At 41.1% G+C, this 144,179-nt stretch overlaps 2 protein-coding genes and 1 pseudogene across 4 annotated transcripts; all 3 read right to left on the reverse strand.

Annotated features, from left to right (window-relative positions):
• Positions 1 to 5,820: 5,820 nt before the first annotated feature.
• On the reverse strand, positions 5,821 to 8,835 carry LOC141771426 (uncharacterized; annotated as a pseudogene).
• A 1,085-nt stretch (positions 8,836 to 9,920) lies between these two features.
• si (sucrase-isomaltase) lies at positions 9,921 to 90,505 on the reverse strand. Its single transcript, XM_074641696.1, has 48 exons — positions 90,371 to 90,505; positions 88,882 to 89,005; positions 87,753 to 87,838; positions 87,335 to 87,455; positions 85,070 to 85,179; positions 84,614 to 84,765; positions 80,467 to 80,638; positions 79,927 to 80,026; positions 79,196 to 79,308; positions 78,910 to 79,035; positions 75,814 to 75,945; positions 75,241 to 75,360; positions 71,251 to 71,364; positions 70,642 to 70,726; positions 68,867 to 68,984; positions 65,580 to 65,751; positions 63,947 to 64,063; positions 61,763 to 61,917; positions 58,652 to 58,736; positions 54,187 to 54,243; positions 50,417 to 50,541; positions 50,147 to 50,235; positions 49,804 to 49,853; positions 49,114 to 49,299; positions 44,706 to 44,855; positions 44,361 to 44,567; positions 44,073 to 44,227; positions 42,657 to 42,825; positions 39,607 to 39,703; positions 38,070 to 38,182; positions 37,660 to 37,785; positions 33,770 to 33,898; positions 33,151 to 33,264; positions 32,979 to 33,041; positions 32,712 to 32,825; positions 32,529 to 32,619; positions 32,264 to 32,402; positions 30,889 to 31,022; positions 30,678 to 30,712; positions 29,959 to 30,075; positions 22,644 to 22,792; positions 21,231 to 21,315; positions 21,006 to 21,062; positions 20,020 to 20,144; positions 19,528 to 19,616; positions 17,996 to 18,045; positions 14,339 to 14,509; positions 9,921 to 10,245 (listed from the first exon to the last, which is right to left on the reverse strand). Exons 2-48 carry the CDS (start codon positions 89,003 to 89,005, stop codon positions 10,165 to 10,167), a joined length of 5,469 nt encoding a protein of 1,822 aa, XP_074497797.1. The 5' UTR covers positions 90,371 to 90,505; the 3' UTR covers positions 9,921 to 10,164.
• A 23,009-nt stretch (positions 90,506 to 113,514) lies between these two features.
• Positions 113,515 to 122,974, reverse strand: slitrk3a (SLIT and NTRK-like family, member 3a). 3 transcript variants are annotated; one of them, XM_074641698.1, is made up of 3 exons: positions 122,066 to 122,974; positions 121,281 to 121,372; positions 113,515 to 119,531 (listed from the first exon to the last, which is right to left on the reverse strand). In XM_074641698.1, exon 3 carries the CDS (start codon positions 119,471 to 119,473, stop codon positions 116,759 to 116,761), a length of 2,715 nt encoding a protein of 904 aa, XP_074497799.1. In that variant the 5' UTR covers positions 119,474 to 119,531; positions 121,281 to 121,372; positions 122,066 to 122,974; the 3' UTR covers positions 113,515 to 116,758. The 3 variants fall into 3 exon arrangements, with proteins under 3 accessions (XP_074497799.1, XP_074497798.1, XP_074497800.1); XM_074641697.1 differs by having other exon boundaries at positions 121,281 to 121,375; XM_074641699.1 differs by lacking the exon at positions 122,066 to 122,974 and adding an exon at positions 121,553 to 121,913.
• Between the last annotated feature and the right edge of the window lie 21,205 nt (positions 122,975 to 144,179).

The following is a 144,179-nucleotide window of genomic DNA, read 5'->3' on the forward strand; positions in this document are numbered from 1 at the left end:
CATCCGTGAGGGACTCGGAGTAGAGTCCTTGCTCCTTTGCGTCGAAAGGAGCCAGTTGAGGTGGTTCGGGCATCTAGCACGGATGCCTCCTGGGCGCCTCCCTTGGGAGGTGTTCCAGGCACGACCAGCTGGGAGGAGACCACGGGGAAGACCCAGGACTAGATGGAGAGATTATATCTCTACTCTGGCCTGGGAACGCCTCGGGATCCCCCAGTCAGAGCTGGTTAATGTGGCCCGGGAAAGGGAAGTTTGGGGTCCCCTGCTGGAGCTGTTGCCCCCGCGACCCGATCCCGGATAAGCGGTTGAAGATGGATGGATGGATGGATTAGGGCTTTCAATTGATTAAAATATTTAATCACGATTAATCCTATGATTGTCCGTAGTTAATCCAGATTAATCACACATTTTTTATCTGTTGAAAATGTACCGTCAAGAGAGATTTGTCAAGTATTTAATACTCATATCAACATGGGGTTGGGCAAATATGCTTGCTTTATGTAAATGTATGTATATATTTATTATTGGAAATCAACACAAAACAATGACAAATATTTTCCAGAAACCCTCACAGGTACTGCATTTAGCGTACAAAATATGCTGAAATCATAACATGGCAAACTGCAGCCCAACAGGCAACAGCAGCTGTCAGTGTGTCAGTGTGCTGACTTGACTATGACTTGTCCCAAACTGCATTTGGTTGTCATAAAATCTCTGTAAAGGGGAGATTCGTGGGTAGCTATAGAACCCATTTTCATTCACATATCTTGAGGTCAGAGGTCAAGGAACCCCTTTGAAAATGGCCATGCCAGTTTTTCCTCGCCAAAGTTTTCCGTAAGTTCAAGTCCATATTTAGCCTCCTCCGACAAGCTAGTATGACATGGTTGGTACCAATGGATTCCTTAGGTTTTTAGGTTAATGCATTAAAGAAATTAGTGGCATTAAAACAAATTTGCATTATGGCGTTATTATTGCATTTACATTGACAGCCCTAATATATATATATGAAAAGACACAACAAATATGATGCACCTAACTCCAGTGCTAATCAAAACTTTGTACAGCTTTATGAAAGACATGTTCTTTTTTCCTTTGCTTATTTCTTGTGAGGGAAGTTCTGTTTCTGTTCTTGACTGAGGTTTTTAAGAGTGATAACAGTGATGATCATGATGATGATGATGATTGCTGCAATTATGATTGCCATGCCACCTGAAGGGGTAGCGTGAGTGTCGACAGATGTGTTTTAATGGCATTTATTAATTACAGTCATTCACTGTAAAATAAAATGGCTGTCTAGGGCTTTCTGCAGACTCATGTGTGTTCTTTTTGCCCCTTTGGATGCTGACCTGAATGAAAACGGTCAAACCTTTTTATCTGCCTATTCAACGTTCCCCACAGATGGTTAACTGTCATGTTTTTAATTAACTATGTCTGATGCATACTTTCCTCTGCTTTGCTGCTCTCAGTTTATAAAGTCAATCATATTGTCAATGTTGTGTTGGCTTGTTAATGTCAATAATTTATGTCTAATACTATCAAAACCCGCTAGCAGCGTGCCCATGTGAACTATCATTAATCTCAATGTGCTCTAACTAGCCTCAAATCAAGCAGTGGAGCGGAAAGAGTGCAAACAAAAAACAGATGCAGGTGTTGTAATTCTGTCATCAACTTTACATTTTTGTACTAGATATTTATCTACAACCTTTATTTTTTTTTAACAAAAGAGAAAAGTGGCATTTCAGACAGATATTTATATATAATAGATGCAAAAAACATTCTGTTTACTTCAAGGGCACGCTGACAAATAAGGATGAAATAAAAGAATGGGATGACAATGCCAAGAAATGGCAGACGTAAATCAGCCAAAGGGGGTGCAAAATAGAAAATAAGTTAACAATTTTAGAGAAGATTTTTTTTTTTTCTCTTTTCGCCTATGGCTCCTTTTGTACCCCAAGCTGTCGGGGGAGGGAGAATTTCTCTTTGAATTGCCTCTCCTGAGGTTTCCTCTTCTTTCTGTTTTATTTATCATCTAAGGATTTGGGGAGGATTTTCATTTTATTCTTGGTCTCGGTCAGGAACCACCTTTAATGCAGTGCAGCGTAATTAGCATAGCGGGCTCCCAGTGGGCAGATATGTTTGACTTGCCGGTGTGCATGACTGCCCTAAATGAGCGGCAGATTAGTGAAGGTGAAGCTGAAGCATGGTGTCGACACACATGAAATGGCTCATGACTAACAGGTGAGATTTTTACACTGTGTGTCTGCGTGCATGGGTTAGCGAGAGTGTGGGTGTGTGTCAAATGGTGAAAATGGCGAAATGTGAGGATCTGGTCAGGTTGGGTGCTACTGGGCTGCCGAGACAGTTGCTGTGCTCACAAAATGACAGGATGACAGGAAACGGTGTGTGTGTGTGTGTGTGTGCGCGTGTGTGTGCGAGTGCGAAGGAGTATGTAAGAAAAGCTAGACAACGGGGCCTTATATAATTGTGTGATTTATTTCTTGCCTGTATATACAGCACGTCAAGGAAAGGGAGCTCCTAGGAATACATAAAGAAGAAACTTTTTCATGCTCTAATGACTCATACTTTCAAGATGCAACCTGTCTGTTCAAAATAACAATATTGAAATGTAGAATTTATGCAGGTGGCAGCTTATGCACATAGATGTTTTTAATGTATGACTGTTACATAAGCCTGTAGACAGATGCACAGAACCAACGCTTAATCATCTCAGTTAATATTTGGTAAAAGTGACTTTAATTTTTTGCAATTTTGCAAGGCCCCTCACAGTTCTTATTAAGGGCGCATGCACAAAGACCAAAAAATAACTCATAAACACTAATGCACATGCATACAAAAGTATATCAACACATTAACACAATATTCACGCATACACACACACACATCACATCACATCTGACAGTCTTTGAAGTTGTCAAAGTGTTTTCCCTCTTTCTCTCATGTTGTTTTATCTTTTTGTTTCCCCCTTCATCTGTGACACACTTGTATCTGTCAGTCACCCCGGTAACAAAGACACATTGTTACTGCAGCTCATTTAAAAGCATGTCGTCTGGTAAGATGGGTTCTCTTTCAGAAAGTCAGTGAAAAACACATTGATCTATGGACAATGAGATATGAGACTCTGTGAAATGTGGTGGGCCACATTATTTCATTGTGTGGAAAGAAGGAAACATGTTTTAATGTATTACTTAGAAGAAGAACTCTGAAGATCATGCCGTAGATCTAGATTTAATGTCATCCATATGCTTACTGTTTCATAATTTTCTGCATATGTAAACATTGCATATGCGGCATAAGTATATATAAGTCCTGTATTTTCTAGATATATCAATTTTCCCCTCCCCTAATTTTCATCCCGTTCTCATTCCCAGGCGTCAAATACTGACGCTTTGTCACGGTCATCAGGTGTTCGATACCGCCGCACAAGGCATCCTTTCGCAGCGGTAAGAGACGCATCAAGCTTTTAATTAACTATAATGTAAACCCATCCACGGCAACAGAAAACCCTCAGAGAAAGTACGCCTGGAGTGTGGTGACGTAATTTAGTGAAAAAGTCATATTTCACTGTACAAACGTAGTCATTTTAAACCCAACCATGTTGTTGTTTTCTAAACCTAACTGTGGTTTTGTTGCCTAAAGTGTTTTTGTAAGCTACAAACTACACGTTTGAGCTGAAACACATCCAAGCAAAAATAGATATGAGAACTTCTTTATGTCTAAGAAGAAAGCCACATTTGACTGCCCCATGGTTTAGTCTGTCGAGGTAGTTCATACACATTTTTAGCAGAAAAAAAAGAGAACAAGAACAACTTCTGATGTTTGTATTGTCGGGGGGCATTCATTATCAAAGTTCTTTCTCCAGCAAGATTAGAAATGTAATACTGTTTTGTTTTCTAACAATTGATAAAACCAGAAACCACTAGTGTAGGAATGTGGAAGAACAGATAAAAGATTGTTTCAGGGTTTTCTCTTCTCTTCGATTTCCACCAACGGCAGTGTTATGACTTCGGTATGAATCCAGGAAGAACGTCTAGACAGATCACCTGCTCAATTAGTCCTCCTGGCACTCGTGGGTGGCTGGCTTTGCTTTCGAAAGTCAAAACAGAGAACTTGTTCTCTTCAAAATCACATTTAACCTGAAGACGGGCTGGAATGAATCACCACAAAGCTACACTTTTTGGACAATAATCACACACACATCCACCTTTTGGCAGTAAACCCCCTGTACATTCTTGTCCATGCAGTGGCGATTAGAGTGGAAATCAATTTGAGGTGCCCATGGCTAAATTGATATCATTACGTTTACTGCAGGCTGAATAATGGATGACTGTATCATTATATGGGGAAGTAATGGGACGAAACAAAGCACAGGTAGACAGCTCGCCGCAGGTGAGAGCTATAATTAATTCCTGGCACACCCATACATGTACTGATGCATGCATATGGGCAGCTCTGGGATCACGCAGCTGCTCGTGCATACTAAAACATGGCAATGTCACTAAAAATGTGCTTAAAAGTTGAAGCTGCGCATAATAATTCCACTTGAGTCATTGTTATTCTGTTGGTGGTGGGTGTGCTGCAGGGAATTAATCACAGCATCATGCATCCCCTGAATCGAAGCATTTCCAATCGGGCCTAACAAAAGCAGACTTCTTGAGATGTCGCATGTGTTTCCTTCCGCTGGTCATTAACTCTGGCTGTCTGTCATTTTATCATAAACACCTGTTCGCTCATTTTGCACAGCAGTTGGCTGCCTACTGATGTTTCTGTGTGGTGAAATAAGGCCCAAAACAATTTCATGAAATTACTCACTCTGCATGTGTTAAGGAACCAAATCAGGTTAACATGTCTCTCCTCCACTAATAAATGGGTAATGTGACAATATCTGAAATTGGATAATATTTCCCCCTGTCCATCATAAATAAAAGACTATGAATAACTGAATTTAGTCATAGAATAAGCACTAAAAAATAAAGTGCAACATGCAGGTTAGAATTTAAAGGAAAGGAAAAGTAAAAAGGGAGGAATGAAGGTAAAAACAGTATATATGGCATAGAAAATATAACATTTACACGTTTTACAAGCCACAAAGACTGAAATACATGGATGTCTTTTTGTACCGGTAGCCCAATTGTTACTAGCATGTGTGCACCATTAGTATTGGTGCTATTTTCAATGTCATCATTTGAAAGTGGATTTAAAGGGCCTCGGGGATTTTTTTTTAAACAAACAAAATGTTATTATGTTTACCTTCACTGTTACTCGCCAAAATACCTCTTATATGTCTTTGAGGTCAAACACACATGTTGAATATACTCACTTACTCATAAAACATTTGCAAATCCGAACATGTATTGTTTACGCGCATGGTTTCTAGCTGTCAGTCTTCTTCTTTCCTGCCTTTATTGGACAAAGTCCTACTTTTCCTGGCACATTACCACCACCTGTAGATCACTGGAATGATGTGATAAGATACGCAGTCTTGCTAGTGGTTTTCATGTGCGCATCCTCATTCAGAGCTCCATAGACTAGAGGTCAAAGAATCCAACAGGGAATCTTTAATGTAAAGTAATTACAATTTAAAAATGTATAAATGTAAAAAAAAAAAAAAAAATCAAGATTTTTGTTTGACATAGTGCTTGCACTTTAATAATTTGTAGTTTTGTATTGAAACACAAAATAGTTATTTATTTCTGCTTGTACACAATTTGATGTAATGTTACTTAGAGTTTAATGGTACAGCAATGTAAAACAAATGGCTCATCAATGAGGGTAGGAGTTACATGATCATTTATGGCAATGGATTATCATTATGTTCATTCATTCAAAGCCTTTCGCTCCTTTGTGGAGCATAGGCCGTTGACCACAGTCCGCCAGAGTCTTTTGTCCTGGGCTTTCCTCTCCAGTTGTTTCCATGTCAGCCCGCTCTGTGTGATGTCCGTGTCAAGGTCCCTGCGCCAGGTGTTCTTGGGCCGGCCTCTCCTTCTTTTGCCTTGTGGGTTCCATCTAAGTGCCTGCCTGGTGATGCTGGTACCGGGTTTCCGGAGTGTATGGCCAATCCATCCCCATCTCCTTCTCCTGATCTCTTCTTCAACAGGTTTTTGACCTGTTCTTTGCCAAAGATCATTGTTACTGATGGTATCCGGCCAGTGGATGTTTAAGATGCGCCTCAGGCAGTTGTTTATGAATGTTTGTATTTTGTTGTTGTGGTCTTTGTTGTCCTCCACGTCTCTGAACCATAGAGGAGTATTGGTTTAATGTTGGAGTTGAAGAGTCTGAGCTTTGTCCGCCGGCTGATTTCTTTGGAGCTCCAGATGTTCTTTAGTTGTATGAATGAAGCCCTTGCCTTGCCGATTCTGGCTCTGACATCTGCATCCGTTCCGCCCTGTTTATTGATGACACTACCGAGGTATGTAAAGGCTTCTACTTCTTCCAGTGCTGTTCCCTCCAAGGTCACTGAGTCTTCACTGGTTGTGTTGACCTTGAGGACTTTACTTTTTCCTTTATGGATGTTGAGGCCTATTTGTGATGATGTGTCTGCCAGTATTGTTGTCTTTTCTTGCATCTGTTGTCGGCTGTGAGACAGCAAAGCCAGGTCATCAGCAAAGTCTAAGTCGTCTAGCTGTGTTGTGAGTGTCCACTGGATCCCGTTTCTCCTCTGTGCTGTTGTGGTCTTCATTATCCAATCGATAACCGTGAGGAAGAGGAAAGGGGACAGTAGACAGCCTTGCCTGACGCCGGTCTTCACTTGGAAGCTTCTGGTGAGCTGTCCTCCATGGATAACTCTGCAGGTCATCCCTGCGTAAGAGTTCCTGATTATGTTGACCATTTTTTCTGGAATGCCATGGTATCGAAGTAGTTTCCAGAGGATGCTTCTGTCAATGCTGTCAAATGCCTTCTCATAGTCTATGAAGTTGATGTATAGCGGAGAATTCCATTCCAATGACTGTTCAACTATGATGCGGAGAGTTGCGATCTGGTCCACGCATGATCTATTCTGCCGAAAGCCTGCTTGCTGGTCTCTTAGCAGTGGGTCCACAGCTTTCTTTATTCGTTCCAGGAGAATTCTGTTGAATATCTTTCCTGGCACTGAGAGAAGCATGATTCCTCTGTAGTTAGAGCATTTGCTCAGGTCTCCTTTCTTGAGGAGCTTGACCAGATAGCCCTCTTGCCAGTCTGTTGGTACTTCCTCCTTCTCCCAGATCTTCTGAAACAGTGGGTGCAGCATCTCTACGGAGGTGTCCATGTCTGCCTTCAGCGCCTCTGCCGGAATGTTGTCTGGTCCTGCTGCCTTGTTGTTCCTCAATTGTGTGATGGCCTTTTTAATTTCCAGCTTGGTGGGTTTTCCGCAGTTGATGGGCAAATCCGTCTCCGCAGGTTGAATGTCTGGAGGGTTAGGTGGTGTAGGTCTGTTCAGAAGTTCTTCAAAGTGTTCTGCCCATCTCTCCTGTTGTTGCTCTAGTTCTGTGATCGTCTTCCCTTCCTTGTCTTTCACTGGTCGATCTGTCTGTCTGGTCTTGCTGGACAGCTTCTTGGTGGTGTCGTACAGCTCTTTCATGTTTCCCTTTGCTGCCGCCTCTTCTGCTTCTTTAGCCAGGCTGTCGATGTAATTTCTCTTGTCCTTTTTCGCACTTTTCTTTACCTTTCTGTTGACCTCTGTGTATTCTTGTTGGGCTTTTGCCTTGGTTGTTCTTGTACGACAGTTGTTAATCTCTGCCTTCTTCTGTCTTCTCTCTTCTATCTTGTGTAGAGTTTCTGCTGATATCCACTCTTTCTGCTGGCACTTCTTTAGTCCGATTACTTCCTGACATGTTGTTGTGACGGCCTCTCTTATCTTTTCCCATTGGTCTTGCATGTCTTCTTCCATGCCCAGATCTTGCAATACCTGGAATCTGTTCTTCAGAGTCAGCGTGTACTCCTCCCTTTTCTGTGTCTCTTCCAAAAGGCGGACGTTGAACTTCTGTCTCTTTGTTGTTGTTTCCATCCAGTGCTTCTTCAGTTTCAGCTTCAGAGTGGCAACTAGCAGGTGGTGATCTGATGCTATGTCTGCTCCTCTCCTCACCCGTAGGTCCTGAAGTGATCTCCTGAACTTCCTGGTTATACAGAAGTGGTCGATCTGGTTCTCTGTCACGCCATCCGGTGATATCCAGGTCGCTTTATGAATCCTCTTGTGTTGAAAGACGCTTCCACCTATGACTAGGTTGTTCAGGGCACAGGTGTCTGCAAATCTCTCTCCATTCTTACTCATCTCTCCCAAACCCTGCTTGCCCATTACTTCTTCGTAGCCTGTGTTGTCTCTTCCGATCTTTGCATTGAAGTCCCCCATGAGAATACTGATGTCTTTTCCCTTTATCTGTTCCAGGATGCTCTGCAGTCTGTTATAAAAGTCATCCTTATTTTCATCGTTGCTGTCGTTTGTTGGTGCGTAACACTGTATCACATTCATCTTGATCTTCTGCTTCTTAGTTCTAAAAGAAGCTGTTATGATTCTTGGACCATGTGCTTCCCATCCAATCAGGGCTCTCTGTGCTGTTCTTGATAGAAGAAGACCGACTCCCTCTGTGTGCGGGGCTTTGTCTTCTTCATGGCCCGAGTAGAGTAGCAGCTCTCCTGTCATCAGTCTTTGTTGTCCCGATTGAATCCATCTTGTCTCACTGATTCCCAACAGGTCTAGGTTGTATCTGCTGCTGCTTGCATGGTCTTTCCGGTCTCATACATGGTCCTAACGTTCCACGTTCCAATCCGGATGTCTCTGGTTGACAGAAGGGGTTTCGGCTCTGTGACTTCCTTGACTTTGTGGCTTTCATCACACAGTGTCATATTTCCTCTTGATGAGGAACCCTTCTCTACCAGGTTTTGATTCTGTCTTTCTGTTGTCAACGTTTCTGTAGCGTATAGGTTTTTTACAAGTTGGGGTTGCTAACCCCAAGCCTAACCTTCCACCATTTCTGGCTTCTGGTAAGTTTTGGAGTTGGTTTGTTAGTCCTCTCCCCTAACTTATTGTCTTCCAGGTAGTGGATTACAGTCTCATACCACGTGAGGCCAGACAGGCTTTGGGTCGTGTACAAGCTGTCTCGGCACGTCAAGCCCAACCAACTCCTGCTACTGTGTAGTGAAAGCTGCAACTAAGGCGAGCATTCCATACCAGCAGCACGAGACATGTGACAATATCTGAAATTGGATAATATTTCCCCCTGTCCATCATAAATAAAAGACTATGAATAACTGAATTTAGTCATAGAATAAGCACTAAAAAATAAAGTGCAACATGCAGGTTAGAATTTAAAGGAAAGGAAAAGTAAAAAGGGAGGAATGAAGGTAAAAACGGTATATATGGCATAGAAAATATAACATTTACACGTTTTACAAGCCACAAAGACTGAAATACATGGATGTCTTTTTGTACCGGTAGCCCAATTGTTACTAGCATGTGTGCACCATTAGTATTGGTGCTATTTTCAATGTCATCATTTGAAAGTGGATTTAAAGGGCCTCGGGGATTTTTTTTTAAACAAACAAAATGTTATTATGTTTACCTTCACTGTTACTCGCCAAAATACCTCTTATATGTCTTTGAGGTCAAACACTAATGTTGAATATACTCACTTACTCATAAAACATTTGCAAATCCGAACATGTATTGTTTACGCGCATGGTTTCTAGCTGTCAGTCTTCTTCTTTCCTGCCTTTATTGGACAAAGTCCTACTTTTCCTGGCACATTACCGCCACCTGTAGATCACTGGAATGATGTGATAAGATACGCAGTCTTGCTAGTGGTTTTCATGTGCGCATCCTCATTCAGAGCTCCATAGACTAGAGGTCAAAGAATCCAACAGGGAATCTTTAATGTAAAGTAATTACAATTTAAAAATGTATAAATGTAAAAAAAAAAAAAAAATCAAGATTTTTGTTTGACATAGTGCTTGCACTTTAATAATTTGTAGTTTTGTATTGAAACACAAAATAGTTATTTATTTCTGCTTGTACACAATTTGATGTAATGTTACTTAGAGTTTAATGGTACAGCAATGTAAAACAAATGGCTCATCAATGAGGGTAGGAGTTACATGATCATTTATGGCAATGGATTATCATTATGTACAGGTGTATTAATTATTAAGTAAAACACACAAAATGTACTCTGTTGATTAGATGCTGCTGGTCTTCCATGTGATGGAAAAGTTCTGATCCACACGAGCAAACTTTGAAGTAGCATCAATAATCAGCTCCTAGACATAAGAAGAAAGATAGATGTAGTGTATTTAAGTATGCATGTTGTTGTAAAACCAGACATGACCAATATTTCCTCAAATATTGTATTTTATTGACACAGAAGTCCAACTTTAACATCATGAAGAGCGTTCATTACGTTTTTACACATTTAAAAAGAAATTGTCATCACGAATAATTAATCTTAATTAATTCTTACTTTAATTTCTTCCCTCTTTTCTTTAACATATTTGTTGTCCCTTTTATCATCATGATTATTGTGAGCTGATTGATTGCTGGAATCTTATGTTCATTTTATATGTCTCTAATTGTCTTTTATTACCAGCAGCGACAGCGACGCTGGTATTGTTTTCACATTGTGTGTCTGTGGACATATTTTGTTTAGTTGAGATCAAAAATAAGAAATTCTTTAAGTTCACTGTATATACCTCTGGCTTCTTGACCTCCCCTGTCACATCTGTTTTACTTCTGGTGGGTGTTATGCTGTTGTAAAGGCTATGTATAAGTAATGTATATAAAAAATGTATGTGCGAGAGACGGATAAACTGTACGTAGAAATGTATAAACTGGCCCCATATCCCAAGACATGCAAGCTGGGTGAAATGGTGACTCTAAATTGCCCATACAGTAGGTGTGAATGTGAGTGTGACTAATTGCCTGTATACACTTCACATGTTAGCCGGTAATAGACTTGTGGCTTCTACAGGTTGTACTCTGCCTCTCGCCCCTATGCATTCTGCACAGCATAAGCAAGTATAGATAATGGATAAATAAATGGAACATGCTCCTTGTTTCTAAACTCCCTTCAGAAGTTAAGTCTACTAAATGTGACAGATGTGCGAAAATGTACAGTACATTCCTCCTGCTCTGTACCTTATATCCGATTGAAAGGAAAATCATCCCATTTCATTTATGTCATATAAACAGCATGGGTCCCCAGTGAATTCAAACGAGCCTGGGCTTGTACATGATGATATATTTTAAATGTCAGTTTGAATAGGCCTATATAGATTCAGAATAAAACGTCCTGTACCAGACAGAAATAGCTTTCCCACCTCACTGTATTTAAATGACACAGTGCCAGCTGCTTACCGCTTCTTTCAAGTTGTTACCCTATCAGACAATACTTAAGGAGATGAATGGATTGTCTCGCACTGAAAAACAACTTATTACCATGCGCATACTGTGTCATCCTCATCCCCTCTCTCTCTCTCCTCTCTGCCCTTCCTCCTTCCCTCCGCCCATCTCTCATCCTTCCTGTTTATCTATTTCACCTCTCTATTCCTCTCTCCATCTGTTTCCTATGATGCATTCTCTCTCTTTCTCTCTCTTTCTCTCTCTCTCTCTCTCCACCACTGTCTGTCCTTCCTTCACTCCTTTCCAAAGATGGACTGTCTTTTCATTATTCTCTGCCCATCCTTGCATCCCCAACACACATAAACGCAGAGTCCCAAAATCCCTCAGTCATTCTGACTTTCTTCATCTGCAATTCTTGCCATCTCGTCCTGCTTCTCGCTGTCTGTCTTCTCCAAGAACAGTATAAATCAAAGGCTTCCGGGCATTTTCACCTACGATTATTTATGGAGCTGCTGTAGCTATCATTTTCATGCTCCCGATAAGTGCACTGAGTACAGTACACAACCTCGACAGGAATATTTCATCACAGGCCAAATGAGGAGAGGGAACACATGCTATCTTCTTAAACTTCAGAATCAAAATCAGATTTATTTGCAAAGTACGTGTGCAGGGACACAAGGAATTTGACTCCGTTGTTTTGCATCTCAAAACATATGGACGTTTTTATTGGACTTTAACAGTGTAATCCACAGATGACTATCCACAAATGTGTACCATGATCCACAAATATTAATAATATAATATAAATATTTTCCACTTACATGTATTTTTGTCTTTGTAAATACGCCTAACTTACTCTGTAAACACATATTTTGATTCCACATAACAATGTTATAGGTTTACATGTAAAGTGATATATACACATTTGTACACGTGGAATGATATTTGCAAATTTGTGGATCACTTCCTGTGGGTTTGTGGGGTTTGTGTGGACTGATGTGGTGACTTTACACATCACAAATACAAAAATACATGTTTATGGATAGTGAAATATTTGTAGATTCGGGTACATATTTGTGGATTGTCTTCTGTGGATTACAACTAATATCTACAGATCTGCTGCGGTACGAATTGGACAAAAATCTCCAAACAAACAGGAGGGAAGTTACAAATGTCTAGTGGCCCTCAAACCCACAAATATCCCTGCAAATATCATTCCACGTGTACAAATGGATGCACAAATGCGTATATATCACTTTACATGTAAACCTATTAAATTTTTTTTTAATGTTTACAGAGTAAGTTATGCATATTTGCAAATCACCCTGTGTTTTTGTTGAGGTGACATTACTCGACACAAATACAAAAATACATGTTTGTGGATTGTGAAATATTTGTGGATCATGGTACAGATTGTCTTCTATGGATTACGACTGTTAAAGTCCAATAAAAACTTCCATAAATACACTGGACTTGGCAAGACAGGAATAAACTTCACTTTTTCTACGGCTTCACACTCTTGTAGTGGTAAACGTCCATATTACCCATGCTCCATCTCAAACATATATAAGTTGCACTGTAATATAGCCCTATACCCTCCCTCCCCTCTTTTCCAGTCTCTCTTATAATGAGCCAGACTCTTCTTCTTCGCCTTGTGATTAAATAAGTTGTCCTTCAGGTGAATGACCTCAGCTTAAGCCCTGTTTTGGTAATCGTCCACCCTATGGAAGTGTCCTTGTGTAAAACACTGAATCCCCTCTAGTTCTAGCTGAATGTTGTAATTGACCTCGACCCTCTGATCTCTCTACAGAGAAGATTCACACACAAACTGCCAGTGTCCTATTCTCACAGCGTCCACTAGAAATGGCCCTCTGGACAAATGACTCACCACATTGCCCGCACTGTAACAGGCCATATGGCTTGGCCTTGTGTCCACAATTCCTCCTGATTCTCTATCACATTTCTTTCCGCTGAACCATCAGAGCAGATGATGGGGCGAGCGAAAGGAAACGACAATCATTTTACATGAGCAGCTTTAGAATCGCTGTCCTGAGTCAAGTCTTCAGCTCTGTGTTCATTACAGAAGCACGGTGTCAGGGGGAATGCACAGTTGATTACAGCTGTCAGATGACGCAGCGCGGCACAGCGGGGAGTTGGGTTGTGAACCTGAGTTGTTTTCTTTTTTTTATTATTGTAGTGACAGTTTGTGACTGGCAGGGAAATGCTCAACTTCAAGGCAGGGGTGTGTTTATGGATTGTGTGCATGTAATGATGAAAGAGGCTCACTGAGCTACTGTATTAATGCACAACGTGAACTATTAAATGCAATGACACCGATTGTTTGCATGTTAGACAGTGATTAATGGGTTTATTTTGGGGTTATTAGAGCATAAATGTAGCATTTGTGGGATGCAACGGAATATGTGTGCTTGTATACACATTAGTTAATACAGTTCCATTATTATCGAAGTTTCCCCATCCCTGCTAGCGAATGCCTCAGTCTAGTATTTATGTTCTTAATGATCAGTGAATAAGGCTGCAAAAAAAAGGTGATTTTTTTAGCAAATGCTTTGAGGCAGTACGCTGTGAATTGGATACTGGAAACATTTTCTGTTTTCTTAAAAAGTTTTTCTGTGGCTTTGAAGCTGCAGTATGATGTGTTTGTTTAATTTACCATTAAATAAAACATCCAAACAAACAAATAAATAGACTACCAGTCAGTTTCTGTCTGCGACTATGTGCACAAAAATAAACTTCAATTGCCAGAAACTGGCATTTGCTGTCATAGACCATTTCCTGTGTTTGATGACGTTGGCCAGCAGTCTGCTGAATTGTGTTTATCACGATGAAGCTGCACAGTAGCAGAAAGCTTAATTGTAAGCCTATTAAAAAACTTAAAGGGAGAATGGAATTATTTCTTATAATTAGTCTAACTTGCACTATACTGTCTTGCAATTTAACACAGATACATATTTAGATAACTACATTAATTATACCAAGACTACATTTACTGACCTGAGTGTCAAGGTTGTGCTGCGGGGTCAGTGGATGCGTCGCTCCAGTGCCGTCTGTTAGGGTTACCTCTGTGATGTTAACGCTGCCGGCGCCCCAAACCTTTACCACACCCAGGGTCAACCGGTCAGCAGCGGTCAGACCGTTGTGGTCAACCGTACTGGACAAGTTGTTCTGGTAGTGAAAGTGTTGGAGGATGAGACAAAGAGACAGGGTTATTAGAAATAGACACCATAAAAGCATGTACTTGATTCATATTAAGTGATATCTATTCTGCTTTATGCTTCATCTCTTTACTGAGTGAGATTTAACATTTGACTATCTTTCTCCATATCATTGGTTTTATATCCACCCGTATTATCATTTTTACTCTATGCTTTGCTTTTAGTAGATAATCTTCTGCAGGGAGAGTTTGATTGTGTGAATAGTTTTACATCTGTGCCTTTATTATGCTCACAGTGTGAGAGACACACATGCTTAGACACACCTTAAATGTTTAAGGTCCCTGAATATGAATGAACCAAAGAACTGACAGCCCCTTATAAACTGAGGACGACTAAAATATTCTCTCTTAGTATAAAAATGGCCTCAAATTGAATGTCCAGAACTCATATGGAGCTACAGGAACACACACACACACACACATCTACATCCAGATAGCCATCCAAAATGGCATACGATCTGCTAATCTGCCAGGCAGCACTGGCCTCATTGCCCAACTTATCCTCATCTTCTCACATCTGCCTGTTAACACACACACACACACACACACACACACACACAACAGCACATCCAAACACAAAAACACACACACTTACGCTCTCTCTCTTCCCCCTTTGGCTGTCAGACAGTGCGGCTGTTTTATCGCTGTGTGAAATTGCTTTGGAATGAGCCTGATGGTAGGCAGAGGACAGCCACAGATGTTTGGCCATGCTAGCTCTATGTGAGTATGTGTATACTGTAGTTGTGTGCATATATGTGTGTGTGCGTTCGTGATTAAGCGTGTGCTCGTTTTAATGTGTGTCTGTGTGTGATTGTGTGCCTTTGCCTGGCTAAGAAGCAAATGGGGCTGGGTTGGTCCCATTAGTCCCAGTGATTACGGGGTTTCTGTCATGTCTGACTCAAAATGTGATCAAACTGTGCCCTGGTAAACACTCTCCTCTCGCCGAAATTATCCATAAGACATACAACACAAACTCTCCCGGCTCTACATTAGTGCAGCAGCGGTGCAGCAAACACAGGTATAATTTCATATTTGTTGTCTGTCTTTATATATGTTTTTAAGTGATTGGTAATGTCATAGAAGGTCGGTGGTTTATCAGGTTGCATGGTGCAATTTTGGTACCCATTTTTGGAGGAAATTGCACCCTCATTTTCTGCTGCTTAGGCCACCTCTTTTTACAAATACAAACACACAGTTTGTGGCTGTATCTGGCAGACCTTTTTATGCACCTTAATATATGTTTGTTTGTTGAACTCCTTGCTATGTCCTAATATTAATTAATTCAAAATGATTTAATGAAGGTAAGGCTTTTTGACTTATTAAACATAGGGTACTCATCAATTTAGAGGTTGTATCGAGCGCCTATTATTATTAATGCTGGGTGATGGCTACAGATATTCAATCTACTAAGGGAAACAACAATGGATAAGAATCACTCATTAATCTGACCAGAACAAAGTCTGCTTTAATCACACTAAAAGTTGTACTTTGATACACCTTTAAATCTGTACTAAGTGAAAACAGACAAGTGCAATATACAAGATATTTTTTTGTCATTTTGGAATCGGTGCTTTTGCCATCTAAAGCCACACAATTGCTCTTTGTGCTTGTGTTTGTGATAAGAGGTTGTGTGAGCAGGCAGAAATGTACAGTAAGTGCAATTTCGTGCCAAAACAAGCACTAGAAATGCACTGTAATCTGCATAAACACAACAACAGCTGCTCCACTCCAACCACCTCCACACGAGGAAGTTTGTTTGGAGCCATGGAAATCCTACATAGGTGTGTGCACAACAAAAGCTTTTCACCTGATGAAGATGACATCGTGACTTCATCGGCTTGGCGATGACACAAAACCAAAGGCTTTTGACTCTTACTATTACATTTGGAACATCTCATTTAGGTGTAAAATTCGACAAATTGACTCTGCAACATCCATCCTAAAGTATCTACTTTCTTATTCCACCTTCTGAAAATTGTTAACATTGTAAAATGATTGTAGTGTCACCATGACATGCATAAGACAGCTAAATTGTGCATCAAAAGCAATGAGGAGAACAAGACAAGAAAGTTGCGGTCATCCTGGTACCTCACCATTTCAGTTGTATTAAAGGGCCATCCATCTGCGTTCGGCAGTTAGCAAAAAGCAGTGATGTAGGTTACCAAAGTAAGCCAATCAATAAGGTTATGAATAATATGAACGCTAGCACTAGCTGAGTCAAAGTTAACTCTGCCAAGTTTGGAAATAACTGAAAGGGTTAGTTCATATTTTTTGAAGTGGGGTTGTATGTTTACTCCTGTGTTCTGCAAGGTAAAATTGTTGTTTTTGTGAATAGAGTTTTGTGGCTTTGAAGAGAGCGATACAACGGCTTCAGTTCCCCGTCAGATAGGGATGGCAAAGTGAAGCAGCTGTGGACGAGAGCAGCAGAAAAATATGTTATATCCACAAAAAGGCCCACCTAAAGAAATCAGTTTAAGTGTGCTCATTATTTTGAATACTTTCACGGCTTTACCTTGCGTCAGACAGCCCCTTTCCGACGGGGAATTGCAGCCGTTATATCGCGGTCTTCAAATCCACCAGACTCAACAGCAATTTTACCTCACAGAACACAAGAGTTACTGGTCTACTGCTGCATTGATTGGTTAGTTGTTTGTGTTATTGTGTGACTTTAGTATCCAAACTAACGTGGCGTCCACACAACAGTACATTGTTTAGCATCCTCTGCTTCTCCAAACTGGGAGCATGCCGACCTCCATCTAATTAGGTAATACACACTTGACTATGGATAAGGATATTTGTATATACTGTATATGTAGAATATCATCATGCAGAAACCTACGTCAGGTCACGTGGGAAAAAGTTTTTAGGAGGCCTTGGAAAATAGCATTTTGACACTAAAACATACATACTTTAACCAACATTTGAATGTTGGATTTGATTACATTAGGAACACCACTGTGAAGCTAGAATGATATAAACCTCAAAAAATAAATAAATAAATAAATAGATAATGGGCCTGCCCTTTAAAGACTGTGAAATCTTTTTCGTTCAAGCTTTTGTATATTGTGACTAAAGTTTAATGAAAATTAATTTACTGTACTTTTAGATTATTTTAATAGTGCTAATATTAAGTGATTCATCAACTAAAGCATTTGTATGTCATTACTTTGATACAGTTGTCAAAAGAAGAGTCTTTACAGCGAGAACTTTGTCTCAATCAAAATGGGTAAAAGCTAAATTCAAATCACCACCTCAGAGCTAGACATAAATTCTGCACTAATGGTTTCCAACAGTTAACCTTTGACATCCGCCCACCACAGCCCTGTTGCATGGTAAAGCATGGACTCTTCTCCAGTTCTCCAGTCTGACTGCATAAATAGCAATAACGAGGATGAAGAAAAAAAAAGACGTGACATGTAGTTGGCCCTTGAACTCACCGATTGTGCTGAGAGGGAGGTCAGCAGATAGTGTCCTCGCTCAACTGTGTCTGAGGACAGGAAAATGAGAGTGAATTACACACAGAGCGAGAAACGGAGACAAAGGAGGGACACAAAAAATACGTCTGTGAATGAATGGATGACAGTGACACAGAGAGAGCGCGCAAGTGAATAAACGAGGGACTGTATGGATAAGTGAGCATTCATATTGATCTGAGTTTGTATTCATATTACTGGCTGCATGGACAAATAATAAATATAAATGTAATAATCACCTGATGAGGTGCATGAATGAGTGAAGTGGTGCATTAATGAGTGAATGAAACACTGAGTGAATAAATAAAAAAAATAAATGGCCAAGTGACTGGATGGATGAGTGAATACAGCAATACTTCAACTCATTACCGGTGGATTAGATGAGCAAATAATCGAATTAGGGCAGTAAAATAAATGATTGACTCCCTTAACTGTATGAATGGCTGAACAATTAATCGCTTGCATGAATGAGTGAATTACGGGCTGGTTGGCTGAGTCATCCTGACTGACAGCAGAGTGGATAGCTAACCCTCGGAAGTGAAACTCCAGAGAAGCAGAGATAATACAGGTAAGCAGGCGCTATAGCGAGAGGCACAGCAAACAAGAAAGACGTAGGGAGGCTGCACTGCAGACAGACAGCGAGACGCAGGAGAGAGGAGCGAGGGGAGCAGATAAAAGAGGAGTGATGGAGAGCATATCTCCAGGCAGCGACACGGGGAATTACTGTAATAGTTTCCGTCACTCCCCTTCTCTGTCATCCCCTCGTCCTCTCTCTCTATCTCCCACTCTTTTCCTTTGTCCCAACACAAACACGCCTTTCACAGAGGAGTGCATCTTCTCACAGGAGCACTTCAGAGGCGGATTCTGTTCGTATATCAGTGTGTATGTGTGTAGAGAGAGAACGAGCGAGAGAGTGGAGGAACTATGTTGTCTGTGTGTATCTGATTAAATCAATGAAGGAATTCATATTCAGTAAAAGAACTTGTGCTTTCTCATACTGTACATACTTAGTTTAAGGCATACTGGGGGGAAGACATTCTAGTGGATCTTCATTTCCTTATTTTCAAAACTACTTCTATAGATACTCCAACTCTGGTGTTTTCATCTGTACGATGACCCCTGTGGTGTCATCCTGTGTTGCTGTGTGAGTCTCATGTCCAACAAAATTTGTTCGATAACGTTTTTTTTCGTCTTAATTAAAAGGCTCAAAAGAGGTGAAGGTATTTATGAATGAACTTTTGCAACGTGTGTGTGTGTGATTTATGTGTGTTTCAAATACTGCCAGCTGCTGTTCAGGGTCAACTAGATTATGGTCCAATTCTTCCTCACGTGAGCTTCCAGCATTTTTAGTATTGTACTGTATCACAATGAGCTCCTGACAAGATTAAGTAAATCTTGATGTAATCCGGGATCGGCTTCTAAAATGTGCCTATCCTTTTATTTTCTCCTCAGAGGTGGGGTTGGTTGTGGGTGTTCAAGGGTGACCTTTCACTTACCTATTCCTTCTCCATCGTCCCAGAAGAACGATCCTTGAGCAGTTCCGCTGTCGCCCAGGGCAACGATCAGTCCTAAAGGATTCCTCCGACTGAAACAAAATGGGTAGAGAGGGTTATAGCAGATTGCTAAAGGACAACGGCTATTTATACCTGCTGCTGAGGACAAATACATTAACATTACTGCTGGGGGGATCCACCTGATCTCACCTCTGCCGGAGCATTCATCACCCTCTAACTGTGTCCCTCTCTCATTCTCACCACCTCTTTCTTTAACACACGCTGACGATCATCAAAGGCACTCATTTTGATGAGTGTTGATCATAAAAACACAACAGCAATATATGTACCCCCCTACCCCTGGCACCCCAACTGTGCACAGGCGTTGGCTCACAAACAGACGGAAAACACCCACATTTCACACCAAACCTGCTGGATGCTGACCTGTAGCTGTGTGCTGTCACGATATATCAGCCGTGATGCGTGTGCCCTTACCTGTAAAGTGTATTGTTCTCTGGTTTCTGCCAGGGTAAGATATATCCCCCTCTGATATGAAGGTTAATATGCTCCAAGGGTGTGGGCATGCTAACAATTTGGCCGCGCACTCCAACATCTATGGCCTGATGAAAGCAGAAATAATTATTAAAATACTATACATACCATAAGGAATTAAACTTTGATTCATTTTATTCAACAATTCCATTGTGGGAAACTGGCATTTTGTGCGCCGGTAAATCACAAAACACGCAATAAAATATGTGACATCTCTAAAGGCTACATCTGAAACATTTCAGAAATTTATTACATGTCGAAAAAGAATTCTTTGCAGACTTCTTTCTTCCAGTATTTTCCACTTCGTCCTTGGTCCTTCCTCTAACAGCTTGCACCTCTCTGTGTGCTGAATGGACAAGTTAAATAGAGGTAACCACTCCTCTCCTCCATCCCGTGCCCCCCCGTTTAAATTGTTGTTTCTGGAGTTGTGTTTGGCTTTATGATGCTGTCTAACAGATGGGGAGTCCCCTAGCTAGAAAGAGACAGAGCGATTGGATGTTTGTTTTTGTCATCAAGGCACCTTCTGCCGCTGTTGAGCTACAAGTCTGTAATGATGTTGTCAGAGACGTCTCCTGTTAATATCGTCATTTGGGTTTTTGATGTAGTTGTGGTCTTCATTTGTTTTTGTAAAAATAGTTCTCAGACATAAAGCACCTCATAGATGCAGCGCTTCAAGATAAGATATGACGCACAGATGTACTTTATGCGTTCACTAATCAGCCAGTCAGATGTGTTATCTCTTTCAATAATAGACACTGTAATCATTGTTCAGCGTCATCTTCTGTGTTGTTGCACCAGGGGTGTACTTGAATGTTCATTTTCATCTGCTGTATTTCTGCAGTGCACCAGCCAAGAAGAGGCAGGCTTTGGATTCAGTGAATACTTTGTCTTTCTAATTGTCTTCTGGGTTGTTACGGACTTGGACTCACCGTGTGGAAGTCATACCAGCGTGCATTAGGAACGTAGCCATCCACGCTCCTGGCTCCCTGTCAATCACAGTTAATCAAAAGAATGAGTCCAACCAAATCACAGAGAAACACAAGCAGAGGAGATAGACTGACAAATATCCCTGAAGTGATTGCAAAGTTGCCTCTGCGATATCTTTATTAATGCATAGTGATATAAATACCTGAAGCGTGTGTGTGTGTGTATACCTGGTCGAGGGCAGGGGTGATAAGTAGAGCAGGTCCCCAGAGGAATTGCTTGTGGATGTCCCATGTGGTTTTATCTTTCACAAACCTGTGGCACACCAGCACAGATGCCATTAAGCCCGACTGAAAAAAATTTCACTAACGCTCTCTCCTGTGTCCTCAGCCCAGACGACTGTTCAAGTACTCATTGAGAATTCAATGGTTTGAAGATGCAAGCCAAATATCCCTGCCAGACTCACCCTGCCAGCTCCTTAAATACCATCTGTGACTTTATAAGAGCCTCTTAAAATGAATAAATATGTTTGTTTTTTTCATACCGCTCCACACATTCACATCTGGGACCTGTGAAGTATAGCCATAGTCATCTACGCTTGGCCTCTAAACAGTCTCACTGGAATTGAGAAAGAAAGTGCCTTGCTCAAGGGCTTCTTAAAGGGTATCTTTGGTATTTTTCAACCTGGATCCTCCATGTTTGTCTAACTGACTAACTAACTAACTAACTAACAATTTCTGAAATTGGTCCAGTATTGAGGAAGAGCACAGTAATATGGTGCAATTGGGGCAAGCTGGTACCGTTATTTATGTTGACTAAAAGTGCTTGTTTTTGCGACGGCAGGCTCTGATTGTTATTATAAGTGTCTGACATTATCGAGCGAAAGGTAAGGAAAAACGGGTCATTTCCGTAATGTTGTCAGACACTTATAATAACTAAATAATCTGAGAATGTCAGTGGCAAAAACAAGCACTTTTAGCGAACGTAATGTTATATTAAGGCTGCTCACTTGCCCTGACAGCTTGTTTTGTGGCTGCCAGTTAAAGTGTTATCCCTCAATACTCGACCAAATTAAAAAATGTTGGCCCAATTAGTCACTTAGACACAAAAACATAGGAAAATGCAGTCCAGGTTGAAAAATACCAAAGTTACCCTTTAATGGCAGCTGCTGCGGCAGGGAAGGCACTTCTAATTTGTCATACCCTGTCAAGCTATTCACATGAGCAGAAGTCACAAACTTGTTTAACCTCACTGCAACGTGTATGGATGTGTAAATAAAGGTTTATTTCCCCATCCATTTAACTTAACATCTGTAGCTATTAAGGGAGGCTTTGATGGTAACATTTCAACAACTAGTTAGCAATGAATTGGGCATTAAAACCGTACTGCTGAAAACGTGTTGGAGCACTTAAATGAAAGCGCTACTTAAATTGTTTTTTTAGTCCAGCAGCTACCACGTATGATATTCTGCATACTAATGAGAAGCAATGTAGTATAAAATCAGGTTATCTTACCAGAAAATCAGGAGGTAATATCCGTCCTGGTAATAACTAAATGATTTGATTAAGTGATTACATGTAACGCTCAAACCATAATGTTAGCAGAAAAGATAAGACCTGTGTGTATTGTGAGTCCGTGCTTACTCGTGTAAGAGTGGTCTGACGACTGTGCTTCCTTTGGTGTGAGCCTCAAACATCAGTGTGTAGAGGTAGGGCAGGAGGGTGTAACGGATGTTCAAGACGTCCCGGGACATCTCGGAGAATGCTGGATCCCAAGCAACAGGATCTTGTCTCTGAGAGGAAAAGAATATAAAAATGGTGATTGAAGACGGGTTGACCAAAATGAATAAGTAATAAAAGCACTATCTCTGGTAATAATGGCTGCGGTTACTAAAATGTAAACCCCAAATCCATTAAAGCGATGTTCCCTGAATCATTCAGTTTATCAGGGGATCCACTAGTTCAGTGGTTCTCAAACTTTTTTCAACCTTTTGAAATGTTTTTTTCAGCCAAGTACTCCCTGATCAGTGCAAAACATTTTTTGGTATGAAAAAAACTACAATTATTACCTTGCGGATGCATGCCTCTGCCAACCAGTCAAGTTGCAGTTTACATCCATGTCTGTCTTAAATGTCATCACTTAATAATTTCTATTAGACATTTGTGTGACATTGTCATAAAAACGTGTGTTGTACTGTAAGATCCCAGTGCCCTTGACTTTTGACCTTTGACAACCAAAATTGTATCATCCTTGAATCCAAGTGGACGTTTTTTACGAAATTTTAAGAAATTCAATCATGCCGTTCCTGAGATTTCACGAGAATGGGACGGACGTAAGGTCACAGTGACCTTAACCGTTGACCACTGAAATCGAATCAGTTGATCTTTTAGTCCAAGTGGAAGTTTGTGCCGAGTTTGAAGACATTAGATCAAGGCGTTCCTGAGATATCACGGAGCGGGCCGGACATAAGGTCACAGTGACGTTGACCTTTGACCACCAGAATCTACTCAGTTCATCCTTGAGTCCAAGTGGACATTTGTGCCAGATTTGAAGAAATTCCCTCCAGGCGTTCCTGAGATACAAGAATGGACTAGACGGATGTACGTACGTACAGACAGAGGGACAGACAACCTGAAAGAATGCCTCCGGCCTCAGCTACTGCCGGCACGGAGGCATACAAAATGTCTATAAAGACGTACAATGCAGCACGGCACCATCAGTGTCTGATTTACTAAACAACAACCTTGTAACTGAAAAACACTTAAATGCTACATCCTTTCAAATTCATGGCAATTTTTCGGTCATGCAATAACACTGAGACAGCATTGCAGTTGCATTGAAACAGTGGCTTCTGTGACACTTCTTTCTTCGTGTTTTCAGCTGTATTGCTGCTACGTTTCAACCACGAATACATTTTCTTGATTTTCGTCTGTCATTCAATATCGAAACTGACACACTGAACAAACATAATCATGAACGTGGTTGCATTTGTTGTGGCAGTTGATGATTGCATTGAAAATAGGAATATTAAATACAAAATGTGATTTATCAAACTTATATCATTTTTTTTATTGAACTTATTATAATATAGTTATTATAGGAATTTAAATGATATCTTTTTTTAAATTAACATTAAAAAAAATCTTAAGTACCCCTTGCGGTACTCCACTGTACACCTAGGGGTACTATTACTCCCATTTGAGAAACACTGCCCTAGTTGACATATACTGTAGTTGGACAACCTGTTTTAGGAAATGCAAAATGCAAAAAGTCAAAATACCTGTACAACATCCCCTGACTGAGATTATTTACTTGTAGCTCGAGACAAGTACTCAGTGTTTGAGTAAACAGATTCACTGTTTCAATAGATGTACATTTCAAAAGCTCTGTCTACGGTTCATTTCTCTCCGTTACAAGCACAGATACACACAGACACGCAGGGCTCTGCAGGAAAAAGCCAGCCGAGTATAAATGTATTACTTTTACATCCGTCCGTGAAATAAGTGTACATTTACACACAGCTGCGTTTTTCTTATCTTGTCACTGTGTTTCAATAAGTTGACTCTTTCCTATTTGGATTTCACAACATGCTGAAAATGAATAACTTTAAAATGTTAGAGAGACTGACAGGAACACTAGCTAGTTTGCAGCGTGCTAGAAAAAACTCAAATGGCCTGCATGCATTTATACTGATAAATGATGCTCAGCTATTCTGCCCCACACCGTACTGACATTTACCTCATTTTTTAATTGGCAACAAGTGTAACGTCCCCTTAAGAGACAAGGACAGAAAAAGAGGACACGGTGTACTGTCATTTTGTAGATTTGGGCCAATCTAAATGTATTAGCTCATTTTCTGGAGCTGTAGTGAGGACAATCATCAGTCTGGTCAAGTACACACACACACACACACACACACACACACACACACACACAGACACACACACACACTGAGGAGGATGCTGAAGTGTGTCATCAACATATGCTCCTCCCTATGATACCCTGTGTGTGTGTGTCTTGGTGTGTACTTTATTTGCATACGACTGTGTGTATGAATGTGTTTGCAAGGATTCTCTCAGTGTTTTATGCAGTTAAGTGTGAATCTCTGTGTGTGTGTGTGTGTGTGTGTGTGTGTGTGTGTGTGTGTGTCTCCTGTCTTTCAATTTAAGAGGAAAAAAAATGATAAGATATTATCATAAAAATCATCCCAGAGAGCAATAAAAAATGACAGACAGTTTTTTCCCTGCTGCAATTTAGCTGGGTCAGATTTGATAATAGTTATTAACTGTAGCCCAGTGGTTACTAAGTACGGGCCTAACAGCACACGGTTGAATACAGAGCATTTCCATTATCTTATGACCTAAGGAGATTACCAGATCATTATTTAATTTTCTGAGGGAATTTACAATATTGTAATTATCTGGAAACCCAGGAGTTCCTCTACCTGCCTCCCTTTTCAGTAACCCTTCTTTTGCACCCTCATGCCTCCCAATCAGATGTGTTCACTGGGAAGCAATTATCATGGTAAATTGTGAGTGTGTGTGTGTGTGTGTGTATGTATGTGTGTGTGTGTAAGAAAGAGAGATGAAGAGAGAGACTGATCAAATGGACCTGAATGAACAAGTATGAGCTTGTATTGGTTTCACATTTAGAGAGAGGACAGATGCAGTTGTCGCGATGCATATACAGTTGTACCACCCAACCCGAACTGGGTACCACTGTGTAAAGCTTATGGTTCAAGTCAGGTTTGGTTATTTTCAAGTGTAATTCATTAAGACATTCCTCTCTTTTTTTTCTCTCATCTCGATTCCAATCATCTGTGTCCATGTGTGCCATGTGTTGCAAGTTAACCAGGTCTCACGGGAAGGCCTATAAATAGTACGACATTACACGCGTCATGAGGATGCATTTTAGGCTTTTCGCAAGTCATTTGTAGGCCACGTATCAAAACTACGGTATCGCTTGCAGTTGGGTTTAGAAAAACATCATGGTTGGGCTTAAAATACGTACGTCAACTAAGTGAAATACATATGGAAACATCATAACAAAAGTACGGGAAACATATAAAAAATGTCACTAATAAACACGTGAAAAACGTCACTAACGTAACACCGGCCTCCTGGTTGAAAGTCCTGTGTTTGTTGGACCCATCCACCTCCTCACCCTCACGCCAAAAACAGTCTTTCTCGCTTTTTATTCTACATCACTAGCGCTGAGCTTAGCATATTTACACGGATGCGTTTACATTGCAGTCAGTACAGATTACATGACATACAAATGACATGCCAAATCCAAGAACGGCGTTCTTATTGCACGCTAAAGGTCTTCCGCATTATCGTGGCATTCATACGCCTTTTCGTGCGTCATTATATCAAGATAGATATCTGACTGTTGGTCAGTTTAAAGACATGACCTTGGGCTCTGGGGATTTTTTTTAATGTTTTATATAAACTAACCGATTAATCAATAAAAAAGAAAAAGAAAGATGAATGGAGTTACGGCCCTGCAGTCAGTAAGTGTTTGTTGGTCATTGTATTTGTGGGATGTGAACATGTATGAATAAGGGCATACTCATCTCTAATAACTAAAAAGGCCACATTAGCAATATTGATGATATTTTTAAGTGTTCTTACTTTGAAATCATGTTTATTAATACTAGCCCAGAATGCACGCTTAAATGATTTTGGTGTAGATGCTGTCATTTTTATAATAAGGAGGATCACCATCAGCATAATCTCCAGAAAACTTTATACTTTTAAACATTCAGCCGCACAAATCTTACATGACTTTGACAGTTATACCGCTGTCTGTTGGGGCCTCAAGGTAGACTTTTCATCAGAGGAAAACCAGAGAAAGGAATTGATGAAGAGAAGAGAGCGGGGAGTGCTGAAGAGTGAGAAGCAGACATAGAATCCATCTTATGAATTCACCTAATTTATGGCCACATTGATAGCGGCAAAAGGCTCCGCGACACACGCTGATTGTAGACAGATACGCATGTGTGTGCGGGCACATACTCGCACGCACGGCTTCAAGGAAAAATGAGGTTATCTGGCTGTGTCGGCCCTTCTCATCTTTTCTCTCCTCTGCTTGGTCTTTCTCTTCATTTATCTGTCTGGAATCTACTCCCTCGCCCCACCTCATAAACCTTTCGCGTTTCTGTTTTGCATTGCAGAACACACATCATAAAAAGAAAATATATTTAGACAAACAATAATATGTCCCTTTGGGTGAATAACAATATGCATAACTCGAATATGGCTATGCTGCTGAAACAAATATTGGAGGAGAGTATACGTATATCTTGTTTAATTAATTTCGCTTTGTTCTGATATGACTGTGGACACTGCAGCATATTGCTGGTGCAGTGAATATTATCTCAAGGTCAACATTGAAAGTTGTCTGAGGGCAAAGAGACACTAGGCGTGACGGAGCTCTGGGAATGACTCTGCAAAAAGCTCTCCTCTCTCTTTCTCTCTCCATTGTCGCTGACCTTGTGTACACCCCGGTCTGGTTTGTGGCGTTAATACTTTGTTGTCAAACGCCTTGTTAAGCAGACCCGAGGTTACAGTCGCTAACTGTCTGATGATTGGGGATTTTATATGGCCGAATGGAAAAATAATACAGTTTTTACAGTAGACTACATAAGTGTCTGACCTTGATTCCCTTTCCTTCCATCTCAGTCCTGGTTTGAGTATTTTATTTACTCTCTCACATCCCTTTCCACACTTGATCGCAGGTGTTTCAAAATCGGCAAATTGTTTATTCAGCCTTGTCTGAGCTCTCACATCCTTATCACTACCCTGTGTCACCGCCATTTAACTTGCTAAATTGCCATCTTGTTTTATTTTCTGCCAATTTTATCCCTCATCTTTTTTTCTCTGTCTCATAGCCTCTGAACTTCCCTTCCCCTCCCTACTTCTTTATCTGTATTTGCTTGTCCGTATTCCACCTCTATAGTTTTTGTATCCTATTTGATATAAATACCTGAACCGTTCCCTTACCTATTCTCTCTCTATCCCTCTTGTCCTCCTGACTCTCAAACTGTCATGTGCAGCCCTCTCCTGCCGTGTGTGTGTTTTTTCATCTGTCAATTTTCTCCATGTTTAAACACCCATTTGCAAGCCATTATTAAATGATTGGAATCACGGGGTGTATATGTGTGTGTAGAGTGGAGGTTAGGTGGTGTGCAGTGGTGCCCAGATCACCTTGAGAATTCAATTATATCCCCACTCCATGCCGTTAAAAAGCACAGGAACTGACACACACACACGCACACATACACACACACACACACCACTGTGTATGTGTCCTGTCTCGTATTGCAGACTCCAGTGCAGAGAAAGTTCGCCCGGTGGGATCGATCTCCGGACGGGCGTTATTGGATTTCTCAGATGTGTTCCAACGCTCTTAAAGGTCACCGCTAGAATGAATGCCACCAACACTCCACCACCAAACAGGTCTATCTTTTTGTGTGTTTGTGTATGTCAGACGCAGATTAAGAGAGAGACGGGAAGAGAAAGCACCTAGTTTGTATTTTGTTTTTTGTTTTTTTTGCAAACAATAAAAGTGATGGTAAAGTAGCTTTTTTGTATATTCATACAGCTTGAGTCATCTCTTGAGCTACGGTGAGCAGCAGCTCTGTATCATTTAAGGCGACTGAAATCAACTCTCTATACCTTTTGAAAGCATTTGGCATTTGTGCATTTGCACTTTTGGAATGCAACAATTTTCCTGATTTATATTAACACTTTTTGGGTTGAAAGCGTTCCTGAACTTCTGAAATAACGACTTCCTGGGAATATAGCCTACTGTATGTATCACTCCTTTCATGAGATTGACAAGATTTCTCCCCATATGTTTTTCTTCTTTATTTTCAATTATCTGGTAATTCTTTCATATTCATTAGATTATTGGTAGTAGAACAATTCCACTTAAAAGTGCTCTTTCCTCGGTTTTTCAGTATATTATTCTTTTGCCACCATTACCATTATACTCATAGACTGTATATAAGAAGTGGACGTAGTCACCGTGACGTCACCCATTAGTTTGTGGACTGCCTTTTTGAAACCTTGAGTCTTGACAGCATTTTGGCCCGTCGCTGTCTTAGTTTTTCGCTGTCCCCATCTTCTTTTTTTGCAATCACAAAGGACACAAGAGGGTGGAGCTATGTACAACCGAACGCTGAATAAGACATTTTTAGGTGACCAAAATTTTACAATTAACTTTCAGGAATGAAAACACACTGTGAAAGGGTTAAAGTTCTAAGACAAAAACACGGACAACTCCCAGACTGGACAACGCCGTGGTAGCGACCTGTCAATCACAAGATAGCCACGCCCTGAAGCACACCCTGCTTTATCATCTATTTGACTGTAAACGGGACCATAATTTACTAAATGAACATCATAATGTATAGAAAAAGACATGGAACTAGCGATTGAGACCATAAACTCATGTTTACAATGTTTACTGAGGTAATAAATCAAATGAGAAGTAGGGCCATTTTCTCATAGACTTAGACAACCAGAGGAGTCGCCCCCTGCTGGCTATTAGAAAGAATGCAAATTTAATTCACTTCCGCATTGGCTTCACTTTTCAGAACCAGAGGTTGCCAACTGATTATGCTGTGTGAAGTGGAAGAAAAAAATCTGAAGCATGAAGCCCTTTTGGTATGTTGAGGAGAATTGTTGGAATACAATTTGGTGGGAATTGCCTGGAAATATCAGGATCTCAATTCCCGGCATTATAGTAGAGCCTAACAGACATTTGTCTTTGCAAAAATCTGACATCATTTTAAAGATCATGTTGAATTTAAGTCAAGTTAGCTTGAATGCGCAAAAGCAACAGGCTCTTAGTTGGCCATCAGCATGAAACAAGCAACCACAAATAAGAACAAACATCAGTATTTTCAGGAAGGGAATGGGAGTGTTTTTCTCCCATTTTGAATTCTCTCACCTTGTTACCCTTGCCATTGTGGTTGCGTGAGTATGGATAGAAGGCACCCAGCTGCATCCAGCGAAGACACATCTCATACTCGGCTTCATTAAAGAACCCACATATGTCTGCCCCAGTCTGAAAAAGAGGGAAAGACACAATAGTGTCAGTGTGTGTGTGTGTGTGTGAGACAAAGATGGACAGAGAGATTGGACCCAGGGTGCAGGTCACAATACTTTTGTTGCAAGCAGTATCATGTTTCTTATGCGTCCTTGAGCAAGACACCATGAGAGTGAGCGATGTTGTGTATCTGACCCGCTGGCTGGACGGAGGGCACGCAAATGATTTACCATATTGGGATCGATGAGGTGTCAGATTACAATTATTATTAGATGCACTGAGGAGATGAGAGATGATAGAAGGACAGCATGTGAGGTAGAGAGAGAGAGAGAGAGACAGAAATAAACACAAAGAGACAGCGGGGCAAACAAGCAAAGTCAGAGCAGGACAAGAATGTTAAAAATGTAAGTTTTATTTATGCTTTCATAGGTCATGACGGACTAGCGCTAGGCTTCTTGGCTTGGGTGGGGCTTGTAATGACATGCTTCACGTTGTATCTCAAGATGTCCTTTGATCAAACAAAATAACATCGCTCAGGCCGCTGTAATCTACTTAGAGAGGACAAGGTCACATCAATATGATTATGTCTTGTCAAAACCAAGAGAACGGATGATACTTACGTAAGGGATGCCAAACAAACTGAACTCCATCATGCCTATAGAACAAAGGAAAATAGGGAGTTATGTCAAATTAAAATTGCAAATCTTTCAAGCATGTGTGATTGATCACATACTCCCTCTCATAAATGTGCTAATATTGTCAGATTACTGGCCATCCTTAATTATGAGAAGTTTTATCCAAAAGAGTATTTTACAGTGTATGTCTGTATACCTATAATGGATTTGTATAGCTGGTCCCAGCTTGCAGCGTTGTCTCCCAGCCAATGTCCTGCCCATTTTCCACTGGAGGGGTAAGTGGACCTGGTCACCACTATGCCTCTTTTACCCGTCACATTCAGTAGGGCGCTGCACAGAGAAAGGCTTTTTGTTTTACACGTGGAAATCACACGCAGACATACATAAACTAGCAACAAATAGAACGTAAAAGTGTCGTCTCCCCCTTAAATAAACTACTTTCATTTTGGAAGCGAATTAGCCAATTAATTGTGATTGTTAAATTCAGCACGGTGCTAAACATGAAACCATTCCTAAACTGAAGCACCTGGGCTCAAGGCCCGGTGGTGCCGAGTATCCCCGGGCTCTTTTTTGTAGCTAACTCTGCAATCTGGCCTCCCTGTGGTGAGAGAAACATTTCACCACCACAAGGACCAATGCAGTTTCACATTGGTGATTAATATCATAAAGATTTGATGAGACTGTATTTCTGTGGATAGCTGGAGGATATCGGTTATACATCTCTCGTGGCTTCATTTTCTTCCTCAATGTGTTTGCGATGATAGTTTCTGCTCCTGCTGTCCTCTTTTCTTAGGCTGTTCCCATACAAGTAATGCACTGTAATTCATATTTATCCCACAAAATCAATTTGTATGTATTCCACGTAATGGTGAACCAGGAGGTATAAAGAGCGAAACATTAGACTTTCGCCTGGGAGATTGGTGTTTTTGTCACATTTGAAAACAGAAATAACGTTGATTTATTTGTCATGTAACTTCCGAACTTACAGTAGGTTACGCCATTTCCGAAGTTACTATAACCCAAACCACGATCTTCTCCTAAACCTAACTAAGTAGTTTTGTTGCCTAAACCTGATCAAGTTGTTTCCTGTGATGACGGAAGTTTAATTTGAAAAGACTGTGTGCATGTAACGAACGGAAATTGACAGGTGTTGTTGGACATTCGTAGGAAAACGCACAAAAAATGAGAAATAACTTTTCGTAAGATACCATACGAACCGTTGTATGAGGATACTTTGCTTTTCTCTTCACCTACATTAACTGTTCAGATTATGTAGGATTGGTATTATTACGCTAATCTGTATACTTCCAAATGCAGTCTGGTTCAGTAGGCAATACAAACAATTGTCATGGGATCATGCATATTTGCCAGATAATGTGTCATGTTTTGCAGTGTTTAAAATATCACAAAATTAATTACATACCATTTCTGTTGATTAATATGGACGTTTTTTTTTCATACTTTTGCGGAATATGTTTAATCTGCCCTCCTACGGGTGATATATTTATTTGTAAAGTGTAAAATAATACAAGCGCCACCTATTGTATAGACCCAAGTACATTTAGACTTACTCATAGGTGGGCTTGGTGTGGGACCAGCCATAGAGGTTGTGGACATCGTAGTGTCTGACCGTCTTTCCATCACTGAGTATCTGCTCGCTGTTCATGCACAGAGTCTTATGGTTTAAGCCAAGATGTTTAGACTCCAGGGCTTTTGGAGACAAAACACAAAAAACAAACACAAAGAATAATTTACTCTTGATGTTGACATCATAGCTTAATAATCTAATTACAACACAATTAGGGAGAACAAACAATAGAATCCTGTGTGTCTTACATGGCATATACGGAGGGTTCTCTAGAAGTGGATTACCGAGACACATCCCTCCAACTGTCCCGTGGACAAAACTGGCAGGCTCATTCATGTCCTACAGATGAAGACAGAGTGCAGGAAATGAAAATCAGGCAGAATGAGGTAATAAGGTCACTTTATTAAAATGTCTTCCTCCGGGTCACTCACAATCCAGATGCCATCAAATGTGGTATTCTTATAGAAATCCAGTATTTCTTGTTGCCACCACGCTGCTGTTTCATTGCGGAAGAAGTCGGGGAATGCGGTAAACGCCCTGTATTTCTGGAAATGGGACAGTCAAATGACCGGGAAATGAAATGCCAAAAAGTTATCAACCCAACCAAGTCTCAAAGATCTCATGCATTTCATAAATATAATGTGTTGGAAGCTATGAAATGATATGTGTCAGAGTGGTGAAGACGGAAAATATTGTACCTCTACTTGTGTATCCCAGTCCAGAGATTCATCTACTGTGACATTGGGGTAATCTGGCCAGACCTGTAAAAAAAGACATGACATTGATATTATATCACCACACACTATGCAAAAGCATCATTTTGCCTGTTGGTTTTGCTTGTGTATTTTTTGGCCGTCCATTCCATCTTACCTTCCCCCATACAATGTCATCACTGATGTTTTTGGGCCATTTGATGAACACATCTGCTTCTTGACCTCTCTCAAAAGCAGGGTATACAGTCTCATTGCCTGAGATGGCTGGATCCTGGAATTAAATACACACATTTCTTGTGTATTTAATAGTACAGAGGCTGGCAATTCAGTAATTTAACATTCAAAGGGCTGTATTTCTGGGGTTCCGGTTTAGTCAACGCTGCTCATCATTTACAGGTCGATTGGCAACTTGAGATGCGAGACTGGAGTTGGAGTAGAGACGACGTGTTTGATCAGATTGTCTCACAAGTAGCCAGTTTACAAGTTAATTTTAAACCAATAAAAAGCTAAATCATCCTCAGATATTAGCCGCTGGGTTCCCAGATTGCATTTCATCCAATGCGTTCCGCCTCTTTTGCTCTCCACACGTTTACCTGCATTTAACCAAAGCCAGCGTGATTGGTCAATACTACTCGGGCTACAAATGGAAACAAGAATGCTTCCGATGCCAAAATCTTGTCCTGTTGCCAACAGATTCTACATGTGAATGCAGAATCTGTTTATAGATATTACCAACCATGTGACTGTATCAATACTTTATGATATAATGGCATTACCAGGATGAAAATGAACCTCATGCCTTCTCCCCTCATGTCGTCCACCAGCTTAGGCAGTCCAGAAAACTCCGGGTCCAGAACAAAGTCCAGCTGACGGTCCATGTAGTCGATGTCCGCATACTGCACATCCTGCAGCAGACGGAAATTAAAGCTCAACTTAATTGAAGTTAAACTGACTTTGTTTTATTAAATATATCAGAACCAGACAGGAATTAAAACAACATCGTAATTTAAAGCAGTGATTCTCAAAGTGGGGTCCTCAGAATCATTTTCTAGAAACTATAATACTGTGATGTATCATTAAAAAGTCTATATCTACAGATGGGAAACATGTGTATCCATTACACCCACGTTAGCTTTAGGCCAATAGAAACTTAAATATGATTGTGACACACAGCAATAAGTTTATTATTTTTAAGTTGAAGCACTCGTCAGTATAATTTCAAAAATCTGGATTTATTAGGACTATGCCAGTTTTGCTAATGTTCATTTTCTGAAAGATTTTTAGATCAATTACTTGAAAAGTATAACAGGTTGAAAAGTTTTAGAAGACAAATAGTTCCAATGGCATTGAGTACAAATGGTAGTAACATAGGCTTAATTGGTGTTACAATTTTCTCCCCTTTAAAAGTTCCTTAGCCCCAAAAAGTTTGATAACCCTTGTTTTAAAGAATGTTATTTCCTTATATTAAATTCAGTTCTATTTTGTGCTATGAGCATGACAAAGCCCTTTTTGTTTAGGACATGCATTACACTGTTGTTCAACTGTTTGCTGCATATTCAACTCCCAGAACTTTACAGCTGCTTAAGAGCTGGTACGCTATGTGATTGTAAAGACTGAATGAATGAATGAATAATTATAACTTACATTTTATTAAAAGCAACTTTCTTGTCATCAGGTCAGGAACATTAAGGCGAGACATTAGGTGAATTGGGTAAAATGGTGAACTTATACAGTAGATATCACCATGAACCTTCACCAGTTAATAACTTACATTAAGACAATTGTGTTTTTGTAGTACAAGTTTTCTGAAAACTTATGTTAAATATGCAAATGAGGCATTATCTAATGCTAACTTTTGGTGAATTTAGGAGAAATCTAAAGACACAAATGGACAAAGTGTAGTAAAATAAACACCTAAATGTGTATTTTGGATGTTTTCTTTCCAGTCGTCTGAAAGAAGACATGCTATGGAAGCTAAATAACCCAAAGTCTTAAAAATGACCGGTGCATGAAAAAGCAATGTTTTTGCCTGAGGGGTCTCGCCTTAATTGCACATTTTGCTACAGTGATGTCGAATGTTGGGATTCCCACTAAATAAATATGGAAATCTGTCTTAAAGGTCACATATTATACTCCATTTAAACTAGTTATTATAGGTCTCAGACACCTCCAAACCATGTCTCTGAAGTTTTTTTTCAAAAAAACAATCAGATCATGCATTCCAGCATGTCTCTATAACCTCTGTTTCAGCCCATTTCCAAAAGTGCTGATTTCTGTGTCTGTAGCCTCTGTCTCCTCCCACTCTGCTCTGATTGGTCAGCGTTTTCTGTCAATCAAACGTCCTCAACAACAGCGTCACCCTCCCCCTCCCTCCCGGAGAAGCTCTCTCTCTCTCTCTCTCCCTAGGTTTTCTAGAGAGAGAGAGACGAGTGGAGAGATAGCAGCTAGAATAAAGTTTATAAACCACTTTAAAGTTTATAAACCAGAAACTTCACCCAGCGCACGTTACCGGAGGAATCTGATCAGAAATCGGCGACACATGATGAACATCTGCGGTCCAGATTCCAGGTTTTCCTGACGGTTTCTCTCAGGTAAATAATACTATTTATATCTCTGTTAGTTAGCTCAGTGTTTACCTTATGCATCAACTCTGTAAACCGTAAACATACACTCTGTTTTACGTCTGTCTTTACAGATCCATCTGTGAGAAATGACCGACAGAATCATCCCAGAGGAGAGCAGACAGCTGTGGGCAGATGGCTCTGTTTACATGGAGATACAAAGCTAACCCGGTAGCATGTAGCTAACCCGTTAGCATGTAGCTACATGCTAACGGGTTAGCTACATGCTACCGCTATGACACGTGTGTAAACACAGCGACCATCAGGGTGGAAAATAGAAGATGTGAAACAGTAGTCAGTTCATTATTTCTGCTAAAAGATAAATGTATGGAAGATCAGAGTAATGGTATATTATTTACAGTAGTAGCTGTCTCTGTGTTACCATGACTACAGACCACCGGAGCTTAGCTTACCATAGTTTACCAGAGCTGAAGACTTTCTCCTGTACCATGTTAACATAACTAACTAACAGGTGAGATGATTACAAATGCTGTGAATAATTAATATTGTCATCTGTCTACTCAAATAAAGTTTGACTGTGAAACAGAAATGTGTTGTGTTGCTTACAAGTCACTATTTACTACCTGTAATCTGCTACATGCATGACATCAAATATATATAATATATAAATATCATCTGTTTAAACAGTGTAATTACATAAAGCCTTTGTGAAAGAACATGTTATATTTAGATGATGGGAGTACATGAAGCCTGTTCTGCTGGTTCTTGCAGACTAACTGTAGGGAGCTACTTTGCTCAAGTTAGGTTGAGGAGGAGAGACAGTGACGCGCTGTGGGCCGGGGTCAGCTACTGAAGGTTCTCTCTGGTTCGACCAGGAAACCCTCACGTGACTTGCATTCCCTAATGACGTCAGGATACAAGGAAAAAAGCGAATTTTTTTTCTGCACCCATTTCCGGACAAACGGAGGAGGAGAAAAAGAGAGAGGATGGTCTTTTATGATACTATGGTGGCCTGTAGACACACTGGGGACAGATATTGATGTTTAAAAGACATGGAAAAGTGCATTTTGCATAATAGGTGACCTTTAACATATGGCATGCAACACCTGAGAGAGAAGAGGGAGTCCCATTTGCTTCTGGCTCTTATTTGTTACAGTGAGAACAAAACTTCATCTGCTTGGGTTGTCTGGTGCGTCAGTGGCAGTTTAGGGTTGGTTAGTCTGTAAAGCTAGCTGATGTGTAGTCTTTGTAAGTAGCTGCTTTTTTCTGCCTTTTCATTCCAGTTAATGATGCAGAATTCTTTTTGGCTGGCATCAGCTCCTTGCAGGTCAGGTTGGCTTTGTGGAAGTGTATTCAGGGGATCGCATGATTATTGATGGAAATTCTTATGTTCTGTCCTGCTTCCACGTGGGACATCTGGCCATGGTCAAACACAGTGCTCTCACAGATGAATATTACTTATTATTTTATTCAAATGTGAACCCCAGATTTCATTGTCAGAGAGAATTACTGGCTTTTGTACAAACTGGAAATGTCTAGAGGCTGTAAAAACCTACTATGGAATGGATTTCAAATTAAATTATAGGTCATGTTTCATTAGGTTAGGTTAGGTAAATGTCTCCATTTCGCTTCATCCCAATAACTTCTTTTATCTAATTTAGATTTATGTAGTTATTGTCCGCATACAGTTAATCATATTGTGTAATATGGGCAGATACCGTGTTCGATTTAGCTCAGGCTATTCCACTGAGTGCTTGTCCCTACTATACAACCTACGGCGGACAAGAAGAAGCTATCAGATTGCATTTGTTCATATGAGGGCAATAACATGGTGTTGAGACACTGATTGAATGAAATCAGTGTTGGCAAACACACTGGAATTTAATAGGATAAGATATATGTGAGCGAAATTGGCATTGTGCCCTGCAATATTTTGTTATTTTAAAACATATGAGATTAGGATTTATGTTTTATTGTTGTGTTTTTTTAATGCTGACAATACTCTTTCCTACCACATCGTTGTAAACGGTACCCGTGTGGCTGTTGCTCTTCTTATCTTTAAAAGCCTTTGGCCAGGAACTTACATAGGGTATGCCCGCTGCCCTCATGTCTCTGTATAGTTCTGCTATCTCCTGGTCATTGGCATAACCATAGCGACAAAGCTGGAACCCCAGGGACCAATAGGCAGGTAGAACAGGTCGTCCAATCAGCTGTTAAGAAGAAAAACAAACAAGGAAGTCAAAACAGTTCAGCACAGAAAAAAGTTGTTTTGCAGGAAAACGGGACGGCGTCCATAAAGTGTTTGTTTGATTGTCTGTGTGTGTGTGTGTGTGTGTGTTTAGATAGGCTAAATGAGAGAGCGCAATGAAGCGAGGAACTCCCAGCTGCTGCAGTCCATCAACAGCGGCCCAGGGCCAGACACAAAACACACACACACAGGCGCCGAAGCACACAGTTACACACACAGGCAGACCAGAAGTCCGAGAAGACTCACTGCAGTGTACTCCTGCACCACCATTTCAGGCGTAGGTCCCAGGACCATGTAGAAATCCAGGATGCCTCCCACAGTTCGGTAGGTTAAAGCTGGAGTAGGCTGGAATGTCACATCTGGACATAAAGCAAATAAGATATTTATGTCCCTTAAAAAATTTATATGAAGTGGCATGTATGTGTGTGTTCAGTATGGGCCCGTGCTCACTTACGATGTGGGGCATAATGCATGATTTAGTACTTAAGGAAGAAGCAAACATTACGGGAAGGGAGGAAAAGATTGGAGGAACAACAAACAACTAAAACACTATTCTACATAAGTCAAGCTGTTTTTATACACCGTTCGTAGCTACACCTACAAAAAAGTGAACGCACTGTAATGCGTATACATCCCACAAAATTAATTTGTATGTAATCCACGTAATTGTGAACAAGGAAGTATGAAATGCGGCGGACGCTGTGTAGGGAGGAGGTGGATGATGGGTGCGGTCAGAAAACACTGGATTTTTGACCCACCTACCCACTACTTAAGTTACGCCACTTCCGTTATTAAGCACGATCTTTTCCTAAACCTAACTACTTTATTTTTGTCACGGAACTTCCATACTTAAAGCTTCAGTAAGCAGAATGTTTTTGGCATCATTGGGCAAAAATTCCATAATAACCTTTCAGCATATTGTAATTCAAGTGTTTTGAGAGAAAACTAGATTGCTGCACCTCGTCATGGCTCTGTTTTCAGGTTTTAGAAAAATCTAGCCTAGCATTATAGTAACAGAATATTGATTCATATTTGATCAACACTGCCTAGTTTGAACGTTTGGTCGGAGTTTGCGAGTGATTGACAGCTGGCTGTCATAGACGGCAGCTGGGGGACAGACTCCAGATCAGCTCTGACTGGTTGTTTTTCTCCGGTCTGTGAAATCTTACAGATGCCATTAAGAGCACCGGAGGACTTTTTTAGATTACCTGTCCCATGCACTACTGCTGCTTTAAGTTACGCTACTTCTGGTGCGGCGTAACCACTGTTGGTTTGGTATAACTTCACCACAATCTTTTCTTACCTCTAACTACATCGTTTTCTTGCCTAAACCCAACCAAGTCGATCTCCTCCTAATCCTTACTAAGAGGTTTTGTTGCCTAAACCTAGTTGTTGTTTCCTGTGAAGAAAGAAGGTAATTTTGAAAAGACTGGAGAATATGTTGCATAAATATGAGCCTCTTTATGAAAACTAGTTAGAATACATTAAAAAAGTAGGTATTTATTTTACCTTTTCATCAAGACAGTTAAATAACTGTTCAGTATGTATATAAACGTGGACATGACTAGAAAGTGTTAATTGCGCTGTGTTGGCTTTAAATAAGACTCCCTGTCAAACTCACTCATTAATACATACAGTCTCACCGCATATGTAATTGAGTGTGATTATCTGTGCATGTGGTTGGTCGCATTTGCATATAGCGTATGTGGATGTACTGGCAATTCATACACAAGCATGTGTGCGCCTTTGTGCACGTGTGTTTGTGCATGTGTGTTTCTCTCACCCATGGCATTGCTGTTTAGTAGCAGCACACCGTGAGCATCAGCGGTGGTCTCAAGGCCCATATAGAAGGGATGCACTCCATAGCAATTCATCTTGTACTGTAGCCGAGAGACAGAAAGTAGGAATGAAGGAACAAATTGTGACATGTGGGTAAAGAATTGGTCTGTTCTGTGGCATGTACTAATGTTTGTTTGTGCACCACTTTGATTATTCATGAGCATTTTGCTTTACACCTGACAGGGCATTTCTAATTGTATTTATGACAACAACACTGCTACAATGGGGCTTGCTCCAAGTGCTGTCAACATTCAACGGTTTTCCCAAAAGTAGGGAAAAACTATTCCTGCAGCTATCCTCTATGCAAATTAACGTACACTGACTAGAACATTTATTTAAATATATACTTTCTGTGTTAGTTATAGCACCCAGTAGTGCTCCAAAATCTCCAAAATTCCTCTGGCCTCATTATAATTAATGACAAAACTGTGGCTTGGTGGTTACCAAACACAGCTTAACAAATAGGCTTTTTTTTGCATTAACTTGCATTGATTTTCTACATGCATACACTGCAGTTTCCCTCAGTAATTGTGCATGTGTAACAATATATTGTTGTAATGGGGGTGAGTTGAGTTTCAGAGTGTGTTCCTTCTGTAACTACTGTGAAGGTCCCACTGTTGTCTTCAGTGTTTAGATGAGGATGGAAGTAGACAGACCGGGCTAAGAGGAACCGAGAGCAAGGTGGCGGGGGACAGGAAATCTGCCACTTTCAGATGTCACCATCCTGCAACCAAAACTCATGGGCACGCCACACTCCATCAGCCTCCTGCACTTCTGCTTCATAAGAAGTTGTTAAACTGTAATATAATGGCTCAGAGGACCGGCTCTGTCATCTTTTGTCTGGATGTGTGCTTTTCTTGCTATGCATGTGTCCTTGTGGCCTTGCTACATGGTGCGATGGCCTGACTCAAGAAGGGGAAAGGTCGTTAGTTCGTCGCTAACAAAGAGTGACAGCCAGTGACAGTGTTCTCTTGGTCTCTCTCTGTCGGGTGTAAAAGTCAAAACTAAATAAAACAGGATTTGAAATGTACTTAGTGTCTTATAAAACTTCATATTTATATTCTATGGCACACAACCTTGTTAATGACTGGAGATATCCCCTCCAGAGTATACACTACAAAGTTTCCCTCAACTATCAAGTATTCAACCTCAAACCATATCTCTCTTTCATGTTGATGCAGCTGTGTATCCTTGTGGCTATGTCTGTGCAATTTTTTAAACAAAAAAGACCCATGAGAGTATAGAATCAGACGATATGCTCTGCATTGCAGTGTTATATTCACTTTGTTTATTATGTTGTTGGCTTTTTGTCAGTTCCTTTCAAATGATCTATTTTTTCTGTGTAAATGTTGGTTAGTAAGTAAAGCTAGCTACACTCGGTGGTAGAAAGGTCATGTAAATGGTGAAACGTGTGAGAAAAAGAGTCTTTCTGAGGAAAATTTTTTGGCCTGTGCTCTGCTGTCAATTACCTGGATAGTGCTTATAGGTAAAATGCCCTTAAAAAGCAATTTAATATACGGTTTTAGGTTGACGACGCACCCTTCATAAATTAAAAAAAAAATAATTCAAACTGCACAAAAACAGGGCGGCTGTGGCTCAGAGGGTAGAGCAGGTTGTCCACCAATCGGAAGGTCGGTGGTTCGATCCCCGGCTGCTCCGGGTCACATGTCGATGTGTCCTTGAGCAAGACACTTAACCCCAAATTGCTCCCGGAGGCATAGCCATCGGTGTGTGAATGAGTATTTAGATTAAATCCTGATGGGCAAAGTTGGCACCTTAGTAGCCTCTGCCATCAGTGTATGAATGTGTGTGTGAATGGGTGAATACTGACATGTAGTGTAAAGCGCTTTGAGTGGTCGGAAGACTAGAAAAGCGCTATATAAGTCCAAGTCCAGTAAACAGTACACTAAAATATATTACTGAAAACATTTGAGGCGAGTAATAGGCATTACAGTAACATAATATTAATTCATATTTGATCAGAACTGTCTAGTTTGACTAGTTTTGCGAGATTGATAGCTGTTTTAGAGACTGCTGTTGTTTACTTTGGTCCCAGTGAAAACTTACAGATGCCATTAGGAGCACTAGGAAGAGGCAGACGACATTAGTTTTTGTTTTACTGATTATCTGTCTCATGTACTACACTGTCAGGACATAGTGACAGTTTTATAAAAATAACTTTTTATCATATTAGCTCAAAATTACCAACTGCAGCTTTAAATAATGCGACTAAAAGTTAATGCTCTTATGTGACTATGATAACTCTGTCTATGACCTAATTTATATCATGTTTATGTGGCAAACTCCTATTTAAAGTGTTGTCTTATCCGGTTTAATATTAGTATATCAAAGACTGTGTAAATACAGAGCTCACGTCAGCCTGTCTGCTCTATATTTGTTTCTCATTTTCATCCGCTTTACCTTTTCTTTTCTTTTCTTCTCTTCTCTCCTAACTCTAATTCCCTTGCTCTCCGAGGGGCCCCGTAACATTTGTCTGAACCCTGTGGAGCTGTCTTGACAGCTCAGCAATTAGGCTTGATAATGCTGATGCAGGTGGAAACCTCATCCTGTCTGGCCTTGACACCAGTAGGGAAAACATGATGACACTCCATAACCGCCGCACATATCAACGGCACCGCATCAAAGTGACGCGGATGTGAGAAAGACGAGTTTACATACTGTGCAGGAAAGTTGTTTACAAGTCACCTCTGCTGTCTCTAGAGGTTGTGATGTTAAAGACTTCCAGTGCAGGGTGCTCTGTTACATACTGTATGCCATTACCAGCACAAAACTGGTTTTGATGGAACATGACAATGCTTTAAAAAGGTGTGTGTTCATGGAAATCATTACCAGTCAAACATTTCTTCAAACAGATGACATGCTAGTGAACTATGCTTTAACAACAATGTGAAATAACAGCTACTTCTGATAAGTATGAGCGCTGTACTAATTTTTTCATGTGTGTGCATGCATGTGCTTCAGTGTGATACTTACACCAGGAGGCTGGTCCTTGGCGAACATACCCCAGGTGTGATAGTTGAGGTTGTGTTTATAGGTGGGATGCTCCGTCTCTCCAAAGCCGTAGACAAACTCCGACGACAGTCGAGTAGACACTTGGATGAACATGTCTGAGAATGTAAAACCTGGCACAGAGGAGTCCCAGCTGAGAAAAGTGACAGAGGATTAAATCAATGAGAGATGGAGAGAGAGCGGGGGAGAGGGAATTATTGTCAAAGGGAGTTATTCACAATATGTTTGACACAAATAAGCATAATAACCTGCAGGAACCGCAGGCATCCCTTCAGCATAGTTCATAAATTTTAATTAGTAAAAATTCAACTGACACTTCTAAAAAACACGGAAGGCTTAACGACGAAATAATGTCACCCTCGCTTAAAGATATGCCTTGAAAAGACTCTCCGACGCTCGGCTGCTATACACGTGACATCATCGCGGCTGCTGAACAAGAGGAAACTACTTTAGGCGCTGATACACTGGGCAACTTTCCTGAGCATATCTGATTGGGTAACGGCGCCAGAGGAGTTGACTCAGCATTGTTACTTTAATCTCACAGGGGAATAAAGATGTTCTTGCCTGGAAATAGTTGAATAGAATTTTTACCCCACATCTCACTTTATTGCTTGTTAATAGGAGCATCTATATTGCCCAAACTTGCCTGGTGAATCACCGCCCTAAAGGGGCCAATTTAAGGGGCAACGAGAAGGGATTGCATCGTGCTTGTGGACACAAAATGCATGCAATGCATATTCATCTACCTTAATGATAAGGACAGGATATAATTCACTTATTTATAAAATCTCACTGAGGTTAAAAATCTCTTTTTTTAAGAGCTAAAGACATAAAATAGACAAATTATGTCGACACATTGGAATTAATGAAAAAATATTGTTTTTCTTTATTCAAATTGTTTTAACATAAAATCCAAATTCCAATAGAGATCTGAAATTAAACTGGAACTTTCAGGTTCTGTTGCAGAAGTAAGGAAACCTCATTAAAAATCACATTGACATTTGTAATAAACAAAAAATTTACGCTGGGAAATTTACATTTCACTCCATAGGTTTAGATAAAGAACATTTAAAAATTAGCTAAATTAGTGAATTGCTGACCTGGTAACTTTTTTGGGGAGCTGTATTTTTTTTATATTTTGACAAATTATTGTTTAACTTTGTTTTAATCACAACTGTTTCAAATTTGAATAGCAAGTGCTGCAGTGGATGCCAAATTGAGGATATGGAAAGAAAACCCAGGAACACTTTTTTAACAGAGACTGATGAAAGATACCCCAAAATAATAGCAATAAACCCCTAAACTCATGAAACAGAATAAAACATCTACATGCCAACAACCTCAGCCCACCTGAAACACTTGTAAAACTGAGTTACTTACATCTTGGTTCCTGTGCTTTTCCTTATGACCTGGATGCCGAATGGATTGCGGGTAACTTCAACCTGGTAAAGCCTCTTGCTCTCATCAGTCTCAGGAGCAGCAGGAACCGACAGCTGGAATGGAACCTCATAACGATCCGTGGCCGGGTCCCAGATCTGGACAGGGAGGGAATGTTAGTGTGGAGCATGATTCACTGAAATATAGAAAAATAGTTTTGAGAAGCAGCGTGGGGGAAAGAAACAGTATATGCAAGAGAATGCACCACTACTAGCACAAAGAAACACACACCTTGAACTGCAGCATGTCACTGCTGTGGTAATGGATCTCAACACGGAGCGTGTCAATGTCTGGTGAATCTGGGCGACCACTGCTCCTGTACTTTTTGTTTCGAGTGATATCAGCTGTCATGCCTGAGTTGGTCTCTATTACTGCCGTAGCGGTGTAGCCATAGTCTTCTGGATAGAAGCACCATGGAGCACGTTCCATGGTGCTTTGCTGAATGGAGACAGAACGCATATCAGAATTTTTGCAGCTGTTTAAAAACAAAACTTTTTTTGGTTCCAATTGTTTACTGATAGAATACAGAAATAATATGTATCTGTGCATATGCAACTCATCTGTGTCAGCCCTCACCTCCCAGATGCAGCCTCTGGCCTTGCACTTAGCCTCATCTGCATGCTCCTCTGGATGGCAGTCAAAGCGCTTGTTCTCCTTCGGCTCCAGCTCCCACTGCACCAGATAGGTCTCCCCGACAGTCAGCGAGAGGCCAAGCAGGAACATAACCTGTGTGTGTGTGTGTGTGTGTGTGTGTGTGTGTGTGTGTGTGTGTGTGTGTGTGTGTGTAATGAAGTGAAGGAGAGGATAAAGGTGGGAGAAAGTAGTGATTATTAAATCCAAGGATGACAATGCAAGAACATGCCCAGACAGGCTTTCCTTGAGACAGAATGTGTGCTTGACGTTGCATGTGCTATCAATTAACCTCTTAAACATCTGATGACCTACCGGCGGGCCTGAGCTATTCTGTCTTTCAGAGGCTGTAGCGACTCAGTTTTAGAGGTAGAGTGGAGAGACTGGTATACCGGCTAGCTTGTTGGGAAGGAGGCTAAATAAGGCTCTAAAGATAGGCGAAATTTTGGTGAATTAAAATTGGCATGGCCATTTTCAAAGGGGTCTCTTAACAGTCTTGGAATTACATAAATTGGGTGTCACTGTAAAGCCGAGGCTCTTGTGGATCCAATGAGCCAAATTGTATTCATGTGTGATAATGTAAGTCCCAATAGTAGCCATTTCATTATAGTAAGACCATTTTTCAAAACGTTCTCCTCGCTGTATAAAATGAACTGTAGTGACCTCAAGGTTAATCACAGCCTCATGAAACTTTACAGCCACAAACTAGAGACCTTTGGCATTCAGAGGATGGATGGCTTTACTAGGTAGATTGACAATAAGGGGGTTTCTGAACAGTTTCCAGAACAGAAGTGCTTGCCATTCAATCACCGAAAAATGCAATTCTAGCAGAAATCTCCAAATGTCAAAAGTTTTTGATACCTAATCACAGCATGGCTTTTTCTATGGTGTTCCTCAAGGTCTTGGTGTCTTAATGTTGTATTTTGGAGGGATTATTGATCATTTTTATCAATTCTTGAATTGTAAAAAAAGGTTAAATTTAGAACCAAACCTGTGTAACAAATGGTATTAACCCCAACATTGCTGCAACAACTTCTGAGACATATTAGAGCATGGGAATGGCCATCATATACTTCTACCATAATGCTCTAAGACCTTATGTACTTTGCAATTTATTGTAATTGATAAATCATGTTTTTTTCTGATTTATAACTAGAACAACTGGACACACAGTGCTTAAACACACATCCAACGTCAGAAGCACGTGGCGGCTGCGTGTTGTGTTGTTTTTTATTTCGGCATTCATGTTAACAGGTTAGAGCAGCCACACTGCCCGCGAGAGTCAGACGCACTTCCTGCTTTCATTTCAAAATAAAAGCCCTCAAGCGTTTTTTCTATGGACCGAATTCCTTCATTTGTTAACACAAGGCTTTTATTCTGAAATATGAGCAGTCAGTGCTGTGACACATGCAGTCAATTGGAGAGCCCCATGTCTTGATCAAGTTTTGGGGTTTAAATCAACACTTCCTGCTTTCATTTCGAAATAAAAGCCCTCAAGCGTTTTTTTCTGGACAGAAATCCTTCATTTGTTAACACGAGGCTTTTATTCTGAAATATGTGCCGGACAGTGTTCTAGAACATAGAGTGACTTTGAGAGCATCATGAATTAATACAGTACAGAGTTTTAATTGTGGATTATTACTATTATTTACAAATTACCACACGTTTCTGAACCTTTCTCTGTCTAAAATAAATATAAATCACATTTATCATGAAGTTAAATGGCCATTAAAAGGCAAACTCTATGTAGAAAGAACGGGCTGACAGCAGCAGCAGAAACACAGCTGGTGTGAACACCCGAAGCGTGTATCACCACGCGCTCCTGACGTTGTAGACCTTATGCACTTTTGCAATTTATTGTAATTAATAATTAATGTTTTTTTTTTTTCTGATTTATAACTAGAACAACTGGACACACAGTGCTGAGCTGCATCTCAAATTAATCTTCAGGTTCCCAGCTTTCAGATGATGTACATCACTTCTATGTTGTATATGTGGTTAACTGTTGTACTGTTGGACATAGATGTTAATTTTCCTCTCCGTCTCAACAGCCTCTGTCGGGAAACATGAGTCATTCTCACAACAAATCTCAGGGAGCCCCTTCCACTCTAGTCACTACAGTCACCGTCTGATACATCCTCAGCTGGTGAGTAGACTTCCGCGATCTTCATCTGTCTTTTTTCCTTGTGTCATTTTATTTTGGAATCATGCTTCAGCTATTCCATTGTGTAAAATGCATCTCGCAGGACACACAAGCACACAAGAATGCATATTTAGACAGAAGAAAAGAGCAAAGAGACTGCAAATGGGCAGAGGGATAAATACAGAAATGGAAGGCAGAGGGAGGAGAGGGAGGACAATGAGGAAGAAGAGAAAGAAAGCAGGCACAAGGACATGCACTGTGAACAAAATAGAAGGCAGTAGGGCCTTATAGCAGGTGGGAAATGGTTTCCAAAAAATGCAATCAGGTCAAAAAACTAAATAAAATACAGAGAGCCAACGTGACTCATGTGTTCTATTTAAGTCTGTATGGAACTAATGATGTTTGGCGGCTGTGAGCCATGTTCAAGGCCCAGTCCGACTAGGCATACAAAGACTGATGGACATGACAAGCCAGAGTTTAGGTTTAACAGCACATTTACCCTTCACCCCCAGGAAATGATTACCGCTGAGAGTCATTTGATAAATGCATGCTTGTGTGTGTGACCAGAGAGACCTTGAGGATTTACACAAGCATAGCCCCCGGCCACACACACATGAACACTTGTGCGCACGCAAATATACACAAGCGCGCAAAGCAAATCTCTGTACTTAACTGAACCTCTTGACACTTTATAGACTCGTGCCATTAGCTCATAACCCTGGGCACTTACTGTAGGACCATTGCTCAGTTATTCTTTCTCAATCTTTCTTTCTCTTTCTGACACACATACACGCACACACAGAAGCTTTTACGATCCTCACCTAATGTAAACTGTTATCATTTCTTACACTTAGAGGCTAACCTTGAAATGTACAGTAATGGTTTCATCCCTGGTCTATTGAAACAAATGGAGGGCACCTGCAAGAGTAACCACCGTAGTACTCATCCACCCTGCATCAGTACAGCAAGGTTTTCCTGACTATGGAAAAACTTGAAGATATATAGGGGAGTTTTTAATACTTTATGAATGTGTAGTGCTTATTGTTCCACTATGTATTCAATTCTAAACTACTTGTGCAACCTATCAACAATTCCTTTTCAATTATGCAATTTGGCATTCCCAAATGTGATTAACTAAATCCGAGGAACGAATAAAGCCAAACAACCACAACAAATAAATTAAAAATTATTATTATTATTATTTAATTGTAGTAGTTTTTTTTAAACACTGATATATTATCAGAGTATAAAGTTGATATGGCAAACTCGTCAGCAAATAGTGGCCTATTTACACATTCAGCAGACACATAGCAACATTAACATTTATTTGGAGTTGTGTTTCTGGCATAGACTGTATATAAGAAGTGGACGTATTCACCGTGACGTCACACATTGGTTTGTGGACTGCCGTTTTGAAGCCTTGAGTTTGGCATTTTGGCTGGTTCCATCTTGGTTTTTGGCTGTCACAATCTTGTTTTTTTGCAACCAAAAGTGAAACGAAAGGGTGGAGCTAAGTACAACCGAACGCTGAATAAGACATTTTTAGGTGACCAAAAATGTTACAATTAACTTTCATGAACTGAAAACACACTGTGAAAGGGTTAAAGTTGTAAGACGAAAACACGGACAACTCCCAGACTGGACAACATCGTGGTAGCGACCTGTCAATCACAAGTTAGCCCAGCCCTAAAGCATACCCTGCTTTATGGTCTTTTAGACTCTAAATGGAACCATCAATTACTAAATGAACATCATGCAGTATTGAAGATGACTTGAAACTAGCGATTGAGACCATAAACGCATGTTTACAATGTTTACTGAGATAATAAATCAAGTGAGAAGTAGGGTCATTTTCTCATGGACTTCTATACTGTCAGACTTCTTTTTGCAACCAGAGGAGTCGCCCTCTGCTGGCTATTAGAAAGAATGTAAGTTTAAGGCACTTCCACATTGGCTTCACTTTTCAGACACGGAGGTTGCCCACTGGTTTCTGGCCAACTGATTGATGTAGGTCCAACATTTACTCACTGTCCCTAGCTGATAAATGCTTGGCAATGCTCACTGTTTTTTTACATCGTTAGTATTATTTCATTGTGTTTTATGTATCAATTTAGGGCCTTTTCTGTAAAGGTAATTTCCACTGGCATGAAATAAAAAATGGTTGCTGTTTTGTTTGCGTTTGCGAATGATGATGTCTATGTGTGTGTTTACCTTCTTGGCTTCATTGTACTGTATATCCGAGTTCAGCAGCCTGGTGGTAAAGTTTCCATTTGTTCCAACGTGAGTCACAGAGACGGAAATGGGAGGATGAGGCACACCGAGCACAACGATGTTCTCAAATGTAAGGTTGTTCGGGTCCTTGTAGCCGGCATGGGTCACCTGCATCGTCAGCACTCCCTATTAGGCAGAGGACACACACATATGCCTTATGTGAGCCCATTACATTCATTGCATTCTCTCAAACTTATTCAGAAACATATAACTTTAATTTTCTTTTTTGCTGTTTTGAATAGACTTGATCCATTCCAGTGTACAACAGTCACAGCTTACATCACTCCCTTCTATTAGTGGTTAAGCAACCGGCTTATAAAAACTCCCAAAACTCTTGTTCATCAGTCAAACAGCTGTTCCGATAGATTTCCTGTCTGTAAACCCCTCACCCCAGTGTAATGCTAACGTACAGGAAGAAAATCGCCAGCCATACATTAAACATGCAGGGCAACTCTCAGTGCTGTGTGAAGCAGGAACACAGAGTACTTGATCCAACAAAGCTTGGATCAATTATGCTTGGTGTTGTGGACTGGGGAAGTCGAAAGTCTCTGGTGGTTTTGAACTTTGAACTTGAGTTCGGATCAGAAGGAATATGTGGGCCGGATTTAAAAGATGGCGAGGGGAACTTACATAGACAACGGAGAACTGGTAGTGGATGTGGTTGCCTGTTTTAACTGTTTCTGTAAAGAAAAGAAAGAGCAGATGTTAATAATTGTCACAGCAATTCCACAACTGATTTACTGTCACACAGTCGAGTAACTGACCTTCACTTGTTAATGTGTGTGAGCTGACTGACAGTGTTTGAACAGCCGCACTGACTCATGTGATGCTTTGTGCTGAACAAGATAAGAGCTTCAATTTTATGCTCATAAAAAAAAATGCCTGTAATGAGTGGTTATAACAAGATGTGGGTGATCCCGTCTCTCTCACACACACACACACACACACACATCAACACATTTGCACACAATACCTCTGGAATCTCCATCATCCCAGAATAGCTCCCCAGCCGCTTGGTTGTTGTCATCAAGAGCGATGATCAAACCCATGGGGTTACGCCGACTAAAGACATATACATAAACACACGCTAAACACCATACCCACATTTAATTACTATTCTTGTGCACATTTATAGCACAATTTGATGCATTTATGATTATGATTTATTAAAATGTGTTGATTTATCTGTGTATTATGCTTCTGTGAGTGTGTGCATGATAGTAAGGACTATGAACGTCTGTACCTGTATGTGGTGGTGACATTAGGTCTCTGCGTGGGGAGGATCGCGCCACCTCTGATGTGTAAACCAAGCTTGTCAGCTGGAAGATGCATATCGACGTGCGTTTTGCGGTCTGCCAGTCGTTCCATCTGATCGGTAGGAGAACGAAATCCAGTAACTCAGATAAATTCCCCCATGTGATGCTCCACATGTGGGCAAGACAATCTCCATGTCGCCCGTTTCAAGGTTAGCACAGTGGCCACAATTTTGCGCAAGCATGGGCTGCAAAATACTGGCTTTGGGCTTGTGTGAAATTGCCATCTCTTCGATTGACTTTTTCTGAGGACTCTTTAACACTGACGCAGAAACACACGAGAAACCTGTGCTTTATAGTGGTGTAAATGGATTAGACTCTTGAGTTACAACAGCATAGGAAACTTAAAGACATTGATGATGACTCTTGGCCTTCGCTGCAACAAATTACACTCTTGGAAATACTTGAGATACTCGAACCTGATTGCATCAGTTGTTGCATGAAGTTTCATTGCATGAGCTTACAGAATAATTCAAAAAGTAATCAAAAAACACTTTTCATTGGAGCTGCTTTCCATTGCAGAAATAGCACCTAAGGTATATGTTCACAGTGTGAAGTTTGTGGATTATGCTCTATTGTAATTTAAAAACCTGTGACCTATACACATAAAATATGTATGTATGTATATTCACCGCCATTGTTTTGGGGTTGCAACAGGAATCTCAGCGAAGTATAGAAGAAAACATAAGTAAGTATGTATTTTTGGCTGGACCGCAGAGGGCCAGCCCTACAAACGCAAAAGTCTGTCACTGAGTGAGTGAGTGAGTGAGTAAGTGAGTGATGAAATTACACGATTAGTCGGCCGAATGTTTGAGTTTCCTCATTGGCCGTTGCTCTTTCAAAATGAAAAGGCGCCAACAGTCGTTTATGCAACTGAGCATTATGCAACTTTATGCAAACTGAGCCCGTCCAGCGCGACGCGTCCGGCTCACGAAACTTGGACCAAGCTCTTCAAACTGTCTAAAATGAAACAAGATTGTTGTTTTCTGTTTGAAAACGGAAAGCAGAAAACCAGGGACGAATCACGTGCATTCCAAGATAGGGTACGACACTGCTTGAATGACCAGTTGAGTGGAGCAGCGCGTCCCCTAGCGTCCTCGCCAGACCTGGTGGACATGGACCGCTGGATTTAACATTATAGACATGACCACTGACTACTGACTTTTGTAACAGAGTCCGTACAGACTGACCGTACAGAGTCCAGACATATACTTGTCTTAGTCTTGTTGTAATTTGGGCGAACTGACCCTTTAAATATTTAGTCACAGGTTAAATATGAAAATATATAAATGTCCTTGTAGCTCATAGTTATCAAACGTAAGCCTCATCTTGGACAAAGAGCTTGATCACAGTTGAATCAAAAAAATGCTTACAAAAAAGTTTAGAAAATGCAGCGACTGAGTCAGAGGAGGAAGTCAAATGTGTTATTCTTTGCACTATAATGATATGATCATCATAATGATAAAATCATTATCATGTTCTGTTCTGCTAAGGAGCATTTATTTGAGATGAGGAGACACACTTCGCTCTCCCTTTCTGTCTCTCTCTCTCTCTCTCTCTCTCTCTCTCTCTCTCTCTCTCTCTCTGCCCCTCCACTCATTTCTCCGAGGGCCCAGATAGAGCCCAGTTAATTTCTGATCCCCTGAGGACTGAATCCTCATCCCGGCCTAAAACAATTTAAAACTCTCTTCTCTCCATCTCTTCTCATTCTCCTTCTACCTACTTCCTTCTCCACGTCATGTTAGTCTCTCTAGTGGTGCTCTAATTCTTTTTTTTTTTTTATCCCATTTTCCTCCATTCCCATGGAGGTGTGTGTGTGTGTGTGTGTGTGTGCGTGTACCACTTTATGCAGTACAGTAGAGTATGGGCGAGTGTGTGGGCTGGAGTTAGTGGAGCGTCTACAACCAATTTCAGATCTTATCACCCCCTCATTGTGTGCCTTAAGGAGGTCTTCTCTACCCTTGTCTTCTCTTCTTCTCCTTATTCCTGCTGGGCAATCCTCCCATCTTCCCACTCCTCTACATACTGTTATCGCCATCCCTCTTTTCTTCTTCTCATCTCCTCTTTTGTGCCCGCTCTTCCTCTCTCTCCGTGTCACGTTCTCTCCTCTTTTTTTTTACCTACTTTCTCTTAGTTCCCGACCTGTCTGTTTTTGCTCCTTCATCCCTGTTTTTCCATTATTCCTTTCCTCTGTAAGTTGTTTTTCATGGTCATTTTCACTACATCAATACTCCCCCGCCAACCCTTCCATCCTCCTACCCAGATAATCACAGGGGACCAACCAGGACAAGGGGCCGGCGGCAAGACAGCCAATCTAATCGTTCATCTGATCAGCGGGCGCTTTACATCGCCACTGTGACGCCCAAATAAGGTCCCAAAGGAGCTCAACACCTCTTTTATCTCTCTGTCAGGGAGATAGTCTCCCTCCTCCCTTCCCTGTCCCCTCTTTCACTCTATCTTTGTCCTCGCTTTCGCTCTGTCTTATCGCTCTCGTCTCTCAGTCTCAAACAAAGAACTCGAGGCAACGACTTTCATGTGATACACGTTCTTTGTGTAGGTGTTAATTCCACTAATGTAACATAATAATGATAAGCCATTTTGCAGTTATTTTTGGTGAGTGCAACGCATTTATTACCAATTAATCAGGTACACCTGTACAAAATAATGCATTCTACAGTAATACAGTAACCCTCCAATTAATCCGGTTAGCCTATTTGTCAAACCATTTCCTGCTTATGATATTTATAAGGCTTATGACGTCTGTATCAGAGATATTTTTTTATGCCTTGTGGTTTTGAATCTGATTGCATTTTATTGAAAGTGTGTTTTTAATATTCCGTCTTCTTCATGTACTGTATATAAATTGGTAGAAAAGGAACACCCACACTGCGCTGTCTAATTAAAGGATAAATCAAGTTTTCTCATCCTCATAACAGAAAAAATAATGAAATAATTCATGTTATGTGCACTTCACTTGAATAACATCCAGTTTGTTGCAGGTAAAGTTCCTTTTCAATGTCAAGAGTTGAAGTGTCTGCAATGTCTGCTGTAAGTATATGAATTAATTTACATTTATAACAACTATTAATTACTCATCTGAAGAGGAAAAGGATGTGCTTTAGAGGAATCTATTTTAAAGGGGACCTATTATGCTTTTTGTGTTTTAACCTTTCCTTTAGTGTGTTATACTGTATATGCTTTTTGTGCATGTAAAAGGTCTGCAAAGTTAAAAAGCCCAAAGTCTACGCCAAAGGGAGTTACTCTCCCCCACAGAAACACATCTCCTGAACTGCCTGAAATGCCTTAGTTAAAGACCTGCCTTTTCTTCTGTAACATAGTGATGTCACCAAGTAACACATTTTGCCTAGCGGGTAGTTTGGCATCCCTTCAAACAAAGCTAGTTAGAGCGGAGCTGTAGCGGAGTCTGAAGAGTTTGGTTCAGTTGACCAATAACAACAGTGGACCAGTTGACCAATCAGAGCAGACTGGGCTCTCCGGGAGGGGGGGGCAGGCACTCAAACAGAGCGTTTAAGACAGAGGGTGAAAAAAGGTGCTGCAGCACAGCCGTTATGAGAAAAGTAAAGTATTTTTTTTAATATTAAAGCATGTAAATATGTTCTAATTGAAACCCAAAATACAAGTATGCACCTGAAAATGAGCATAATAGGTCCCCTTTAAAGTGAGCAGAACATAGTCTTACCGTCTCATAGTCATACCACACAGCATCCGGGACGTATGCCCGCACCTTGTCCACACCCTGCAGGACACAAAGAACAAAATAAATGTCTTCGTATTCATGTGTGCATATTTGAACAAATCTAAATGTTGGTTGTTGCCATTAATTACAACATTATAGATGATGTCATGTCACATTAACAGATGTCAGCTTTATGTTCTGAGTAAAAACATGCCTGTGTGTGATTTGTGTTTGCAGCCAGTAACACCTGCTGAAGTTCACCGCACCAATCCTAAAACTTTCATCTTAAATACGAGGAGAGACGGCACAATACGCCACATAAGAAGCGTGGATATTTCTTGCCGCTATAAATCACTGCAACTTAATAATAAATAAGACGAAGATAAAATGTTTCCATCAAGGAGAGTTATTTCAAAAACTGCCTACAATCTGATATAAAGTTTCCACAAAGCCCTGGTGACATTTCAGTCTACAGTGCCATGATGCAACAGATGATGGGAAAGACAGCATCAAGCGACGACTGATAGGTGACAGCCTTTGATAGCTTAAGGTGGCGGACAGACAGGGGCAATCAATAGAAGAGCATCAAGCCTTTGATAGCGTTGTCACTTCCCTGCTCTTTCTGACAGGGCAGAACAGAGAGGGGGAGAGAGAGAGAGATGAACACAGAGAGCGCAGAGCGAACTAGAGGTCCCTCTCAAAACAGACCAAATTGTGAAATACACTATGTCAGCTGTGTAGGCCAAGGCCGTCTGTCAAAGGCACCAACGTCTGTCCCACTCTCTCTCTCTCTTTTCAGCAGCATGTCCTATTTTTTGGCCCTCTGAGGCCTGTTATTAGGAACAAGAAAGAGAGTTGACAGGAAGCCAAGAAAAGAACAAACAGGTAAGAGACGAAAGAACAAAAAGTATAAATAAGAGCAAATTTGAAATGCAAAACACCCCAAAAGCACACGTGAAACTTTATAAAGAGACAAATATGATAGAGACATATTGCTATAATGGCCTGCTAACCAAATTAAGTGACTTAAAGTCCTCTTTGGGATCCACATTTGCAGTTTGAGGCAGATCACCTGTCACACCTGCTGCACTGCAGCCAGTGGGATGACAGCCTGGGGAAATGGATGCTCCCCCTATACCTCGTTTTCTGGTGTCTGATTTGCTCTCGGCGCCTATCACTCACCGCTCTGACTAATGGGAAGGGACTGCAGGACTTAGCATGGCTGCTAACTGTGATTGAGAGGGACAAGGCATGAGGTCTGTATCCTCATTTGGAGTGCTGAAGCTCAGTTAGCCATAAGGTAAGATTTGATCAGGTGGGATAAAGATTCACACTGGCAGAATGATCAGATGGTAGCTGAGGTAGATGAGAGAGGTAAGAAAGGGAGAGAGAGAGAGAGAGAGAGAGAGAGAGAGAGAGGAGAGGAAAGAGAGATGGGATGAAATGAAATGGGATCACAAGGGTGAGTTGACAGCAGCTGATTAAGAGAATGCAGATGAGATAAGGGAGCCAACGTTTGATGAAAGGATGAGCTAAAAAGTAAAGGGAGTAATGGGCAAGAGGGAGGGAGAGTGGATGAAGACCAGAGGGGATGACAGAGAGAGAGAGAGTGCAGGAGATCTCCCCAGTTTATCACAGAGATCAAGGTTAAAGAATCGACTGATCTGAATGATGGAGCAAGAGCATCATTAGAGAGAGGGAGAGGCGGGCGGACAGAGCGATAAATAGAAACAGACAGAGAGATATGAGAGTGATGAAAAAAGAAAAGTGACGGTAGGATGTGAAGGCTTGTTAAAGATCGGCCTGTGACCTCACTCAAGAAGCCGACACTATCTCTTCATGTGGCCCTTCACAGCCTGATGCATCTGTAACAGATAGCGGGCGCTCTGTTCTTAATGCCTGCCCTCGCCCTGGCTTAAACCGCAGCACCGCTGCTCAGCAGCACCCTGTCACCACAAAAAGATGAATATTCAGCCACATCGGATCTGACATTTGGAAAGGATCCTTCTCAAGTGGCGTAGCAGAGGTCCGAGATGCTTCTAAAGCTTATGACAGTGTGCTACACTGAGTTGCTCTGTTACTTTTCTACAACAGATTAAGGTTGCCATGTAATAGCAGCACAACAGGCCATGTTGTGCAATAAAAAAACAAAAAATCATAATAGGTGAGAGAAGAAAAATAAATCAGTTTACATTTACATTTTCACAGTTATAGGCTACACAGACACAACTTAAAAAAACAACAAAAAACAGACGTTTGCTTTCGTAAACCTAAACATAGGTAGATACAAATTATCATTACATACTCAATGTCAATAATTAACATTGCTCAAAACCACCTTCACCTCATGCTGTTGGGGAAGACAATTTTTTTTTCTAGTATGTAGGGCAGCCTATGGCACTTTATCATGTTTTCTCCACTAGAAGGACACCCTAGAGGGCACTTTATCATGTTTTCTCCACCGCAAGGACACCCAAAAGTGCACTTTATCATGTTTTCTCCATTGGAAGGACAGCCTAGAGGGCACTTTATCTTGTTTTCTCCACTGGAAGGACACCCTAGACTTGAGCACTTTATCATGTTTTCACCATTGGAGGCCACCCTAGAGGGAATTTATCCCATATCTCCACTGGAAAGACACCCTAGGCTAGGGCATTTTAACATGTTTTCTCCACTGGAAGGCCACCCCAGAGGGCACTTATCATGTTTTATCTACCATGAGGGCACTTTTACAGCATTTCTTTCGAACCTGGGGCCACCAAGGGGGGGGCAGTCAACCTCCTGCTTCCCCCTCCACTGAGTCCGACAGTGACTTTCACACTTGTCGTCAATGGGTAACCATGTTACCGTTGTAAATGTATTATATTATGCCATTAATGTTGCATTTCTATAATTTTTTTGCTTGCTACCTTGGACGTATTTTGGTATTTTTCTGCTTTCGATGAACTTCAGTATGCAGAAGTGGGAGGGGAGATTCGTGTGAGGTGTTGTAAGCATTGATTGTCAGTATTGATCAAGCAGCATGGTGCATCTTTGGTATTTTGCTCGGGTTTGTTTTAACCCAAATTCTGGGCGCGTGAACAAACGTCACTCAGAAGCTTACAAACTCTGTTTGTGGATGATATGTTGGCCAAATTGATTTGGAATTTGAACTCCCTGAAGCAGAGAAAAAAAATAACTTGTATTTTCCAACTGTATATTCCACATGTGGCTGTGGTGTGAACGAACCCGAGCTGTCAGACTGTGTTATGATGCATGAAGTGAGGATTGTAGGCCTGAATGCATCGTCTGTCATATTAGACGCCCCCCTATAACCTTGCAGTTGCTTACAGTGTCACCCAAAGAGTTTCCACATGACAGCAACACGGTAAGCAAACATTAGTTCATTTCTGAATAAGTTGATCTAATGTACTGTGGATTAATTCATGACATTTCTGCACCATCACAAGCAAGGCCATAATTTGCCTCCCTGGAGATGCATTTCTATTGCAGGCATTTCTCTCTATTCAATTATCAGGGCACTTTGATGATGCAGAGCACATTACTTTTAAAGAGAAAAGAAGCGAGCGCTTGGTCATAATTGATGCCAGCCCCCTAACACACCCACTGATAATGGATTTATTTTCATCCTAGTCTGTTTCCAACTGCACTACAGCAGCCGAGCTGATGTGCCTCTGGCTTTGAACGGACCCAACATAGGTGCACATCTGACTGCTATTTGTTAGTCTGTTTGATTCGCAAAAATAACAACCTGAATAGTCACCTTATGGCCCCTCCTTGTCCCTACACTGCAAGCATAAACCGCTCCACTTCTTGTATGAGAAACTTTTCCACAATCACACTGATTGAAGTTGCTTTATCCCCGGCCCCACTATGAATCCAATTCGCTTTCCACTATTCGGTAATTCACAAGGGGCCATGCTAAATTGCTTATTAATCAGGCCACTTTGACATGACCGCAATCGCTGTGTATGCACGCACAGGCACGCACGTTTACTAGTACACACAGGCACACGCGTATACACACACACTGAGACAAAAATGCACAAACACACACATACACACTTCTATCTACACTTCTAATCTGCTAGTAATGAGGTCAGTGCTCTCATTAGAGCTGAGAGAAAAGAGGGAGGATATGAAAGAGAGAAGAAAGAGGGATGAGAGGAGGGGAGGGCAACAAAGAAAATCCCATGTCATGTTTTCCCAGTGGAGGTCAGAGTGTGTGTATCACTGTGTGAGTGTGTGTGAGTAGCTGATCATCTCATCTGCATCATCTGCAAGACACATTTCTCTATGTACTACACGTACGTTTCTATATGTACTGCATATGATAGTATAGTCTAGTTTCTGTGCCTATAGATATGATATAGTAAATGTATTTGCATTTGAAGGACCAAAGCATGTTCATATGTGTATATATTCTGGGATGTTTTGTTTTTTTGTTTGTGTGTGTGTGTTGGCTGACCGGGTCTAGTACAGGTGTGATGAGCAGGTGTTTTCCCCAGAGGAACTGACGGTCCACTGTCCAGGTGGCGCTGTCAGAGTAGAACCTTAGGAGTGACAAAGAAAAGTATAAAACCAATTAGATATATTTGAAATTATGCTCTGGCTAACAAAAAAGACATCTTAGGACTACATTCATTGTGTAAAAAGCAGCATGTTCAGTAAATTCACCTGTTTATTGCTGCTGTTTTATGACAACCTTTGGGGCAGTAAAATTATATCACCACTGTTTCTACTCTCATAATTCATTATTGTTTGAACATTTTTTCAAATTCAACAAAGTAAAAATAAAGAAAGAAACACATTTTGGCCCACTTAAAATTCCCACTTAAAGTTACAGCCTATCATTTGGATGGAGGAATGTTGACTCAGCTCATAAAATCACTACTGACAGTCACTTTGTTTTGAAAAGTGCTATATAAATAAAGATTATCATCATCATTTGTCTTCTTCTTGCTATTACTATTATTGTTATTATATTTGGACAATTTAAACATGCACAACATCCTTTCTTCTCCCCAATGCTTGCCATGGCTCTAACAGGCAAACAATCCTAATTTTATGCCATGCTCTGCTGGGGGGGGGGGCAGCATCACTGTGGATGACACAAAACAGGATCAATAAGTTGATCAGAAAGGCTGGCTCAGTGATTGGTCTTGCACCAGACTTACTGGAGGTCACTATAGAAAAGAGGACAAAGGCCAAACTTAAAACAGTTCTGCATTTTGAAGGCCATCCATTACATGGTGTTTTTAACGGACTCAGAAGCTCATTCAGTGAGTGACTAGTGATGCCTCAGTGTTTCTACTGAACGATTCAGGAGGTCTTTTGTTCTACCAGCGGTCAGATTTTATAATGAACATTCTTAGATATGGCCTAGATGCCAGTAAATAAGCCATGGCTGCATTTCTGTGTTCAGGTTTGATTCTCTGTGGTTCATGATTCAATTTCTGATGTGTATGAATTATTGGCTTTTTTGGCCTTTGTTTGCTTGCAGGTGATGTTGTGCGGCTGCAATCTGCTCTGCTGTCGAATATATGCCTATTAATTTGAATGAAGAAAACATGAAGTTTGTGTAATAGCTTAGTTGATGTGTTGTGGTGTTGTCTGGGAAGTGCTTGTCTTGGTGCTAATGGTTCAAAATGATCATTTGAAGAATTACTTCCTCTATATGGGCTGAATTAGTTTTTGAAATATTTTCCCCCTGGCGGTTTGAAGGCATTTTTTTACCTCATGCATGCTAAAAAGATGATCACTAGAGAATACTTTACACACACTTTGGTTTCTGGTCGTTCACATCATAATGGGATATAAAGCTAAACTCTGTATGGCCTCTGTATGCTTGCATGTGATGTTATGCAGCTGGCTGCTTGCAATCTGCTACATGTATGCTACTGAATATGTATTAATTTGTTTATTCATTTGCAGTGTATGTGCACTCATTTGCAAGTTCACAAGAGCAGTTGATGTCTTGTGGTGTTGTCAGGCAAGTGTTTGCCTTGGTGCTAATATCCAAAATGATATACAGTATATACTTCTGTAGATTATGGGCTGAGACGTTTTTTTTCATATTTCCCCCTGGAGGTTTTGAAGGCGTTTTTACCTCATGCATGCTAAAAAGTTGATCACTAGAGAATACTTTACTCAAACTTTAGTTTATGGTCATTAATATCATAAAGACTTAAAAGCTTTGGTGTCTGTGGAGAGGAGAAGAGGTCTGACTTGCCAAAGCCATTTGCTGACACAGATACCTCCTCCTCCTATGTGATAATGTGATATTGTACATTGTTGCTTCCACTAAGATTGAGGTTCATGTATGTGTTTATTAAGGGGGTTTGGCTCTCTGAGCTGACTCCTGAACTGAACATGCACAAAAAAATAGTTCTCTCCAATGTCTGTTGTTGCCATAACTGGCAAACATTACTGTTGTGAATGACTTGTTGCATCACCTTTTAAGAATTAAAATAATAATCTAGAAACAGTGTTTTTCATTAGTCTAATGTAACCCTGGAAAGTGCTTTGTTCATTGTGCTCATGTTAACACGTTTGCTGCCACAGCTGACCTCAGTCTGCTCCTCACCGGATTTCGTCTCACCCCTGTACCGGGGTGAAGGTAAGTGTGCTGCTTGATGATTTACGTTGTGTTTGCTTGACAATGCCAGTGTGGCTGCATTGTTGATGGCTACTTCGGTGTTCAGCTTTGCCGCTCTGCTGTCGTTGTTCATGATTCAATTTGTGATGTGTATGAATTATTGGCATTTATGACCTGCATGTTTGCACACAATGTTGTGCTGCTGACGATTTGCAATTTGCTCTGCTTTCTGAATATGTGCGTATTCATTGAACTCTGTGTGTAGTCATTTTCAGTGTTTGTGCACTCATTTAGATTGGTATGGTAAAAAATTAAGTCCATCTGGCAGTTTAGTTGATGTCTTGTGTTGTTGTCTGGCAAGCGCTTGCCTTGGTGCTAATGTCCAAAATGATCATTTAAAGTTTCTGTATGGGCTGAATTGTTTTTTGATATGCTTTCCCCTGGTGGTTTGAAGGTGTTTTTAACCTCATGCATGCTAAAAAGATGATGACTTTGTTCAAAATTGCATACTATGCATTACATATCCAACATGTGTATCGTTTCATGTAATTTTGTGTGAATAAACAGCAGTCTGTATCTTTTTGGAAGCACTCAGCAGGAATTTACGTCATCACTTCCTGAGAGACTCCTTGCAAGTGGGAGACGCGTACCCTGAGACCACGGTAACCCTTTCCAACCTCATATGACCCAAAAGTCTGAACTAATTTAAAACAGCTACCTCCACCACTCAAACTTCGTCTTATGTGATATTGTTAGCTAAACTAAGATCGATGTTGACATATGTGTTTATTAAGGGGAATTAGTTCTCTGTAACAGAATGATCTCTGCTCTGATTCTGTGACAGCTCCCTCAAGAGCAGAGCCTTTTCCACCAAACCTAACTGTATTACCACTTAACCATATAAATGGTCTTAACATGAGTGTCCATGCCCTGCCAGCATATTATGAGGACAGTACACTTACAGTATTACAAACGACTTACTCGTGCATGACCGGACGTACAACAGTGTCCCCTGTGGTGTGGGCTTTGTAGAAGAGCGTGTAGAGGTAAGGCAGGAGTGTGTAACGTATCCTCAGGTAATGTTTAGAGCTCTCCACCAGCGTTGAGCCGGGGCCAAACACAGCTGGATCCTGGGGCTGGAGACAGAAAGATGGATTAAAGGGATGGGGTTTGAGGAACGAGAAAGAAGAAGGGAGGATGGAAAATAAAGATTTGTCTTTTATTCACAGGGGGAAAAAAAGAGAAAGGGTTGGGAAGAGAGAACTTGTTTGAATGAGGGAAATAAGGTAAATAAGGGAAATGGAGATTTCTTTTTACATCACCAATTTATTTCACGATGAATAAGTGGACAGTTAACATTGATTATGAAGATTAAAATGGGAATTACCTTTACATAGGACTAATCTAAAAGCAGAGTTTGCAAAGAGAACGAGCAAAGGAGAACATTGAGAGAAAGATATAAAGGAGAAAAAAAGTGTGTGAGAAAGAAACAGAAGTATGATTTAATTCCGATGATAGTGGAGAGTGAGAGGGTGATTAGCCGCTAACAGGCCGTGCTCCTCTCATCTGGCTAATCATTTATGCCCTCGGCACCTCGGAGAGTATGATGAGGACTGTGTGTGTGTGTGTGTGTGTGTGTGTGTGTGTGTGTGTTTGGACTGGCCTGCATGGCCGTGTGATGAGAGCCATGATTAGGGCAAAGCAAAGGTCACACATTAGCTGTCTCGTTTAGTGGAAATCGTACTTCAGATTCATCATCATCATGTCCCTGTCCTCCAGCAAATATACCCCCCCCTCCCTCCCCTTCCTGCTTCTATAAAACACACCGTGTCGTACTCAGCCCCCCCGCCAGCATAACCTCAATGCTGTGCTATTTTTTGCAGCAGTGATGATGAGCATGGAAATGTCACATGAAGAATGTTGCGAGAGCATCAATTTCCACGCCATTCAATGCTGCCCTCTGACTTTTCTCGAACCGATTTCATATGTTCATCTACAATAATAGCTCAGTGTGTAGAATCAATATAAACACTGTTGTATGCTCAGTGGGTGCTGTTCCTGTGTCTCTGTGACATTTTAAATCTGACATTTACATTTATAGTGTGCCTCTTAAAGATAAACAACTCTATATTCAGTATGCTTCATATAATTATTATTATTAATCATATTTATTGTCACATAGATTTCACATACAAGGAATTTGCTTTAGTGTATTGGTGCATAACATAAACAGAGTAAGAGAACATTAAATTAAAAATAATAATAATAATAAAAGAAAATTTGAATAAAAAATAAATACTATAAAAAAGATGTACAATATATCTGAATTAAAATTAAATAATTAATAATAATAATAATAATAATAATAATAATAATTTGGTCTGCTTTGGCCTAGAAAATGTTTAAACATGTTTTTTAATGTTTTTTAAAAATACCGAACCTTAACTATGTACTATTAATTTTCACTGAACCCCTCCTCTGAACAACAATCGTCCAATCATAGCTCATTAACCGCAAGGCAAGGCAGGCTTCTGCATTATGAAGCGGTGTGCACGGGGTTGTAGTTAGAGTGATACTACATATTTAAAGAGTTTGGTTGGTGTTTCTTTAGTTTTAGGAGATGGTGCTGTGTATGACTGGAGAGTGATAACCTGATTCCTATGGGGGCCACCGAAGCTGAAATTGCTAGTTTACAATACGTTGGCCTTGTATCCACCATATGGTACATCATATTATAGTCATTTAACATAATTTATCATGAACGTTATCTTCTACTAAAGTGTAAACTCTCTTCGATGAGTGTCAGTCTGGCGCTGAGCTACTGAGCTTCGTTCTGCTTCAGGCTCAGATGTTCCAATACCCACTGCAGCTATAATGGATTTTCAACAGCAAATATTCCCAGTGTTAAACCCAAAATCAGATGTCCCACTGCTCCCATTGTACAACACAGTTGTACCAGTGCTGGAATGATGACAATCTCCATGGATACTGAAAGAAGTTCCTATTTTTAACCACTTGGCGTTTTACAGCACCTATATATATGCAATGTTATGAAATGAGGGGTATACCCCGCAGCACTTCAGACTAAACAATGGCGGTGTGATACATAAATCTAAAACTGACAGTGTAATAGAAGAATTGTAGAACAAAATGCCTTTACGATACCTTGTAGCCCTGAGCGTTGTGGTTCCGGCTGAAGGGATAGAAAGCTCCCACCTGCATCCAACGACGACATAACTCTTCAGTGGAGTCGTCAAAGAACCCACAGATGTCAGCTCCGATCTGAAACACACAGGAGGGGATGACAGCTTGACATTTAGCCAGGACCTACAGAATATTTCTATTAATGTCCTTTTAAATGTGAAATTCAGTGTATTTGAATTGTACAGTTGGCATGCCGTTTCATCTAAAAAATAAAAAGAGGGTACAGGTGGATTCTAGTTGAAGATTGTGTGTTGAAACTGAAATAAAATATAGTAGCACTATATGTTTAAAAAATGCCCTCAGAGAGAAAATAAACTGAATCTGAGGTCAACAAATCTCCCGCAGTAGTGAAAAAGTGGCACCGATGTGATAGCCGGCCACATATTTGTCTTTTAAAATGGCTTTCTTGATGTCCGTTCAATCCAGTCAAGATTTACTGGCAGGCAGCAGATGCGGGCAGTGATCTTTATTTACATTAATTGCACCGCGGAGTCCAAGAAAAGAGACTTCCGTCAAAGGCCAGTCCACAGAGACCGCTTTCTATTGTTTACTACTGGCCACATTTTACAACTGGCTCAATGGGAGGCAATCGATCCAAATCCCATTTCTCCTGCTCTCTCTCTTTTTGTCTCTCTCTGTTTGTTTGTGTGTGTGTGTGCTGAAGAACCAAAAATCTGCTTGACACAGTCCCACCAGGATGTAGTTGGCATCCATAAGACCACCCGACGTGCACAGCTGGAGGCGCGTGTGTGCATGTGTGTGTGTTTGCGCGTGCGTCCGACTCCCTATTGTTTTCTCACCGCTGTTTGCACTACAAATACACACATGGCAGTACACGGTACAGAGCACACTTCATGGCTACTGACTAGCAGTGTGTGTGCTTTTTTTTTTTTGAATCTTATGTTAACGCAAGGGGAACTGGTGTTCTTCCAGACATTTTAATGGATCTCGTTCCAGACACACTTTTTCTTGCCCTTCTGTCTTAATGCTTACGCCTGAACATGGATCTCAATTAGCAGCTAAAATCCTCCTTTAAAAAAGAAAAAAAAGAGGGAAATGCCAGAACTGCATGTTAACTAAACTGAAACACGTAATAAGAGCTATGACTGGCGCCAGCTAAATTGATTTGTTACAAGGTCTTTTTGCATGATACAAGCGTTCTCCACACCTAATGGCATTTCTGTCTCTTTCATTAATACTATCTGAAGGGAATCTGAGCCTCAAGTGAAATGTGCCTGTGCTAATGGATATTTGCTAAAAAATTAACCCGACTACACGGAGCTCCCGGTTGCCTGGAGTTTTTTTTTTCGCCACATCAAATCAAACAAATCATGAGTTTTTTTTTTTCTTCTGCAGCAAGTGTTCTGTGACAATATGAGTAACAAAAGGCTTGAAATGAGGCCCAAATTAACACTGAATGTTATGTGATGTTTGAATCTGTAGCTCAAGTGAAAAGCTGAAACAATTACTCCTAGCAGTCCTCTTAAGCCCTGTCATAGCAACCAGGTAGATACAGTTTTTTTTCCTGTCAGACTCACTTACTTTGAGTGTAATATGAACAGTATTTGCCCCTGTGTGGAGGTTTGCTACTCACATAGGGAACCCCAAAGAGCCCAAACTCTAGCATGCCAGGGATGGCCCATTTCATGTCGTTCCAGTTGGCAGCATTGTCCCCCAGCCAGTGACCCGAATACTTTCCCACACCTGGGAAGGAGGAGCGGGTCAACATCAGGGTACGATTTCCTCCGAACACACGCTGCAGAGCTCTGTGGGAGCGAGAGGAGCAGAGCGAGAGAGGGAGAGAAAGAAAGAGGTCGTTAAGATAAAAAAGGACGTGGGGACAGAGAGAGAGAGAGGGTGACTCAAACACCACAAGGGAGAAACCGACATCAAACACACATACATGCTCACAGAGTAGAGAAAGAGAGAGATGTATTAGATGGGGACAATGCCAGATCTACTTGTACTTTTTCTCCCCAGCCCGTTGTACATTATTATTTAGTTTGAAGAGGGAAATCGAAGCCGCATTGATTTCCATGACAATACGGAACCCTGATGATGTTTATGAAATGTGTCTCCTGCCAATAATACATTTTAATTAGTGGACAGAGAGAGAAAAAAGAAGGAGGGAGTGAGAAAGAATATAAAAGAAAGACGAGCCAGCTTCAATACCAAGGGAGTGAGTCAGCAAGTCGACATCAGAGCGCTTGTATTTCATGGTCTCCAGTGCATATGGATGTGCCTGTGTGTGTATGTATGTGTGTGACCATGTGTATTATGTATCCCTTCATGCCTACATTGTGTGCGTCTTTGTGCAGCCGTGTATACTGTGTGGTTGTGACCAAGTCTCCAGGAAGAGTCCCGGGATTTTAAGCAAATTTGACATATAGTGCCCAAAAAAATGGTATTCGGGACAGCCCCAATATTCAGGAGGGCTAAGCTTAGCCAGCTCTCTCAATAATGTTTCCTATTAGTGTCAGGAGGTGGCGCTACATTTGATATGCCTCTACGATGACGTAATGACTTGTACTCTACCATAGCCCCAACAATGTAAGGTCTGACAATATTGACTTCACACTGTTTCCTTAATATTATTGTGCAATGTATGTCTATATGAGACCGCCAAATATGAATGTGAAAAGCCTTTCTCCACGTAAACTTCCAAGATGATCAGTGTGGGACATCTTGCAACCAAATGTCATTGCAACCTTTAAGATGTCACAAAGAATGTTGTGCTGAATACTGTCTCATAATAATATTATTGAGGAATGATCTCTTCTTTGCCCTCTGCAGACTCAGCAGTGCTGAGGCTGCAGTCAGGAGAACAGTAACACCTGAAAGGTTATAGTGGCATTTTATGAAAATGCATTGTTTTTGTTTTTTCTTAGACATCTGAGATGCATCTGAAAGTTTATGGCAGTGATGAATCAGCAGAAAATCACTGCACAACATCCCAATATGTGGGGAGGGGGGTAATACAGATGTGAGATATATAACCTATTGGTAAAATTGTATCGATATTTTTGACAGTTCTTTGCTACTTTTTAACTTTTAACCTCAACATACAGTTTATGATATATCTCTGCATCAAGAGGTGTGCATTGCATTTGTTTAGTTTCACGGGGTGTTATTTTCCATCAGCTGAAAACCCATTAGTGCAGGTGTGTGCTGCTTTCTAATTGATGCAATTTCCCATACCATCACCATTAGTGCATATTAAAATTCTGGCAACTGACGCCAGCTTTAGCCTTGTGTGAAATGACTAGCTGGGGGGCTGGGAGACTATAGAGATTCCTGTACCAAGATAAATGTGACTGCAGCCTCTATACCTCTGTGACATTTAAGTGCTTTGTGCCTGGCTCACCAACTTGACTGCACTATTTTGATAGTCTTTGGAGGATGAATCTGACGTGCTCTTGTGAACCCCTCCCCCCTCCTCTGCCACTCTCTTTTGAAATTTCTCTGTGCTTGTTACTGTGATGGAAACACAGATTAGGTACAATTTAGACTCACCTCACTTGTCACAATATCATCATTTGTGTAGCGCCAAAGCACAGTAACAGAGGTGAGGCAAACTTTATGTAGCATGCTTTATGTAACTTAATGGGCTTTACATCCATTAGAGTAACTTGATTATACTCAAACTTGTGGGCCACCTGCATGCAAATGACATTATGCAATATGCATAGACTATAGGAACTATAGGATGTATTTTTTTCTTTTTATCTGATTTTATGAAAACTGTCACAGTATAAAGAACACACCAGAAATACACCATTTTACAGTAAAATAGGGAAAAATAGCTCCTTTGTACAGCATGCAACTGCATGTTTTTTGCCTAAAGCTGCATTTGATTATCATAAAGTGGGCATGCCTGTGAAGGGGAGACTCATGGGTACTTTAGAGCGTTATTTAGCCTCCTTTGCGACAAGCAAGTATGACATGGTTGGTGACCAATGGAGTCTTTCACTTTTCTACTTTCATATGATGCAAGTATCTTCACTGTAGGCGGGCCATTGGATTTTTAAGAGGTTAATTAAAAATCGATAGTGTTTTGGAGAATTGATACAGTATTCCAAAACATAACATTGTGATACTCGTGTATCAATATTTTCTTACACCTCTATTAGTTACAGTTGTGCCGATACCAATACCAGTATCAGAACTGCATCCAATACTGCCCAAAATAGCGGTATAGGCGAGTACCCCAGTCTATGCACCGATCTGATACCATAATTTATTAACCCAGATGAAAATCTACTCGTTTAACCCGAAATCTATTCTCCTTCACCGCTCTAAAACAGTAGCCTTCGCTGTGCTGTCGCCCTGGATGTATCCTGTCTATATATCTATGAATAAAGCCTAAATAGACTTTAACCTGCTTAATGTGTCATCAATTTTCATCTGTCATTGCTTATACCCTATAATCACATTGATTCCTCTCTGTAGGTTTGTGTAAGTAATGGGCCCTTAAACTGTTTCAGCGCCAGACCCCAGATGAGAAATTCATTCACTCACCCTGGGAGCCGGGCTCATTAAAGCATATTTCTGCACTTATCACATGGGATCCAACTTGCAAAATGGTCTGCAAGAGTCACAGGCTTTTGATTTAGCAGAAGGGCGTAAGTCACTGGGCAGCACTGAACTGACAGATTTCTCCATTGCACTTTTTTTTTTCATGTCCGCTACATAATTATGTTGCCATTGCTCAATAGCCTTTGATTCTACTACACTTAAATATTTTGTGTGTTGCACTGTTTTGACATTACACAACGCGTTTTGAGTTTGCCAATGCCCCATTGCTCTGGCGGGGGTGGCAGCAAGTTGGCTCCCGTAGTGCAAGCATGGCCAAACTCCTTCTATCAATGTGAATGCACTCACTTTTCTGTAGCCAGCACCATAGAGTAGCCATACAGACTGTGGACATCATAGTGGTTCCCCCAGGCCTGCTTGGCGTCCATACACAGAGTCTTACTGTACAACACCTCATCCAGAACCTCTGGGGGGAGAGAGAGAGAAGATGAAGAAGGTAAAGAGATGGGGGCATGGAAGGAATACAGAATATAGGATGCAGAGGTGAAGGTGAGAAAAAGGAGGAAGAAGGGGACAGAAGGAGCGAGAGACATTGATATATACAGCAATAGGAAGTGGGAGCAGTGAGGAAATGAGAGACAGACAGAGCAATGGAGGAAGAGGATGACTAAGGAGGAGTGCAATAAAAAGGTGGCATCAGGGGAGCATGCCTTTTCCAGTTATGATCATCCTGTCTGGGACACAGTCGGAATAAAAGACATGGCGGAAGAGTCATTTTCAAAATTCCTCACCGGGGACCCACTATTTTAGATGAGTTTTCCTCTGGACCTGAACTTACTTTATGAGCTATTGTGGCGGAATTTATCAACTTGTGCACAGCATTTGGGGTAGATTTATGACTGGTTTGTAGGCAAGGGCAAACTTGCTTACAGTGCTGCTGTGACAAAGTTTTGAGACTCAAACATGTCTCGAAAGGAACACAGATATTGTGGATATTACAGACTGTCAAATACTGCTGTTTGGTAAGTGTCCCTCGGCATTGAAAAACCAACGCAAAGAGGCACCCTTTGGCAAAAGTATGTGACAAACCGGGCTTTCAACTAACTCCAATGTAAACCCACCCACGGTCTTATTCGACAGTCGAAGCAAGTGACGTAGTATTATTAGTGTGAGTCTGCTAAGGGCCGGCGGGAGTGGTGGTGGATTGGTCAAACCAACACAAGACTTTCAACCAGGACAACTCTTTTTGTGTCCCGTGTGAAAGTATAAGTAATGTTGACTTATTTTGTTTATTTTTGTCAGTCATTAGTCACGTGACTCGCTGGTATTGTCAGTCTTGTGAGTCACGTGAGTTGCTAGTCTCGTGAGTTGTAAGTCAGCGAAGTTAAAGTCAACCATGACCGTTTCCTAACCCTAATTAAGTGGTTGTGTTGTCTAAACTTCCTGTGAAAACAGAAGTTTATTTTGAATTGACATTATGCATGTAAAGAGCGTTGGTTGACACGCCATCCCTGGTCTGTCCAAAAGTAACGCAAGAGGGCTACCATGTGTGCCAGTCTCCGATGCCATGAGGCACTGACCAAGTGACGGTATTTGACGAGTTGGGAGTGAGAATGTGTTGACAAAAAGTAATGCACTGTAATTTGTGTATATCCCATGAAATCAATTCTTATGTATTTGTGAATCGGGAAGTTTAAAGAGCGGCAAACGCCACATAGGCAGGAGGTCGGGGTGGATGGATGGGTCAAAAAATACCGGACTTTTGCCCGGGAGACTGGCGTTCGTGTCCCATGTGAAACCAGAAGTCAGCATTGATTTATTCGTCAAGTAATTTAAGTACTTAAGTCACGCCTCTTAAAGAGTTATTTTAAGCCAAACCACAATCTTTTCCAAAACCTAACCAAGTAGTTTTGTTGCCTTAACTTAAGGAAGTAGATTCCTGTGAAGACGGAAGTTTATTTTGAATAGATTGTATGCATAGAATGATCGGAAATTTCGTAGGAAAACAAAAGGAGGAATAACTTTTTTGTAAGATATCATATGAACCGTTGTAGGAGAATACGTTGGGATATTAACAGCAAGCATTTATTATGGCGCAGGACATTTACAAAACAGTGTCTTACTTGGAGTGTAGGGAGGGTAGTTGAGGTTGTTGTCAGCACAGCCCTTATTTGATCCTTTCTTGAAATTAGCGACCTCGTTCATATCCTGCAAGAGCATCAGAGGACACGGTTGAATAAAACACAATTATAACTAATCATTTGAACTTCTAATTATCATGCCATACGAGTGTTGTGAATCCAGGATAATCACATGCTGAAAACGAGCATTATCCACATCCAATATATATATATTTTTTTTCCATGATAAACATAAAGTGACCTGGGTTGAGCTAAGGTGTTTGAAGTAAGAAATTGTGTGTGTGTGTTGCCGCAAACAGCCCGAGTAATGACTGAGCCAAAAATCCAAATTTTCAGCTGAGGAACCATTAACAGCATAATATGAATATCAGCCTGTTCTTTGTGTGTCAGCCTGTGTTTGGTGCTCTTTATTGGCCTCCGACGTTCAACTCACAGTGAAGTAATTGCCACCGAAAATTACAAAAATCTAAGCTCACTGCCCCTGTGTGTGCGTAATTGGCTGCATAATAATGTCATATTCAGGATATTCGGTTGGCGAACAGCTAATCAGCGAATACACACCTTCATGTTATGTATTTAAAATTGACTCACAATCCAGAGGGCATCGTGTTTGATCTCTCTGGAGAACCGCTCATACTCATCAGCCCACCAGTCGATGCAGTTCTGGCTGGTGTAGTCTGGAAACACAGTCTCCCCTGGCCACACCTGAGAGGGAGTGAATGCGAGATATGTGTTTACAAGCACTTTTTAATAGTTTTGGAGTAAAACTCTAAGAACATTAGTTTGGCATCAGATATCTCCCCTGCTGACAGTATTCACTTCAGGTTTTTTGTTTTGGCAAAACACAATGTTGCACTTCTTTTTTTTGACAGGACTTCATTAGTATTTTTCTTATCCTTTTATTTCAGTTTAAAAAGCATCTGCAACATGTCTTTAATTAGGCAAGAAGCGAGCTTATACACAATACGGTAAAACAGGTAAACAACATGACGGCGAGATAGGCTAAGATGGCGTAGGCGTATAGGGAGCTCCACTGAGGCGCAAAACTAGAGCTGGAAACAACGTCAGAGAAACAGCTTAGAGATGTGGAAGTGACAAAGAAACAGAAGAGAGATGAAGAACGAGAGGGGGCGGGATTGATGAGAGAGAGAGAGAGATGGCAAAGGAGAGAGAGCGAGAGAGACCGAAGAGTTGAGGAAGAGAACACAGAGGAGAGGAGAAATCGATAATGCAATAGAAATCTCTAGACGTGACTGTGTGTTAGAAGCCGTCCTTAATGGCATGTATTGAGAAAAATGATTAATGCAGAGAAAGGCGGAGATTTTTGCACGTGTGTGTCTCTGTGTGTGTCTCTGTGTGTGTTTGTGTGTTTCTGTGTGTGAACTCCTCTGTAGAGCGCAGTAGATATTAAATCTCAAGGTTGCTCCACGCTAGCTATCTTTTACCTTTACTTCCTCTGCCAATAACTTTACAACCCCGTTTGTAGCAAAGACATGAATCATGCTTACGTATACGCTCGTGTGTCCGCGCACACACACACACACACACACACACACACACACACACACCTAGATTTATAGTCAGATGTTTTTGGCAGGTGGTCAGAACTCCAAGGTCAGAGCTTATTGATAGTCCCCTCACAGTTTCCATCATTTCTTTTCCAGTCATTTCTTCCTTCTTTTAACTCCACATATTTGTCGGTCTGACGTCTCCAGCTGCTTACTAATACCATAAACACTTTTAACAAATCTGCTGGCATTTGTAGCTGCGTATCTCACTCCATCTTTATATCTATTTGTCTGCTTTAATGCTCTTCTGTCTGTCTGTCAGTCTGCCCACCTGTCTATCTTGTCTTCTATCTGTCCCTCTACTACTCCACAAAGTGTCTCTCCACCTTCCATCTTGTCTGTCCCTTCTTCGTGTTTACCTGATAATCTGTCTTTTTGTCTCTTGTCTCTCACTCTGGCTGACTTCCTGTGTACCTCCCTGTCACTCCGCCGCTCAGAGAGACAGCCAGTCTGTCTCCCCCGTACATTACTCTCTAATCTATTATTTGTGACTGTGTCTGTCTTCCTGCACCTGCCTTTTTCTTTGCCCATGTTTCTGTCTGTCATTCCTACCTTTAAACCCACATAGACTCCTTCTCTCTCTCCACGCTGCTTTGTTTACTCCCAACCATTTGTTTTGCCTCTGAACAGAAATGTTGATCCGTGCAACTGAGGTCCCTGCTATGATTTCACTCGCACACCGAAACATATGGGCCACAAGGAAAAAAGCTTTTATCCTTATCTTCCGTGAGCAATTAGCCGTCTTAAAAGCAGAATAAATAGCAGCATGTCTCTGTATCTCCTTTATCACTGACACAGCTGCCGCAGAGGTCATTTTGCAAAGACCCCACTGTTTTCATAACCAGGACACACACTGTATATTCATATGGAAATAAACCAGAATCAATTATAATCCTACACATGCGTGCACAGACACAAACAACCGAGAATAGCTTCTCATTTAGAGAAATGGATACACGTAGATGGGCACATAGACTGACTTTTTCTCTCCTTATCTGTCTCTCTCACACACACACACACACACACACACACACACACACACACACACACTCGCACACCCAATCTGTGATGCGTCGATGCAGAACATTTTAAGATTAAACACTAATGCGGAATCAATGCATATGTTTGACCTGTTATAAACAGCATGAAAAAGCGATTAGCCAAGGGACCGGGCCTAATCGTGTGCGTAATCAAAAGCAAGACTATAAAAGCACGGGAGCAACAGACTTTTACCCCCCCACCTCCACCTCTCTCTGCAGGGGAGAGCTTTTTAAACATGTGCTCTGTGGGGAGAAGGATCAAAAAATAACATACCGGAGGCTTGAACTTCCATTAGGGGATATAATGGTGAGCCAGTCACACATGTGCACACACAGAGCTAATATGTTGCACGATAATGCAAAGACCCAAACACTCAACGGACCTTCAGCGCAGTTTTAATTTTCATGAGTCATGGATTCAGCAAACGTCAGGAGGCATCTCGTCAACATTATAATGTTACTTAAATCATGCTGGTTCTTTGATGGCTATCCTCAGGCTCTTATCCTTGTATTGCATAGATTATTGGAATTTATCTTAATGCCACGTTCCTGGGATATTAAGTTCGCAAAGCTATACTTGACCTTGTACCATAGATACAAAGCTCAATTGATGCTTAGGGCCAAATATGTGCCGCAAAACTCCCTAACTATTAAAACACTTTCACTGGCCTTTACAACTGATATAAAGCAGGCTGTTCTCATGCTCTGTTTATAGCTATACTTACGAAAAGTAATGCACGCTAATTTGTGTATATCCCACAAAATCAATTTGTGTGTAATTCACGTAATCGTGAACTAAGAAATATAAAGAGCGGCAAATGCTGCGAAGGGAGGTGGTCGTGGTGGATGGGTGGGTTTAAAAATACCAGACTTTCGCCCAGGAGACCGGCGTTCGTGTCCCATGTGAATCTATAGGTCAACGTTGATTTATTTGTCACGTAACTGGCGTACTTGGTTTTTATGCCAAACTACAATCTTTTCCTAAGCCTAACTAAGTTGTTTTTTTACCTAATCCTAACCAAGTCGATCATTTCCTAAGCCTAAGTAAGTAATTTCCTTGCCTAACCCTAAGGCAGTTGTTTCCTGTGAAGACGGAAATTTATTTTGAAAAGACTGTATGCACGTAACAAGTGGAAAATGACAAGCGTTGCTGGACATTCAAAGGAAAACGAAAGAAAAAGGAAGAATAAATTTTTCACAAGATATCATTCGATCTGTTGTATAAAGTAGAATGGAAGCATGATCATGATTTTTCCTTAACCTATACTTTTGTCTTTAAACACAATATTGTAGTCGCCATGCACACACCCATATTGTAGCGAGTAGTTGTTGGTAATTCTGTGAATGTAATGGGAGATTTTAAAGAATTTTCCAACATCAATTTTCGGTCTGATAATAAGTCTTTTATTTGTATTTTTTTTACTTATCCTAGAGCAAGTCTCAGCACAAGCTGGTATAAGACTGCTCAAGGACTCTAGCTGTCTGAATATGTTTTGCTAACCACATTAGTCTGAGTAAAATCCATATGCTGTAGTGTATACAATTCCCAACAGTTTGGCAGTTCCTGAGATGCCAGACTTTTACGTTTGGCAACAATCATGCCATGCTAAGGGTGTTTAAATCATGTCTGTTGCCAGTTGTAACACTAAGTGGAACAGAAAGAACCTCTCAAACATATGTACCTTTTGCTGTACAGTACATGATGATAAATATATTTATATGACTAATACCCCTCTTACACTTAACCCCTGCGTTTGACCCGCGCTTCGCAACATTAAGCTTGACCCATGTACTTTTTCATATTGTTGCGACGAGGCCATTTACATAAGACGCAGACATTGGGCATATGTGGGATGGAAGCTTGGGGTTAAAGAGGCATTACCATCAGGAGGAGGAACATCTTTGCTTGAATGGAGAGAAATATCTAATCAAGGAGCCACTAAGTGTATTGTTTCATCTGTATGCATGCTCACCTCTCCCACCAGAGGAGTTTTCCCGTCTGATTCAGTGACCCAGGCATTCTTCTGAGTCCCACGGTCGTAGGAGTCATATGCAGCATTACCTACCCTCTTACTGGTGGCTACTGCAGGGTCCTGGGAGCAAAGGAGTGCACTCGTAAGAACAGTCATTTGGTGCATTTGCAAGGCTGCCTAATGAAAGTTTAGAAATTGCTGTGTTTTCACTGGCTGCAAACTCAAGTAAAAAAACATGTCAGAAACGATAAACCATACATTTGCAGTGTTCTTTTTTTTAAACTCTCACATAAGTTGATCATTAACGGAGTCAGTGATTTGAGAAGTTTACTTTTATATGACGGCAAGCTCCTATAGTTAAAAACAAATATCTGACAAGCCTCATTACATCTGGAATATATCATCCTGACAACACAGCAGCCAACACTTGGCCAGTAATACAACAATATGAATGCTACCAAACAATAAAAGACCCAAGAATGAAAGGTGCATTGTCGTTTTGTAGTCGCACAGGGATGTTTAAAGGTTGCATTGTCTGTAAATGTGTCAAATGCACACTGAAGTGCTTCTTACCAGGATGAGGATATATCTCTGTCCCTTCTCATGAAGGTAGTCGGCGAACTGAGGCAGCTCGCTGAACTTTACTTTGTCATATGTGAAATCTTTCTTATCCTCCATGTAGTCGATATCAGTGTACTGAATGTCCTGCATGGGTAGAATACAATTAGTGCTTAGTGTATGGGCACCTCATGTACATGCAATACCTATTAATATGCAGTTCATGAAAAAAAAACAGTATTTACAAGAAAAATCAGTTTCCTAGTCTTGCTTTGAAATAATCTTTTTAGAATACTGCATGTGATTTGAATACCTTGATGAGTTTACTTGAAATAGGTTAGATGTCATTAGATATTCAAAGCTTAATTGGAAATGCTAAAATGCTGGCATGGCTTCCATGTATTAAAATAATATTTGCATCTTGCATTAATGCAATGAATTAGAGATGACTCTTAATGGCTCTTAAAGTTACCCGCTCATGCCTCCACTTCCGTGCATAACTTGAACGCATCCACTCAAAATTTAGCATCCTCAATAATGACTAGAACGCTTCCTCCTAACACTGTACGTTCTCCCTTCTCAGCATGGCTAATAAACACAGAAGCAGTTGCACTGTGAGCCTCGCTGAAAAAAACAACTAAAACTGCTATCTTGTCTGACCTGCCTTCGCTGGATTTTTGGAGACCTGATTGCGAGTGCTAACAACTTGGCTAATGTGCTGCTAAACCTTGGGAGGACAGTGGGAATGCACATTATTATTATTTTTTTTGTCTCTGGGTGTGACTTTCCGCTTGCTCTCTGTCTGTCCGTTGTCTGCCAAAATCTACTTCATATCGATGGAGCAGATGGTTTGTAAGGTTCTGCCAGATCCTTCCTCTAATGGTAATCAGCTCCAGACATATTAGGGAGAATGTGATAATGCCCTCTGTGGTCTATCTAATGGTTATCAAATATGTCCCTGAGTACAGCAGGAGAGGAAGCAGCTGCATCCTAATGTCTTCAGATATGAAAGAAAGATTGGAGATTATCAGAGTGAAATATTGAGATGGGTGAGACATGTGTTTGTATTTGATCTTTGAATAAGAGTTCAAACCGCGGCCTTCGTTGGTGCAGTCTTTGCTGACTTGTGATACAGTTGAAGTGTTTTATGAGGACGTATAAAGATTAAGCGTTTACCTTTAGTAATTAAGGAAGAGAAAGTACATCAAACATCAGCGCTCTGTGCGGACTTCTTACAGTTACTATTCGCGAGCCTAGACGAAGATAAGCAGCGAGGCTCATTCCCAAGAAAATGTCAACCAGAACTGGTATTTATCAAGTGTCTCGGAAGGGAAGAGGCGTTGGAGTAGTTTTAACATTCACATCAGGATGAATGGGATAATGAAAGGAACTCGGTCGATTGATCTTTGATCAGCGCTAACATTCAGCGACGCCTGAAAAATAGTTGTCCTGGGATTGAACCTATAGAGCCCAGAAGACTCTCCATTATTTGACAGAAAGCTGGATTACCCCGTCTAAGCTAAAGGCCATCCCTATCACTCTGACTGTCTGTCGAACTCCTGCTTCAACCTTCATATCATGTCTCCGCAGATAGTGTAGTGGTTAAGGCTCTTGCCTCTGGAGCCACACAGTAGTGCATGAGTGGTTCAAATTTAACAAGGGGTGTACAAGGTGAAGTATCGATCCCCCACCCCCAGCTAAAGAAATCCCCCACTGCACGTACTATGCATTGTCACAACACGACTTCTGACAGTTGGTCTTTGAAATGCACATTTAGTCGTATCTCAACATTTGACATCTGAGGTCAAATTCAAAGACCTGCCTTTGTTTTGTACCCAATTTGCATTCCCGGCTTTGCAAAGAAAATGACGTGTATTCATTTCCCAGACTCGTGTTGATTGATAATGATTGCACGCTCCTGATACTTTGGGTGAATTTTTGTCATGTAGATTCTCAGTAACAGATTGCCCATTCCTTTTTGTCACAACAATCAGAAACGTATGAATGGACACAGAGAACCTGCAGCCTCACCTTAAACCTAGTCTGAGAGGATTTTATTGTGCTAATAAACGCCATGCAAACAACATGTGACAAGAATGTATATGCTTGAGATTTACAGCACAGAGCTGAGATATTGAGTGTGAAAGTGCCAAACGTGTGTACAATAATGTGCCTGAAATCCATGATATATCATGATAGCAATACGATTCAAAATGTGTTAAAACAGTTCACATTTCTATCACAAGAATATTAATACAAAACCACAGACTGAAGTGGCAGCAATAGCCTTGGTAGCAATTTTAGATTGACAAACAGAGAGGCGAAGTCCCTCCCCTTCCGATGGACCACCATGAGACCTTATTTCGGAAAAAATATGAACGATAGTCAACGGCAAGAGACAAATATTTTTTTTGATTTCATTTTAATTGCAACATGAATCACACATATGATGTTTGTTAATTTAAAAGATAACTTTGCAATTTAATAAAGTATCAGTTTGTCATAGTACCATTTCGTTTTGTGTGGAACTGCTGAGTGAACTACATCTTTTGTCTCATACAATATACATCACCGACACTAACTTGCCAGCTAACTTAGCTATGTTCCACGCACAAATTAAACTTTATCTTATCTGATGTGTTTTATCCAGCGACTCCTGCTCTTTTTATCAGCCAGGAAGAGAAAGAACGAACAAAAGCTGTTGCTCGTGTGAGTGCATCCCAGTACGAAACACACAGGCATCGTAGTTTCAGTGTGAGAGACGTCACTTACGCAACTTTTGGATGTGTAGTCTTTCTAATTACGTATTTTCACAGTCTTATACTTCAACAGTTTTACAATAAACTGCGACTCTCTTGTTTTGAAAAATTGTTTTAAATTGACAAACATCATATGCGTGATTCATGGCGCAATTCAAACGGGATCAAAAACATAGTTGTATCTCGCCATCGACTACCGTTCATATTTTTTCCGATGTTGGTCCACCCGAAGGGCCATCGCTTACTCCGAAGACAGGACTTTGCCTCTCTATTGTCAGACATACTGCATATAACGAGCCTAAAAATAAATGGGGGGAAAAAAAGGAAGAAAAGCAAGCAGATAGGATCTTACATATGGGAGGGCCACGGCACGGTTCCTCTCCACTGTTTTCTTGACCTCACTCAGGCTGCCGTAGTCCCACCGAGAAAGCTGGAAACCCAGGGACCAGTAGGGTGGAATGACCGGCATCCCAGTGAGCTGGACAACACAGTCAGGCATATTGTTATTGCAATTACTGTGTTAAGGCAACTCACAAAACACTTTTGCACAAACAAACTTACCCAGGGAACTGTGTCTGTATATATTGTAATATACAGTATACCGTATACCTAAAAAAAACATTTTATTTGTGCCTCACCACAAGGAACTCCTGCACCACTTGTTCTGGCGTGTCTCCAAAGAGAATGTAGAAGTCAAGGACTCCTCCAATCGTCCTGTAGGTCACAGCAGGAGCGGGCTGCAAAGTCACCTCTGGAAAAAAAAAAAAACACAAGATGAAAACGCTGCAAACTAAATCCTAATGCATTTCTTCACTATAAATCATAACCTTAAAAATGCCCTCTTAAACTATTGTGAACCAGCGTGGCCTCTATTTTGAAATTTATTTATTTTTGTGCGGACACACATCATCTGTGTATCAGTCAAGACAATCCAAGAGAGGCAAAAAAATCCAGCTTTTATATCCGGAGACTATAGACTTGAGTAAGAGAAACATGTCAGCGGGCATTCCCATTGCTTTCAGTCATCTCCTTCATAGAATAAAACAGTCATGCAATATTCTCTTTGATTTGTCAGCACAATTTTTTGATTGAGGCAACAGTATATCCAATTGTGTTAGGAGGATGAGGCATAACTGATGGTTCATGTGCCCTTGAACCATTTCAAAATAGCTTTCTTTTCCCGATGTTTTGTCTGCCTGTGTATGTGTATTAAACTATATGTTCTTTTTTTCTTTTTGCGCACTGCTGCCTTTTCAAAACACATCTCTTGTCTACCTCCCTGAGGACATGGTCATTGTGTTTTCATGTGTTCCTATATGTCCCCAGCATGCATGTGTGCTTGCGTGTGTGTGTGTTCTTTTATCTTCACCCATAGCATTGCTGTTCAGAAGAAAGACCCCGAATGACTTTCCGCTCTCATCTTCCAGACAGAGGAAGAATGGGTAGTGTCCGTAGAGGTTATGTGTTCCCTGCGGGGAAGGCAGAGAGACAGAGGGATGAGGGGACGTAGGGAAGAGGTGTGAGGCGTACAAGGGACGTGGGAGACTTATTGAAGCAGAGGGGGCGACTCCGCCGCCTAATCAGCTTACAAGGCATTCAATTAGAAGCCCTTTGGGAAGGAGAATACACATGTTGGCAGCGCACGTAAACATGGCACGCACACTGCACACACATCCCAGGTAGTCAAGTGTAAGCCTTTGAGCACACAATATCTCAGGTACAACAAAAAAAAAAAACATTAAAGGGGTTAACATACTTTCTAGATGCAGATGCACTATTTATCATTTTGTTTGTATGTACATCTGCATGCACAAGTGTGTCTTGAACCATGCAAGCATCAATGGCATTAAAAATGATTTGTCGATTTAATATCTAAACCTGTGTGTGTGTTTGTGTGCGTACTCCTCACCCCATTAGGGAAAGCGTCTCTGGTGAAGATGGGCCAGGTTTTCCAGTTAGTGTCATGGCGATACTGTCGATGCACATGCTCTCCCAGGCCATAAATATTATGTGATGGGAGCTTAGCAGAGAGCTGTAGGTACTGGTCTGCGAACACCAGCGGAGCCATTGTAGTGTCAAACCTGAATGTGTTTTTAAAAAGAACGGGGAGACAAGAAAATAAAAGAACAGGTCACCGCTGTGGAAGTGAGAAGACATGATGTGAGAAAAGAAAGAGTGCAAAGGGAGGTGGTAAAAAATAAGAGAGAGCAGGTGAGAGAGAAAATGTGAGAGACGAGGAAGTAGAAAAGAAAGAGTGAGTTGCAGAGAGAAAAGAGAGTGGGAGTGGGAACCAGACGAGGACGCGTTGGAGGAGTTGAGTTGTAGAAAGGAAAAAAAAACAAGGGAGACAGACCATCCCATCAAGCTCTAATAAGCCTTCTGGGTAGCATTTCTCTAGCCTTCAAAACAAGACATACACTAGTTGAAATACTGAGCTTGCTCTAGCTGAATACAGCTGCCAAAACGAAGATGTAGAGACACAATATGTAAGTAAATCTTGTAAATGCTTTGTTGATTGTTATTGAATAGTCATGACAACACAAACACCCAAATAAACTGAAATAAAGACTATTTAATTTAGATTTTATTCATATGATGCTAGTTGTAACTCTAAATCAGAGTCAATAGGATGACCAGGAGTGGCTACATTTGTGTTCAGTGTGGGAATCTATTCACAATTAGCTTTTATTACGAGAAGATAATGCCCATACACCGGCCAGAGAGGTCAAAGAGCGGAATGATTATTAGTATCATTACTCATTGTGCACACACTCTCTCTCTATCTCTCCATCTATTGATGGAACTTTGGATATCTGGAGAATAAACGTTTGATGATGACTTAGTGCAATTGTTTATGGTATGAAAATAAATGTTATAAACCTTGTTATCACTCTACTTTATGGACTTAAGTGGTAATGTCCCGAGCATGTGATTGGAAAAATAGTAGCAAATAGTTGTAAAAACAATAACTCACCGGTGCGTGAGATATCGCTCTTGATAACGAATACAGATTATTGTACCAAATGATTTTCCTACAGTTCTTACAAGGCCATTTTAAATAATAAAAAAAAAAAAACTTGTGTGAGCACGACAATCCAATAAAACTGTTGAATTAACAATTCCTCTCCCCCTCCCTCCCCTTCCCATTGAATTTACTTCACAACAAGTCATTGCCAGGCACTTACGGTCAATCTAAGCCATTTATTTTTATTTTTTCATGCTAACCGACGACCCAGAGATACCACGTGATACCAATGTTGTTTTATTATTGGCTCACAAACCTTGTTAGAAGTGGGAACCAAATGTCAGATCTTCTACAGAGATAAACAAAACATTCATTGTGGACCTGCTAACATTTTGTAATGATTAATTCACAATCATAATTGTTTTTAGAAAAATCCACATTTTTATTCGGCACCTTTGCCTTTCACTAAAGGCTAAAGCTAAAGTTCTTTTTTTTTTTAAATATTCGTCTACATAAAAATGTTATCAATAAGACCTTTTAAAAATATGGTGAAAAAGGTTGAATATGATTAAGCCATTTGAAACTTACTTGGGGTCAACCACCGGCCCTCCTTCAATAGATGCTGATATTCTACTCTAACACCTTGGAAAGGTCCCGTAAAATGATTTAATTTGGTGGCGTGGGCGTTTTTAATATGGCTTTTTCGTATTCTTGCGACTGGCAGAGACCATTACACTGACCTCCAAAAGTAAAGTGAGTTCCGAGGCGGTGCCCTACAGGACGAGTATTAAATGCAGAGAAGAAAAATCCACCTTTTGGAATGAAGTATAATCTTAACAAAAGAGAAGCCCTTGAAAACCCAAAGGCTGACCTATCACCTGAATACACCAGAAAACACACTGAGGGATAAAGGTGATTCATGTAACATTTGCCCTGTAAAGACAGGGAAAAGAAAACACAGTTAGAGCAATTTGACTACTAAATAGCTGCTAATCTTCAGAGCAATCTCACTGCCTCCGGTTGAAGGCCATGTGAAGTGTTGAGAAAGACGATGCTGCTCAATACTCCAGTAAGTGATGTAAGTGAGGCAAAACCTATCATGTGATATTAGAACATTTCACAATGGAAATAAATTCTCTCAGTGTGAAAACTCAGGATGGTTAACATATTTAGCTCTAATATCATATAATTAGAATACATGGAAAGAAAGCAAGCACTGTCACCGCCAAATGTTTCGTCATGTCTAGACAAGCTCTAAGTCTCAGTTAAAATGTGGCTTTCACCTTCCCAAAAAATAAACTAGATGAAAGATACATGTTTGCCTTGCAGGGAAATGTGTCATGCGCCATAATCCGCTCCAATTCACAACAACAGAACACAGTGGTGTGCAAAACACCATTAGTGCAAGAAGCCATGGTTATGGTATTTAACCCCGTGCATCACGTCCTAGTAGTAATAAAAACAAGGTTGTTGTGCCCTCACAAGCCCTATTTTTCACAAAGTGCCATACTCTATATACTGTAGCATCAACAATAATAATGGTTTAATGCCTTTTGGGGTTTAATTAGGAAGTGTGTGTGGGCACACAGCTCTGAGGGGTAATTGTTCACTGCGATGTCACCCAGGGCTGACCAAGTAGCCTGGTTCGACTTGAAAGTAATTACTTGTTGCTGTGGGAAACTAACATGTAACATGGCAAGGTGTTACATCATTAATGTGGAAAGTAATGCATGGCAATGAGGTAAAGTGGTGCACAGACCTCTATAGAGGATTTCTGACATAATTGCATCAAATGAGTTACAAAGAAACAATGTTAAAGGCAGGGTTGGTAAAGATTTTAGTTGGAATTGATTAGTTGAAATTCTCTTCACATCCCGACAACAATCAATAAATCAAATGCTCTGAGAAAATAAAAAAAAGAAATCTGACATCTGTTGCTGTCATAGGACTCATTCGGCCTGAATGACATGATTGCCTGCCTGCACTCGTTGCACGGCATCGGAGTCTTTCACAAGCTGCTAGGTTGACAGCTGTGAGTACTAATGATAGCCATGTTCATTGTTTACATTCAATAGCATATGTTTACTATGGCTGTCAATTCATTAAAATATTTAATCGCGATTAATCGCATGATTGTTCATAGTTAATTGTGATTAACTGCAAATCAATCACACGTCTTCTTTTCTGTTCAAAATCTACCTTAAAGGGAGCTTTGTCAAGTATTTAATACTCTTATCAACATAGGCAGTGGGCAAATATGCTTACTTTATGAAAATGTATGTGCATATTTATTATTGGAAATCAATTAACAACACAAAACAATGACAAATATTGTCCAGAAACCTTCACAGGTGCTGCATTTAGCAAAGAAATACACTGAAATCATAACATGGCAAACTCAACTCGCGGCCAATGTTGCTGACTTGGCAACTTTCTTGCTAGATTTCGGGACTTTTGGAGGTAGTGCTGCTAGCTACTTTCATTGGAAAAGAGTTGGCACCACCGAGCTAGATTTTTCTGTTGGATCATTTTTTTTAAATCTTGCTGGTTTCTCAAGATCACCGACACTGCCCTTTTAATATATTGACAATTCTCAATTCTATAAGGTGAGTGAGAAAAGACTGACAACTGCAAGAGAGAAGCAAAAGGTGAGACACCGAATCAAATATTCAACAGCTCAGCTTGTCTTATAATATTTTTGGGCACTATGGCACTTGCTGTATTTTGTCTCCAGAGTTACTGTACATCCACACAGTCTACTGTGAACGTAGCTTGCAGTATCATCTTAATAAAACCATAAATGTTTCAACCACCACCCCTCTCTACAAGTGCAGCCATACAGTAGTATATACCCTATTATAACACATACTAAAGTAATATACTACATGCCTGGATTCACATAAGGTTGTTGAATATACAGTATGCATAGTCTGCTCTTTTTTGTATTTCCTTTACTGTCCACATGGAAAAGAATGTGATATTGTAGTTTAAAACAACCCTGTTTCCGTTCAACATAAATATACAATGAACACACACACACACACACACACACACACACACACACACACACACACACATAGTGAGCACTCACAGGACTTTTTTGTTCTCCTTCCTGCGCACAGTAAGGCCAAAGGGTTTGTGTGTCATCTCCAGTGTGTTGCTGATGGGGCTGGAGGGGTCACTGTTGAGGCTGTTGATGTGCTCGTGGGGGACTTCAAACCTCTGCCTGTGGGCATCATAGATCTGAGGAGATAGAGACGGAGAGAGAGGAGAGAAGAAACCATACAGGCAGTGTGAGTGTGGCCTCATATCTCACGGTCATGTTCGTACTTTGTTGTGTACGTCGCTATTTTTGTCCTCTTTTGTTCTGTAGAGCGTTTGTGTTAAACACGCTTTGATAAGAACTGCCTTTGAAATTAATTCGACTGGACGAGATTCATCTCACAATTTCCTCTGTTGCTGTCTAAACGTGTGTGTGGATGCGAGCGTGAATTTGTGTGCGAGCAAAAAAAGGTGTTTAACGGAGATGGTGTCTGTCAGTGTGTACCTTGAATCGGAGTCGATTGTTTGACTGCATTTCTGCGTGAAATGACAGCTCTTGTATATCGGCCCCAAATAAAGAAGGAGAGGCCATTCTCTTCAGTTGGGCTTTCATTACTGCAGAATTAAACACATGGTAAAAAAAAGGGTAAAGGTTATAATACAGTTACAAATACTCATTTTAAGACATATATCACATTTAACTACTTAACCCCCAAAATAAATAAGATAAAGATGAAATGACACAAAAATAGTACTTTTATTGTGGAACGATAGTGGTTCTGTTGTTTTGCTCTACTTTCCAGGCCCTCCACTAAAACTGTAAAGAAATGTTGCTTAAGTCAGTAGTACTGTAGTTTTAGGCATTGTGATCATTTCTTAAGTTTTTAGTTGGGAGTAGGGATGCACCGATCCGGCTTATTCAGTCCCGATACCGATATCAATACCTGAGCTTTGGGTATCGACCGATACAGAGTAACGATCCGATACCAGTGTTTAATCAATAAGCTGTGCTGGGATCATTATTTTATGTATAAGGCAACATCAAGCTTGACTTAAACATTGCTTTCTTAACTTTGTAAAACAAAATGTAACAAATAAATATACATTTATTGAATTGTTATTTTGAAAATAATAAATCCTACACAAACAAAAAGATCTTCAAAATTAACAGGAATTACAATTCAGGTGTAAACTTTTTAAATGCAGCAACAAATAGGTCAAAACTTAAACAGAAATTAAAACTTCACTGTATAATGTATATAGTATATAAACACAGAGTGGAATTGAGTAGATCAGCCCCATTGTCACCGATATCCGATCCGGTATCGGCCTGATATCCGATCCGGTATCGGCTCGATATCTGTTCCGGTATCGGCTCGATATCCGTTCCGGTATCGGTGCATCCTTAGTTATGGGTTTAAAGAAATAGTTTGACATTTTGGGAAATAATATTCACTTTCTTGCTGAGAGTTGGGTGAGAAGATTGACACCACTCTCATGTCTGTACAGTCAATATAAAGCTATTGCCAGCAGCAGATTAGTTTAACTTAGCACAAAGACTGGAAATGGGTAAATGTCTAGCCTGGCTATGTTCAAAGGTAACAAAATCAATCACCTCATAGAGCTCTCTAATTAATATTGTTATATCTCGTTTATTTAACCCATACAAAAACGTACGTATAAAAACAAGACACATTGCGGTTGTAAAGGGGATTATGTGCTGCCAGTTGCCTGGCAACGTCATGGTGACAACAAGATTCCCTGACTGTCGAGTTATTCCTTTAATACTTATATACACGTCTGACCAATATTCTGTATTAATATCAAATAGGCCTTAAACATGAGTTGTCTATTTGATGATCACAATGTGCCCCATGCAACCAAGGTCTAGAGAACAATTGTTGGATGAGCTGTGCACCAACCATATTAGTTATCCGGGCAACATAAGTGCACTTACATTTAATCATGACAAATATCTATTTCCTACAATGATGAGTGGACTGCAACAATAAAAATAAACTGCAACAGTGTCCAGTTTGAGTTGAGCACTCGTATCATTCATCAGGTGAACTGGGAAAGGAATCCGTTCAAACACAGGTTTTCCCAGGTTATACATTTACCAGTATGACCAAAGGGTGCAATATGCTCACAGGTGCCTCTGAGGTAAATGTGGGCAGCTTGCGTAGTAGCCTTGAGGGATACAATTGACGAGACTTGTATAAGAAGATGCGCTTTCATTTTTCTATGATGGTTAAAGTCCCTGTTGAGTAACATTAATCTCAGGCAGAGGAAGAGAAATGGTTGTTTTTGATAATGGTCCCCTCGGTCTAAGGGTTTGCCATTTTTCAATTTAACCACCGTTGTCACACAAAACAAATATTGTTAACAAATATATATTTTTTTCTTTTCCAAAACAAATTCTGCTATTCAAACGATGTGACTGAAAATATTGATGTAAAATGTCCAATGTTTCTTCTACTGGGTTCACATAAGGCAGTGAAATCAAGCAGAAAATAGGAAAACCTGCATGCTGCAAAGTCAATCATGTTTTCTGATATGCCATCCATGTCATATTTCACAGAAAAGCAAGCCTTAGGCAAAGCCAGTGAAAAAGGGGAAAAACGAATGTGAGGAAGACAGACGGACAGATTGAAGGAATGCGGAGCAGTTAGAATCAGAAAATAAGCTAAATAGAAAGCCAAATATTTTCATCATTCGGAGACTGCATGAGTGGGAGAGCGGGATGGAGAGAGCGGAAATGGGGATTTACCGTAAGGATTCGGTTGCTCCACTGATTCCACTGTGTATCCATGGTTGGTTGAGAAGAAACACCAGGGGACATTTCTCTCATCCAGTGGGCTCCAGCAACATCCACGCTGCTCACATTGCAGCTGTTGGAGTAGGGAGGTTGATGTTGTTATCATTATCACCCCCCACGTTGCCATTATTGTCATTGTCGCTACTATAAACAATGTTATGATTATCATCAACGCTGTTGTTCTAATAATCATTATGACCGGGGTAACAGAAATCATTTCAATTTCAATTGTGACAATGGTGAGAGTAAGAATTGAGTTGTAAGAAAACCAGTCATTATGGAATCTTCAACTCCTTCTCACCGCTCGTTCAGTTAAAGGCCTTCTCCATGAACATTACTTTGCATTCATGGAAATGGTAGTGACTCATACCTTTGAGGCACCAGCATCAGGGAAACAGTCGACTCTCTCAGCCAGAGGAATGTTGGGACACTGAGGAATGAATTTTTCAGTAGTTTCTGCCAAAAGATGAAATGTTTACTTAAAACCAAAATTCTAAGTGACAACCCAGTAATCTTACCATGATAAACTACTGAATAGACTGCATACTAATTTAAAATTTACACCAATCTGAGCAATGAACTGATAGCTCTCAGCAATAGACCTTTTTTGCGGCAGACATTTTGACATGTCATAGTAGGAAAAGCAAAGGTGAAATTCCTAACATTAAAGATGGGTCATACATTAAGTGTCCCAGTAAGCTATTCATGTGAGCCAGCATGCACAATACCGGGACGTCCCTATAGAATTCAGCCATCATAATTGTTATTTAATATACCTGTGCTTTTCTACTATGAAAAAGGTTAATATATATTTTCATTGCCATTCTGTTGCTAGGGCAACAGCTTTGGTCCAAGTTTACTTCAACATTGTAACAGGAAATATAAAGGGGCCCATTTAAAATGTTTTTATTGTCAAGTTTGAAAAGGTTGATTTGAGAGAAATTACGGAATCAGTCGTTTCAGCAAAGCCCTCTAGTGGTCGTAGTAGTTATGAAGGGATTAAGTGAGGTGATGTTATTATAGTACAACATCCTCCCTGTGCTGGGTGGATGGATGGGTCAACAAAACAAGGCTGTTCATTGCTATATCTACGAAAAGTAATGCACTGCCCGAACGCCGCGTAGAGAGGACGTCAGGGTGGGTCAAAAATACCAGACTTTCGCCCAGGAGACTGGTGTTTGTGTCCCATGTGGAACCAGAAGTCAATGTTATTTTAAGCCAAACCACAATCCTTTCCTAAACTTCACTATTTTTCTTACCTAATCCAACAAAGTTGTTCTTTTCCTAAACCTAACTTAGTAGTTTTGTTGCCTGAACCTAAGGAAGTTGTTTCCTATGAAGACGGAAGCTTATTTTGAAAAGACGATATGCGTGTAACGAGAAAAAATTGACACATGCTGGACATCCGTAGTGAACGAAAAAGGAGGAATAAGTTTGGGGCTATTGTGTTTGAGTTTACATAATCTTTATGCATGTGTAAGCGTGTTCTGTTCACCTACCATCTTTAAGAAGCCCAGGTTCTCCAGTGACAAACAGAACTATGAGAGCGAATGCCACCACGAACATCAATGCGAACATGACTATTAGGGTCACCTCCAAACCTGTGAACTGCCTTTTCCCCATCTAACACACAAACACATACACACATGCACAGAGAGTGATTACAAAGGTCAACATCATTAACACCCAATAATGACACAAAGTTTACTAAAGGCAAGGTCTCAAAGGTCTCAAAAAAACGTCCCTGCTTAATGAGGCCCACTGGCAGGACACACATATGCCCAAACAACCAAAACTATGGTAAACACACACATATATTTTCCTTGCATTAACCTTGGATGCAGCAAAATCTTTCTGTAGTTGGAAAAAAAAATATGAGAATAAAGAACAACAAGACTGGCCAGCCCTAATACGTGTGAAGGCACCCATTATATCACTCAAGCAATTAGGCTTCACTCCAACGTATTCTTGGAGACAAAAACAAGGTGAATGTATGTGTGTGGGTATGTGTCTATTTGGGTGGATGAGAGGCTCATAGCCATCCTGTTTAATGTGCTGTGAAGAGCAGGCGAGGGCAAAGAGAGAGACAGAGAGTCAAACGTGTGCATGCCCCCCTGCACACCATACAGAGTCACCGCAAATCGCCTGCAAACATGCAATGTAACACCGAGACACACAAGCAAACGCATTCATACAGTACAAACCTTTTAGCCTCTCTCTTCTTCCATTAAGCTTGCACTACCTGCCTAAAAATAGCTTCCGCCCGTAACAGCATATCATGTTACTTCTCCCGACACAGACATTCTGATACGTGTACATGCACACACACTTAAAAATCACTTCATGGCTGCACTGTTGAGGTTCCCATGAGTGTAGACGGTTTAGATTTGTATCTGATATTTCATTTGAACTTTTACTTAATACCTTTGGTTCACTGGTTACTTTGAGACGTATCCTTTAAAAGTTAATGTCAACCCAAGAGGAGGTTTGTCACCTGTAATTATGTTCAAGACTACCATGAAAAAAAAAAATGTGGATCAGTGAAGTGTACATCTGAATAAAAAAATCTACACATCAGTATTCAAAGCCCTCCATAGGCATATGTTCCTCCGGGCTGTATTGCAATTTACAGTGGATAATTTAGATTAGATTAGAAAGCTTTATTAGGCAAAGCGCTACACATAACCAACGTTATCATTAACAAACTTGGTCACAGTCTGCCCACAGAAATATGGATAGAACTGCATAATACAAACATCTGCAAGCTACATAAAGTTGAATCTGTATTTATATCAAAAAGGATATTTAATGCAATTGTTTTTCATTTCTTCATCATAATAGTACATTGATGTTATGTTATTAAAATTGAATCATCCAGTATCCAGATTTTAAATGGTGTTGTATCACCAACGAATGCTCTAAGTGTAATATCAAATACAGATTCATTTTTGAGCTGAACAGGTAGACAGCCTGCAGCGGCAGACTTACCTCGGCTCTCTCCGATGTTCAGGGCAAAGTGCCTTTGAGTTCAAGTGAGATAGCACCTTATAATCCACAGGATGTATTGTGGTCATAGGGGCTCACCACTCCTTTACTGCGTAGCTTGTGCGCGCGTGTGTGTGTGTGTGTGTGTGTGTGTGTGTGTGTATGTGTGTGTTTTATAGTCTGAGCATGCAGACCCCAAAGCCATAAAATGTCTGATAACCATCTAGAGTGTGAGAAAACAACTGCAGCCTAAAATCCCCATATCAGCTTGTTATAATCAATCCAGCTATCATGTTTGATTCCACAGAGCTTATGAGTGTGTGTGTATGTGTGTGTGTGTGTGTGTGTGGTTATAATTTACCCAACGATTAGTGTGTATTTTTGTTTTATGTAAGCTGTGACTCAGCACGAGTAATCTTTACCCCACTGCTATCACGCCACCGTTGTTTTACACACGTGCAACACACACGCTCACACACACTTAGCAATATTTAGTTGACTCTTTGAAGTACAAACAAGCAACCCATTAGAATAATAATAATATATATTCTGTTATACAGTATATCTATAATGTGTATTGAATCCATTGGGATCAAAACTTCAAAGGTATTTTTATATATACTGTATATATCATATAACAGATGATACAGAGTCCCTGTATCTGTATTGTTATATGTGGCAGCCTTCAAGCATGTTAAATTTCCACGTGTGATCACATGCAGATCACCTGCTGGGACTCTCATGCTTCTCATTTGTCTCAAACCACCCCAGTGGTGGCATTCTAGCCAGATATTGAAAAGTTGTAAATGCATTCATCTGTTTGTTTTGAACATAAGTCTTTTATGAATATAGATTAAAGGGAATTAATGATTATTTTTATTATCGATAAGTCTGATGCTTATTTTTTCTACTAATCAGTTATTCAGTTTGGTCTTCAAACTGTCCATCACAATTTCCTAAAGCCCAAAGTTGATGTCTTCAAACATCTTGTTTTGTTCGACCAACAGTCCAAAACCCCAAAGATATTTAGTTTGCAATTCTATAAAATGAGGAAAAGCAGACAATCATAACAATTAATAAGCTGGAACCAATGAATTTTGGGCATTTTTCCTTGAAAAAAAATGACTTAAACAATTAATTGATTATCAAAAAACAATAATTTTCTGTTTGAATAATTGTTTCAGCTCCAAAGGGAACAAAATATCTCAGTACAAAGCTGTGCTTGTAATCACAGAACTAAGAGTCGCTATGTGTAATTATTGCTCATTTTTACACCGTCTTTGTCTCGTAACAATGCTCCCCAGGCTTTGTGGGTAGAAGACAGATGACTGCACCCTCTGCTGTGACACTAACACAATGCCACAATCATCATCATGTAGCAGGTCAGCAGCAGAGATGAACAACACTCGCCACCCCTCTGGTCGTCACACGTGGGAGTCGTTGGTACCCACAGAAAAACCAAAGCGAGCAGTTGGCTTTCTGCCTTTGAAGCAAATAGTTCCACTGCTTGCCTCTGCAAACAGAGATTAAATATGACGAGATGCAGTCTCCATTTGTTTCCACAAGGGGGTCTAACTCTGAACATAATGTCACGAATGTTAATTTTCCCAGGTCTGGTATTCAAAGTGCACAGAAAGAGTGAAGTTTCTGTGTGGTCCTGCACTGTCTGTCGCTTTAGTTTGTCTGGCTAGAAAAGGACTGCAAAGCTATGGTTTGAATTGTGCACAGTTTCTATGGCCAGACATCCATCTATGCCAATACACTCCATTTGGTGATGGCGCCAGTCCATGTCATCACAGTAAACAGAATGGAGAGGATCTACTGAATGAGTTATTTGCTATCTAGAGAAACAATTGTCTGCTCTTCCAACACAGAGCCATGATTGCTATGGTATACGATTGAAGAAGCCAATACGAGCTTGAGTGTGTGTGTGTGTGTGAGTGGGTCCATGTAGGTGAGACGGCGAAAGACGAGGCCTAGAAGGGCTTTTGTAACAGTAACCATGATACCATGTATGCAAACGATGATGTAGGAACATCGCCATTGAGTATACGTGCATGGAGATATAGACGTCCCAGTCGGTCTCTGATCATTCTGCTCACTCCTTTACTCTCCTCACACATCCAATTCCAATCTGCCACTGCCAATTTCAGGTGCTCTCCCTCTAGAATGCAGCGCCAGCCGATTTCAATAGAACAAACTGAAATTGGCAATTCACTCCCCCGTATCGATCCAGTCACTTCAAGACTGGGCACTCGACATTGAGAGCTGCCAACCAACCAAGATTATATATATGTGTGTTCATGCGTGTGTGTGTTTTTCTGTTTGTGTGCATTGTGGGTATGACTGTGAACCCTCACCAGTATCCTGGAGACGCAATCCCTCGATTGTCTACCTGATAACAGATCTGCATAAACAAAGAGTTATTTGATCTAATTTGATCACCATTAGCTGCTAAAATATCTCTTCACTGGTATCATTTACAGTCGGATCACACGTGGATCTTTCTTTTTCTGCATTTTATGACTTTCGCAACGTTTTATCATCTACATTCCCATTTTGTAACTCCGCTCTCTCGAAGCACAGTAAAGCACTCTCAAGGTCTCGTCATAATAAATGTGTTTATACTGATTTTTACCTGGCCTCGGCTCTCCACTGTGTCTCTACACTGAATTATTCTCTCCAGTGATAAATGCCAGGTCTATTAATAATTGACAATATGACGGTATAGCAAATGTTCACTCTGGAAGACTACTCTTCTAATGCACACTGAGATAGGAGACATTTCCACGATGTGAAACAATGAGTCATCACACTTCCAGCTTCTGAATTTATCCAAACAAACTTTTCCACATGTTTTGATTAAATAATTGCCATGCTATTGCCAGAACTGAAAAAACAAATCTCTCTGCTTGTCTGTCATGTATAAGGCCAAGTTTTATAGTAATTTGTTCTTACCCTTGAAATACTGTAAAATTGTCTTAGCAGAAACTGAAGTTGAAAGGATATCTGGCGGAGTGTTAAAGTGTAGAGGTCCCCAAAAATCCGCTCTGCACTCTTTCTTATACATGTTTAAATGGACATTGTTTCAACACTCATTGTTTGAAACTTGGAAGATGTAGATGATGAGCCACATGGAGTTTTATTTTAGACTGAGATGCATGTCAGTGCATTACTGTGAGTTTTGGCTGTGAACCTTTTGTGACTTATGGTATACAATATATTGTTTCTGCACATACAGTAATTACCAGATTGAGGGCACAATTTTTGCACACAATTCATTATTTTTTAGGTCACAATAGTAATATGTGCACACACATTTGAACCATGTTACCTGCTGTGGGTCTGTAGTGTTCAGCTGTCGGCTCAGTGCTGCTCTTCATGCGCTTGATCTCCAGCTCCTCCTTTGTTGATTCACCTCTTCACAGAAGAGAGTTCCACTTCACACATGTAAGAAGTCCGTCTGTAGAGTCCAGTGCATGAGAAGCTGTTCTAAACACTAGCCCATTTAGTTTCCCACACACATAATTTCTGTTACATACATGGCCAGGTGCCATTGCTCAGAGAACTTGAAGCAGTGTTGGGCTTTGTTGATTCCGGGTCGTCAATCTGGTGAATCCGTGCTGGTCTCTGTAACCGCTTTGTGTGAGTCTGCTACCTACAATTAATGCACTTCCTTAGCAAAACAAAATGTCAGTGAAACAATCACCGCATCTTTCTATTTCCAATAAGCACCCTAGTGTTGCACATCCAACGTAACCCCAGTGATGAAGAGTCTCTCTCAGAGAATCTGCAATTAGCAAGGTGTTTCCTTTAAATGTAGGTCTACCTCCTTAACAAGCATCTATGTTCTGGTAGTTTAATTACAGTCCACGCAAACATGCTACTCATCACCATCTCTAATTAACCTGGTGTCCTAGGCTTTTGCATGTGAAAATCAAAGAATGTTACTGGTGCGTGACGCTGGTAGAAGGGAGTGTGGATGAAATCTGTACATCCCTTTTTTTTATGATAAATTACGTGATTAGCGGCGCTGATTTGCGCGTTTATTGGCGTTTGATTTGCATCAAAGTGTGTTGGGTCTCCCAGACGTTGTAATATGGCTTATGATGTGCAAAGGGATAACCCCTTCCTGACATATTAAACCTCTGCCACAGGATGAAGTTTAGTGGTGGAGAAATGATTATCTTTGCCTTCAGCCTCACAGAAATCAAGCCCAGGAAATGGGAACATAACAATGAGCTGTCCATGTTGATATAGCCGTTCAACCTCCTAGGAGACAAATTCATCGAGCAATTATACGGGGCTGTTGCAGTTGTTCTCTGTGAGTGTGTGTGTGTGTTTGTAACGGTTATATTGCCAATGACTGCACAAGCCATACCATGCAGGTGGCCTATCTAAGTGTTCCCATTATGCAGCATTCCCCATAAGCATGGCACAGATGTTAGACCCCTATGGGGGAGAAGCAGCATATTGAATGAAGAGGGATATGCATATGCACAACTTTATTCACACGCACACACACACACACACACACACACACACACACACACACACACAGTTTCTGCTGCATCATTTCTAAGGGAAATGTCATCCATCTGTGCTGTTGCTCTCTCATGTTTTGACAGGAATAGACTCACACACACACAGTCACGGGCATGTACACACACATAAAATAATGAGCATGCTAACACCTGTCGGGTGTTAAGCTTTGATAGTTGCTTTAAATGCACTGTGCGCTAGATCCACTATAATGATTAACCACTATTTATTTGTGTGTTGTTATTCACGTTCGGTGCAAAGCTCACCACTTGCTACTATCTGTCAAAAGAAGGTCAAAGTGTGAATATATTTAGCGTATCTCCTTCCCACCGTCTTATGTGAGGCATGTTGTGAAACCTGGCAGTGACCTTGTGAACTCCAGAAGGCCTGCAGTTCAGTGGAGTTGTAATGTATAGTATCACATAGAAGCTGAAAAGCAGAATAAATGAAAGAAAAAAAAAAAAACTTCTCGCTCTCCTTTCATGTGTTGAGTTCTCAAATTTACTGCTGCTGCCGAGCTGCTCACGGTCTGTGGAGTATCAATATTTCATTATTTCATATCTGTGTGCTGAGCAGAAGAGGAAAGCGTGCGGTGTCTCTCTCTCTCTCTCTCTCTCTCTCTCTCTCTCTCTCTCTCTCTTTCTCTTTCTCTTTCTCCGTGCATGTGCGCATAAAAGATTCTTTAGTTCTCAGACTACTCCCCTCTTCACCCCCACTATTCTGAGATTGCATAGCAGATTTAAAAGCTAATATAATCTGACAGATAATTATCTTAAATTGAATGTGCTGATGACGGCGTAATCGTCATGCCATTAAAGGATAAACACTGCACAAACAAAACTCACAGTCATCCATATATAATTATTTCATGATTAGTATATATGCACTTTTCCTTCCTCTATATCCCCACTGCAACATGACGTACATCACAATCATTCAGAAAGAGGTCCACAAGAAAAACGTATCAACATCACAATAGTGTTGCACGGTATTCCAATACTAGAAATGCAATACTCTGCTGTTAAAATAGTACAATACCCCATTTTTTTAGTATCTGTACTTTAAAGTGGGTGTAGGCAGAATGTTTTTGGCATCATTGGGCAAAAATCCCATAATACCCTTTCAGCATATTGTAATTCAAGTGTTCTGAGAGATAACTAGACTTGCACCTCCTGATGGCTCTGCTGTAAAATGAAAAAGTTTGCTCCGGCTGGTGGGCTGTGTTTGGTATTTCCTCAATTTATCTCAACATAGCTGCCGGGTCACAAACTTTCTAATGTAATTTCTAATCTAAACAGTACACTACAAAATGTTTCTGAAAACATTTGAGGCGAGAAATAGGCATTACAGTATCAGAATATTAATTAATATTTGATCAGCACTGCCTAACTTGACCGTTTTATCGGAGTTTGTGAGTGATTGACAGCTGCTCAGAGATGGCAAGGCTCAAGCTTGGCTCTGATTGGTTGTTTACTTCCAGTCTGTGAAATCTTGCAGATGCCATTAGGAGCAGCGGAGGACACAAAGAAACATGATCTTTTTCAGATTACCTGTCTCTTGCACTACTGTCAGGATATAGTGACCGTTCTATAAAAATAACTTTTTTTAATCATATTTGCTCCAATCTCGCCTACTGCTGCTTTAAGAATGACAGTGTTTTAATATGAGCCGTGAGTTGCGTCGATGTGCGACAGCGGGGCAGTGTGTGTGTGCATGCACTCTGCTTTAGAGGATGGCATTAGGATACAATTAGATTTACCATTTTTTCTGAATCGGTCCAAGCATCTCCTGTAATTCTGCAAACATATAAACCACCAAAGAGCATGTGATACTGTATTATTTTACCGTGTTAGTCTGTAAAGTGAAAAAGGGAAAAGCAGCCCAACGGCGAGTGACCTTCTCTTCACAAACACCACTTCGACACAACACAGCAATTTCTACAGTTACTGTGGTGTCTTCCTGATTTTAGCAACTTTTATTTCATCAACTCCTCACAGAACTTCATTTGAATTTATGATTGTTTTGTTTTGGAAACCTCTCGCTGTCTCCCATGCTGCAGTACCACTCTCCGCCTTAACTGTTACTGATGCGCCAGCAGGGGTGCTGTTTTACAAAAGAAAAATGTATTAAACTCTGTTTTAATAAGTGATATCTGGTTGCAAATATAAAGTCAACCATCAAATGAATCACTAACTCAAGTTTAGGGGACATCAGATTACTGTATGCCATGACATTTATTAACTAATACATTTTTAATTAATAAAAAAATTAATTTTAATTTCTATGTTCTGTCATCTATTATTCCATTACTTTTCCTGATGTTTGGGGTTTTTGCTGTGGTATCGGTATCAGATATTTAGGCAGGGTATCATATCGATCATAATTGTTGTATTGTGACAACAGTACTCCACAACAATCATCTTCACCTGGAGTTATCAGATAAACTGAGATTTTCCGTAAAAGTAAACTAACTTTTGTTGGCAGAGAATCCATAATTGATTGGGCACTAATGGACCAGGTTTATTCTATGCATACTGAGTGATGTACATGCATTTAGCTGGGTGGCAGGCTGGCAGTCACCAGATGAACCTGGGTTAAGCTCCTGCATTGCCAAACATCTGTCCTGCTGCAGTGTTCCCTCCAGAGGTGCTGTTGTGCAGCTGATCATCTCCTCCAGCCTGCCTTCCCACGCTGATGATTCTGCAGGCCTTTATGTGCAACATAACATTCTGTCTTCTTGCACGTAGTCTTGTCATAGGTGGAGATTTATGCATGTAATACCACACGTGTGTGATCATAGTATCTGACATTTTTGTTGCATCGCTGAATTTTGAAGCTGCATCCCTGTAGAACATTCACAGCAGCTTTACTCACTCATCATGTCTCCGCCTGTCAAACAAGCTCAAAGAAGAGAAAGATAAAAGAAAACATCAAGACACTCGGTGAACCTTTAGACAAGTTGCTGAGACACGATCTTTCTGGTTCTGTGTGTGTTTTTATGGGAGTTGCATCTGTTAAAGGTTTTCACAGACAATCTGCACGCATGTGGAAAATGTGAAGACACTGATGTTTTAGATTATTCATCAACTTTAACTTTATTACGCAGGGATGTCTCGCAGTCATCTGATTTTATTATTAAGTATTAACTTATTTAAGTTATATTGACTGCAAAAGAATCATCTTTACTTTCTCCAGCCATTGGAGATGAGCTGTGTATCAGCAAATTCAATTATATTTCCATTCTTATGCAGACTATTAATCCTAGAAATGAATCCTATTTTTGCCCGACATAGAAGGTTTGCGAATGTTTTTAACTTCATCTCTGAAATCTGTGTTTAATGTAGATAAAACGATCGGAACATATTTCTCATAAATCAAATTTAAATGAAGACGGAGTTTATTATTTGACCAAAATTTAAATGCATTAATGCAAATTAAAATTATTAAATATATTTTCATACTTTTTTTGTCAATATTGGACTGATAGAATGTGGCTTTTTTAAGTTTTTAAAGACATGCTTAAATATATAACTTATTAAAATGACAGCGGATGATTGCAGTGCTATGATCTCTGATTACACTGCACCACAATAGATAATAAATAATAAATGGTTCCGACAACAACAACAACAAACAAACTGCAGCGTACACTTGATGTGGTAAAATAACAAACATGTTGGTCAAACATGAATTAAAAAACACTTAACAAATAAATATGGCATTTTTGTACCGTGAGATTAATTAACATGCTCATTTAAAGTTCAATTAGCTGTTTTATCTCTCCCCCCCCCTCCCCCCCACACCCCTTCTCTCTTCTCTCTCATCAGGCTGTACGGGTAGCAACAACGAATCTCCCCGTTGCCATGGCAACTCTGAGCGGGTGATCTTTTGTCAGGTGCCAAGAGCTTGCTGCAATAGAATAGTGTTGGTTATGCGTGCGTGCCCATTTGTGCATGTTTCTGTGTGTGTGCACGCTTGCACATGGCGCCACTGCGAGTGTGAGGGTTAGCAGGATAGAAAGACAACAGTGTGCTGCTTATCTTCGAGAAAGACCGCAAATCCCCTTTTCAGTCTGTCACTCTCCCTCCTCCAGCAGCGTGACTCTCTTTTTCTTTCTTTCCCCGGCTTCTCTCTCCGTATCTTCCATTATCTTTCCTGCAGAACCGCCATTGTTGCATACTTCACTTGAAAATTACTTAAAGGCAACTTTGTCATCGCCCCCTCTGCTCTTACCTGCGCTCGTGTCTCGTTCCCTCCCGAAACAGAAGGACACAAAATGTGCAAACTTTCTGCGTGTACTTTTTCTTATTTTCCTACACCAGCTCTCCTCCCTCGCCCTGTTCCATGATATGCAGATTCTTAGCTCTCAAAGTACAGACTGTATTGATCTTTCCCGTCCTCCCTCTCTCTCCCTCTCTATCTGTCTCTCACTGCTCCCTCTATCCATTACCCTCCCTTCATTCTGCTCTTTTCTCTTCCTTCCTCTCTCCATCTCTAATGACCTCTCTGCTGAATCAGAGGCCATGAAGAGTTACGGCATATCTCTATTTCTATATAACGATCATTAGAAACATATCCGATAGAAAAAAATCAGTCTCCAGTGAAAGTTGAACGGCATACAGCACTGCAGCTCAAAACATCTTGTGGCGCACTTTCTGCATGCAGTTATCCGAACATATCTGTGTGTGTGTGTGTGAGTGTGTGTGTGTGTGTGTGTGTGTGTGTCCTAAATTAGGTGAATGACTTGTTGTTGCTGCGTGGCTCTGCCTGCCAACACAGAGGCCCTCTCTTCGACTTCACTTAATCAGTATGCAGCTCCTCTCTGCATCACTGTCCTTGTGTTATAAATACGTAGACGCACACACACTCACATACACACAAAGGCAAATAAACACACACGCTTCATCGAAATTCTGTTCCTTACTTCATCGCCGTCCTTGTGGCATTAATATCATGTATAAAAAGAGAAGGAGCAGAGCTTGGACTGAGTCCAGAGGTCCGAAACACTCGTGTGCATGTGTGTGAACACGCAAACTTTCTCAGCCACCCCCCACACTCTCTTGTTCTCTTTGATTCTCTCTCACACACACACACACGCACAGACACTCTTGTAAGAGGCCCAAATATGTGAACACATACATACACACAAACTCGCTCACTTCAGGGTGATAAATAAAGCAGTGCGAGCTCAGCAGTAGCCCTTTGCCATGTCAGGCTTTACTGATGTCTGGTTCAATCCAGGGGAGTGGTTCAGTCAGGTCCCACCAGACCAATCTAATCTGAGACCCACAACATGCGCACACACACACACACACACACACACACACACACACACACACACACACACACACACACACACACACACACACACACACACACACACACACACACACACACACACACACACACACACACACACACACACACACACACACACACACAGAGCTATGAGTGAGTATTTTTCATCTCTCTCTTACACACACTGACTTTTTTTTGTTTCTTTAGCTGAGCCAACTGTCAGAAAATAACTTGGATTACTGAACATGAGAAGACAGCATCTTTTAAATTTCAATTAATTTGACAAAACATGAATGGGAGAAGGCCAGAGATGAATCCTTCAGAACCAGTGCAAGTAATAATAATCATTTAAAAAAAACGTGTAATGACGTGAAACTACTGGAGCAGTGTTAGAACTGAATATAAATTGGAAACTTGCAAAATAATAAGGAAAGGTGAAGAGGAAACAGAGCCTCTTCAATTTTCAAACTTCCTCTGAGAACACAGGCAGGAATTTAGCTCGCTGAAGTGCCGTCATACTGACAAGTATAAACAGAAATCACAAACAGAGGTCCCAAATCAGTACTTTGCTGAAACTGTGGAAAACAGCCACATCCAATCACAGAGGTCTGTGCGTTTCATGACTGAGTGACTCAAAGCAGTCCCTTTACAGTTTGGACTTATTACCTACACACACATATACCCTCCCAGTTCTTTAATACAGGACTGAGAATCAACTCTCACAAGCATCGAAGCACACAGACGAAAATGAGGACTGTGAAAGAGTAGACTAGACTCTACAGTATGTGAATCCTGTTAAACCTACTGTAGGCATTTCCTTATAATATGTGTTTTTTCAGGCTGTTCTCATACACCGTTTGTAGCTATACCTACAAAAAGTAATGCACAGTAATTAGTATATATCCCACACAATCAATTTGCATGTAATCCACATAATTGTGAACCAGGAAGTGTAAAGAGCAACAAACGCTGCATAGGGACGAGGTCGTGGTGGATGGATGGGTCAAAAACACCGGACTTTTGCCCAGGAGACCGGTGTTCATATCCTGTGTGAAACCAGAAGTCAGCGTTGATTTATTTCTCACGTGAGTTCCGTACTTAAGTAAAGGCACTTCTGGAGTTATTTTAAGCCAAACCACAATCTTTTCCTAAACCTATCTAAGTAGTTTTGTTGCCTAACCAAGTTGATCTTTTCTAAACCTAGTTTTGTTTTGAAAAGACTGGATCGGAAAATGACACGTGTGTCACTTTTTGCTGGACATTCGTAGTAAAATGCACAAAAAATGAGTGATAACTTTTCGCAAGTCATCATACATACGGATGTATACACACAAATGCCGTCACAAACAACTGACAGAGGGTCTGGATATGGAAACCCAGATCAGATCCACTGTCCACACAAATACATGGACAAAAAGGTAAACAGCATTTTGATCTTTGATATGTATCTACACTTTCTTATCCTCACACTTATCCCAATAAAGCACACTGAATCGATTTTGATTCAGAGACGTATGAAGTGAAAGAAGTGTGAGCCCTGTCATGCTGCCCTCTCTGACTGCAACTCTGTGATGTTACAATTTTCTTTTAAATATAGAAATTGCAGATACAAAGTAAATGTGTTTGTCTCTGTGGCCCACTGTAGCATGGTTTGCGCTAGTTCCCTCTGCCTGCCGTAGATAGCCTACAGCTTCTGGCAACAGCCTCAGTGTCAGTCCTCTCCAACCTCTTAAAGACCCTGGCTTTGTTTACTCATGCATGCTTGAGCGTTCATTCATCCAGTTAAGAGTCCAAAATGCAGACAAAAAATGGGGGGGGTATTTGTTTGTACCGAGACTTCTGCCCTCTCCACTGCACCAAGATGATCGAGATGTAAACACTCGGGATGATTTTACTCACACGTAATAGCTCAGGCTCCGATATGGTATGGCAAACTGAAGAGGAAAGCTTGAATATAGGTGTTGGATATATTATATGGCGTTAAAGATCCATTTTCTCTTTCAGGCACAAAACCTTGGCTTAAGTATCCCTGGAGGTAATCGATAATTTTCTGCTCCCATCGACTCGCTGCAACATAAATGCTCAAAAGCTCTTTAGTATTGCGTGTGAGATTGTGCACCGCTGAGACCACTGCACTTACATCTCATGCATGAGATTATAGTATGAGTCAAAGGGTTAATTGTGTAAGGTAACGTAAGGAGCTTTAAGATTAATTTAAAGGTTGAATACATTCCTTTAAGGTAATGTGCTATAGTGTGGTTATCTAACTAGCATATAAATGAATGTAGAGAGATATCAGGTGCTAATGGCACTGCGTGTTGTAAATGGGCAATATGTAATGACTATAATAGCTCCTGGGTATATAAACTATAGGATAAAATGGGGTTTTTTGAACAGGGATTATACAATGTAGAGAATTATCCATAAATGCAGCATTTTTATAATGGCTTCCTTTATGTACACCTCTGAACACTTTCAAGAAATAGTTTGACATTTTGGAAAATACACTTGTGCTTTTTTTGCAGGGATTTAGATGAGAAGTTTGATACGTTGAATAGGAAGCTACCACCCGCCGTATTCAAATGTAGTTTAAACGGTAAAAATCTGTGCAGCCACTGTGGAGATATCCATTTATGAGGAGAAAAAAAAAATTGAGAGCGTAGGTTTCAAGGAGTATAACATCAGTAGGCTATTGACCTAGACAAACACACATTGCTGAGAACATAAAACACTTTGAAAGGTCTCGCCAATATGTCATATTAAAAGGATATTAAGCTGGGAAACAAAGCACCTTGGTAACAAGGATATGCTCCCCTTGTCACTGCCCCTGGCCAGAAATATTCTAGCACATAACCCCCTGTAAAACTGCAACAAACAAGACACAACATATTCATTTGTGAACTTTAGAAAAGACTAGTACAGTGCCCATTAGGAGCGGGCCGATTGCTTGGCTCCCGGTATTGCTGCTTGGAGGTGTTGTCGGGGGCATGGCCATTCGGAACATGTGCCCGTTTGGAGCGCATGGCGGTTAAGGACCGCGCCGATTTCTTGGACCCCTTAAGTACTGCTTGCAGCCTTGTTGAGAACCGCTCATCACTCATTGACTCCAGTCAACACATTCTCACTCTCAACTCATCAAATGACGCCACTTGGTCAGTGACCCTCGTCATCGGAGACCAACGAACGGGGTAGCCCTCTTGCGTGACTTTTGGACGGACCAGGGATGGTGTCAATAGTACGCTCGTTGTCCTTTCAAAATAAACTTCGGTTTTCACAGGAGGTTTAGGAAACACAACGACTTAGTTAGGGTTAGAAAACGGTCGTGGTTAACTTCACTGACTTTCAACTCACATGACTCACAGGGCTGACGATACCAACGAGTCACTTGACTAAAGACTGACACGACAAAATAAGTCAACGTTACTTTTAGTTTCTCACGGGACACTATCAGTAGTCTCCTGGTTGAAAGTCTCGTTTGTTTGACCTATTCACCAACCCTTCCGCCCACCCATAGCTGAATCTCACGCTATTAATACTACGTTATTTGCTCACACCGTTGAATAATGCCGCGGGTGGGTTTACATTGGAGATGGTTGAAAGCCCGGTTCGTCACATACTGTTGCTAAAAGATGCCTCTGTGCGTCGGTTTCCGATGCTGAGGGGCACTGCCCAATCGGCGGTATTTGATGGGTTGGGAGTGAGAACGGGTTGACCCTGAAGCCCCTCCCCCGCTGCTACATGAGCGCTTTGTGCTTGTTTATTAATATTGAACGTGTCACGTGTCCAAATTGCTGTTTACCCCTTTTCGGAGTGTCTTTACTATGCTAAGCTAACCGTTTTTAGAGTACAAACAAGAGTGCTATCAATCTTATTATAACTCGGCAAGAAAGCAGACTAATCGGAGTAAATATACTGTTTCTCATTCACATTCCCCACCCGTGTTTTCACTGCCAGGCCAGAGATTTGTATCAGCAATCTCTTTTTTCTCTAGCCTCTGGACTACTGCTGCTCCTAAACACCCCTGTAAAACCATGACATGATACAGAGAGAGGGAGAAGGATGGGAAAAAATAAACGGGGTCAAAGGATCAGCAGATGATTGTAGGAGTTCAAAGAATGGGGGCAACAAGAGAGGGTGAAGGAGAGGATCAGGGTAGCCACCTCACTCTCTCCCTCCCTCTTTCTTTTTTTTCTTTCACACACACACACACACACACACACACACACACAAATGCACGCTGTACATCTTTCAGTCTCTCTGTCTCTTACATCAACCTGCCTGTCAACCCTGCCGACCTGAACGATCCATCAACTGCTGCTGCTGCTCCGAGAGATGGAGGGAGGGAGGAGGATGTGAAGGAGGTGAAGGAGAGAGAGAGAGAAGAGAGTGAAAGAGGGGCACTTCTTCTCGCACTCAGAGAAACTGATGCTAGCAAAAAAAAAATGCTAAATGCTCCAATTAAAACCCGAGCAGCAATCGCTCAGTGCAAATTCTCTGTGACGTCTTTTTTTTTTTAATACAAAATAATTTGGCGTAATGACCAGTGAAAATGATGATAGATCACCCTGGCTTTTGCCTTGAGTGCCAGTCCAAATTACCGCCTGACTCGGTGTTGATAGGAGGTACAGTATTCCAGCTTTACATTTTACAGTCCATCCTCACCCGCCACCCTGTCCATCACCTGCTCTGCTCTCCTCTTCACCGCTCCAGTCATTCTCCAAACCGCATTATTCACGCGGCCCGGCAAAATTACTCAGTCGAGGCAGTTAAGCATGCTCATACATCAGACATTTAAAAATAGGTCCTACCCTTTACCTCACTGTCTCCTCTCTCTCTCCCTCCCCCCCCTCCCCTGTAGTCTTCTCTTTAGGTGTTCATGATTTCACTTGTCTGCAGTGTCTACACTGTTTATCTCCAATCCTCTCTCCTCTTCACCTCTCCATCTCATCAGTCTCCCCCCTCTGGTTCCTTATCACACTCTGCCCTCTCCTCTCCGGGCAAGATGGAGAGAAGGAGAGACCAGGGTGGAAGAGGAGATAGTGGAGGGAAGAGTGACAGCAGCTTACGGGGAAGTGGGTGGGGGCTTTTTTCCCTCTCTGGTTTTCTATCTCACTATCCAACTCTCTTCTCTCTCTCTCTCTCTCTCTCTCTCTCTCTCTCTCTCACACACAAGTCAGGGGTCTCTGTTCTTCTCTGTCTAGATGTGTTTCCTTAAGGGTTCTCAGCGTCACTCATATACAGCTGAGATCCGCCTGGTGCTGCCCTCACTTCCTGACAGCAGCTATACCTGCACGCACACTCGCATGCATGCCTGTCTGCACACAAATGCTCACATACACCTGCAGGGAAACACAGCGAACCGAAAAATCTCCTCAAAAATACACTCGCGAGCAAAGCAGACACGCTAAGACTCATGCTGATTTGCAACAGCAGCATGCAGTGCGCTAAAGCTACTGCTTTTGTCCTGCCGGCGATCGTGAATCAGCATTCTGCCTGAATTATAGGGCTGCATTATGGATTCTCTCCACAAGCCCACATACTCTCTAGACATTGTTCAGAGAAACAAACACACTCGCACACACACACAGCCGCAGCTAGAAGACCAACCGACATCAGTGAGACGTTCTTAAATAACAAAAAAACAATCGCTTAACGTCAATTTTCCCCTGTTGGTGAGACTGTTTTCAGAAATTACACAATCACTCAGCTGTGGCAAGAAGAAACACGCGCTCCTCCTACGTTCACACTTGCAGGCAGAGCTCTATAAATTCCAAACGGGATAATAATAATGTGCCCGTGTTCTAAGGGCCCGTGCTTTGCATGGTGTTACAGATTACGTGGCGACATTCATGGTCTTATCTATTGTTTTTTTTGAGAATAGCAAGAGAATGAAAGAGATAATTTATGCATATTCCAAACCATGGCAAAGTGCTTGACTATAAATGATAGGAAGAGGAAAAGGCAGCGTTGATATGGTTTTTCAAAGAACAGATATAGGCTAGAAGACCACCACTAGCACCAATATTAAGATGTATACACATCGTAGTCTAACACCGCTTGGTTGACATGCCATCCACATGAGCAGTGAAACGTAGTTTCCTCTATGCTCTACCAATTAAAAATACATTTTACAGTAATTCCTCCTCTAATGAATGTTTGGCAATAAACATCATCAAGTAGCTGGGGATTTGTGTCCATTAAAATACTCATGACCTATAGAAATGCATTGCTTGTGTTTGTGTGTGTGTGGGCGGGTGAGTGCTGAGCCTCTAAAAGCAGTCGGGCCTTAATTAAGCGAACTGCTGCATTGTTGATCTAATGCTAACAATGCAAGTGATCGCTGCTCATTAAGCAAAAATCTCCATAAATCTCTCCCCCTCTCTGCTGTAGTAGTAGTTACAGAGGAGTTTCACCAGCACAGCAACAGATCCACATCATTACACACACAAACACACGCACACACACACACACACACACACACACACACACACACACACACACACACACACACACACACAAACACACACAAACACAGACACACACACACACGCATACAGAGAAACAGTCAAGGCCATACACACATACAGTATAGAGACACATTACGCATCATAATAGTCACTAACCAAGCAGTCTGATTTGTAAATACCACAAGAATTTAGAGACCATCTTGGGATCACACCGGCTGCAATGCCAAATAGGGCCAGGGGCGTAAAGTGTGTGGGGGGGCAGTGACTCCTTCCTCACTACTTAGACTCCCCTACGTCCGGCGCTATTGCTTAATCCACACCCATCTTCATTTTGATCTCAACTACACACCTGTAAAGTTTCGTTTTTGACGCTATCGCAATGACAAAATCTATCCACAGACCGATAAAACACCTGGCAAAGTACTCAAAATTGCGTCTGTAGTAGCTACAGTAGGTGTCTCCAGGACCCCATATTGCCATGATGACACACACACTCTCAAGGTGAAAACCATGACAGTTGTTCCGATACCAGTATCAGAAATGCGTCCGATACTGCCCAAAATTCGGGATTGGGAATCAGCAAGTCTATGTCTATGCACCGATCCGATACCATCATTTATTAACCCAGAAAAAAACTTGTTTAACCATAAATCAATTCTTCTTTGCCGCTCCAAAACAGTAGTCTTCACTGTGCTGTCGGCCGGGATGTATCATGGCTGCAACTGGCAACTACTGTTTTAGAGCAGCGAAGAACTCATTGCAGGTAGTTTGTCACGTGGCGATGACAAACAGCAACTGTGCGTGAGTGTAACGGTAGTCTGTAACAGTAGTCAGAGCGAGGAAAATGGCATTTGGCAATATTTCTGAGGAAAATCAAACAAGTAAAACGGTGATATCTTCAGTATGTAAGGCTTTTGTTTCCAGGGGTGGCACTAGTACTACCAATAATGTACTACAAATTAAACACCAGCAATCTCATAAACCATTTGAAGACGCATCACGCGATAGAGCTACACCAAGGCAAAGGGGGAAAAAAAATAACGAAGCACAGCAGGAAATGCTGGAAACTGCATTCCAACGATGAGACGAGTTCCACAAAGCTAACCCAAAAGCGATGAAGGTATTATATTTATCACGCTGGTATCGGATCGGTACTCAGTATCGGCTGATACCATATTGGTATCGGGAAGAAACATGGATTGGGAAAGTCACACATTTTCAATTATGAACAGCTAAGCAACTCACAAAATGTTGATTTGGGATCTATAACTCACCCTGAATGTATCAAATTGATATTTATCTCTATAAACAGATTCTGCATTCACATGTAGAATCTGTAGGCAACAAGACAAGATTTTGGTAATGGAAATGTGTTGGTTTCCTTTAGTAGTCCGAGTGGTATTGAACAATCACGTTCAAGCAGGCTTTGGTTGAATGCAGGTAAAAGGCCGTGTGGATAGCAAAAGAGGCGGAACGCATCAGCCGAAATGCAATCTCGATGATTTAGCTTTTTATTGGTTTCAAATTAGCTTGTAAACTGGCTACTTGTGAAACAATTTGGTTGTACACGTCGTCTCTCAACTCCAACTTCAGTCTTGCATCTCGAGTTGCTAATCGAACTGTACACAATGAGCAGTGCACGGAACAGGAAGTCTCGGGCCAGATATTGACTGGCTACACCGGAACCCCAGAAATATAGCCCCTAGCCCCCAGAGGCTTATCCGTAGTCAGAGCGATAGCCGGTTCAGAGATTGCATCGATATAAACAACAATGGAATTAGGTCTTGGGCCTTTAAGTATTGACGACCGAGTGTGTTGTACAGTTCCCGTTGTAATCATGACATGAAATGTTCCTTAAAATCTAAAAATCTGAGCTAAAACTGTGTCTAAAACAAAATAAAGCTCAACTAAAAATCATAAATGAGTAACTTGGAAGAATGTCAATTGCAATTTCAAGCACTAGTCTTTGCCATGATTTCCCGATCGATCATTCCATCATTTCAAAATGCATACGTGGTAATTGTATTCTTACTAATGCAGCCCTGTTAAGTGCACCGCTGTCCTCTCTGTCTTTCACCATATGTCCTAAATCACTCCTCCCTGCTTCTTTCTCCGTCTCAGTAGCTTCCTCCTGCTCCACCTGCCCTCTCTTGGTGCCACTACCGCAGCCTGGGGCTAATGGAAGTCAGCAAGCTGATCGAACAGCCAGAGCCAGCAACACACACACACACACACACACACACACAGACACAAATACAAAAACAGAGGTGATACGCACTGTTAGCAACACAAATACAATTCCACAAAAAAGTGTAAGTCAGCTCTACTCAGTCTAAAGTCCCTGCTGTTTTTCCTAAGGAGGAGAAGTGTGTGTGCGTGTGTGTGCAAGCAAATACCCATATATTTTATTCATATGCATAACCATGTGTAAAAGCGATATTTATATAGCGCAAGGTACAATATGACATTACACCTCACTTGACCTCATAAATCCAGCTTTGCATCATGTTGACCCTGCTAAAAACCATGAATAATTTATTGCACATGCAAATGTACTTTGCTGTACTCTGTGCTGCATTTTTGAAGCATTAGTGTGGGTTGTTTCATCCACAAACACACAAAGTATCCAAGTAGCCAGTGAGTGCACCGTACAGATCGACCGGTCTTTAATGACAAAGAGAAGGATGAGAGAACCCAGCCTTCTCCCTTCACACTAACTCTGCCTCTCTTTCTCTCTTTATCGTCTCTTCTTCAGTCGTCACCTCTGCTTCCCTCTTATTTCTTTTCCCTCTCCATTCACAATTCCAATGTCACTCAAATGTGTAGAGTGTGCTGGCACAGCAGTCCTCACTACGCTATTCAAGGCTGGTTTTATTGGCATAAATTTAACACGCTTTGATGCTTTTATTTCTAAATCGGCAGCTTGATCTTGCTTTCACTAAATCTCCGAACATTCCCAAATCTGCAACCGCACTGAACCCCCTGAAAGCTGTTTTACGTAAGGAGCATTATACACTATAAACAAGCAGGCACATCAGCTACACCAGCCACCAGCAGGTGGCCTTGGCCAACTAAACTATTTACAATCTGAGTAGAGCAGCTGAATGTCAAAGCACTACACACAGGCACAAAAGAGACACCAGTCTCTTCTATCTTGAGCTTAATTTTCTCTGAATACAACCTCAGACAATTTAGGCTGATTTCAAATGCCTAAAGAGAGCATTTCATTTAAAGTAACAATAAAGGGGGGGAAATCAAAATGCTCAAAAGAAGTTAAATGTTTAAGCTTGTCTCTAGATCAGTCAATATGATGATCTTCAAAACACTTTCAATGTCTTTGCCAGCAATACAACAAATAGCAGTACCTTGGATGTAAAAACAAACAGAAATTTAGTCAGTTATCAGACTCTTATTTCAATCAGTTTGGCCCGTTCTCTCTGGTCACTTGTAGATGTGATAGAGCACTCTCTAAAAAAGCAATGCACCTGTCTAACACACACAGACAGCTGCATACAGTACATACAGCCGCCTTCCCGGAGACTAGCTGCTACAGCAGTTGTACCATGTCAGTGAGAGCAAAACACAGAACACACGACTGAACTGAACTGGTGTCGGTGGGATATTACGCAGCCGAGCACAACGTGCAGACCAGCAGCAAGGTCGGCAGGTCAGCGGTTATCCGGCTGTTTGTCCGTGTACTAAATAAGAGTTACATGGATGGGTGGATGTACAGATGGAGATCAGGGCAGAATGATGGGTGGAAAGGCAGAAACAATTGTAAAGAGAGGGAATAACTGAAGAGAAAAATATGTAACCACATGAGGCTAGGAGTCAGGGGAGGATACAGATGATTAGACTTTGTGCAAATGTCACCTCTATGTAATGGCTACATGAAAGAATAATCTGTGGCGACGCTCTTTGCTGTTTGCAGAAATAAAGGAGAAGAAGAGTGCTTAGGAAATCCACTACTGGCCATCCTATAAAGCACAAAGTAGGCCCCACACTGCGGAACAAAGACAGAGATGGTCCTTTCAGAACACCAGCCAGGGACACTATGCTCCATATTTTATTTTATGAAATTATACCTCTCCCCTTCCTCCTCCTCCTCCTCCCCTCCTCTGAAATGAGTGATAACGACACAGATTGCTAATCTTTCTTACATACAGGAGCTAAGAATGTAGCGCACTGCTGAGCAGCACAAATGACTGCAACTTTTTCCCAAACTTGCAGTATTTTTTTAGACAGGAGAGAGGGGCCGTGATCTCCAGGGACCCAAAATTCACTAGGCAAACAATACGAATGCAGAGCTTTGCAGCGCAGACGGCAGCAGAAGTAGCAGAAGTAGCAGAGGGTTGAGAATCACCCTTTCTCTCTCTCTCTTTCTCTTTCACACTCTCGCTCCAGCTCTCCCCCCCTTTTCTCTCCCTTTCTCCTCTCCCTCCACCCCTCTCTCTCTCTCTTTCTTTCAACATACTGGGTCAGTCGAGCTCCTGCACTGCAGCACAGTCGAGTGATGTGTTAAAGGCTTTTTTCACGATCTCACGACAAAGGGAACTGTACCAATTGGAGTGTTTCTTGTCGTCTTTTTGTGGGTTGTCTTTCTATAATTTCTCTGTTGTTGTTATTGTAGGCTATTTGTTCCTGTTAATGTTTGCAGCACAATTGAAGTAACAGCTAAGCAAATGTGTGGCAAATCTGTCAAATGACAGTCAGTCCTCTGAGGATTATCCCAGTCGGCACAGTCCGAGTCGTCAAATTGGTGCAGTGTTCAGTACAGCACCAGTAGCCAATGTAGAGCATGTATATAACAGGAAAAAAAAACTGCACTGTCCTCTGTCTTTGCACAAATATATACACAGCACTTTATGGCACCGCAAAGAAAACTAGAAGTTAGTTGAGCAATCAGCATAATCACACAAAACTCAAATAAGCTCCTTACGCACACACACACACACGGGCAAAAGAGCCTTCCCCACATTTCCCACCATGCGCAAACAAAACACGCATGCACAAAAAATTGGAACGTGCCTTTCCGTATGCAGCACCTGCAGCATACTGCAACTTCAGCACCATGGTCAGAGACAGATTTGTTTTTTTCAGCAAACTGGAGATAATTCCCTGCTTCCATAAAGCATATCACCCTACCACACATACACAAATGCACATAATGCCACATATAAGTGGCCGCAACCCTCTTTCAGCGTCTTCATAACATGCTCTCCCTCTGCTTTGGACTCTCACTTTGGTTAATTGGACAATTACGGAGTCTTTCTGCGACAAAAGCGCACAAAGAATCCCTACTTTCTCTAAGTGGCACATCCTTCACAATCCTCCACTGACAACTCCATGTTCTCTCGCCCTTCCCTAAGCCGCTTGTCTGTGCTCTCCCTCCCATCGATAGTACTCTCAAACTGATCCCTTCCTCCCATTTGTTTTATTCCTCTTGCTATTCATGCCGTGCCGCCATTCCTAATTAAGACTCTCAAATATCCATCTATCTGTCTGACATCATCTCTCTCTCTCTCGTTGCGCAGACACACATAGGTGCACCGACAACTGTCAGCACTACTCTTCCACTATGCAGTGCAGGCACATAGCAGCCAAACAGCAACCAGAGGCCACAAAAATATCCTGAGCAAAAAGAGGAGAGGACGAAAATGCATGACACCACCTAAAAAAAGCGTACCTGTAATCCACACAGTCACATTCGGGTTACCGCTGCCACTCATCACAAAATATATACACAGATATTTAGTTCCATCAAATGGCTGGAGTGAATTCTGAGCTGGTGTGAGAGCCTACAGAAGCTTTTCTAATAGGCTTATAGTATCTCATATCTCTTAAACGGGCTAATTTGAAACAGCTATGTCATGGTGACGGTTTTAAATCAGCAAATTGATATAGAATTAAGTGTCATTACGTGTGTTTTAATAAGCATGCATTGCTGGATTATATTCTGCATTATGTTCTAATAAGACTTTTAGATAAATGCCTGAAGGAAAGTGTGCCAAGCATTCTTATAATTTAACTTGTCTACAACGAGAGCAAAACCAACAGAAGCCTTGCAGAACATTTACAGCATTGTTGTCAGTGTGTGCTATTGTAGTTTGGATCACTCGATCAGTGTAACTGTGCCAGTAAACAATCAACCCACCACCATCAATCCATCACAGAATATATCTTAATAAAGTAGATGATTTCAGCTAATTTAAGTATGTGGGTTTCATTCGAATAAGGCAAGACTGCGCACTGTTTCCACGGAAGTTAGAAGACCGTCTGAAGCATCCAAAATGGAGATACAAAGACAGTAAACAACTACAAAGAATTTCTCTTTCAACATATTTCTGTTCAGAGCTGGTTAAAGTCGTAAAAAAAAAACAAGACTAAGGAAGTATAACTGACCCCAGACCTACGTAGGCATAAGAGAAGCTGTCAAGTCAGCCAAAGCCCACATCAAGACTGGTGAAACACAAAAGATCACACTACAAACTCAGCATTAGAGCAGAAAGGAGGACACAAGTAGACAAAAGAGAGAGCGAGTGAGACTCGTATAGAGACAGAGACACAGAGGAAGCCAAGGACAGAAAGAAAGGCACACACCGCATTTACCGTGCTGAAGTCTTGCCAACGCACAAAACCTCAAGAGAGATGTCGAAGGAAAGGTTAACTCCGCTGCGAAATTCAAATATCACTGACTGAATAGAGAAGAGATTCAAACAAGGGAAGTGAATGTTTACATTTCACACACACCAAAAAGAAACATTTAGCCAACCTTCAATCCCATTGGTTGCCCATATCTAATATGCCACCAAAGTATGAAATCACTTGGAGATATTAGTGCAGGATAACAAGAGGATTTATTGGGATAAAACCACTCAGCAGGGTATAATGGGACCAAGCCCAGCACTCAATTGTGAAATATCATGGTGGGTGGGTGACAGGGGTGGACGATAAACGGTTACCAAGATATGGGGCTTTAGCAAAAATCATCAATGATCCCAAAACTTTATTTATTTATTCATTTGGGGTGGTGGGGGTGGGGTTGATGGTGAGAGTTGGGTTTAACAGAGTAATGCATTATATTTTTAATCAAACTGAGTGCACACTGAAAATGCTGACCATATAGTCTAACCTCTTGGTCAGGGAAAGGAAGGCTTAACGTGTGTGTGTGTGTGTGTGTGTGTGTGTGTGTGTGTGTGTGTGTGTGTGTCTGTGTGAGTGTATAAGTGATAAAGCAAAAGAAAATGAACAGGGCAATGAGGTGGGAAAGCACAACATGGGGGGGGTACAGCATTGTGAAACTTTCTGTAAGTAAAAAAACAGCCTCGAAGTGACGCTCCCATGCTTACAAAAGCTTTATATGCAGATGACCTCCACTTATTTGAGCAACAATAACTGTTAAAGAAAGGAAACAATGAATACAGCACAAGGTTTCATATTATGCAAGCTTATAGCCTGGATCATTGATGATCAATACTGGTGACGATGATTGCTCTAAACTAGCTAAGGGCCTTCCCGTTTAAGAGGGAAGTATGTGGTTTGCTACATATCTTCCACTTAGTGTAGGTTGACACATATGAGAAACTATAACACCCAATTGCAACTGAGGATCATCACTTCTAAACCTACTGGAATCAAAGCAAATGGCATATCGTGCCCATTTTAAAACAAAACAGAAATGCACCCTCCTTTCCATAATATATATTCACAAATTTATAGACATCAAGATTGCATCATATTTTTCCCCCAAAATTAAAATTTCCCCTCAGGAAAGAGAAAAAAAAATGGCACTATGATGACGTGTACTGTTACACCATATTTACTCCACAGCTGCGTCAGCCTTGTTTTTTGTCTACTTGTACTATTTGGTCCCAAAAATGAATCCGGCTTGGATAGGGAAATATAAATTATCAAAAAATCACAGCAAAAAAGTTAAGCAATTAATTTGCTGTGGTAGAGAGAATGGCGGATTAATTTACCGTTTGGGATTTCAATGCAAAAAAAAATATGTTAAAGCAATAGTCAGCTCTGTTTTCCTTTTTTGAAAATAATATTTCGTTTCATTGATACAGCTAGAGTGACCTGCTTTATTCCGCCATTTTCAAGACAATATCGGTTGAAATAAAGCACAAAGAAATAAAATTAAAAAAGCATGACACTGCTGGAATGAATAAAATTATCTTATGCCACTTGTAGGTTTTATATATATTTATATAGATATTTTCAAAAATAATTCATACCAAATATGAAACATGATCTCAAGATAAACATTGTGTGCATTACATTATAATTGCATCCAATCTGTTAAATGCCCAATGGATCTGAACGCCTTCTCATCGCCCTCCAGTGGACTGAATCCACATTGCTACTATGGAGGGAGTCGGAAGTTAGTTGCGTAAGATCAAAGAGCGACTTCCAATCATGTTTTCATTCGCCTTCTCAATTACCGTTTATTATAGCCTACATCAGCAATACCCGTTTAGATGATTCAAATTGCAGCGTACCTCACTGATTTGGTATATCCAGTCATCATCCACTTCAAAACCAGCAGCTTGTCAGTCATTTGAGTTGTTCTGGCATTGTGTTTTCTCTATCTTTTTACCTTCATTACATCCAACTAGGACCAGTAATGTAGTGGCAAATAAACTATGATACTGAGCAGGTGAAGATCTTAGGACAAACTACCAGTGGACAGAAAAAGTGATTATATTTTCCAGAAAAAAAACAACATAGTTTGCCCTTTAAATTGACCCTTTCCTTATAACTTAAATTAATTTGGTACTAATCCAAAACTAATACGCAGCTGAGCTGAGTTTAAATGTTATTGCCCTCTACTGCATTCCTTTGCATTCCTGTCTAGCACTCTATTGGTTCAGTAGCTATTCTTCCCTCTCCAGCAGCATTACCTCATGATGGTTGGCCACAGCTTCAACATGCCATTGTTAACAAGACACCAAGTACACAGCCCGTCAATAGTGCTCCACACACAGGTTCCCGTGGCATCAACCCTTTCATCATTTGATTGAAGAGTTTGTTTTTATTAAGAAGGCTATACCAGACGCATAATCACTATACATTGATTTAACATTACCTTTACAATTAAATTCTTCACTGAAATTACAGAATAAATATATGCACATTTTTCTTCAAATCTTTGTGAGAGAGAAAACATTAAAAGTGCCTCCTACAAAGCCGTTAGTGGGTGACGATGGGGAATCCAGAAGCAATGAAGGATGGAAGGGGGGAGGGGAGGTCAACAAAGTGCGTGGAAATATCCAGAAAACCTTGAGCGTTGTCTTATAATAATATTCACAAATGTTTGACCATCCGTGCGTCGGCGCGTCCTTCTTACGAGAAGCACCCTGATATAGACAGAAGTCCTCATTTATAGTAATAACCATATTAATAAGATATAAAAATTAAATAGAACACTGAACTGTAAATGCGTTGCAGTATCTCTGTTCATAATGTGATGTGATAGTTCTGAGTAAATCCCCCTCGCTTCCTGCACTGAAGCGAGTGCATGCAGCAAACTGCAGTTTGTTTTAATATATGTATTTTTTCCTCTCTTTCGATCGTTTCCTACAAACTTTATGTGCACGGCCTCCGGGTGTTTGTACATCCTAGTCAGGGGTAAAAGAGTACAGAAAGGAAACCCCCAAGTCAGGGAGACGTCCAGCTCCCGTGTGTCTTGAGCATCATGGTAACTCCATAAAAAGGGGTTTTAGTGACGGATGTATTTTAGGATGATTTGTATGTTTTATTCCCCGGCGCCCCTCTCATTCCTCTTTTGCTCCCTCTTGGGCATATAGAGATATTTATATATTATAAAAATAACGGCTGTTGACATTGCTGGCTACTCTGAAAAAAAGGCACTTCATTGAAATATCTGAGAATGGCCTCTCCTCCAAAGTGATTTGGGGGGGAAACTTTGTTGTAACTGTAATATAATATTTTATTTTATATCATGCTGCTTTTTCAAGTTTGTTTTTTTGATATTGGTTTTGGGTGATTTTTTTTTGTTTTGAGGGTGGCAAAGTGAATGTGTTGGTTTTGTATTTTTTTTCTCCATGGGCTAGAAGGGTTAAAACCGGTACGATTTTTCCAAGACTTCGAGGTAATCCGGCTTGGTTTGAAGTTTGGCCCTTAACTCGAGGTAATCGCTTTGGGACGGGTCAGGGTAGCAGCCTTTCCCCGCCGTGAAAAGCAAAGTCTCCTTCAGCCGTGCATCCTGCTGCAAATCCGGATACTGCATGCCTGGTGGGTGCGCATGCGCCACATGCATGTCCTTTAGTTTGGGTACTGTCCCATACAAACAGTCTACAAAGCCCACCGTTGGCGTGGGCCTCTGACTGTCAATTACTGTAGGGCAGAGCCCTCCGTTCTCATGAAACCCTGCCATGTCAGCCGTGGAGTGGTTAACTGTGACGATGGTGTTGAGTTGAGAGTTGGAGAGGGCCAGGGTCCACTCTCTCTCTTTCTCTAACAAGGTTCTGTAGTTACTGTTGCTACTGCTGCCATTGTCTTTCTTCTCTGAAAACTGCGCTCTGTCTTCCTCTGCTATCTCCCCCTCTCGAGGCTTATAGATGGGGTTGTTACACATCTGAGTCACAGGATGGGGGATGTAATCATAAACGTGACCGTGGGCGTGTGTGTGACTAGTGTGAGAGTGTGTGTGCATACTGGGTGTCGGTTTCTCTGGTGTTCCGGTGTTGCCGGCGCAGCTCTGCCTCGGTGGGTCCTCAAAAATCCGGCATTGCATTTGGATCCCCGTCAGATCTACCTCGGAACGTTTCCGGAAGGGAAGCTTCTTCCTGCGACGAAGAACAAAGGCGAAAAGCCCGGCAGCTACAAACACAGCGGAGATGAAGAGGATGAGTAGGCTGAGGATGAGGACAGACAGCGGGACAGCCCCTCTCCTGCCTGCCTCCTCCATGTCAGAGCTCCCCGTGGTGAGGTCATCCCCACCGGGCAGGGCCGGGGAGGGGCCTGAAGAATACTTGAGCTCAGGACAGATGACCTCGACCTCCAGCAAACGCAGGTCCTTCCCAAAAGCAAACTCGGGTGTCTTGCAGATGACGTCTCCAACCACGATGACGGAGGAGAGCTTCTCCAGCCACTGTTTGAGGGGGATGATGTCACAGGAGCAGTCCCAGGGGTTTTGATGGAGATCTATCTGGACAATGGAGATCAGATGCTCCAGAACACCACGCACAGGCATGGTGAGAAAGTAGTTGTTGCGGAGGTTGAGGCGTGCAAGGTTGGTGCCAGCAAAAGCATCATTGGGGAGGGAGCGTAGCAGGTTGTCATTGAGGAAAACCAGCTGGAGGTTTGGCATCAGGGAGAAAGCATTGGGCTGTATCTCACGTATGACATTATACTCAAAGTAAAGATAACTCAACACCTGAAGCCCCCGAAACATCCCAGGGGTGAGTCTCTCAATGTCATTCCCATTCAGATATAAACTTTTCAAGTTTGGCAGGTTGATGAATGCGCCCTCTTGGACGTAGGATATCCGATTATTTCCTAAATGCAGTAAATCCAAACTTGAGAAGTTCCAGAAATCAGAACGGTATATTTTCTGTATTAAGTTCCCACTGAGATACAATTTCTTGGCATTGAGGGGCCGAGGCAGGAGCTCCGAGATGTTGTGAAAACCTTTCTCTTTACAGTTCACCGTTAGTCCCAGGTCATTGATGTGAAGGTTGCAGGTACATCCAGCTGGACAAATGATTGGGATGGGAGGCCTTGTTTGGTAGCCAGCAACAGGGGCCTGGTTGTTGCCTGGGTAGATGCTACGAGGGGTAGGGGGGTTCTTTGTGGGTCGAGGTCGTTTGGTAGGCTTGACAACTCTTTCCTTGTATTCCACAGAAGAGGCTGTGTTGTGGAAGGAGGAGAGCATGGAGGAAGGTTTAGTAGGCCATGTGTTCTCATTGCTGAATGGCACCCGGGGAATTCCCAGCTTGGCCTCGATCTCTGCATCGGAGAGCAGCGGGCAGAGCTCGCTGCGCTTGATTTCCCGCAAGTCTTTCCCGTGCAAGTGGAACGGGTACTCGCATGTGATTTCACCCACCAAAGCTGTATAAGGGATTCTCTCCAGCCAGGTTTTTAACTGGACGATCTCACACACACAGTTCCAGGGGTTCTCCTCCAGCTGGATTTCCATTAAGCTCCTCCCAATGTACTCCAGCGTGCCCTTATACGGCAAAGTCTTTAGTCTGTTTCCTCTCAGGTCCAGATGTGTGAGCGACACAGATCGGAAAAGATAATTTGGGAGCACAGGGATCAGATTGTCATTCAGTATGAGCACTCTCAATTTGTGAAGGTGCCTGAAAGCACCATTTTCTATCCGTTTGATGACATTGTAGTCCGCCTGGAGATACTCTAAACTCTCCAACCCCAGAAAAGTGTCATTCCGGAAAACTTCCAGTTTGTTTTCGTGCAGGAACAGCCGCTTGAGTATTCCCAAGCCATTGAACGCTCCCGCGTGGATGTCTTGCAAGGCGTTATTACCCAGATTAAGGGATATGGCATTGTTGAGATGGAGGAAGCTATTAAAGTAAAGCTTCCTCATGGAGTTCCTTTGCAGGTTGAGCTTGAACGGCCGGCTCCATATCTGAGAGATCTGGCTGACATTTGTAAATCCTTTGCTGTCGCAGTGGACGTGGAAGATGCCCTCTTTGACCTCGCAGTAGCAGGGCTCGAAGCAGGGCTCGTCGATCTCCTCGGAGTCCTCTAGCATTGGGATCGGGGTGGTCCATCCTAAGGCTATGGTGCTCAGCAAGGTAACCCACAGCATCCTCGCTGACACCGAGGGGATGAAGTCTCGGCTCCACGGACAGAGCCACTTCACAGCACTGCAACAGAGAACAGAGGGAGAGAGAATGGATGTGGAGGTGAGGGAATACACACAGAAGTACACACACAATCTCAAAATGTGAAGTTCGAGGTGAGAGACAAGGCAGGAGAGCCGGAGAGGAAGGGTGCATTAGTTTCAGTAGAATGGAGGACAGCTTTGAAATGAATACCAATGAATAATAGAATGACATTGGAGACCATACTGTTGTAATATTGCTGGGTATTTCAAACAAAATATGAACCCAGCATCTCTTGGATGGGTAATATGATACCCAGCAACGCAAACAAATCCCTGCATCCAGACAGTTAACGCCACTATATGGAGGGAAATGTCATTTATTATACAGCAGACATGCTGGTAAGGTCGCAATAAATCACCTGAGAGATGCTTATCGCCGTGAATAAACGCAAGGCAACAGCAGGTGGTGGTGAGGGGTGAGGTTAGTGGTGAGGAGACACCGTCCCTCCTGCTGGATTCATTACATAACAGGGACCTCGATCTCTCTCTCGGTAAATGAGAGAGCCTCTATCGCAGGCAAGTGGACGGGAACGGAATAGGTATCAGCTCGGTGACCATTAGTGGGACGAGATGAGGACCGTCGAGGGACTCTGTGAAACATCCATCTCGTTAGAATGAATCTCCACATATGTATATGTTCTTCTCTATATACGGCTCATAGAAATCTGATAGGCTATAACAAAATGTAAACAGTGTCACGCTATACAGGAAATGTAAGGTCTGAGTTTACTAAAGATGCTGGAAAATGGTACAAAATAAGGGATAAATAGTCCACTTGGTCCAATGATTCCGACGTGCAGAAAACAGACAGAGCTATTCGCCTGCATGGCGTTTTCTTTGGGTTAAATGCCCCACGAATAAACCCAAAGAATGCATGGGAAAACTGTTATTCATCGTAGCTGAACCTGCCATGATTTGCCAAAAAAAATACAATCAATATAACTTCTTCTGGCTTCCCGAATCGTCTGATGCCATTTGGAGGATTAGGGCACGAAAAGCGCAGTGCATGGGTGAAGCTGCTGCTCCGAGGCTGTGTTTTAGTAGATCCGGCTGGCCTACACATAATAAAAACATATAAATATAGAGGACAAATGTCAAATAAATAAATAATAATGATCATAATAATAAAAGGTGTGTAAAATGTCGCTTTGATTAAAAAAAAAAAGATAGGCTGATAGAAGATTCCCTTCAGTATCTCCATGATAAGTGGGGACTAAAGTCACACATATACACAGTATATCCCCCTGAATATCTTTTTCCATAGCTGTGACTTTTTACACGCACACACGCACGCACACAATGCTGTTCGTTGAAACGAGGCTGCTGAACAATCCAGAGGAGGAGATGATGCTGCGCTGCTGCTGCTGCTGCATGGGACCGTCAGTCTGCTGCCGGAGCAGAGCCGCTGTCCGTGGTGCTGAAACCAAAAAGCCCATGTGTAGGGATGGACAGGAAAAAAGGAAGAAGAGAGATTGTAATCCCCAAAAAAAAGACGTGACAGTAAAAAAAACGCACCAAGGAGAAGAAAAAAAGATCCTTGAACACGAATGAAAAATCACTGTTTTCATCGCCCTCTCCGTGCGTAATCCTCCAGGATTTATTGATTCCGTTTCCATGATAAGAGCTCGAAAAGCGCATGTCAAAAAAAGAAAAAAGTAGCCCTAATAACGACATATTAAAGCAATTAAGAACACCATGTTATATTCCCTTGGGGGTGGTATATACCTACTTAGTTTAGCGGGATTTCCAACTTCACATATCCTCCAGCGATGTGTTCCGTTGCTGCCCGGTGCGTCCCGCTCACCACCGTCCGATGCCGGGCTGCTGAGGGAGAGAGAGCAGAGAACCGAGGCGTTATAGAGGAAGAGGAGAGGAAACAGAGATGGAGAGGAGAGAGAGGGAGAGAGAGGAAGATATGCGCATGTGAATGAGGCACGGATTCCAACAAAAAAAAAAAAAAGCTGGGGAGATTCTCCACAGCAGCCCTGTGTTATAGGCTACTTACATGAATTAAAAAAAAAGAAAAAGTGACGTGAGTGGCAATTTCAATCCGACCTATTAGGAGATTTCAATCTTGAATAAGTAAGTTATTGAGAAACGATGGTATCTAAATCCAAATCCAAACATGCCAAGAATCCTGCTTCTCCCATTTACTGAGATTCCCTCCTCCAAAATAACCTTGCTGTCAATACAAGCGGAGAGAGAGCAGAGCAGAGCGCTTGTTGAAATACATGCCAAGCATAATGCAGTAGCCTTTTCGTCGTGACATTGGCATGCAGGGAAAACGGTGAATTAAAGAAACAAACAGGCTATTGATCAGTCGACTGGATCTCCTATATGCGATCCGTTATACTCCATGTATGTATGTTGCGCGCTTGTTGTGTGCCCTTTTTTGAAGTCCATGGCTATGCAGACACCAATACACACACATACACGTATACACGTACACACACACATCTGCATACGATTTCCCCCTCATGATACACTCCAGCACAGGCAGCTTTAAGCACTCACCTTAGTTTCGCACTGCCATTGGACAGCATCAGGGGAAAAAAAGACCACAAGTATGAATCTTGTTAGATCTCTCTCTCTCTCTCTTTCCCTCTCCCTCTCACTCTGTGGCTGAGGCAAAAAAAAAGAGAGGAGAAAATGAAGACGTGATAGGAATGCAATCTCTCCCACTCTTTGCTCTCCGGTGACTCTCTCTCTCTCTCCTTCTTTCTCTCGCCTCCTTTTTTTTTTTTCTAAGCAGTTTTGCTTAAAATGCAAGCCCTCGACTTGCGCCCGTCCGCTTCCTCTTCCTCCCCTCTCCTCCTCCTCTTCCTCCTCCTCTTTCTCCTCCTCCTCCTCCGTCGCCGCCGCCCCCCGGGCGAGCGCTCGACAGCAGTGTAGCCGGGTGAGAACGCTCTCCTCTCGGCTTCAGGACCGCGTCTCTGTCCGGTGCGGCAGCAAGAGCAGCAAGAGTCTGTGGATCATATCGACGGTTTGGTTTGGGTCAGCTGCTGATGCTACTTTTTTTTTTTTTTTTTTGGTCTTTCTTTCTTTCCTTCCTCTGGTCCGTTTCCCCTCTGTCGTGCGTCAGAGGAGTGAGAGGGACTGAGCTGGAGAGGAGGAGGAGGAGGGGGGAGAGCAAAAAGGGGTGAGAGACGCAGTGGAGAGAGATCTGGTGGTGAGAGAGAGAGAGAGAGAGAGAGAAAGGAGGGGAGGAAAAAAAAGAGTGATGGGGACGGTTGCGCTATATACTGTAGTTCTGGATGCTGTCGAGAGGAGGAGAAGAAGCGAAGTGAAGAAGAGGAGAGAGAGTGAGGAGAGGAGCGCACCGGCTTTGGGCAGCGGTTACGCGCAGCAGGGAAATAAAATAATAAATAAGAGAGAGAGGAGCGCGCCAGACCTGTGGATGACAGTCAGGACACAAGATGACTCTCTCTCTCTCTACATGCTTCATTATTGAGATTTCTCTCTCTCTCTCTATATATATATATATATATATGTATTTATTTTCTCATCTTAAAACAACCTGTTCATGTTTTTAATTTACTTTTGATCCTCAGTTTATTTGTGCTATACATATAAACTGAAGACAAAACTGTTGCAATTGTTCTTTATGCTGATGTAATGTATTTCAATATGGTCATTGTATCGCATTTTTCTAGTATATAGTATATAGATGGTGAGCAAGCTGTCTGTATCTGTGTATTTGAAATGTGTGTATGTTTGTTATGTAATGCTGTTTTGTCTGTATGTGTTTTTGTATTTGTGTTTATAGGAACCCCCTCAAAAATGAGATGCTGCATCTCAAGGGGGCTATCCTATCCTTTCAATTCAAAAATTCAAATAATTATTCAATAATAATAATCACAATGATACTCAATTCTTCAACTTTGGGGGTTATTCTCTCAAGCTGCAGTTACAAAAAGTGTGGAGCTGGCAGCCACTCTTTACTCTATACCTCTTCTCTCTCTCTCTCTGCTGTGGGGACGAAGAGGGTGGCATGAGAGACACATGCAGGGAAATACAGGAGCACATCCTCATCTTTCCTCTCGCAGTTTGCGTGCCTTCCCCCTCCTCGCCTCCAGCGGGCAACACAAGCCCGTGTTTGTGAGAAGCAGCAAGCCGAGCCAGAGGAGCGCACAAAAGCACGACTGAGAGACTCCATCTCCATCACGATCCCCCAGTTTTCTTTTTTAGCTCTGCAAGGGAGGGGGCGGATTGCGGTGAGAAGAACCAGGAAGAACCTGTTTCCATAATTATGTCAATTTACAGTAAATCCATGATATTAGGTTGCTGTGGTATAAGAACTGCCTCAGGATTTGGCTGCTGTTTATATTTGCTCTCTATAGCACAGTGAAGTAGAAAGGATACTTGATTAGTGTAAAAAAAACAAAAAAACTCTGCTGTCTAATGCAGCAAGGTTTTTTTTTTTTTTTACATTTGCCAGGAGATCCTTCAACTGTAAAGAGCAGGAAATAACAACTGAAGTTGATGACATTAAGGCAGACTTATTGCAGTTTATTACAGGTGGAGAAAGCGGTGTGTTCTCTCTCTGTGCCCATTTATGTGAAATAAATACAGTATACTGTAGGGGTAACCATGGATGCTGCTCAAGGCTCCTGGTGGTCCCTCCATATAAACCCACACACATGCTTATTTCTAAAATTATCCTGTTGTAGGATTAGACGAGTAAACCTTTATCCCATTTGTAACACTTGTTGTAGATTTACAACTTTACATGTCACAACATAGGGTGAATGATTGAGGGGATCAGAGGAGATTCTCATCATCTGGGCACATAGGAAATACATCAATCTGCACTGTTTTTATGTCCAAATGGAGACCTTTCTATTAATATTTTCAATAGATTTCCCATCGACTGGGTGATTCCGAATCCATGATACTGCATTTGTATCAGATCATGTCCTACATTAAAGCTTCAGTACGCAGAATGATTTTGGCATCATTTGCAAAAATTCCATAATAACCTTTCATCATATTGTAGTTCAAGTGTTCTGGGAGAAAACTAGAACTCTGCACCTCCTCCTGGCTCTTTGACAGGAGACTTTGACCAATCACAGGTCATTTTAAAGAGAGAGAGCATTCCTATTGGCTGTGCTCCAGCTGGTGGGCGGTGTTTTGGTATTTCCTCAACAGATCTCAACATGGCTGAAGGGTCACAAACTTTCTCATTTTACAGCTAACAGTGTACTAACAAGATGTTTCTGAAAACATTTTTCATGAGAAATAGGCATTACGGTAACAGAATATTGATTCATATTTGATCAGCGCTGCCTAGTTTGACCTTTTGATCGGAGTTTGCGATTGACAGCCGTCTCTCTAGAGGGCAGTTGGACAGCAGACTCCAGCTCGGCTCTGATTGGTTGTTTTCTTCCAGTCTATGAAATCTTGCAGATGCCATGAGGAGCACCGGAGGACACAGAGGTATATGAGTGTTTTGCATATTACCGACCTCATGCACTACCGTCAGGATATAGTGACCGTTAAAGAAAAAACTTTTTTAAAATCATATTTTCTCCATTTCTAACCACTGCAGCTTTAAAATAACTCTACACACTCTGGTAGTAACACAAACCAAACATTAATAAAATAACTTACATTTTATTAGATTCGTCATACAGGTACCTGGAATTTGACCTCTGCATTTAACCCATCCTAAGCAGTTAGGAGCAGTGGACTGCTGTAAAGCACCCGGGTAGCAACTTGGGGTTCAGTGTCTCACTCAAGGAAACTTCAACATGCAGACAGTAGGAACTGGGGATCAAACCACCGACCTTGCGGTTAAAGGACGACTGCTCTACCCACTGAACTACAACCGCCCCGAAACAATTAATGAATGAATACATTTATAAGCAGATACTGTTTGACTTCATCATTACAAATGTGTGTTACAAAGTAAACCATTTACTCTGTCAGTTTATTTGAAGTCGTCCCTATCCAAATAAAGCAATTACACACAACCCAAGCCCATCCACACCAATACACAGAAGCGTACCGTGCACACACAGTGGATGGGAGGTTAGAGAAGAGTGTTTGGGAGCAGCTGGCGGCCCATAAAACTGCCATCCGTCTTTTATGAAAAGCCATCATTCACTCCTTCAGCCTGTCAGATAATGTCACACAAACTGACATAGGGCCACTACAACCCCTTCATTCAGCTCACATAACATGGATTGGCCAGAGTTTGTCACAGTGAAACAGAAGTAACCTTCCAATTACAGATCAGGGCTAATGAGATCACCAGATAGAATGTCCACTTTGAGTGACACAGCAGAAATTGGACATTGACAAGTGTCATGCCAAAACCCTCAGTCTAAAAAGAAAATCTTGACAGAAAAAGTGTTGGTATAACATAAACAGATTGAGTCATGAGGTGTTGATTTGCATAGTTGATCGGGTTTTGTAGCACCAACATGATTTAACAATTGATGTAGTGAAAACAAAACTCTCTTAACCAGGAAAACAACAGCATTGGTCAACATACAATGTCGTATATATGTTTTCCTGACAAGCTACCACTTGTGTTGGGGGGTCAATAATGACTGATCTTTCTTGGACATCTCCAACAACAATCAACAGAAGTTTCTTTTAATCATAACCACAATCTTTTCATACTCTTAACCAAGTGATTTTTATTGTCTAAACCTTAACTACGTTGATGACAGTTCAGAGAAAGCTCATATGAATCTTTTCTGTAACTTGTCCGCCATTATGTCCATAAGAAAAAGCAAAGTAAAAGCACAACGTTGTCAACTCAAACATGTTTGACTGATATGTCTGGACATCATAACGGCCATTAAAGTAAACTCGGTCACCACTGACCTTTTCGAGGTCGTCGCTGCATGATGAAGGGACGTCAGTGACAACTCTGTCATCGCGGACAGCAAGCCGCTCAGCGATCAACGGGGGAGGAAATGGCTGTCGGCACTGCTCAGCCGCAGCCACACCCTGACACGAAAAGAGTCAGGAGATGCACCCATACAACACTTCCAACAGAGGGATGTCATTCATTCACTCAAGCGTACCGTATGTGGTGATCATTCAAAAACTTTATGTAAAAGATTGGAACAAACTGTTTTGGATGAGGATGAGGATTTAATTTGGTAACGTATTAGCTGGTAGCTACAATGCTTAAACTTCTAGCTAAGAGAGTAATATCACTTTAATTTAGGGCTGTCAATCGATTAAAGTATTTAATCGCGATTAATAACATGATTGTCCATGGTTAATCATGATTAATCGCAAATTAATCACACATTTTTTATATGTTCAAAATGTACCTTAAAGGGAGTTTTGTCAAGTATTTAATACTCTTATCAACATGGGAGTGGGCAAATATGCTGCTTTATGCAAATATATACATATATTTATTATTGGACATAAAATAACAACACAAAACAATGACAAACATCGTCCAGAAACCCTCACAGGTACTGCATTACGCATTATAAGTATGCTCAAATAATAATATGGCAAACTCAAGCCCAACAGGCAACAACATTTGTCAGTGTGTCAGTGTGCTGACTTGACTATGACTTGCCCCAAACTGCATGTGATTATCATAGTGGGCATGTTGGTAAAGGGGAGACTCGTGGGTACCCATAGAACACATTTTCATTCACATATCTTCAGGTCAGAAGTCAAGGGACCCCTTTGAAAAAGGCCATGCCAATAGCACAACTTTGGAGCGTTATTTAACCTCCTTCCTGACAAGCTAGTAGGACATGGTTGGTACCAATTGATTTCTTGTTTTTTTTCAGTTTCATATGATGACAGTATCTTCACTAGCATTAAAACTGAGCCCGCTAAACTTAAAAAACCGCAAGTTGCTTTAATGCTTTAAAAAAATTAGTGGCGTTAAAATGAATTTGCGTTAACACGTTATTATCGCGTTAACTTTAACAGCCCTACTTTAACTGTAAAGGCCAACTCTAGTACTGTTTTAACCATATCAATGTTAGTTATATTCACAATATGTAAATATATTTAAAACTTTGACTCGTTAATACAAAATAACCATTTTCCGTATGACCTTTATAGCTAATGAAAAAGTTAAAGGGGAAAAAAAAGTTGGTCTCCATTAAAAATGTATTTTTTAGCTGTCACCTTGTGAAACTTTCCATTACCCCCCTTCTCTGCTTGTCATCAGGGGTTTCGGTGACATACCTCATGCCACCTGCCTAAGTCCTTTGTGGACCACAAGGGATTGTGGGAAGCACAGTCAAATAATTCCCTATCTATCGGCCTGTCTATCTAGCTGTCTCTCCTCCTGTCAGTCTGCCCGACTGCTCGGAAGTCAATACGTCTGAATGCTGCTCGGCCTTCCTTGCTGTCCACTTACATCCCCGCCTGGCTGCCCGCCAACCGGACCACCTGCCAGTGGCTCCACCTGATGGCTGACTGCTTTTATGTCCGTCTGTCTCTGCACTGCCTGCATTCTTGTCCATGTGACTGCCTGTAGGACAAAGATGCGGCCATAAGGATGGGACATGATCTCAGTTGTCTTACATTCAACACAAACAAAGACTGATCCAATCATGATATTGAGAAGAAAACAGTGTGACATGGATGGATGATGGTTTATACTGTATGCTAAAAAGATTTTGTGAATTGAGAATATCTCGTACCTTGCTTGGTTGAATGGATTCCTTGCTCTAACAAGCGTATTGAGTCACTGGAGGAAAAGAGCCAACCAGACTTGCTTTATTAGTTTGACACAGCTGTGTATCTCATCTCTTATAGTGGATGTGTCCACTCACCCCTGAGCGAGCAACACAATATGACTGTCATGTTTGTTTTTTTTAAATTAATAACACTGTAGCTCAGTCTGTACTTTAAGAAATGCTGCATGCTTTGTTGATGTTTGAGATGAAGAGATTTTACGGAAAGCCCAGAGAATTTTCACAATCTGATGGACAAAAAAACCCACAAATAGCAAAACAAAATCAAAATGTTGTTTATCAATGCTTAAAGAGTAGAATAGAAGAAAAATATCACAATTTAATGACGCATACGGCTTGAATCGAAGCAGCAAAGAAAACTAGATAATTTGAGTTTTCTTCTTTTATAATATATTCAGTGGGTTGTGCATAGTTTAATTAAGAGGAATGAGTAAGAGGTGCTGACTGACAGCCACAAGAAGCACTAGATAAGGCTGTAAAGGGCATTGTGTGGAAAATAAGGAATCTGCAGTTGCGTTCACTTTAAAAGTTTTCTTTGTAGTTCAGGGCCTGGCCTTGGAATTTCAATGTGTTTCCAGAGTGAGAATGCAGTCTGGCCTAGGCTTTAAGAAGCAGTGGCTGGGGAAAACTTTGACTTGGAAAACAGAACTTAAAAGATTCTTTGAAAAAAATCAATTTATGTTTGTATTCAATTTGAACAATGCTCTCATTTTTAGCAGCACTAAAGGTTTTTTTTCTCCCCATTGAAGCCTGGAGAAACTTCTTAGTGGAAATTAAGCCATATGCTCCTTTTAATATCAACCCAAGTATTATACGTTTCTATTGTATAAGCGGATTCTCCTAGGATTAGTCACTGCAAATATTCTGGGCCGCAGAAAGAAGTTAAATGTCACACTGGGGTTTGCTTTGGTGAATTTTTCCTTAGTTTATGAACTCTCTCAGTGTGTGTGTGTGTGTGTGTGTGTGAGAGTTTCTGTGTGTGTGTGTGTGTGTGTTGGCCACTGAGCAGCACTTTAATGTGGTCACGTCTGAGTGATTGGCCCAACAGTGCGAATGAAGTTCAGGACAAAAGAGCATCCAAATATAAAAACGCAGACAAGTGCATGCTCTCACTCTCTCTCTCACTTTTTAACACACACACACACACACACACACACACACACACACACACACACACACACACAAACACTATCTGACATTGAGACGAAGAAAGTTGGTGTCATTGTCTAATAAGAACATTGCACCGTTAAGGACAGCCTCGTAGTGTCTCTGTTTTGACCTCAGATACCATCATAGAGCTTTTTGTCATAAACTCCGCGAAAAAAAAATTAGTTACTGTTACTGAAGTCTCTGACACCGTTACAGTGTACAGCAAGAAATCAGGAGAAGAGTACCTAAGTTAATGCGGCGTTTCTTGTTAACTGCTTGCATAATTAGAGAATTAAATGTTGTGATTTAATGGGGAATACTCTGTCCTATCTGCCCCTGTCACTGCATTTCATATGTCTCTGTGTCCCTAGATACAGTGAATGTTCACACACACACACACACACACGCACGCACACACACACACACACACACACACGTTTAGCCTATTTTAATTTTGCAAAGATCAAACTGAAAGTTCCAGTGAGGAAATTCAAAATCTGATCCCTGCGGTTCTGTTGTGTTAAAACCTTTTTTTTCATGTGATGTTTGAGCTTTATATCACAACAAAAGTCTAGGACACATTTCATCAAGCGTAAATGTGTTAAATAACATTGCAGAAGCCTACATGTAAGATGTCCTAGGTCCCAAATATGTTTATTTAAAAATCTAGTGCAGTGCTTGGCAGAAGATGCCTGTTCAGAACGGGCTGATGCTCGGCCTGTGGTGTTGCTGCTTGCAGAGAATGGCTCATACAAACAACTTCATACTCAACACTACCCTTCCTCGGGTCCTGAGTAATACACCCGCCATGACATAGTTGCATCACACACCCAAGTCGTGGCTATTCACGGTCAGAAACACCGGTGAAATACACTCTGGTTCATGGGAAAAAAACACTCCTAAGTAGCGGCTACTGGTAGTTAGAAACACCGGTGAAATACAGTCTGGTTCGTGGTAAAAAAACACACCCCAACTACAAACTGACGGCCGACACTTGACGTTGCGTGACATGTTACAAATAAAAATGAGCTGGTCTCAGCCAGCGGGCAACTTTAGGGTCTGAAAAGTGAAGACAGTGTGGAAGTGCCTTAAACTTTCATTGTTTCGAATAGCCAGCAGGCTGCAAAAGTAAGTCTGATTGTATAGAAGTGTATGAGAAAATGAGCCTACTTCTCACTTGATTTATTACCTCAGTAAACATTGTAAACATGAGTTTATGGTCTCAATCACTAGTTTGAAGTCTTCTTCAATACAGCATGATGTTCATTTAGTAAATTATGGTCCAATTTAGAGTCAAATAGACTATAAAGCAAGGTATGCTTTAGGTCGTGGCTACCTTTTGATTGACAGGTCGCTACCATGGCATCACGCAATATTGTCCGTGTTTTCGTGTTACAACTTTAACCCTTTCACAGTGTGTTTTCAGTTCATGAAATTAATTATAACATTTTTGGTTGCCAAAAAATGTATTATTCAGAATTCGGTTGTACTTAGCTCCACCATCTCGTGTCACTTCTGGTTGCAAATAACCAAGACAACGTCGGCAAGAAACCAAGATGGTGACGGCCAAAAACCAAGGTGGCGATGGCCAAAATGCTGAACTTGAGGCTTCAAAACGTCAGTCCATAAACCAATGGGTGACGTCAGTGTGACTATGTCCACTTGTTATATACAGTCTACGGTCTCAACCTTTTTCACCCTGTTCAGTTTAGTCTTAAAAATGCTGTTATGCTGTTTCCAGTGCTATATAACAACATATGTAAGTCAACGAGAGCTGGAGCAACACTTTAACGGCGACTCTGTGACAATGTCGCAGGCCAAGCTCGCCGTTTTGTTGCTGTTGTCACTCATAGTGCGAACATAGCTTAAGGGATACTGGGCTGCTAGAGGTTTGACCATTAACTTTTACTAATGTATCTTACATCATGCCTTCTCACTATGCCTCAAATTACAAGATCAAGGACGTATTCCACAGCCTACCCCAAAGTAGAGTGAGATATTTTGTGCAGACACGTTAATAAAATATTTCACAGCCTAACAATACAAAACTAACTACATACAAGTGTTTTGAAAGTTTCCTAAGACCTAATAAAGAGATCTTTCACACCAGAGCAACAAATCTTTAATGACCCCATTCAGATAATTGACCCCATGAGACAATTATCACTGATTATTGCATTTGTTTGTATGCGTGCACCTTCATTGCATGCATGTTTTGTTGATCTTCTAGCAGTCATGCTGGCTGAATCGTTGAGCCCGTGGCCAGATGGTGTCCTCGCCAAAAGCCTGCATGGCACGCTCTCTCTCTCTCTCTCTCTCTCTCTCTCTCTCTCCCTCTCCCTCTCCCTTACACACCACACAAACACAGACACACACATATAGAGTCTCCAAGCCTACCATCCCATCCACTATCTCTCTCTGCTTGCTGTATAGCCCCAAACTGTCGAAGCAAAAATACCCACAACACGTCTGCTGAGAGACCTAATTCTCACACACTGCTCTCCCTGGAGAGCTAGCGAGAGAGAGAGAGAGACATAGAGAGGAAGAGAGAGAACATTAGTTGCTGCCTCAACGAGTTTTTGGGGTAAATTGCAATGGCGAAAGGAGAAAGAGAATGATGGAGAGAGGTCTAGCAAAGATGGGGTGAAATCAGAAAAAAAAACACACACACGTGCACACACACAAGGGAGGTAGAAATTTAGCCTTGTAAGCGTAAATGCCAACTACTTCATCCATGTTGGATTCCAGCTCAGATTTTGTCTATGAAAAGAAAGCAGAGGGAAATAAGACAATTGGGGGAAAAGAGAAATGTGGGGAGAGGGTGGAAACTTGTTGGAACCTCATGGGAGCTGGCATTGAAATTCATAAGAGCTACTATTTTGACTTTATCTTTCTCTCGTCTTTCTTCTTTCATTCATTTTCATTAGCCTTGAACATCTTTCCCTAGAGTTCCGCATCTTAGACAGAAGGCAAGGCAAGACGAAGCTGGAAACACTAACAGGCTGCAGACTCGGAGATTCAAAATGTACTTTAAAGTTAAAATCCTTTAGTTGCAATCATCTGGTCTGAATGGCCAAGCTGCATGCAGAGTCTGTCCCATAACCAGAAGGTGACTCAGGGATGTGTTCTTCAACAGCTGTGAAAAGACAATGATGTGTCAGCTTTTTGCCGAAAACGTTGAGTAAAATTGCATGAATGTAATATCATGTGATGTTCACAGAAGAAGGGATATTGTAGTCTGGTAGCGAGACAGCCTTTAACCTGTAGTTTGTACTCTGGTGGTCTCTGTATTAATATCGATTAAACTGGCCTAAATCCAGATGAATCAGAGCTACAGCAGCCCTTTTAGGGTGTCATGAAATCAAGAGCAAGATGGTTATTATCTTTTGTACTTTTTTTTCGGTGACACATTTACACACTGATCAGATTGTTGGCATCAGAATAAAATGTAAGGCAGTGACAGTGCTCATTGTTTTTCTTTCTGCGACTGCCTCTCTGACACGTTTTCCCCTGCATCCCAGTTTTTGACAGAGGGAATGACCCCAGAAACAAGAAGAACTGGGTCATCTCCCTGACATGTCCGTGACAAGATTAGCTCTGGATTTTGTCCAGTTTTTGTCAGTTTGACCGAGATAGAGAGGCAACACTGACAGAGGTGTAAGCTGTGACAGCTAGATAGTCATAAACTAAATAAATATCTGAGGTGCCATTTGAAACTCATGACGGATGAAACTCCTTTCAAATGTGTCTGGAACATGCTCCCCGATAGCCCCTGAAGTTCCACCTTATTTACAACGAATGTCACCTTGTCGTTGCGTCATAATAGTGCAAAAATAACCATCAAATTCATCATTAGAACGTGTTTGTTATCAAAAATCTGACACATAACCTATTATCCCACATTTCTAGTTCACTGAGTTTTTCTCAGCATTAACAGAGTTGCATGCATCACCCTACATGGCTCTGCCAGAGTACTCGGCTTGGTCACTGTGCTGCAGGCATAAACTCTAGCCACCATTATTAAAGTCGAAAGGTGATGAAGTGAATCATAGGTTATATTTAGCCCGATGTTTTCATGCACAATATGTACAAAAATTCGGAAAAACAAATTAATTCTGAAGAGTTCACATATTCTTCGCTGAATATGGTATTGATTTGGGATCGTCTGTTCGACCTTAAGTCACTTCAACACTGACTCTGAGTCGAAAGTTGTACAAAACACAAATATTTGACATATGAGTTTACAAGCTGTTATGTCCACCGGGCGTAGTTGTTGGCTTATATCAACCGCAGGCTAAAGCTGTCTTTGTTACTGTTTTGGGCACACTTAGGGCAATGGCATTGTTTTTCTCTCTTTCAGTTCCTCCCTGATGTGTTTTTTGCCGCATCCCGGTATTTGACAGAGGGAATGAACCCAGATACAGGAAGAACTGGGTCAACTCTCTGACCTCTATGTGGCAAGAGTAGCTCTGGGCTTTGGCGAGTTTTTGAATGTTTGACCGAGATAAAGAGGGCATGCCACAAACACTGGTGTAGTGTCTACCACACAATAGACAGCAATAGACAAACATGATGCAGCAGAACAGCAACACAAGCTTACACTTAGTTTGAACTGCTTCTTTTTTTTCTTAAAGGTCTCCTAAGGTGGCATTGAGATCGTAATTTTATTCTTTTTTTGACATGTTCTAGATTAAATTAATAAATGAAGTAGTAACGGCAAACACTACAAAATGGGCACTCACTTCATTTGACTGCCTCTTTTATCACCCTTTATCCTGTCACTCATCTATAACTATCACATTAATGAAAGACTTAAAGCCAACTGACAAGACCAATCATATTATGGAGTATCGTAAATAAAGATTGGAAACACTACCCATCATCAATCATTTATTATTTCCATTTTGAAAACTTTACTGTAACTAACTGGGAAATAATTAAAAAACTACCTTCTCGGTAAAGTAGGTCTTGCATTGGTAGGCACATCCTCTTAGGGGCTATAATTGACTCATTTGAAGAACTGGGATGGGGCACAATTGGAAGCAGCACAGGTGCTTTTGTCCATCCACACCATTAGAAACCAGCAACTCCACAACACCTGATTATACGCACAGATGGGTAGGTTCTATTGCTGTTGTATTACACTGCATTAGTTTTACCCAGGTGTACCTAATAAACTGGCAACGGAGTGTTTTCAATTAGAAGATTCATGGCCAGGTGTAGGGCAGAGGAGACAAAAGCTCTCGTAACCATCATTGGCCTTTGCTGCTACCAGTCTGTTCCACCACCTGGCCAATGAGGGCTGAAGTTGAAAGGGCTATCATGCACATCATCAACTTGGTGCCATTGAGGCATCGGTGGCCTTGCTGCCACTTTGTGGGAACGTCCTTGTGTAGCCAATGCAAGCAGCAGCAAATCCCTGTGACTGTCGTGTCATCTCACCATCGATGGGGCTGGTGGGGTTAGCCAGGAGACTAGTCTAGTCATCTGTATCAGAATGCTGGCATTCGCTCTCTACTGAGCTTGCAATCCAGGGACGACATTGGGTCTGATAGCAGCAATATAAAAGGTGGTCTGACAAAGTCATCAGTGTGCGGAGATGTAGAAATGAGATGGTAAAACCATATTGTGCCATAAGCGAAGAAAGCCTGTGGAAAAAAAGTCAAACCCGTTGACACCTAAAAGGCTAAATGATATTTTTTGACAGTCAAAATTACATGTAGGGGAGAACGGGGTGAATTGAGCCTGTGGGAATGTTGAGCCACCCCTTGTTTCTAGGCAACCATAGACAATATCGGTCATGTGACCACACATTTTTGATGTCATCCATTTTACTCACCCTGTGGTGGAGAGATTTAGGTTCGAAAAATAATTTTTGCAGTTTTCATGTTCAAGGAGTCATGATTCTTGTGTCTGAACAATTACAATTTTGAAAAAATCTTGCATGTTTAGTGCTTTAGGTAGTTCCAATATGAGGCTATACTGTTAGCATGACATTAGCTATGAACAAGTTTGTAAAAATGGCGGGGGTAGGGTAATTTGAGCCAAAAGGCCTCGGGGAAGTTGAGCCATTTATTTAGAGATTATAGCTTTAACTTGTTATGTAAACTGCAATGGTTCAATAAAGGTTATAAAAATTATCATAGGCTAATCAACCTTTAACTCTTTTTAGGACGTGATTGGTTCATGTTTTGCGTCACCATCTGTCACGCTGCTCTTCTGAAGCAACCTCTCTTGGACGAGCCACTGCCTTTAGGCACTGTGTGGGGGAGTTCTTTGATAACCTCACTTCAGTGATAGACAAGTATGATTGATAGACTAGGCCGTTTATTTCAGATCCAAAGTGATTATTCCCAAGGATGCACCCTGATGTTCATATTTTAGTTGGAGACTTTGCTGTCATCCCCTCACTTTAAAGACGCTTCTAGTAAAAACTAGCTCAACTCACCCTGCTCTCCTCTTTGTATATTGACAGCGTTGACTAATTGCTTGACTAGTTTGAACTTAATGGGTGAAAGCCAACTATTTCAATCTGGGAGTGAAATAAGGTCACATTGTGAATTTTCACGCATGGGTTTGTGTTTGAATCAAAGACTGCACCTTTAAGGTTAAAGAAGGACTCAATAACAATATTCTGCCGGTAAGAGAATCACTAAAGGTCAAATGTGAAGAATCAAAGACATCAGCTGTTGTTGGGATCTTTGTTGCGATGTCTACACTGTCACTCTGTGGCAGCATATCGAATTACAAAGGCGTCCTGCTTTTACGCACTGAAGAGATTAAGTGCTTCAACTGACATACAAGGGCAGATGTATGTCAGCGTTTGTACTCTAATGTAATGCATGTCTGTGTGGAATTGCATCTGTGTGTTTCTTTTGTGGATGCTCTTATAAAGCCTATTTGTGAATCCAAAGGCAGCTCTTCACACAGTATGTGACTTCTTAAAAATATGTTTGTCAGTATGCGTGTGTTCCAGCATTTGTATGTACAAATGTATGTGTGCAATATCTGATGCATAACAAAGCATAAGAAAACATTACACTGCAATCATGAAATAAACTTGCCATAATGCATGTATGAGAAGGCATTGTACCCTGACAAAATATAAATCAGAAAAGGAATGGTTGTGTATACCATTTTAGGGCTAATCTTATTTTAACAAGCATTTGAAAGATAAATTGGAAATTGAATTTGACAAATTTACAAATGCTATAATGCTTTATATATATATATATATAAAAGCCAACCATTAAAATGTCTTGTTTCTAGTCAGAAATATCAAATCAGTTTCACTAAAGATGTTCCAGTCTGTGTTTACCAGGCGGCCAGAGCTTCCTCAGGGGTATTGATGATTTCATACAGCTTGTACCAAAGCATGAGTACTAATTTTCTACAAATTACAGTTTAAACATAAAAATGAAGCAAGAGAACATATTAAAGATTTTTAAATAGGTCCATAGTTAAGAGTTGGCGATGCGATCAATAGTAGTTGGAAAGCCATGCATTATGGAAACTATTGACCTGGCTTGAAGGTGTTTATACCTCTAACGCATTGCTTGGCTTAAAGACCCAACTGTGTAATAGATGTTTTGCAGCAATTCCAAAAAAATGTACAACCAAAGGTCATTGTGGTTGAATCAATCCACTGTGCTGCATAGAGAACAGTTCAGGACCATTTACAAGATTCTAAAAGCAAACAATCATAGAAGTATGCACACTTTTAATGAACATACTGTTATGTTCTGGGTAACAAAACGTGGACTCAAAATGCAGCACACAACGAGACGTCTTGAGAGTGAACAAAAATAATCTTTATTTTAACCAGCAACGGTTCCCGTTTGATCCAGGAGCAGGGTGCAGGAGTGAGCAGGCAGGTAGGTAGCAGCCACAGCTGGCAGGTAACAGACCTGAGCACAGAGCAAACAAAAACACGAGATAAGTCCAAGAGATCCAAAAAACGAGGGCAACAGCAAAGACGAGAGCCAACAATCTTAGCGAGCCTGATTACGATTACTTTACCACTGTGGGTGACGGTACGATCTGGCGATGAGTTGCAGGAAGACCGGGGTAGATATACTGCTGGTGATTGGGATTATTGGTTGCAGCTGCTCCTGCCGTGCCTGCCCAGGAGGAGGGGGAGGAGGAAGACCACACCTCCCGACACACTGACAAACTAGACAAACCAGGGAAAACACACAAGATACAAAAGGGCAGGGAAACAGAGGAAACAAAAGGAAACACTAGCCTACAGGCAGTGCTATCATGACACATACGATGTGGATGCCCTCCCCATCCACTATGTCAGAGAAAAGGAACAGTGTGTAACATTTCGGGGGGATCTGGAATAAAATATTCATAGCTATGCTTTCTTTAGTGTATAATCACCTGAAATTAAGAATTGTTGTATTTTTGTTAGTTTAGAATGAGCCCTTCATATCTACATAGGGAGTGGGAGTCCACCATGTTGCTCCGCCATGTTTCTACAGTAGCCCATGAACGGACAAACTAAACACTGGCTCTAGAGAGAGCCTTTCACGTTTTTACATTACCTGAAGGCCACCATAGTTCTCCGACACGCTTGTGAAATCACGGTAACGGTAACGTTACCACGGTCTTGGAAAGGAATGAGTGAGTGGAGGGGTACTCAGTTGGTTGCAATCTGCAACCATACTACTAAATGCTGCCAAATCCCACACACTATACCTTTTTAAATAAAAAAAAAAGACATTTATTTTCTCTGTTTTCACTTTAAACCTTCACTATTAGCTAATATGTTCTAGTCTTTGTTAATTGTTCCGCAGACAGTGCAAGCATGCATTTGGCTCTGGTTTAGGGGACTAAAGTGTCACTATATAGGGCGGCTGTGGCTCAGAGGGTAGAGCAGGTTGTCCACCAATCGGAAGGTCGGTGGTTCGATCCCCGGCTGCTCCGGGTCACATGTCGATGTGTCCTTGAGCAAGACACTTAACCCCAAATTGCTCCCGGAGGCATAGCCATCGGTGTGTGAATGAGTATTTAGATTAAATCCTGATGGGCAAAGTTGGCACCTTAGTAGCCTCTGCCATCAGTGTATGAATGTGTGTGTGAATGGGTGAATACTGACATGTAGTGTAAAGCGCTTTGAGTGGTCGGAAGACTAGAAAAGCGCTATATAAGTCCAAGTCCATTTACCATTTACCATAAAGCCACAAGGAGCAAGCTGCGCTGAAACTATGTGCGAAGTCTGCTTATCCTTTAACCTTCATAGACTACACACAGACGGTACACATACACATAGCTACACACACACACACACATAAAAACTGCTGCACATAGCAGTGTACAGTAAGTCACTCCTATCCCTGAACGACGTCATTGCCCTGAGCAATACCGAGTACTGGCAGGAAGTGTACGTTCTCTCATCCAAAGGGATATGAGAGTACTGACCCCAGCCCACCTACAGTAGGGCCCACCCTTAGGACCGACCGGACACTCACTCCCACACACAGTTAGTGTCTGGGCAATGCCCAGAGTCACAACTTCACACTAGCATATGCCAAGTCCTCTTTCTCTCTCCACCGAGCTGTCTCTCTCTTTCTTGTTCTTGCTTTGTGTTGGCCTTATTCGCTGTATGTCAATGTCTGTTTTCTCATCTTTTACATGAGTCTGGCTCTTTCTGTCTCTATTTCTGTTACGGAAATGGCACATTTTCAACTCGCATGACATTTGGCTCATAGTCTGTTCACACCTATATGCCTTATTGTACTAGTATAATACTGTACTCTGCATTCAATTAATAATTCACACATAGCGTGGATCTTATAAGGTTTTAATTGTATACGGAAATGTATACTAATGCTTGATCTAACAGTATTGTATCATTTTCACTTTAACTTCTATGCCATGCTGTACAGTGGAATTTAATATAATCAGGGACTTTATATTCTTGTCAATATACAATAATTCTGATTACACTTCATCTTACAAAACTTCTTAGAATTTTATAAAATGAATGTGAACGTTGGAAGCAAGTGAAGATTACGATTTTTTTGTCTTTATCCTTTTAAGTCAACCGCTCATATTTGCTATAACCGGGCTGCAACAAAGTTTCATACTTGCATAATGAGAGACTAACAAACTCGTTGAAAATTGCATGTTAAGGTTAATACATGCTTTTCCTATCATGACAAGTAAAAGGACTGTTGCCTATGCTCCCAAATGCATGTACAGTGCTCCACACCTGTTGCTAATTCTTGCTGATCAGAGACTTGGTCAGGCCACAGTCAGTTAGCGCAAAGTTCATTCTGGAAAAAAAACAAAAAAACATGCAAACCGAATAAAAACAATTTGCCATTTTTATGGAAAACATATTGACATGTCAAGAGTAGAAGAAGCGTAGTTGTGAATATTAAAATGAATGATGGCTGAATTCACTTGAATGGGACACTTGAATTGAGCAGAACCATTGTTAATGTTAGTAACACCTGTGCTTTTCCTACTATGATGATATCTGCTGTGAAAAAGGCCCATATATAGCATTTCAAATAATAAAAAAAATATGTTTAACACTTGCATCACTGACCTTATAATACCATGTTTCAAAAGTAATATTTGCTAGTTGGATGTTTGACATTGTTGTTGTTGTTATAAAGAATACGGATTTAAAGTCCTCATTGTGGTGAGTCATTGTGAATATCGGTATTGTTCGGCATGCTTCACATATTGTTACTCTCCGTAAGTGCTCACGTCAGATTTTGTTGCATCCAGAATCTCTGCACCGCGGATGTCCACTGGGTAAGGTGAAGCTTACTGGCTCACACAGCCATCAAAGCCATGCAATATAACGTGAAGTTACACCGATCAGTGCCTTAAATCAATATGCGGAGAATCTGAATTTGGCCTGAGGAATCCGTTGAAGCATTTGGTTCCCTGTCAGTATTATACTCACTACAGTCATGATAGCCAGTAATTGCTTTTCCATTCCAAGCACTCTTCCAGCTCTTGCACTCTTGAACACAAGGCTAAAAACCCAATCTCCGGGAATGCGAAAGTAAATGGCAATTTGAGCCCCAGCAATTTACCAGTAGATTGTGTGGATTATAGTGCTCTTATAGTGCTCTTTCTGCTTTGTTGCAGTTCTGTGTGAGCCAAACAGACAGAGAGAGAGAGAGAGACAGAAATATGGACAAATTGACTGATGGACTAGAAGGCAGACTGACACACTTACTGGCAGGCTGGTTATGATGTGGGTATAACTCTGGCTAGCCAAGTTAATTGATGGCTGAGTAAAGATTATGTTTTTTCTGGCTGACTTTTAAATGAACGCACAACACACAAACATAGCAGATAGACGAGGGGACTACTCCGCTCAATAGCAGCGAAAATACTGTTAAATTAGTATCGTTTTTTGCGGAGTAACTAAGCTACTGACTGACGAGAGAGAGAAATTGGTAAAAGTGACATGGCAGAAAAAATAAGAGCGAATAAATGAGAACATAAACTCTGATTGGCTGAGCAGCTTCAGGCTCCTCTCTTCAGGATGTCACCTACCTCTCCAACATATTTACAGTCCCCTCTCTGTCTCACACACATACACACACATATGCATATTTTCCAACAGATGACGATGAAAATTAAGGACGCATATTTTAGGAAGCAAAGCACAGAACATCAGCACTTTTGCCGTAGTATAATTGCCCTCATTGAGTCAATCTTTTATTTCCTCCCATAAACAAATTCCAACTAAACCAACCCTTGCCCCAACCACTTTTCAGTCCTCTTTAACCACTTACTGCTCTTCTCCTCTGCATTTACACACACACACATTCATGTACTCAGACTTTCATTTGTTCTACTTGGGTGAGCACATTGAGAGAATACACCATTGATCTCCGATGTCCTTCAGCATTCTCATATCCATAAGTGATGGGACTCCACTTCTCTCTCTCGTTACTCTTTGTTCTAGTGCGCCATATCATATTGTTGGATTAATGGTTTCGGCGCCTTTTTGTCTGTCCAGACTTTCTTCTTGTCTTTAACACCCTTTTCATTATATATCCTGTACTTCTCTTTTTCTTTTTCACTTTCCTTTCCTATGCTGTCTTTTGTTGTCTTTGTACCTTAACCACTCTCTCCAGTCTGTGTCCGTCTGTTCTTAACTCCAACTTTTGTGATTATCCCTCCCTTTTTATGTCACACCCACATTTTCTCTGTTCCTCTCCATTTCTCTCTCTGCATCTTTTTACTGTCATCAATCAACTCCAATTTTTTTTTTAATTTTATTTTCCTTTCTTTTCTTTTTAAACCATCAAAGCAAACAGAAGTATACACCAGATCTCAGGAACTTCAGCTCACCCAAGCTCATTTGCATGTGATGTATCTGCACATCAGAGCTTAAAGGTGCTTTGTTGACATTGCCAGGCCGGTCGCTCATGCTTTGCAGTGCATGTTCATGCATGTGAGAGTGCCCCAATGGCTAGCTAATGGCCGCTGCTCTGCACTGCTGGTATACAACGGTTATGGCTGATAACGGCATCTCGACCTGACGGCAATGTCGCGAATGCATGGCACCCACCCTCTGGTCCTCCCTAAGGTAAACACTGTTCAAACAAGAAAGCTGTTAATTGAAATGTTAGAATTGGGTGTGTATGTGTCCATGCATATGCAGTGCATGTAGATACAGTGACAAAGAAGTGTAGTTTGTTTGTGTGACTGGGTGAGTAGTCAAGACATCGGGTGCAGATCTCGTTTTTGTTTCAGATATGTGAAAATACTGAGGGGCGATATTCTTAGTTGGAGAAACCTCCAGCATAGTACAGTAATTTTCCTTAGAGCAGAAGTGAATGGTACTTAAAATATTTAGCAGATTGCCTTCCTCTGCTCTGCATGTTAAGAAAAGTGAATTCCCGGTTTGTGTATCTATCTATTATAACAACAATTGTGCATGCAGCTGACACATGTTGACTGCTGTGCATTACTTCATTCATTCATTCATTCATTCATGTGTTGATCGTGTTGATGGAATGCAATCTGCTTTTTCTTACAAGTCAGAATATTGACATAATTGAGATGCTTTCTAAGAAGGCCTAGGAATGAATTGGAGCCAAATATTCTAAAGTGAGACTTTGCCACACACACACACACACACACACACACACACACACTTAGACCAAAATAGCAAGGACAATATGACTCATACAGTAATATGAGCTGCACGGAGTGTGGGTGTCATCTTATATTAGCAGAAAGCGCTAGCATAATCTCCCTGGACACAATTGCACAGAACACACTAATGAACATAACTATCCAGGTTCAGTGTTGACACCACAAAACCGTGTGTATTGCACACTGATTATATGCTTAACATTTAATAACTCATTACTGCTCGTCAGCTAGCCTTTGTCTTTGTTTTCGATGTTGATTGTAATTAAAACAATATGTCAGAAAACACAAACCTTCATGAAAACGTCCTCATGAGCATCATTAGTGCAATATGTGAAGCTGGCGGTGAGTGTTTTGATTCATGACTGAGCAAAATCTCAGTAAAGGTTTCACATAATGTACTCTAAGATGCTAAAGGTGTGGACAATAATACAATCCAATTCCCAGTTTTATTGATACTTTCATGTAGTTGAGTTGTGAGGCCGTACTGTATATTTATGTATTCATTTTCATTTATAAAGGTATTATGGAAACAGGGGAACAGAAAGTGTGGAATTTATGCTAAGATACTTGCCACTTCTCGTTCACAAAGCGTTCCCACATCACTAAAATTAGCATAAATAACTCTGACTGAGACTCATAGTGAGCCAATAATCAGTCAAATATGGCACTACCACTATTATGCACCTTTTGGTGATGGGGCAACGTTTTTAATTTTTACATGCAATACAGATTTGATGAAAAGACCTGCAGTGGTTTCTGGCTGCATCGCCTATTGCTTCTGCAAAATAGTCAAGAAAGAATAAACGCTTGCGTTTACCAGGCAGACATAAGGAGCTTAGGCTAATAGTCAGATATACACGCCCTCTCCCAACACCGGGGCCGGTCTGAGCGTTCGGCGTTGACAGCCGCCCACACAATGCATACTGATGTATGCAGGCACGTCCCAGTGCACGTTCTCTGGGGAGGAGAACGCCAGTTTCTCCGTCACTGTGAATAACATCAAAGTGGTTGTAGTTTGAATAGACCATCAGCTCAGGTTCATGTAATTAGCAGTCCATGTCATTACTGGTGCAATGTTTCTTTTATACTGTTGAAACTTTCATATTTAGAGCGGTAATTACATTCAATGAAACAACCTCAAGCGTCGCCCTGTGTTGAAAGACTAAGACAAGACTACATTTAATTCCATGGGTAATTGATGTTTTTTTTCATGTTCCAAGTTTCAACTTGTTTGGGGTTTCTTTTGAAAGTCTGCATTTTTTTGTTTCACTCCCAGATCTGGCCACCTTGTTCCGCAGTCAAAAATAAAAATTGCAAGGAGAAGCGTTTTTCTTATTGCACACCTTTGCTTAGCTGTGATTAGAGAAGCACATTCCACTGAAGTCTCTGAAAGCAGCCTAACGGTGTATCATTTCACTATCAGCTTTTTAAAAAGGTAAGATTTACAAGTTAGCAGTAGTTAAGTTCAGTTAACCAACCTTAGTTTACTGGGAGTCTTAGTTAGTGGACTATTGTTAATTAGTAGTCATTCAGGTTCCTGCAGATGGGAATTTAACTCGTGTTCCCTCTTGTGTGCCCACGTCGATGTGTATCAGTCTGCTGGAAAAGTGCTGGGGAAGAACGAGTACAAACAAGATAGGGAG

This window comes from Sebastes fasciatus, chromosome 7, assembly GCF_043250625.1.
Source record: "Sebastes fasciatus isolate fSebFas1 chromosome 7, fSebFas1.pri, whole genome shotgun sequence".
NCBI lineage: Eukaryota > Metazoa > Chordata > Actinopteri > Perciformes > Sebastidae > Sebastes > Sebastes fasciatus.

Bases quoted from the DNA above. Each gene is read 5' to 3' on its own strand.
- slitrk3a (XM_074641698.1), bottom strand. From the start codon at position 119,473: ATGCTGTGGGTTACCTTGCTGAGCACCATAGCCTTAGGATGGACCACC.
- si (XM_074641696.1), bottom strand. From the start codon at position 89,005: ATGGGGAAAAGGCAGTTCACAGGTTTGGAGGTGACCCTAATAGTCATG. The intron at 79,036-79,195 runs GTGAGGCACAAA...TGTGTTGTCCAG, and splicing joins TGGTGCAGGAGTTCCTTGTG to CTCACTGGGATGCCGGTCAT. The intron at 42,826-44,072 runs GTAAGTAACTCA...CACTTTTCTCAG, and splicing joins AAAAGCACAGGAACCAAGAT to CTGGGACTCCTCTGTGCCAG.